Below are 107413 nucleotides of genomic sequence, written 5' to 3' on the forward strand. Positions count from 1 at the left end.
ACGCAAGACGAAGACTTGATACAATAAAGTGTCTATTTGACTCCCCGTGCACACCGGTCTCTCCGCCTAATCTCCGTCTAGTATCAAATTACCATGAGAACACTAGTTAAATAGTAACTTTGCTTTGATGCGCAGGTGATGTCTGCGTGAGCTGCCACGCATGGACAAGGATTGTGTGAAGTCGATCTCAGCGAAATTCATTACATACTCTGCAAATAGATTGCAGTCTATTGCACACTGAAATACATTTGTTATTTTCTGACATATTTTACACATTTAAGCTTTGAATTATAATTACAAATACATATACATATCTATATATCTATATATATATATATCTATACAGTTTTGAGCACATAGTTTTGAACACAGTTTTGAACACAAAGAACATTGGTTCTTATGAGGCGCAGTCAGCCTTATTATTTTATAATAAAATTACACTAGAATTTTAAGATTGACATACGTGAAACAGCTCGTGAGCTAAGCAAAAATCAAATCACGTGTACACTCATCAATATAGGCCAAGTGGTGGCCTATATTGTACGTGCCCTATCTCAAGTCACAACAGTAATCATTTGAAGTAATGCATGTTTCTAGCGACACACATGTCCAATTGAATCACCCGTTATCAATACGGTGGAAAACTTCAGTGGTCAACGTTTTTCACGTCTTTAGAAAATGAATACTTTAACCTTTAACTTTCCATAATATTCACATTAAATGAAGAAGGATAGGCTGTTGAGTAGGCTATATGTTTCTGTTCCTGAATTCACAGTTTGAATGTGCAAGTCAGCTTTTTGTTGGGTACAAAAAAATTATGCAATGAAATTTGTTTTGGACTTCACCCAGACCCCAGCTAGTTCTGATCTGTGGCATTGGCCTTTGCCAGGCTCTGCTACTGTTGCCTAATGTATTTAGAGAGAGTGAGGTGTGATCATTTACTACACATTATGTCCATATTATTTAAATGATAATAATGATAATTTAATGGATACGCTCACAGTGTTGACTCGCTTGTTTCATGAGAAAAGTTGGTAACTGTAACTGTCATGAACATAGCATTATTAGCTTAAAGATGACTGATTAATTCCACATCAATAAAGGACAGTATTTGCAATGCATCACAATCTAAATAATATAGGTTTTTTTTACAAAAAAGACAAAGACAAACAGTTAGAATAAAAAAAACAAGGTGGTCTTATGTGGTCTTAAATGCATGATGTGAATAAAAAGGGCAGATGTATAGTCATTTCTTATGCATTGCTTTATCTATGCACATTTTATTGAAAGAGAGCTTAACTAAAGACATTGCATTACAATTTGATCATATACAAATTAGACTTACAGTTCATTACAATCGATCATTTGGTTACATTCTCTACCCTTCAGACAAGTAAATTAACGCCTGTAATAAAATGTTTTAGAGTATCTTGTCCAATGTTAAATACATTTAAATGAACACTTTTTTCAGCATTTCATTATAAGCCCATGCTCATTTTGAACAATCTTTGAACGTCTGTGTTCCAAAAAAAGAAAAAAAAAGACTGATTCTGCAAGTTGGCTATCATATCCATGGGCAGATTTATGAAACTAGTTGCCTTTGTCCCTCCACACGAACATATGTGATGGACTTTGGAATAGGGGTAGTACTGTCTGCAACTCCCACCTCCCCTTTCTATAGAATACCTGGGGTATAAAAGCCCTGTGCTGTGGTTGAAGAATCAGTCTCAACTGAGTACTCGCCAAACCAAAGGAGAGAGCTTCAACGAACCCATCATGGGTGACTCAAAGCTTTGCCTTTTGCTGCTTCTAAGCACCATTGCCTTGACCTGTAAGTGCCTCTCTGACTGCTCCCTGAATCTTACCTGGTGGTATTTTGTCTTCAAAGTTTTAATGGTTTTAGTTTTCATGTATTTTGTTTTTTATTTTAGTTAAGAATGTTTTTTATTCAAAGTATTCTACGACCAAGCCATAGATGTATCTGTCGCTGTTAAAATCTAAAGAATTACATTCAATAATAAGTGTTTTATGTTTTACAATATCACAATTATATACAACATTTTCATTTACTTTTTTGGCAAGCAAATGTCTTCATGTACTTTTCCTTTTTGTTCCTGTTTCAGACAAATATGTAAAATGTGTTTTATTCCCTCACAGATGCCGAAGAAGAAGACCACCCATCATGCTTGCGTAAGTGCCAACAAATCATTTCATTGTCTTATCAATTCAACCATCACTAGCTGTGGTAACTAACAGATTACATTCTGTATATTTGTACATAGGTGAATTGCAACAGTTGAGAGTTTAGATTTTAGAACTTTCAACTTTTTGGCCTTTGCACATATTGGTTATGATGTAGTTATGACAGTATGGTGGGTTTTCTTTGATCAAATTGAAAATGTATTTCTGTTCTTCCTTAGTGGCAAAAAGGTACAAGAGCTTCCACAAGTATGAATACCAGTATGAAGCTGAGTCCTTGAATGCCTTGAATGGAGCATCTCAACTCAGGAATGGACCCAAGGGCTCTTGCAAGGTGGGTGTCATACCTCTGAGAATTTAGCCTTCACCAATCAATACTCCCCCTACACCACCATTGCTGGTAGGGAAAACAGTCCTCTAAGCTCTGTGCTTCTCCCTGCAGGTCGAGATCGAAGTCCCTCAGACTTGCAGCTACATCCTGCGCACCACAGGCTGTAGCCTGAGTGAGGTGGTCGATATGGACACAGAGGGAAACCCTGTGTTTGGACCTGCCCCTGGCTCTGATGCCTTTGCTGCTGCCATGGAGAAGTAAGTATCCCTGTCACAATGTCCCATTATCCCATACTGTATGTTTAAAACCTCCCTCTCCTTTCTGTGGGCCTCCTCAGTCATACCAGTACATAATTCTCTCTTCTACTGTACAGCTACATGCTAATATATTTTTAGAAATACATTAATGAAATGAGCTGGTAAAAAAACCTCTGGTCTCTCTCTCCTTGTTCAGATATCCTCTGAAGGTTGTGGTTGAGGGAGTGTACGATGTGAAACTGTACCCTGAGGAGGGTGAGACCATGACCATCTTGAACATCAAGAGGGGTATCGTCTCCGCCCTTGCCGTACCCCTGGTGGAGGAAGAGAAGAACAAGATATTGGTACACGGCTTTTCTTTTTTTGTAAAACACTCCTAAATATTGTTGACTAACAATCAAACATTGTTTCATAAAAGTGGTTTAATTATCATAATTATTAATTCTATCATATTATGTATGTGAATAGCTCTATAGGGAGCTTTCAGTCACATTCAGAATGGAATCTCAGATACTTTTGGTGAAATAACATGAATGAGCATTTGTATTGAAATATGAAGAAGACAATTGACTTATTAGTTAACCCACCCTCTCCAGCCCACCATCCACGGCATGTGCAATACCCACAACACTGTCAATGACCGGTTGGACATCGCCACTGACGTCACCCTCACCAGGGACCTGTCTAAATGTGACCACTTCGTCCCCCAGAGGGACCACGCCAGCCCCCTGGCCCTCATCTCTGGCATGGTAAGAGTTCCAGATGGTAGAGGGCATTATTCAGAAATGTACCGCAAGAGATTAAATAGTTATTTAAATGTGTTTATATCCTTTATTTTCCCTGTATTAACACAATAACTAACCACCTCCCCCCCCCCACACACACAGCACTACCCTCTTGCCCAGCTGATCAGGAGCTCCCAGACCTGCAACTACAGGTTTGACAATGAGCACCTGCACATGACCTCTGGTGCCTGCACTGAGACCCACATCCTGGTGCCTTTCTCTCACAAGTGAGTGAAATATTATAATGCTCTCTTCAAATCATCCTATGTTATGTCATCTGTTCTATGTTATGCCTGTAGAATCAGATATGTGATGTATATTTACTATCTATTGTTCTCTCCACAGAGGAGAATATGGAGTTACCAACATTGGCAAACAGTCTCTGACTCTGCTTGAGGTGTCCGCCTACAACGAGAGAGTCTTCGAACACAGTAAGCCTCTATTCACTTTTTTTATTCTATTTTTCATTATGTGGATGTCTCAAACAATCAGAGAGTTAAAATAATTATTATGATGTCTAAAATGTGCTCTTTGTCTGTCTCCAGATGAGGCCAACGTTGTGGGTCTGCCCATGGAGGCTGCTGAGGACAAGAGCGTTGTCCAGGACAAGGATGCTGCTCTGGCTGTCCTGAGGGAACTGGCCACTCTGTCTCAGTCCAACAATGGTGAGAAGAGGGCCCACCTCTTCCAGAAGCTTGTGACCATGGTCCGTGGAATGAAGGCTGAGACCCTGAGCCCTGCTGTCCCCGAGGCCCTGGAAGTGTCCGGACCCCTGACCTACCAGGTTCTGGCCCAGTGCGGCACCCCAGAGTGCAGCAGCGCCATCATGCAGATCCTCAGGACCTTCGACAACTCTGCCATTGAGGTTGATGCTACAGTGTTCGCCATGGGACTGCTGCCCAACCCCTCTGCTCTCCTGATCAAAGACATCCTGGCTATGGCTCAGTACAAGCAGAGCAAGCCCATACTGTATGCCCTGAGCAATGCTGTCAAGAGGTGAGTGAGCACTTATAGTGACCATTTGTTTAATGATTACATATTTTCTTTCTGGGCCTTTCAATTTTGAGATTATATGTTGATTATTGTCTCTTATGTTAAACTTCACGTTGTGTTTCTCATCAGGTTCTACAAGGCTGAGGGCAAAGTGACCCCTGAGATCCATGCTGTTGCTGAGTTCATGGCTGCCCAGCTGGGTGACTGCACCGGAGACAATGAACACACCTTCTTGACCCTGAGGGTGAGTGTACCATCAATTCCAACTACCAACTACTCTCTGAACTCTGAGTACTCAAAATAGTTGAATCAGAGGCAATAACATTTACTGCTTTCTGTTCTCCAGGTTATTGGTAACATGGCCGCAGCCATGGGAGCCGCCAGCCCTGCCCTGAAGTCCGCTGTGATCCAGTGTGTGAACCAGCCTGAAGCCTCCCTGGCTGTCCAGGAGGCTGCCATCCAGGCCTACAGACAGACCCCTGTCCCTGAGGAGGTTAGCCAAAATATAAACTATTAGCTTGAAAACAACAATGGATAACCACATCTTTTCATTTTGTTTACTATATTGCAAATACGTTTTCCTTGTCACAGGGCAGAGAGGTGCTCATGCAGGTCCTTTTGGACGGTGCTAGCCCCCTGCAGAAGCGTGTTGCTGCCTACCTGGTGCTGATGAAGGACCCCCAGCCAAGTGAACTGGCTCAGCTGGCTGCTGCCCTGCCTATCGAGGAAAACCAGCAGGCCAAGAGCTTTGTCATCTCCCACTTGACCAACATCCTGGCCTCCACTAAGCCTGAGACCCAGGAGTATGTGAAGATACAATTTATATACATCAACTTTTCACTGCACTTATCAAGTTAGCACTTCAACTAACAACATAACATGTACTTTCTTAGTGTCTGTTGCATTCTCCTCATCATGAGTTTGACCTTTGCATTAATCCTTCCTCCTCTTACAGGCTGAAACAGAAGATTCTTGATGCCCTGCAGGGCAATGAGGTTGGAACCGTCATGGACCCCACCAAGTTCTCCCGCAACTACAAGATTGGATCTGTAGAAGGAAACATGATCTTTGAGGGTGCCAGCTACCTGCCCAAAGAAGTCATGCTGGAGATGACCCTGAAGGCCTTCGGCTATGATGTTGACATGGTGGAGGTAAAAATGAACTCAAGGAGTTGCCTTTGAACTCATGCTTTCTCTTTGCAGACATTTTTTGCATGTATTAGACTTCACATTTACCCTTCAGCTTCTGCTTCACTAAATACAAAAAACCTTTTAGGTTGGTATGGAAGGCACAGGACTTGAGCCAACTGTTGAGGCCTTGTTTGGAGAGAACGGATTCTTCCCTGACACTGCACTGAAGACCATCTACTTCGTATCTGACAAGATGCCCCTGGAGATCACAGAGGTTCTGAAGAATATGTTGCCTGCCCTGAGGAATGACAGAAAGAAGAGACAGGTATTCAAAACAATACTGTCTTGTTCCCGTTAATGCTTCACTTTATTTTTTCACACAGCTATCATTGTAATTCTGTGATTTTACAGTGCTGTTTCTTAAATTGTTTTCCTAAATGGCATAATAATTAAGGCCCCCCGCCAGTCTATCAGAAAACAGACAAAAACGTATACGTAGGTACGAAGTCACTATCGGATTGTATCTGTGGAATTCCGGGGTGACGTTTGAAACAGCCTAGTAATTCAACAATGCTTGCACTTTTATAATTGGCTAAACGGAAAAACGGATTGTCAAAAGTTCAACTCCTCTGAACATGAGACATACAGACACTTGTCATCTCAGTTATCCTGTAACAGATGACTCCAAAAGACAATTACTGATTCGCTGAATCAGTAATTAATGGATACAATCTCTGATATTTTTAAACAATAGGCAACATTGATACCCAATGGTGCCTTTTATGAATTGAAGTGCTTGCCTTTTACCTTGTTCATAATTAATTTGAACATGTGCTCACTGCCTAATTTTTTCTAGGCTTCCCAGAACATCATGAGGGAAATTGGACGCAACCTCAACAAACTGGTGAGGGACCTGAAGGCCCAGGAGTCCCCTGAGGCCATGGTTTACCTGAGACTGCTGGGAAATGAGCTTGGATACCTTAAGACCAACGAGATGGAGGAGATGGCCTACTCTGCTGCTTTGATGATTGACAACTTGCTCAAGATGTTCCCCACTGATGTATGTACAAGGACACACACAAACTCAACACTACCACTTAATGGTTGTCAATTATATAATTGTGCTACTTAACATTGCAAAAATCTAATTAGACTAGAGATATTTGTAAAATCTTTTTACCATGCTAACGATGAAATCTTCATGTTCCACAGCTGTTGAAGGGATTGATGACCAAGGCTGACAATGAAATCTTCGCCCATTACATCTTCATGGACAACGAATTCTTCCTGCCAACTGCCACTGGTGTTCCTCTGAAGATTGCCCTGTCTGGTACCTTCACCCCTGGTATCAAGGGAGGACTTCACATTGCACCTGACATGGTAAACTATTCTATTCATTTAGAAAGATCTATTTACTTACCATACTCTTTTACATGAAAACAAATGTTATTCTATGTATAACTCATTGTGCCTAATCTCTTTCCTACAGAGCGAGGTCTCCTTCATGCCCTCTGCTGGAATTGAGTTTGTGACCCGTGTTGGCTCCCACATCCCTGAGTACGTCCTGTCTGGACTGGAGATGCACACCAGCCTGTACCACGAGAGCGGACTCAGTGCTAAGGTCGCCATGGTTGACAACCAGGTCAAGCTGACCATCCCTGCTCCCCAAGGCCCTACCAAGCTCATCAGCATCACGTAAGAATTTTAGAATATAAATGCAGATAATACTTAATAATAATCAACATTTACCTTTCACAGCTATTTATGTTAATGTTTACATTTCACAGCCATTAACGTTTCTTCCTTCTACCCAAAATACAGCAACTCCCTGGTGGCAGTGACCTCTGCTGAAGTGAAGACCATCCCCCCAATGGTAGAGGACCGAGTTGATGTGTCTGAGTGCACCCCTGTCTTTGCTGGCATGAAGTACTGCACCACCCTGCAGTACACTGATGCTAGCTCCCATAATGATGCCCCCTACTTCCCCTTCACCGGAGACAGCAAGTAAGCGGTAGAGCTACTGAGCACATATACTAATTCAAAGAGAAATCATCTTTATACTTAAACTAATGACAACAAAACATTTCTTTAGGCTTGCTGTGGAGCTCCATCCCACTGGTGAGGTCTCTGAATATACTGCCACCGTCGGCTATGAACTCTTAAGGGAGGGCGAAGAAGGCCGCCAGAAGGTTGACATGGTAAAACTGGTCCTGAAGGCTGAAGGTAAAGACTTAATTTGTAAATTCATGTTATAAAGTGCTACAATTATTTTACCATAATTTTTTCTCCTTTTTTCTTGGTGACTAAACTTTTTCTTTTTAACATGGACACAGGTGCTGAACCCACTGAGGCCACAGCATCCGTGAAGTACAACAGGAGGAAGCACACCGTCACCGCTGACATCCAGATCCCTGACTATGACCTGGAGGCCGGACTGAGACTGGGTGTTGTCGATGGCAACACTAAGGGCAAAGGAACCCACTCCATCTCCATTGACCTCATCAACAAGAACATCCCTCAGCTGTCCCTGGTTGGTCGTGCTAAGTAAGTTGAAATTGCAATTCCTCATATTTCTTTATTCTTTATAGTTTTTGTGTTTCCATTGCACACTTATCACCCTTCCTCATGGTTAAATAGGATTGCAGCCATGAGGGATGCTATGCTGCAGGTCCAGCTGCTCGTCCCTTCACTCAAGGCTGACGCCACAGTCACAGCCAACTTGAAGCGTGGTGAGGAACTGGAACTTGAACTTGAGAGTGACATCAAGCTCCCAGAGACCACCTCAGTGCAAAAGATCACCCTGAAATATGGTATGGATGTTTTTGATGTTCTCTCACTTTTTGTGCAAAGATAGATTCATTGTTTGGCTTATATTTAGCAACACTGTTTAACTATGCATTTCTCAAGATTTGTTTGTCAATTATCCATGGATGTCTTATACAAGTTCTCACCATATTTTTTTTAAATTCTATGATTTTCTAGATGACAGCAAAATTGAGGCTGAGATCAAGTCTGACATCAACTCTGAGATCCAAAACATCTTCCCTAATGCTGAGGCAATCGAAAAGATCATCAACGATGTTCTTGATCTGCAGTTGGGCCAGACTGACATCAAAGTCCGCCATATCCTCACCAAGTCTGTGGAGGTAATATGCAACTTTAATTTAATCAGTTTGCTATTATTGTATAACTTGAATCAAATAATTACTGGTTGGTTTCTTTTTTTACTGAATTTATGACAATAATTGGTTTTACTTCAGGTAACCAACAACTACCTCGAGCAATACGCTGCTGATATTCCATATGTGCAGAACCTGAGAATCTCAGAGATGCCCGACATTACTCTTCCTGAGAAGCTCTTCCTGAATGCGTAAGTAACCTTAATCAATAAAGAATTATCGTTACCCTCATTGCCAATTATTTGAGAAGCATTTCTAATTAATTAATCCGGAAATATAATTTTCCTGAACAGTGAGGCCACAGCTGCTTACTACTTCAACAATGAACGTCTCCTCATCGCCATCCCTCTTCCTCTTGGGGGAAAATCATCTGAGGACCTGAACTTCCCAGCTGCCCTGACCACCCCACACCTGGTTGTGCCCCTGCTTGGCCTGGAGATTGCCTCCATTCAGATCCCCATCCCTGAGCTTTTTGTTCCTGAGACCCTTGCTGTGCCTGTGCCCCTCTTCGGAAAAGCTGAGATTTCCACTAAGGTGAACAGCAACCTCTACAACTTGGAGGGCTCAGTGTCTGCTGGCAGAGATGCTGTTGAGACACCAAGCTACTCAGCCAAGTTTGAAGTGGTTGGCACCTCTCCTTTGGACCTCCTTTCCATCAAGATTGAAGGTACAATCTCACCTGCAAACATCTCATTCTTTTATTTTAATTAATATAAAATTCATAATCTGGTATTTATGCAGATATGTTAAAATGAATTATTTTTCTCTTCACTTGTAAATAGGCTCTGGATTGCTTGCCAGCACTCCTGCTGATTCCATCAAGGCCCATGTGAAGACCTCTGTGAGCCACAAGCTTATTGATGCCAGCATTAGCATCATGGAAGTTGGAACTATCACCGACAAGATCAACGTGAAATCTAGCAGCAAGATCGAAGCAACAAGCCCTCTGGGTCTGAATGTAGCTCTGGAGCACACTGGCCTGGTTGGCTTCAATTCTGAAGAGATCTCTGCTGAAAGCAACCTGGAAGGAACAGTCAAAGCTGGACCAATCTATGGCAACACCGTCGCCACCCAGTCTTTTGCCATCTTCCCATTCAGGTCTGAGGCAAAAATTGATTCTTCCCTGAAAATTGATTCCACCCTTCTTCAGGCCCAGAACACCATCGCTGCATCCTTCGCCAATGGTGAGCTGTCTGTTGTGTCCAACACCAATGCATACGAAGACCTCCTGACCCAGGCTGCAACACTTGCCTTCAAGGAAAACCAGCTGTCCCTGAAATGTGAAACCAATGCTCTTGCCCTTGGCATGAAGATCCAAAACCAGGCTGAAGCCTCAGCTGGTGCTGGTGCAGTCACTATCAAGATGGAGACCAATGCTGACCACTCTGAAAATCGCATTTACTCTCTGCTCACTGCCTCCTTGGATGTCAATGGCCTAGCTGTGAACAGTGACGCCACTGTGAAGCTGCTTGAGAATGAAGCTGTACACAAGGCTACCCTGACAATGAACAAGGATGGCCTGGCCACAAGCGCAACAACCACCCTGCAAGGCCCCCTGACCGTGGAGAACACCTTCAACGCTGGACTTGATGCCTCCAAAGCTACTGTGTCCATCGAGACCAAGAGTGCATTCCATGACATCAAGGTTGAGAATGCCAATGCTCTGACCATCACTCTCTCTACACTTGCCTTCAACTCAAAGGCTGAGGCTATTGTCAGCGAGAGCACCTCCTACACTCATGACATCACCATTGACCTGCAGCCCTACACTGCCTCTGTGAATGTGAACAATGACCTGAAACTGCTGGAAGCTCACCTTGTCAATGAAGCTCATCTGAAGGCAGAGCTCTACAAGGTCGACCTGACTGGGAGCCTTAAGGCTGCCTATGGTGAGGAAGAGATCAAGCACACCTATGAGATCAACTATGCCGATCTGACAGCTAATGCTAAGTGCAGCACCATTGGAAAACTCTTTGGAACTCACATGAGCCACAACACTGAGCTTGAGGTTGTTGGTCTTGCTGCCAGGATCCAAAATGATGCCCGCTTTAACTCCCAGCCTCTCCGCTTCGACCATAGCATCCGTGCCAGCGTCATTCCCTTTGACTTCAATCTTGATGCAATCTTCAATGCTGATGGTGACCTGACCCTGTATGGAAAGCAGAGTGCTCAGCTCTATGGAAAATTCCTCCTTAAAGCACAGCCCTTGGCTTTTGCCAGCTCACATGAATGCAGAGCCTCCGTCACCCAGCAGCTGAATAATGGCTTCTCACTGGAGACCACCGTTGACAACAAGATAGACACACTTGTGACTCCCCAGGAACAGAAGGCCACACTTAGGTTGAAGTCCAAGGTGAACAACCATGCCCTCAATCAGGAAGTGAATGCATACAACAATGCAGAGAGGCTTGGACTGGAGGTGTCTGGTACCCTCCTCACTGACCTCCTGAACACAGCTGACAGTGACAACCAGGAATTCATTGTTTCTGGATTCCTGAAGTATGATAAGAGCACTGAGAGTCACATCATTCAGCTCCCCTTGATTGAAAGCTTGCCTGCAGTCCTAGAAAGCGCCAAGATCATTATTGTGAGCATGGCAGAGGCAGTGCAGAATTACATCAACAGTGAAGAAATCAAGGCCAAGCTTGATGCTCTGCCCCAGGAAGTGAGTGACTTTATTGCTGGCCTGAACCTGGAAGGCAAGGCTGTCCAGCTGAAACAGGACCTCATTGCCCTCACCCAAGAGTATGCTATCACTGTGGAAGACCTGGAAGCCAGCCTGGTGAACCTTAAGGCTGCTGTTGAAAAAGTGCTGACTGACATTGCAACCCGTATCCAGGCCGTTGTTTCTGTAGCAAAGGACATGTTTGTGAGTGGCACTCTGTCTGAAACTGTCATTGCAAGGCTTAACCAGGAGTTGAATGCCTTTAATGAGGAATATGACATCAGTTCTATGCTCGTTGCAGTCATTGATGCTATCGAAGAGCTCATCAAGCAGCTTGACTTGCAGAAACTGAAGGACAGTAGCATTGCAATCCTGCACGACATTGATGCCCAGTATGAGATCAAGGCTAAAATTGAGCAGGCAGTTTCTGAATTGAAGCAGTTCATTGAGACCTTTGACAAAACCAAATTTGTTGAGGATCTGAGGAGCTACATTTCCTCCATCCACTTGGAAGCCTATGTTGAGCAGCTGATGGCTCAGATTCCTACTGACATTATCAGCAAGATTGTTGAGTCTGTCAAGGAGGTGATCCAGGAATTTGACATCATTGGAAGGTTGAATGCCCTCCACGGAAAGCTGAGAGAGCTGATTGTCAAGTATGAGGTAGACAAGAAAATTGAAGCAGTCCTGGAAAAGGTTGTGGAGCTCATTAAGCTCTTCAAAATTGATGAAACCATTCAGGTGGTAGCTAACAATCTGAAAGCCATCGATATCCCAGCCAAGATTATGCATTTGCTGGAAGAAGCCATCAATTACCTGAAAGCTACTGAGATCAAAAATGTGATTGATCATTTGAATGAATATCTTGATTCTGTTGTCCAGAAGGTTAAGTCATTTGATTATAATGCCTATGTGGATGAGGCCAACCAGATAATCAGTGAATACACTGTTTATGTGAACGAGCTGATCAAGGCACTGGAGATCCCGCAGAAGCTGGAGGCTTCAAGAGACTTTGTCAACTTTGTTGTGTCATCAGCAGTTAACTTTATTGAACATCTGAGGGAAGTCAAGGTTGCTGACATAATCAAAACACTTAAGGACGTCATTGACCATGCCATCTTCAATGACCTTAAGGTAATCTCTGAGAACCTGAAACAAAGAATCACTGATATGGACCTCAGAGGTGAAATCATCTCCTACCTACAGCAGGTGAGCGAATACTACACCAAGGCCATCACCATCATCACTGACTTGTTCAGCAATGTGGTTGATGTGATCCAAAATGTGGCTGCCAACCAACCAATTGTCACTGAAGTTAAGCAGATCGTTGAGGGAATTGTAACTGGACTGAAGACAGCTGAACTGGACTTACCTTCATTCACCATCCCTCTCACTGACCTGGTCATTCCCACCATGAAGATCAGCCTGGACAAGCTTAAGGAGATTGAAATCCCTACACAGCTGGATATCCCTGAGTTCACCCTCCTGGGTTTCCACAGTGTGCCAGCCACCACCATTTCTTTTGAAGATCTAAAGCAGAGAATTATAGAGATCATTGATTTCATTGCCAACTTTGAGATTAATATTGTTGATCTGGATGCGTTCTTTGGAGACCTTACCCTGAACTACCTACCTGCCCTGCCTGAGATTACCCTTCCCGAGATCACCCTTCCAGAGATCTCCTTCCCAGCCCTCCCTAAGGTTGCCGCTGAGAAGCTCCTGGAGATCCCAACTCTCCAGATTCCAGAGTTCAAGCTGCCCACCATCCCCAGTGAGATCGTGGTCCCAAACTTTGGCAAGCTCTATGCTGAGGTCAAAGTCAGCACCCCCATTTACAGCCTTAGGACCTCCGCTGAGCTCCAGAACTCTAAGGACAGTGAGATGACTCCTCAGATGACTGCTTTCTTGACCTCCCAGGCCACATCTCCCAGTTTTGAGATCCTCAACTACAACCTGGACTCCACTGCTCGTGTTGCTATCCCCCAGACAAACCGTGTGATTGTTGCAGAGACCTTGAAGTTCACCCACTCTGCACTTTCAGTTGAACACCAGGCATCAGTGACCCTCCACAGCCTCACAGCCCAGGCCTCAGCTAAGACCACAGTCAAGGCCACCACAGCACCCTACACTGCTGACATCGTCAACAATGTGTTCCTTGCTACTGAGGGTGGTTTGTCTGGCTCTATGGACACCACCTACAATCACCAGTTGAGCTTCCCAATCATCGGCTTGACCAGCGAGACCCATCTCACCCAGAAGGCTATTGCCCGCCAGTTGGGCACGACAATCACTCTGACCATTGGAAATGAGGGCACTACTAAGTTCAACTCTCTTGATGGCACCCACAAGAGCGACTTGTCTTTTACCATCGATCCCAGCACTGCCAAGTTGACATTCACCAGTGACACAGACACTGCACTTCTGAAGATGAAGCAAAGCATAGATGCTGATGGTGTCATCCTCAGCCACTTCAAATTTGATGCCCGCTCTGAGGCTGAGGGCCCAGCAATTAAGAACAGCCTTGTGGTGGCATCTGGAAATGCTAACCTGGGAGACATGAAGGTTGAGCTGAAGGCAACCCATGACACAGAGCTTGTTGGCGGAGTCAGTGGAGTCCTGTCCAACTCCATCAATGTGGTGATTCGTCCAATCGAGGTTGTGTTTGACTTCCAGAATAAGGGCAACACAAAACTTAGCCTCCATGAGGCTCTGACTGCCAAGATTGATCTCCAGAATGACTACTCAGCTACCTTCAAGCCTGATGCTCAACACATCAACACTCTGCTTCTTGCTCGCTTCAACCAGTACAAATATCAGTACAACTTTACCATTGACAACAACGATAAGGAAGCCGGCATCTATGCTGCTGTGGATGGTGAAGCTAATCTTGAATTCCTGACACACCCTGTAAGCATCCCTGAGATACATCTGCCCTTTGTTGATCTGCGCACCCCTGCCATCAGCGAGATAAACCTGTATGAGCACACTGGCTTGAAAAACCTCTTGACCACCACTGAGCAGTCTGTTGATGTGGATGCCAAGATTCTGTACCAGAAGAGTCTCTATGCCCCCATTCTCAATCTGGGTCTGGTCAGCATTCCCTCTCTGGGTAACCTGATCACAGAGCTCTCCTTCAAGTCTGCCATCTTCAATCTGAATGCCAATGCTGGACTCAATGGTGAGGATGACCTTGTATTCCGCCTGGGAGCTACCACAGCCTCTGTGTTTGAAAGTCTGAAGGCCAAGCTTGATGGCACCACCAGCCTGACAACCAAGCGAGGGCTTAAACTGGCCACTGCTCTGTCCCTGGAGAACCCCCACATTGAGGGAACCCTTGACAGCACCATCAGCCTGAACACTGACAACATGGAAGCTGCCGTTTCTGTGGCGACCGTTGCTAAGATTGCCCTGCCTATCCTCAACCTGGAAGTCAACCAGCAACTGATTGCAGACACCAAGACCAAGGCAAATGCTGTCTCCACCTTGAAGCTGAAGGGTGATTTCAACCTGCCCCTAATCAATGCTGTTGGCACGGCAGAGGCTGACCACAGCCTGAAGCTTGAGGGAACCCTTGAATACATCTCTGTGGAGTCAACCACCAAGGGAAACATTGACGGCACAGTCCTGGAAGTCAATGCTGTGTTGGGAGCCCTGGATAATGAGGCCAACATTTACCTGAATGCTGATGGCCTCCGCTCCACCTCCAAGATCATTGCCAATGCCAAACTCAACAATGGTGAGACCAAGGTCCTTGAGTTGGATGTGGATGAGAACCTGGCTGTAGAGGCATCCCTGAGCCGTGTGTATGCAGTGCTGAAATTCACCAGCAACAATGAGGCCAACTTGTTGACCTTCACCACCAATGGAAAGCACGTAGCCCAGGCCACCATTGACTTTGCACCAATGTCATCCCTGACTGCTGATGTTGAAATCGACATCTCTCAGCCAAGCAGCTTGGGTGACCTTACCATCTTTGAGAAGACTGTTGTCGAGCTGACAGCACCCAAGCAGAAGATCTCTGCCACTGCCAAGATTGTTACCCCTGTGTACACCACAAGCCTGGCAGCTGAGGTGGAGGGTGATGCCCCTGTCTTCAAAGTCGCATTCAAGTCCTCTGCTACCTCTGTCATTGTCTTCCTTGATTACGACCTGGATGGTGAGTCATCAGATTTTCTTTTAAACATCAATATTTGTATGGTAAAACTTTATAACAAGGTTGTCTTTACAAAGGGCTGTGTAACAGGGCTGGCTCTAACACACTTTAGGTACAGGGTATGCCATTGCCCACCCAAAAATGTCACTTTGCCCATATAACCAATACAATATACAGTATATTGCATCAATGCCATGATACATACATTTGCTAGAAAAAAACTGAAAATCTACATGTTTGCTTTAAAAGCTGCCATCACTGCAAGTATTGAAAATCTAGCCCTGAGTCTGACTGGCAAGGCTGTCCTGACCCACGCTGACTTGACCATGGACATTCAGCATATTCTTACCCAGGCTATGAGGTAACACTATTTTTGCAATGTATATTATACATTGATTGATTATAATGTTTATCAATTAGCATTCCAGCAGAGATGTTTTCTAACTCCATACCTCAGTTTATATTAATAGTTATTTTTTTCATTTTTGCATTTTAGGCAGAAGCGCCAAGAGGAGGGAAGGTACATATTACATTTCTATTCCATTACTTATCATTAATTATATATCTATTGCATGATCAAATAAAGTTTGACCTCATCATTAAATCAAGCTTTGCTTCACAAAGGTGATTATTCTTATCCTGTTTGTTCACTTTTTTAGTGAATCCCGCCACACCCTGAATGTGGACATCACCAGCCCAACCTTCACTGATGTGAACTTCCGCTATGCTGCCCGCAGAGATGGAGTCAGTGCTTCCATCTCTACTCCATCCACTGGGTTCTTGGGTCTCCAGCTCCAGGGCAGGATCCCATCTCAGCTGAGCGCCAGACTCTACAGCCGTTATGCTGTAAGTGTCCTTCACATTTGACATTACCTTTTTGTCACCATTCACAATTCAAGTAGTTTTGCCTTGTCTTAAACATCTATTGAAATTGTACTCATTGTGTTTCCTTCTCCCTGATCCAACAGTCTGCCCCTGAGGATGATGTTGACATCTTCATCATCAGAGCCTCTGCCAAGGATGCTGACAAGCTGAACCTAAAGGTTGCCTACAACATAGAGGCCCCCAATGACATGCTCGTTGGTCTGAAGGAGAGACTCCCTGCTGTCATCTCCACCCTGAACAGCTTTGCTGACAAGTACCAGCTTTTCGGGCATGTGGCAGGGCTGAGGAGCTCTATCATCAACCTCATTGACGAGGCCTACACCACTGCAAACAGCCATGCTGAGGATCTGAGCCAGCTGTCTATCCTCTTCAGGAACACCGTTGTCCAGTACCAGAAGACTGTCCAGGTCTTCCTGGATGCTGCCATTAAGTTCCTGAGGGAGACCCAGTTCAAGGTGCCTGGCTCTGAGGAGTTGACCACTCTGCCTGAGCTCCTCAAGCAGCTGACCAGCAGTATTGCAATTTTGCTTGAGCAAACCTTTGAGAAGATCTATGTAAATGTGGAGTACTCTTTCAATGCTGTGATTGATATGATCAGCACCGTCGAAATCAAGATGCCAATTGGTGATGTCATGACTGGAGGCCATATCATTGACAAGGTGAGGACCATCACAAAGTCTCTCTTTGCTGACGTTGCTGGTCTGTTGAAGCATCTTGAGAACCTTGACATGATCCTGGAGAAGCTTGGTGAGACCCTGAAGGCCATTGTTGAGAAGGCCCAGGAGTTTGTCGACACTCTGAAGTCTGACATCCTGGATGCTGTTGCTATCTACATCAATGCTCTCTATGGTAACCTTATCTCTGTGGTCAAGAATGTCCTGGACCAGTTCAATACACTGAACATAGAGAACGTGAACAGCACCATTGAATATGTCGTGGAGTTGCTTGTGTCTGTGATTAACCAGTTCAACAACACCATCTCTGGTCTTGTGCAGCAGGCTTCTGTGGCCCAAGATTATGTGAAAGTTAGTGAAGGAAAGCTTGAGATTGAGCTTCCCTTCCCCTTCCAACAGTGAAATGCACAGTCTATTTAACACTACCATCTGTTTAATATAATTCTTGCTCAGAGGAACAGAGCTCAAACAAGTATTTCAACATGTATTCAAAGCCTTTAGGTTAACATGTATCTAATGTTATATTATTTTTGTGTACATTACAACTGGTATACAGCACCAACATAAAAATGAAATACTCTCCTGAGTCTTACTTCCCTTTCTCTGTACTGTACAACATGCAATGAGTGAGTGTATAATAAAAAACATTAATAAAACACAGTGCTTGATTGAACTTTTTTAACTCAAATTTTATGAGTAATCTATTAGACCTTAGTATTTGAACTGCTCACATGTCAGGAGTAATGCAGACAGTAGTCAGTTGGATCATGGAAATGTCTTATCCTAAGAACATTATATTTGTTCAGTGCTTGGAGATATTCTGGTTATGGCAGACTGAGGCAGTGTTAATTAAGTGATGTTCACTAAATACAGTGACTTGCGTAAGTAATGGGACAGTGAAGCATTTTTTCTTCTTTATGCTCTACAAAAGTTTGGATTTGAAATCAAACAATTCTATGTGGTTAGAGTAGAGATTCACAGGTTTTATTTGATGGTATTTGTGTACATATTGTTTCAGGGTACCCAAAAGTGATGGGATAGATTTATGAAATCTCCAAATAAAATGTCCAGCAGAAAATAAAATCATGTTCAATTGGATTTAAATCTAAAGATTGACTTGGCCAGTCAAGAACCTTCCACTATTCAATTCTATTCTAGCCCCTCCTTTTTCCTCCAAACCTTCCACTTGCAATCACTCTGGTACATGATAATATTAATCTTATCTGTCCACAAGACCTCTTCCAGATCTCTGCAGGCTTTTTAGGGTTTTTCTTAAATATGGTGAGCTTTCTTCAATCATCCACTTTAGAAGTCTTCCTTGGCCTTCCAGCCCGTTTGCGATTGCTGTGGTCAACAGTGTTTTATTATGTTCCAAACTGTTGACTTTGGAACGCCTAAGGTTTTGGCAATTCTTTTTTGGGGGGAATTTTCAGACTAATAAAGGCTTCCTTGACTTTCATTGACACCGCTTTGGTACTAGACATTAACAGCTCTCTTATGCCTGCAAATGATGGGAAAGAACTCATCTGACTTGTGGGTGTGTGTGTGGGGGGGGGGACTATGCATAAAAAGTGTTGTAATTTCTCAATGGTTAAACCAATATGTACAACAAATATCATAAAATAAATGCTGAGAATCTCTACTTTAATCTTACAGTAATTGTTTGATTTCAAATCCAAACTTTTGGAGTGTAGAGCCAAAAGAACAAAAACATATTTACTGTCCCATTACTTATATTATTATTATTATTATTATTATTATTATTATTATTATTATTATTATTATTTCACTGTAACCTAAGTGGCAGCAATCCCTCTCATTTTGTTACCAAACATTTGATTGAGTCGAATAACAAATAATGCTGCCAGTAAACACATTTTTCAACAGGTTTTTAACTGATACCTATTTGATTGGATTTATAAAATGCTTTTCCAGACCCTCAAAGCAAGACAAGGGCTTTCCTCCCACAACGTTTATGCACTCTGATTTTGGCTTCCTTGTTTTCTCAAATATTTCCAGCCATGTTAGACCTCTCTAGATGGAGAATTTACCAGATTCTGTGAGCCACGTTTCAAATAGGAACCATATACCTATACTATATCCAACACATATCATACCACACTATTCCTGTCCCTCCCAGCAACGACTATATTGTGCAATGATCATGACAAAGCAGAATAATTATATAAGAATAATTAATCAGTCACAGATCTGTATATTGTAATGGCCTGACTGTGCAAAAAAGTCCAAATACTAGCATGTTCCCATGGAACAACCTGCATGTTTTGACATGTGCCATGAATGTAATAAAGTAATGCAGTTGGACCTCACCCAATGCAAAGTGATTGGGATCTTCCGCTCAGATACTGTATGGAGGAAGTAGATTTTGGCTATGGCCATTCATTGGTATGCAAGCTATTTAGCCATACATAGTTTAGAATACAACTATAGAATACAACTAGAGGACTTATGTTCAATTGTTCAGAATTACCTCGTCTAGTTCTCTGTCATATGTTGACGCTGAGCTTTGATTAGACCCTTTGGGCTGGTTTCCTAGATCTAGTATATGCCTAGTTCTAGACTAAAAAACATTTTAATGAAGAATTTCCATTGAAAATGTTATTTAGTCCAGGACTAGACTAATCTATGTGTGGGAAACCACCCATGTAGAGTCAGTTTAAAAATTACATATAGAAAGACATAGCATATATTGTTGTATAGTCCTCTTACCAATTAGTCACCTGTTTTAACAATAACCTGTGATGTTTGAAATATTGTATATACCACTTGATTTCTACATATCTATTCAATCCTCCCAAGTTTGAGTTGCCTTACTCCAGATCTGAATGTGCTTGATTTAGGCCCACTCTGTTTTAGTAATACATAGTTGGATATGGCATTATAGTTCTGGTGTCAGGCTAGTTTAGGACCTAACCCACTGTTTTGTGTTTTATTTTTTAAATCTTTTTACTTTTCTATAGTACATCTGAAATGCAATCTCAAAGTTCTGGCCCCTTACATTACCCCTTATCTTCGCTCACTTCACCAAATCAATGACTGGTATCTATGAACCCACATTTGTTCCAAGACTTTTCTATAGATAATAATGCTCTACAGTCCCGTGGGCGCTGTGTTCCTCTGCCTGATTAAGTTATCTTCCTACTGCTATGTATGTCATCTCGCTGACTGAGTGCACTTCTTTTATAATCCTGATCAAATAGGTTCTCATAGATCTCTGTTAAGGGGTGAAAGGTCGGCCCACAGTATCCTTATGACAACCCAATATCCTGCTTTTTTAATGAGTTCGCATACTGTGTATTGAGAATCAGGAACAGTCCTCAAAGTAGGTTATCTATTGCCTATGCCTCATGTGCACTGGATGGATGAGACTTGGGATACTGTAGTAGAACATGATACCTATGACAGGTGACTAATATTTTCTTATGGGCAATTACATTTATGTTGAGTAAGCATTGATAACCTATAATTCATGAGTAGTGTGTATGCCTTTAGTATATTAAAACGATAACATCTATAACATATTACATATTTAGTATTGCTTCTCAATAAAATAATAAAAAAACCTATATCCTGTATTAGAATAAAGTCAAATTGAGTTAAATCACAGTCCATTACATTTTGTGTATTTCGGATTTGGAAGCATTTGTCCATCTGCAGTTCATGGTTAGATATAATGCCAGTAACAAAGATATACTCACAGCAGGCAATGTACTAAAATACAATGGTCTGGTAACATGTTTAGACAACTAACCTAGACTGCATCATGTTAGTATGGACTGTAACAATGATTTTCTTGTGTGAAAATCAATACATTGTACCACAAATATCCATACAGTCAAGTCATGAAACAAGACAAAATATATGACTTGGGACATTTTCAAGACATGTTTCAAAAGACACAGCAAGTCTATTGTAAAACCCCAAATAAGTTGTCTCCAAAACATGAAAGAACCAATCAACCATGGGTTTAAAACAGTAAGTAATCTAATGCAATCAGAGAGTGTCATCAAGTCCAGTGCTGACTGACAAGTCTTGGGAGTGTTTGTGAAATGGGTTACCTTTGGCCTGCCACAAGGACTGACTGAACCTTGGACACTTTTGCAACCCTAATTGGTCACATACAGTGAGATGGGTATAAAGTATAAAAGCCAAGAGCCAAAGCTAGAGAATCAGTCGTCACTGAGAGTGGACTCCCCTATCCCAAAGGCTTCCGGAGCTTCATCCAACCCATCATGGGGGATACTAAGCTCTGCCTTTTGCTGCTGCTGCTGAGCGCCTATGCCTTGGCCCGTAAGTACTGCTGAACTTCCATACAGACAAATGTAGAGCTTTTTTTAAGTCCTTTTTTAAGCGTATGTTGCAAAGGAGTGACAAACTTTCCATGTCCACTTGAAAAAGCCTGCTGGCCTGATGTTCTGGGGATAAACATAGTGTCCTGGCCAATAGGTCGTTAATCACATTTTGTCTTTTTTGTGACTAATATGTAAGTAAGACATGTAGTTGTTTGTCTGTCATAGTTGTCAGGGATGTATGTCTGACATATTTCTTTAAAGCTGAGAAGTTAGCATTTTTATATGGCTCTAATTTTATGAGAATAGCTTTTACAAAATGGCAGCAAAAATATGTTTACGGACTCCAGCACATTTACAGTGGAAAACTTTCCATGTCCACTTAAAAAATCTTTTTGTTTTCAATTGTGCTATTGGCATCACAGAGGGGGAAACAAGCCCATCCTATGGATAGAAAGACTACATCCCATTCTTATATTTTTTTATATATATAATTTGTATCAATCTGTCATTGATACAAGTATAGTGAGTGTAAGCAGCTACTCTGCTAGATTGTATTGTAAAGATGTGTTTATTGTTATGAAATATCAACAGAAAGGGTCTGTAGTAGATATGCTTAGTATAGTAGGTATTTAGTATAGTCGTATGTTTGTTTTCTAATCTGATTTTAATCAAACCCTTTTCATTTTAATGGGTGATGATCGGATGAATGGTCTGTTTTTTAATCTGCTCATAATTTTTTTTTTTTTATTATTTCACAGAGCAAGATGTTGGGAGTGCAGAGGGACAATCATCAACATGTCCTCGTAAGTTACATATTTGGATTCTTAATTTTTATAATTATATTAAGTTTATAAATATGTAAAGTTTATATTTAACTTTGTGAGAGGGTAGGAAAATGTAGCTATCAATGAACATGGTCTAATAGGAGATGATTTGAAAACAGCCTGACTTTCAGCCAACAAGCTAAGAGAAATCTGTACAGGCAAAATGTTACAGGTTGAATCTACAAGGGTTAACATGACCATAATCACCCACTGAACTTCACGTCTCTCAGCTGAAATGTGTGACTTTGAACCCATACTGATGAGATCACCATTCAGTATCATGTTGTCAAGTTCTCTTAGTCAACACTATCAATTTATTATGCAAAAGGCAATTCCAGAGTCCAGGACTACTTATCTCACAAGAGATAAGATGTCTTTAGACAAGTCCAATCAATATTTATTGCTATCCTTTTTGGAAAATCATTTTAATTACAACATTACTTATTCATGACCCCCTCTTTTTAGTGGCCAAGAGGTACAAGAACTTCAGGAGGTTTGTTTACCAGTATGAAGCTGAGACCCACAATGGCGTGAATGGAGCTTCCAGTCTCAAAAATGGCCCCAAAGTTACCTGCAAGGTAGTACCCACAGCCCTCTGTTAACTCTTCAGGGCTCTTATTAAATTTCCCTTCTCTCTCTTAAAGGGATGGTTAAAGGGACAGTTCTCTCACCATTCCTTTTCTCCCTCGAACAGGTTGAGATTGATGTGCCCCAGACCTGCAGCTTCATCCTGCGCACCACAGAGTGCTCTCTGAGCGAGGTCATTGATGTTGGCGAAGAGGGAACCCCAGTGTTTGGGCCTGCTGCCAATGCTGAGGCTTTCCAGATTGCCATGGAGAAGTAAGTAATCATGTCACTTTATCACACAGGGATCCAAAGACCTCTACCATTGCTTTATCCACCTCTATGATAGAATAAGACCTTGCCATACCATAACATGTACAAAATAAGTTGTCACTAAAATATCTTCCCTTATTTACCAGAAACCCCCTGAAGGTCATGGTTGAGGGACAGAATGAGGTGAAACTTTTCCCTGAGGAGGATGAGCCCACCACCATCCTGAACATCAAGAGGGGTATCATCTCTGCTCTTCTTGTGCCTGTACTTGAGGAGGAGATGAACAAGGAAATGGTAAGAGTTGGGTTAGTTGGCTATTTCCACTCCTGACAGGTCACAGCCAGTCACTGGCACAACAGTCATCAATCAATATAAGTCAGTGTGTTGTCACGGCAGTTGGATTTTGTTTGTGATACTGATTTAATCAAAGATACACAAATTGCGTAATAAAAAAGATACAATGACCCAATCTAGGGTAGTAAATACTGAACATCAAGTTCCCAGAATGACTGTGTTTTCAGCTACAGGTCAAAGTCCTTGACAACCTTTATCTTTAGTGTGCTCCACCTGGCACTCGATCACATGGGGCTCATTATTCTAGATCAATACCAGGGTGCCATTGCAAATAAAGATTTGTTCTTAACTGACCTGACTGGATAAATAAAGGTTAAACAAAACAAATAAAAATATGTTGTTGAATAGCTTTAATGGTGTATGTGGAAAAAAAACACAAATACTAAAGTATATGTGTACATCTGTATTTCCCCTTCTGAAATTCTTCCACATAAATGTTCAATCATCTTTCACTCTTAACATGTCTTATAATTTTCAGGCCACCATACACGGAGTCTGTGATACCGACTTAACTGTCAATGTCAGGGAGGACATTGCCACTGAAATCACTGTCACCAGGGACCTGTCCACATGTGATAGCTTCCATGCCCAGAGGGACCACACCAGCCCCCTGGCCCTCATCTCTGGCATGGTAAGAGCCTGGACAATGACTTTCAATATTGTAGCCATCCATAATATCAAGATATATTCACTGGTGATGAAAGTATAAAATGTATCAGGTTATTTTTAGATGGAGCATTACATTTTGATAGAATTCAATAGAATATAGTAAAGAAGAATATAATGCAGATATGTATGTCATAAACCCAGTAGTATTCATTTGTCATCAATTATCATCATCATGATAATTGTTTACCTGACAAGACATTTTTATTGTATTTCCCTGTCAACAGCAACATCCTCTGTCCAAGCTCATCAGCAGCACCCAGACTTGCAACTACAAGTTTGACAACCAGAAAAAACACATGACTGCTGGAACCTGCACTGAGAAGCATATCTTCCTGCCTTTCTCACACCAGTAAGTCCTCAAAACACAAAACCTGCTGTTCTGGTGAATAATGTAGTGTCCTGGCCAATAAGTCATTAATCACATTTTGCTCTGTCTTTTTCCTGAATACAGGAATGAGTATGGTGTTTCAACACTGGTGAAACAGACTTTGACTCTGCAGGAGACCAGCAAGATTAATGACAGGGTTTTCGACCATAGTAAGTATTCCCAATGTTGTTCTCTGGACAAAGTTCCTCTTTTACCTAAACCATATACTAGTATATGTGTTAGGCATTTATTACCTAAATTCCTACAACCCTTAAAGAGGAAATTTGAGATTGGTACATCCATTTATTTTTCATATAGTCCTTGATTCTTGAAGAATATAACTTATGAGCTTAGTTCAACTGTCTTACCCTAAAATCCCCAAATCAGTTGTCTCCTAACCCCATTAATTTGTTCTATTTCCATCTCTTAAGATGAGGCCAACCTAAAGACCCTGACTATGGAGGCTGCTGAAGACAAGGCTCCCATCCAGACCAAGGATGCCGCTCTGGTCACCCTGAGGGAACTGAACTCCCTGTCCAAGACCACCCAAGGCCACCAGCGTGCTAGCACTTTCCAGCGACTAGTGTCTGACCTCCGTGGGCTGAAGAGTGACTCTCTTCTTCCTGCTGTCCGCGACATGTCTGACATCTCTCAACCTCTGACCTGGCAAGCCCTGGTTCAGTGCGGCACCCCAGAGTGCAGCAGTGCCATGTTGATGCTCCTCAGGGAATTTCAGCCTGAGTCTGCTGAGGTTGATGCTGCGGTCTATGCCCTGGGACTGCTGCCCAACCCCTCCCGCCTCCTGGTCAAGGACATGCTAGCAATGGCTCAGTACCAGCAGAGCAAGGCCATCATGTATGCTATGAGTAACACCGTCAGAAAGTAAGTCAAAATGTATATTTGGTTTTTAGCATCTTTAATGGAAATATGAAACGCTCATTGCTTTTGATGACTTTATAAACATGGTGGTGACTAGTGACTGTATTGTGGATAAGTATTGTACTCAATGTTTATTACCACCCTCTTCTGTGTTACTAGGCTCTACCAGTCTGAGGGCAAAGTCACCCCTGAGATCACTGCCGTGTATGAGTTCATGGCCAGCCTTCTGGGTGCTGATTGCTCTGGTGAAAAGGAGCTAACATTCCTGGCCTTAAGGGTAAACTGCTGCTTCCATGCACTCTCTAGAACCAAATAGCATGGAAACCACAGTTTCATTTATCCATGTTTATCTGACTCTCTCCTTATTCAAAATTGTGTCCAGGTTATTGGCAACATGGGAGAGGCCATGGCAGCTGCAGAGCCCAACATTAAGACAACCCTGCTGAAGTGCATGAGGCAGCCTGCCACAACACTGTCTGTCCAGCTGGCTGCCATCCAGGCCTTCAGAAGGATGCCTGTGACTGATGAGGTAAAACTCCAATAGCAACTTAAAAGATAACTTATTTTCTTTAAATGCACTGCTGTACTATAAGACATGCAAGAATACATGACTGATTAGCTGCCATTTGTTTTCCTTTCAAGGTGCGCTCGAACCTCCAGAGGGTCAGCCAGTATGCCAAGGGGGCCGTGCAGAAGCGCCTGGCAGCTTACCTGATTGTGATGAGACAGCCCGAGGCCAGTGACCTGGAACTGGTGAAGAAAATTCTGACCAAGGAGTCAAACATGCAGGTCAAGGCCTTTGTGTCTTCTCACATCTACAACATCATCAACTCCAAGGACCCAGAGACCAAAAAGTAAATATATACCCTATTCAGATTAATGTACTTTCATATACCAAAAGAAATGTAAGCACTCACTGTATTATACTTCGCTTTGGATAAATAGCATATATACAATATATATATATATATATGTATATATTTAGAAGATGAACATAATGTTGATCCACCAGTATTAGTTTGCTTGCTTAATCTTTAATCTTAATCTTTAATCTTTCTTTTCTCTTCAGGTTGGGCATGAAGATCACAGAAGTCCTGCAGGACACTGATGCAAACACTCACAGTGAATTCACTACAATGTCTCGCGACTACAAGATGGAGGCTTCCATGCCAGGAAACATGCAGACAAGCATGCAAGGAAACATCATCTTTGATCCCTCCAGCCAATTGCCCAAGGAGGTCATGCTTGAGACTACGTTAAAGGCATTCGGCTATAATATAGACATGTGGGAGGTATGTAAAAAACAAAAAATCTAAAGAAGCTACATTTTTAGTAACTTGTTATAACAGTCAATTTCTGATTTTGTCATATCCACTCTTTGCATTAACCAACCGTTGTATTGGTCGATAGGTTGGCATGGAGGGTAAAGGCTTTGAGCCAACCATTGAAGCTCTGTTTGGCAAGAACGGGTTCTTCCCAGACACAGTGTCAAAGGCCTTGTACTGGGCTGGAGATAAGATGCCAGACAAGGTCAATGACCTTCTGAAGAACTGGGCTGCCCCCTTCAAGAGCGAGAAAATTAAGGTGATTGCCATCATTTCTTTCTCTTCAAAATCTGCAAACATTAAGTTTGAATTACTTGCTGTTGTGGCCATCATTAACTATATCAAACTTTTTTTCAGGTCCCAGAGAACATCATGAGGGAAATTGTCCGCAACTTCAACAAGCTGGCAAAGGACCTGCAGGCTCAAGAGTCACCTGAGGCCATGGCCTACCTCAGTATCATGGGAACTGAGCTTGGCTACATTAAGGGTAGCGAGCTGAAGCTCATTGCCTATAAAACAGCAATGTATGCTGATATCTTCATGAAGATAATGCCAAGAGAGGTACTTCACACACAGACATCTTCCAATACTTCATAAATCCCTTTTATTGTAAGCTATATCCTGCATAGAGAATTGATTTTCATCATAACATATGTTTTTCTTTATCAGGCCATCCAGGCGGTGCTAAAAGGCACTGACAATGAGCTGTTTGCCCATTACATCTTCATGGACAACAAATTCTCCCTGTCAACTGCCTCTGGCTTCCCTCTGAGTTTTTCTCTGTCCGGTACCTTTGCCCCTGGAGCCAAAGGAGGCATCGAACTTTTACCAAACAGGGTATACATCCCACATTCTCTGTTCTACAAAGAAACTCAATCCAGGTTATTTAAAGACAATCTATTTCTGTCTTTTTTACATTCATTTTCTAATGTGCCTCTTACTATCAACTGTTTTTTGAACAGAATAAAATATCCTTCATGCCGTCTGTGGGAGTGGAGTTTGTGACAAAGATGGGAGTCCACATCCCAGATTTTGTTGTCTCTGCTGTTGAGATGCACACCAACATTTACCATGAGAGTGCTCTCAATGCCAAGATCAGCCTGGACCAAAACCAGATCAAGCTGACCATCCCTGCCCCTGAGGGCACAACCCAGCTCTTCAGAGTCAGGTAAAAATATAAAAACACCTGGATATGTACAGTACCAGTCAAAAGTTTGGACACACCTTGCCAAAAGTGTGCAAAGCTGTCATCAAAGCAAAAGGTGGCTACTTTGAAGAATCTAAAATATAAACCATATTCTGGTTTATTTAATACTTTTTTCTTTACTACATAATTCCATATGTGTTCCTTCATAGTTTTGATGTCTTCAATATTAATCTATTGAGTGAGAAATTGAATGAGAAGGTGTGTCCAAACTTTTGACTGGTACTGTACATTAAAATGTACCTCAAAAACCGTTGATACATTAGATTTGTTTTTATTCAGGAAATTGGCTGTACCAATTAACATATGTGTATAACATAATTTGGGTTCTTCTGTACTTCTCCAACAACAGCAACAGAATGCTGACAGTAACGTCTGGTCAGACCACCCTGATCCCCCCCATGGATGAGGGCAGGACCAATGCTGTGCGCTGCAGTCGTCTCTTCTCCGGAGTGGAGTACTGCACCACAGTCCGTTACTCTACTGCTGGCCCTAATGCTGCTGCTCCTTACTTCCCTCTGAACGGAGAGACCAAGTAAGTTAAAATGTTCAGGAGATTGAGTGTTTGTTAAGATATTGCCAGTGCACCGTATTTTAATAAGTTTACATGAGCACCATACCCTAACATGGCATCTCTTCAAGGTTTGCTGTGGACATTCAGCCCACTGGTGAAGTCACTGAGTACACTGCCACCGTTGCTTATGAGGTTCTCAACGAGGGCAAGGAAGGTCGCCAGAAGGTTGATTCGCTGAAGATGATCCTGAGAGCAGAGGGTATGAGCATTTTTGCAATAATACATTTCATTCTGGCATGTGCAGTTTGATATGAAACAACAAGCAAACTAATCTCTGGCTCTTCCCGGCTTTAGGTGCTGAACCCACTGAGGCCACAGCCACCATGAAGTACAACAGGAACAGGAACATCGTGTCCACCAATGTCCAGATCCCAGACTATGATGTGGAGGCCGGAATCAGAGTGGGCCTCACTGACAGCAGTGCCAAGGGAAAGTCCATCACCATTGAGATCTCCAACCAGAACATCCCTCAGCTATCTCTGATTGGTCGTGCCAAGTAAGTACACACATGCACCCCATACAGCCACATTTATTGTTCAGTTTCTTTATATTTTCTTATATTCTTATATCTTATATTTTCTTTTTACATATTAAATGTTATTGATTTTTAGCTCATGATCTTATCCATATAAATTCAGACAACGTAATATGATATACTGCATGATATGTTATAGAATATATAAATAGAATACATACTATACATAGTCAGTTTCTATATGGTTGTGTACATGTTGTCAACACATTGTATCACAAAGGGACTCTCATGGTTTTCTCTCCCACAGGCTTGATGCCATGACTGACGGTATACTGCAGGTCCAACTGCTGGTGCCCTCACTCAAGACAGACGCATCACTCACCGCCACCCTGAAGAATGCAGAGGGACTCACCCTGGAGATCCAGAGTGACATCAAGCTCCCAGAGACCTCCTCCGTACAGGGAGTTATCTTCAAATATGGTACATTGATAATAAAAAAAATGCACAAATTAGCACTATGTAAAGAAGAGGCTTGGTCTTTACTCTCAAACGTTTAACTTCAATGAAATAGACACATTTTGAGAGTTGAATGTACAGTGTAGTACTAATAAATCATGCCGTCTCTTTAGCTGAGGACCAGGTCGAAGTTCAGCTGATGTCCGACATGAGTTCTGAGATCCATAACCTCATCCCTCACGATGAAGCCTTCCAGAGCTGGCTGAAGCAGCTTGCTGAGGACATCCTGGATCAGAAGGTGGTCAAGACTGACATGAAACTGCGCCACATCTTCTCTAAGTCTCTTGAGGCAAGAATGAACACCTTATACTTTTCATAGCCTTTATATTATTATTTCCATACTTGTTTTCATCATTCTCTACAAGTCAAATACATGGTGGAGAAGAAACTCATTGGTGAATACAATGCATTACTAACAGGCAAGCAACATTTGGCTGGACAAGATCACCACTAATGTTCCTTATGTTGAGACCCTGAGGGACAACATGCCAGAAATTACACTGCCCTCTATGCCCGAGAAGCTGTTCCTGAAATCGTAAGTACATCTGAAAGCATCACCTCTTGAGTGTCTTTTCATAGAGTCTGGTAATCTTCAATGCAATGTCATTGTCCATAACAATGTATATAGACATCAAACTGAAAGTAATGCCCACTTTCATCCATTCACCTCTGCTTCATTAATTCCTTCAACAGTGAGAGCACATTTAAATACCAGTTCAACAAGGAGCGTGTGACCATCACCATCCCCTTGCCTCTCGGAGGAAAGTCATCTGAGGAACTGAGGATCCCTCCCATTTTTGCAACCCCATACATGGCTGTGCCCGAGATCGGCCTGGTGATTCCTTCCCAGGAGATCCAGGTTCCCACCTTTTCCATCCCCTCCGACTATGACCTCACTCTGCCACTCATTGGAATGGTGGAAGTGTCTGCCAAGGTCAACAGCAACTATTACAACTGGGAGGGTACCGTCTCTGGTGGCAACAACACTGTGGAGTTCCCCAGCTACATCGCCAAGTACAAAGTGGTGGCTGGCAGTCCCATTGAACTCCTCTCTTACACATCTGAAGGTAAACTTTCTCTTTACTTTTGTAATGACCTTGGTTATGTAATGGCACATGGTTCATTCCATTTTCAAGTTTCTCTAGTTGTTTGGTCACACTTTGTATTAATTTACCCCTATACCCTATGTAGTAGCTCTGTGAATACTCAAGTTACAACATTGTCTTAACAAGCTGTTGGGAAATGCTTTGTGATTACATAGTAATGGAATTCTGCAGTTTGTATTACATACGTTTTTCAATAATACAAACCTCTTAAATCCATATATCATGCACTTTAAAAAATTACAATGCAACAACATAATACAACATTGTTAATAGAGTAATTACAGCCGTACTATACAGGTATAGGGGCATGTTGGGCAACTAAATGCAAAAGGTTGCCAGTCAATTTCATAGGTAGTTGTCTTGTGTGTAGGTAAGGAAAATTGTTATTCTCATATTTTCACCTCAGCTTACATAAATACTGGAGAGGGTTAAGATGTTTGCTAGTATTGTATATTTTCTAGGACTCGTTTAATTGTATAACTCACCTTAAGTGGGTCAATATGACTGATCTACATTGTGTGTCTTTCTACAGGAACTGCACTCATTGCTGATGGCCCAGAGGAGACTTTGAAGGCCATCGTTAATGGTTCCCTGAGCCACAAGCTCATTGACACCAGCTTTAGCATCATGGAAACTGTCAGTGTTTTAGACAAGGTGAGAGCAACAGGACACCACAAGGTTCAGGCTTTCAGCCCTCTGGGTCTGCAAATGTCCCTGGATGTCACCTCCCAGTGCTCCCTGGCCTCTGACATTTTCATCGGAGATGCTAACATGGATGGAAGTGTGACCATTGGACCTTTGTCTGCCAGCACCACCTACTCCCAGTCCTTCTCTGCTGAGCCAATGAAGAAAGAAGCAAGAGCGGAGTCAACACTAAGGGTTAACTCCCCAATCGTTGAAATTGTTAACAGGATCAAGGCAGGGTATGCTGATGAGCAGCTTCTGATTGAGTCTAACACCAACATGAACAATGGCCCCATTAAGCACACTACCAAGTTTAACATTGGCTACAAGGAGGCCCAACTTACGGTCCAGTCCGACTCTGTGACCAAGGCTGATGAGAGAATGCTTCGTAGCCAGGTAGACTTCACTGCCACCAGAACCGAAGCCACCATCAGGGTGGAGAACCAGGCTGATGATACAGAGAACCGTGCCTACTCCCTGCTCTCTGGGTCCCTGAACCCCACAGGTATTGAGATCAATGCTGATGCTTCCATCAATGCCTTCACCAACCATGCCTCCCACAAAGCCACACTGACACTGAACAAGGAAGGCCTGGCCACCAGCTGCACCACAACTGCACAGAGAAGCCAAATGACCTTCGAGAATGTCTTCCACGGTGGAGTTGATACCACTGGGGCCAGCATGTCCATCAAGACCAAGGGAGCCATTCAGGAGAACACAGCTGAACTCAACGTGGAGGGGAAAGTTGGAAGCTCCGAGGTCTATTTGAACAGCATGTACAAGGGCAACCTCTTTGATGCCAACACCCGGAACAGGGTGAACCTGAGGGTAAATGAAGATGGCTTGGCCTTCTCCAACAACCTGGTTGCTTCCCTGATGGACATGAAAACTGAGAACACACATTCCCTGACTCTGACGTTTGGAACCCTGGCTGTCCACTCCAAGACTGATAACTTCATTAGTGACAGGAACACCTACAAGCATGACATCTCAGTTGACATGCAAGGCTCCACTGCCTCTGTGAATGTGAACAATGACATCAAGATCATGGATGTCAACTTTGTCAATGAAGTCCAGTTCAAGACCGAACACTACACAATGGAGCTGACTGGCAGCCTGAAGGGAGCCTATTCAGAGGAGGAGCTGAAGCACACCTATGAAATCAGCTTTGCAGATCTGACTGCCACCGCTAAGTGCAGCACCAACGGAAAACTCCTCGGAGCTCAGATGACCCACAACACTGACCTGGAGGTTGCTGGTCTGTCTGTGAAGTTCAACAGTGCAGCTAACTTCAACTCCCCATCTCTACGTCTGGATAGCACTGTCCACACTGTTGCTGAACCCTTCACTCTCAACATTGACGCCATCTTCAACTCAAATGGAGAGCTGAATCTGTATGGAAAGCAGAGCGGTGAACTGTACAGCAAGTTCCTTCTGAAGGCAGAGCCCCTAGCTTTCTCTCACTCCCACGAATGCAGGGCCTCAACCACCCACCAGCTGGAAAATGGAGCCTCCATTGAGACCAACATGGACAACAAGTTCAACAGTCTGATGACTCTTCAGGAGCAGACAATCTCATTGAAGATGACCTCCAAACTGAACAACCATGCCTTTGACCAGGAACTAACTGCCTTTAATAACCTTGAAAAAATAGGAATGGAAATGACAGGAGCTGTCTCCACCAACATCTTGACCAAAGCCAGTGTGAATCAAGAGTACGCCATGTCTGGTTTCCTGAAGTATGACAAGAACAGTGACAGCCACTTCATTCAGATCCCATTCATTGAGTATCTGCCTGCAGTCATCGAACAAGTCAAGAATACAATGGTTGGACTGATGGACAACAGCATTGAACTGTTGCAGGACATTGACACCAAGTATGAAATCAGAGCCAAGATTCAGGAGAAGACAAGAGACCTAAAGGATGTCATTGACACCTTTGACATCAAGTTGTTTGTTCAGGATCTCAAGAACTTCATCAACTCCATGGAAAGTAAAATTAACAGACTGATGGCCAAGTTTGACTATGAAGAAATCAGTAATGTGCTGAAATCAATCAAGGACACTATTATTAGATGGTTCAAGAAATGTGACGCTGCTGGCAAGATTAATGCAATTTACAACAACATTGAGGAGTTGCTGTCCAACTATGAGGTTGAGAAGATGGTTGAGAATGTCATGGATGAGGTTGTGGAAATTATGAAGCAATACCAGCTCAGAGAACACATTCAGTCAGCTACTCATGCTTTCAAGTCAATTGACATCCAGGCAGTACTTAGCAAAATCATGGCACCTGTGAATAAGTGTGTGAATGAACTGAAGTCCTTTGACTACAAGCAAATGGTTGATGACATGAGTGCCTATTTTGACAAACTGATCCAGAAAATCAAGTCTTTTGATTATGATACATTCACAGAGGAGCTGAAAGAGAAAGTCACTGAGATAAGCAAGATCCCATGTTTTGGAAAATTCTATGCAGAGTTCAGAATTACCTCTCCTGACTACAGCCTAAGGACCACTGCTGATCTGCAAAACTCTACCACTACCCCAGTGACACCTGAGTTCACAGCAAACATCAACTCTCAGGCCACATCTACCTCTGATCTCCTTGCCTACACCCTGGACGCCACCGCTCACATTGCTGTGCCCAAGATGAGCCGCCTCTCCCTCTCTGAGAACATCAAGGTTGTGCATACAGCTTTCTCTGTGGACCACCAGGGAACAGTGGCCCTCTATGGAACATCAGCACAGGCCTCCTCCAAGACCACTGCCAAGGCCACAACTGACCCCTACACTGCTGAGCTTGTTAGCAATGCATTCTTTGCCATGGAGAGTGGAGTGTCTGCCACGCTGGAGACTTCCTATAATCACAATGTGAACCTGCCACTTCTTAAAATCTTCAGCGAAACATCCATGAAACAGAAGGCTGTTGCCCTCCTTGAAACTGGCACAGTCACTCTGACCATTAACAATGAGGGGAAAGGAAAATGTGACATTAACAATATGTGGATAGATGAGGGAACCCACGAGAGCGACATGAAGGTTGTCATGAATATCGACACTGTCAAGCTGACCTTCACTGGAGCAACAGACAGCCATAACCTGCAGATGAAGCAAAATGTGAATGCTGAAGTCGTTATTTTCAACCACATCATCATTGAGGCCAATGCTGAGACAACAACTCCCTTCATCAAGAGCAGTGTTGCTGAGCTGAAAGCACAAGCTAAGGTGCAGGATCTGAAAATAGAGGCATCTGCTTCCCATAATGCAATACTGATTGGTAACATTGACGGAACTCTTTCCAACTCCATCAACATTCTAGTGACTCCCTGGGAACTTATGTTTGACACCAAGAACAAGGAAAACACCAAGGTTACTCTTCCATTCAAGCTGTCTGGAAAGGTTGATCTCCAGAATGACTTTGCTATTACCCTAAACTCTGGGGTGCAGCAAGCTAGCTGGGTGGGTCTGGCTCGATTCAACCAGTACAAATACTCCCATTACTTCACACTGGACAACGGTGAGAAGGAAATTCAAATCTTAGCACAGATGAATGGAGAAGCAAACCTTGATGTGTTGACGGAACCCATCACCATTCCTGAGATGACTGTGCCATTCCTTGGTGTTAAAACCCCATCTGTGGAGGATTTCTCTCTATGGGAAGATGCTGGTCTGAGCCTGCTCTTGGCCACAACTCAGCAGACATTCAACATGGATGCCAAGCTTAAGTACATGAAGAACCCAGAGATGTTCACCATTGATGTTGACATGGAGCCCATCTTCAATGTCATCAACAGGAACTTCAGGATTCTGAGCAAGAACCTGATGACTGGCAAGGATATGGCTATTGCCTTCCTCATCACCTCTATTGACGTCAAGGCAGACTATGAAAAATACAACATTGAGCTGCCCAAAACCCTCACAATTCCATCATACAAAGTTCCAGTGGTGAATATTGAGGTGTCTTCCTTCACCATTCCCCTGCCTGACCCCAGTCTCATCACATTGCCTTCCCTGCATGTACTATCTGCGCTTAACAAGCTTACACTGCCAAAAATCACTCTGCCAAAAATGCAGAAGAGCATTATGATTCCTGTCATGGGTGACCTGATATATGAGTTCTCCATGAAGACTGCTGTGATCACACTGAAGGCGAATGCTCGCTTCGTCAATCAGGATGATATCATTGTCCATTTTGATGCCTCCTCATCCTCTGAGTTGGATGTTCTGACCAGCAAGATTGAAGGCACTACCACCTTGAGCAGAAACGATGGAGTGAAACTGGCCTCTGCCCTGTCTTTGGAGCACAGCAATGTTGAGAGCAAACATGACAGCACCATCAGCCTCAATAATGAAGGTGTGGATGCCTCCATCACCAACTCAGCTAAGGTCACACTCCCTGTCCTGGCTCTGGAGCTCAACCAGGAGCTGTTTGTAAATGCCCAGGAGGGCCTCATCGTTTCTGTGTCCTCTCCATCGAATGGTCTTCTTGGATTCCAGCTGCAGACCAAGCGCCTAGCTCAAGTGAAAGGAAGACTCTACAGCCGCTATCCGGTAAGACTCATGTTTGTTTTATTCCCTTATCAATTACACTGTACATTAAGCCTTTATAAACCCCAAAAGAATACGACAATATGTCAACCATGTACCCAAGAGCATGCCACATTGCTACATTCTGCAATGCTGTTACACTAACCTACATCTGTTTCTGTTCTTTTTTCATTCTCTCGTGCAGTCTGAGCCCACAAATGATGTGGATATTCTGACAATCAAGATGTCTGTGATCAACTCAGAGAAGCTGAACCTTAAGACAACCTGGAATATGGAAGCCCCTTATGAAATAATGCTGGGAGTGAAAGAGAGGGTGCCCGTCATTATGTCAACAGTGACTGATATAATTCACAAAACATACAACAAGATCACCAGGTTGCCTAGCAGACTTGAGGTTCCTATTGAGCAGATCAAGGAACAGGGCAAAGAAATGTTCAAGAGGGCTCTTGAACACATTGCAGCTTTAGACATTACTGACAAAATCATGTTTGTCCTCCGGGAGAACCAGAAGAAAATTCAGCTTCTGCTCGATGCTGCTGTAAAGTTCTTAAGAGAGACCCAGTTCCAAATGCCTGGACTTCAGGGGAAGATGTCCGGACTTGAGGCCTACCAGAAAATTAGCACCTTCGTCACTGAATTGGCTACGGAGGCTATCATTAAGGTTCCACAATTCTTTACCTACTACAGTGAAGCTGCTCTCGATTATATCAGAAACATAGAATTCACTCTTCCTGGCTCCAGCCATGTTGTCAGCGGGGGAGAAATCCTGATTGACTTGACGGCCTTCTCTAAGAAAATCCAGGACCAAATGGTTGTCATTATGAAAAGCCTGGGGGTTATCAAGCTGGAGGACATTGTTGAGAGGTTGTCTGAATTTCTTCGCTTCAGTGTTGAGAAAACTGAAGAACTCCTAGTGTCCCTGACATCTCAGGATGTAGAGAAACTTTCCACTTGGATGAGTGACGTCTACACTGACGCCATCAACTCTCGTGCCCTGTCTGATATCACAATGCAGGTTGATGAGGCCAGAAGAATTGTTGAAGAATACATCAACATTGTCAAAGCTAAGCTCCAAGACCTTTTTGCTGACATGTCCTTTGAGCAGCTGAATGCTGACATCCAATCCTGGATTGACTCCATGGTCAAGCGCTTGAATGCCTTCCACAACAAGGTCATTGAGTTCCTGAAGGAGATTTCCAAAAATGCTGAGTCTTTTGTGAGTGTGAGTGACAGACAGATGGACATTGACATTCCTCTTCCATTCTTTGCTAAATCTTCCAGCTAAATGGCCGCATAGACTGAAGTGTCAGCTGCTTTGCTCCCTTTGTGTCTTGTTATATTTAAAAACTTTAAGGAAAAACATCAATAAAGACAATTTTTACTGCAGATGACAAGATTATTTTCTTTATTTCACTCAAGCACTTATTTATTAACTTTATAAATCTTCAGCTAATTTGAATAGACTACAGCAGAGAGAAATGTAGTCAGTAGGTAGGTCAGTGGTTACTTTTCATAATACTATTTTTCCCCTCAGGGGGGTGCTGTTTAGCAGTCCAACATTCTATTGTGTCTGGAGTCTGAGAGATACACACAATTGTATTGTTGCCTTTTTTGAGAAATAGATGCTTTCTTAACATGTGGATTACACAGCCTGAGTCAAGTCAAAATGCCTGCCTAACAGCCACAGCAACAAGGAAAATGTAGGCCTATAGTTTTTTCCCCAACATAATTTCTCACCAGAAAATGAATGTCCAACTATATACAAAGCAGCATCTGATTTGTAACCATCATTGCCTTTCAATGCTTTTATGCATATAATCAGTGACATCTTTCATACAAATGTACCCACATGCCCTATGTTTGAATGGTATCCTGTGGCCTAAATATAGAGCAGAAATAAATTACCTCATTGCCACTGTGTCCCTCCCTTACCCTTGATGAACAGACCGATGAGGCTGGGAAAAAGCTGAGTCACTGTAATATCCACAGGCCTTCGGTTTTGTTACTGGTATTCTCAGTGTTGAAAAGCTAGTGTTCAAATCATTAACCCCTTCTAATGCCATTAGAGATGTGACACATAGACACACGTGAATTACAAACAAATTACTGACATACAGTAGACACACATACGTTAAACAAACAAACTTAGCATGGAAGCCACATGAGAATTGTCATCCCTCAAAAAAGTAGATGTGTTCAAACCACTGCGAGTGGAATGAAAACATCTACTTTTTTGAGGGATGACACTCGCAGTGGTTTGAACATTTTGAAAAATCAGTTTGAAAAATGTGCATTCTAGAAATATTTCAAACTTGTACAACAACTTTGCTATTGCTGTTAACTGCACATTTTTCAAACATGTATACTGTAGAAAAACAGTGCTGGACACTGCAAGTGAAATAAATATGATTTAATATGAAAAGATGCTGTACTTATCAACTATAATATAGTACCTACTATATCTCAATATGTCTATAATTCACAGGTACACCCTGTCTATATGTTTCTCTTTGGTTTGAAACAAATTAGTGCTGCTGGATGAGTTGCAGAGATGGAGGCACATATTGATCTGTGTATTGATTGTACCGCTGCCGGCAATTGTTGCTTTTCCATCTAAAACTTTCCATTTGTTTCACTTTCAGTACCATTCACAGAATCATAGTGTAGTTTGTTGTGGTTTGGCCTGCAAAGGAGTGTGTCCTGAACTCTGATGCACAATTTTATGTAATTTTACTTTGTTTCTTTTTTCAAATTTACCTAGGACTGAGTGTTTTTCTTGATTAGTTTTTTAAACAATCATTACCAAACAAGTTTCCTTTACTATTTAATTTCTATGTGGGGAAAAACAACATTGTTAGGACCTTTAGTCCAATTGAGGTGAGTCCATATTGTCCACCACAATTAATTATAATTAGTCAGGAGATATGCATCTAGAGTAGAAATGTTATCATTATAACCATTATAACATTTATTTGTCACTTTTTTGTTCAGTGAATATTTTATTATACCTGATTGTGTATGAAAATGGGAGAGAGATACAGAAATAGAGAGAGAGAGAGAGAGAGAGAGAGAGAGAGAGGGAGAGAGAGAGAGTACATTGTGTTCCTATCTTGTACATAAATAAAGAGCCCAGCAACAGAACTCTAAAGGAGAGAATGTGACTTTTAAGTAATTGCAACCAAAAAAAGCGTCCCTGAAAAAGAGCTGGCTCCACCAAGCTCTTAACGTTACACAAAAGACCCCAACTGGCATTGGAGGGGGTTGGGGGGTGGGAGGACTTGTAATAATGTCTGCAATAGATGTTCAATCGAACAAGCACTCCCATCACATAAAGCACAGTTCCATAACACTGCCTTACACAGTATACATTCAATTTCAGGGCGTTTGTCTTCTAAAAACATGAAATACAACTAGAGAATATAGTAAACAAGTTGTAATCATAATGAATAAAACACATAATGCACATTCGCAATTTGCCCCTATTCTAACAGCTAATAGAATTATAATTTACTTAATTTTACTTGTATCCCACATGACAGTACAATACATCACTGAAATGCATGGATATTTACAGTACACTAACAAAATGAATAAACTACACATGGATAAAAACACAGAAACACAAATGTGGCAACTGAGCAGTCCAAACTTAGTGGTTATGACTATTGTATTAGTGTGCAGAGGAATAGCATGGGGGATTACCTGTACAGTAGAGTTATGTGTGTGAACGTGGGACTGTAAGATTGTGACTGTGTCTTGTGTGCTTTTTGGAGATTTTTCTGGATGGGGTAGCTAGTGCCTGAAATGAGATGCGAATAGTAAGTAGTGCAACATAATTTGAACTCATGACTTATTGTAACACACTGATAGGCCACACCCTGCCAAAATGTGTTGCCCCTGGTCTTACTTTTTGCTAGCTGGTTGCTGGTTGCCTGGAAAAATAAACACTGTTCCCTCTGAATCTGTATATCTGTGTGTTTTTTCTGTACTAATTCCTTAAGGGTCTTTCACCTCACTTTTACAAACACCAAGTGTTTCCTTCTTTGTTTCCCAACATGGTATATTAAAGCACCTCTTTACACTATTACACACCAGAGTATTTCAATAACAGACCGTATATGTACAAGGCTAGATATAATGAGATTGCAAAAACAATCTTGAGCAAAATAATAACTTTAATGAAATAGCCAATCTCTGTAAAATGTGAAAATGTTCATGCATATGTAGTAGGCAGGGCTGCACAACAATGTCTTAAAAGTGCCCAAATACTGACTGCTTGTATCTTACTTCCACAGCAGGGAGTCACAAGAGCTTTGAATGTGATCGAACAGACCGTACATTGAGATCATGTCTTTATTTAAAAGCATCAAACAATAGCAACAAACTAGACAACAACCTTGAGGACATAAAAAAATATTGCACTATGGAAGTCTTTCTGTTACTCCATCATATATACATACAGTATGCGAAATAATTGCATTCTTGCTGTACACAATGCTGCACAGAGGGTTATTCCTGACCTGATACGGTCATTCTACAAATGCAATGTTGACCATAAAAAAACACAGAAGGCAGGATGGACAGCCTATTTGATCACACTGTAAAAGCTGCTTGACAAAATTATGTCTAAGGCAAAAGTATGCAGAATGCAACACTACAAAACACTAATGTCCAATGCCTTTCCTTTGTGGAATTGAAATCTTGGCTTGAAAGCTGGGTTACACATAAATAAAACGTGACCATATCAGAGGATACAGCATTCGCAACAACTAGAGGTTGCGTGTTTTCCCTCTGAACCCACTGTTATGTGGCCTTCACAAATCTTTCATAAGTTGCCATCATACTGGTTGCATATCTTTTTTCTTCTTTTTTTTTCCATCTGTCAAGCCCTGATACCAATACTCAAGTGGATCATGATCAAGAAAGGCTATAGAATCACAGGCAACTTCACGCTTTACACAAACTTCCTCAGCTTGCATGGCGGCCTATCTGACATTGTGTAAGACGCAGTCAAACAGTTTAAATTGATGCGAAGAATAGACCCAGAGTGTCTATTAAATTCATCGGGTGACACATTAATTGGGTGACACGTGAACTTTATGGTCATGCGTATTTTAAAGCATAATGACAAAGATCTTGATAATGGGGTTGACAGCGTACACTTTTCATAAAAAAAGATCGCCCTTATAGCTGTTCTTTCATAACAACAGGCAGCAATTGGCACAACCGCTGGATGGTCCAGATCTCTTCTGTAAAGCTGCTCGTGTTGCTGTCTCGAACACCTCCCGCACGCCATCCTTCGTTTTTGCCGAACACTCCAAATAGTCATATGCGCCAATGCGCACGGCCATGGCTCGCCCGTCCTCTGTTTTCACTGGTTCTTGTTTCATTCTGGACAGCTCGGTCCTAACACTTTCGTCGTTGCGCAAGTCTCTCTTATTGGCAACTAAAATAATGGGAACATTGGGACAAAAGTGTTTCACCTCTGGCACCCATTTTTCGGGAATGTTTTCAAGGGAATCCGGGCTATCCACCGAGAAGCACATGAGGATGACATCAGTGTCCGGGTAGGACAGCGGGCGAAGGCGGTCGTAGTCTTCCTGTCCGGCCGTGTCCCACAGTGCTAGTTGGACTTGCTTGGTGTCCACTTCGATGTCCGCTACATAGTTCTCAAATACAGTTGGCACGTACACCTCTGGAAACTCGTCTTTACTAAATACGATCAGCAAGCAGGTTTTCCCACACGCGCCGTCGCCGACAACGACTAGTTTTTTACGTATATCTGCCATTTGTTGCTCTTAGAACAAAGACGTCGCCTTTCTTCCTAACTGTTGCTCAAATGTAACATTCGAAAACTATTCTATCCACTGCACTTGTACAATCTGCCTATCTATGTAGGATATTTGGCAGCGGCAAATCCGGCTCCAGTAAAATACGTTATGGCGCATTGAGTTCTGCTTCCCAAGTAGACTAGTTTCTTTAATAGTGCCAAGTGAAGCGCTTCCTTTATAAAGGGCATGGACGCTTTCCTAATATAGCAATCCAATCGGAAGTAGGGGGGTGAGATCATTATTTCTAAGGGAGAAGGTGATTGGATCTCGGCATCCTGCCTTGTTGGTAGGGGAGGGTCGTGTACCACGAGGAAAAGTGGATAATGGTGAGTAGTGTACGCATGGTGCGCCTACACAAGGACCGTGGTTACGTCTCAATAATCTTTCCTCTATTCCTCGCGTCCTCTCTCCTCGTTTCCTTCTCAAAAATAATATCTATGGGGAGTGAACTTTGATCAACTCCAATGCTTTTAGAGGACATGGCACCCCCCTATGTGCCTATGAGATGGACCCAATGACGTACACAGCACCCCTTTGTGCCTATGAGATGGAAAAGAGTTTGGTGTAGCACATTTCCTACTTCACATAACTCATTAAAAAAATAACAAATTGGTTATGATGCCATATTGATTAGACTGCATCAAGACATAGCCTTAGCCTAGGCTTACTACTAAGGCATAGCCATATGAAAAAAAGCCAATTTTTAAGATAGCTAACTATTGTGACTCCAGCCTGCCTTAGAAGACTTCCCAGACCAAAATACTAGGTCTCTTGGCCCAGGCCCATGACAGTTATAGAGTAATGTAAAATGGTTAATTATTAGACTATTTTATTTAAAGCCGAACAGCGTCATCTCTGCATATTCTGTACTTTATAGTACTATATTTCTATGACAGTGGAGGTCAATGGATGTACATTCCCAGGACAACAGCAACTCATATGTATACATTATAATGACAATAAAGACATTAAAGGCGAAGACAAATACGTGTTTTGTGGAGGAAATTGTAAGACCGTTGATATATGTAATATCTTTCGAAACCAAGGGGTATATTTCATGTGGCTTTGATGTGTCACCTAACCCAGATTGCATCACTTGTCCAGCTGTGATGCACAGTAGACATTCTATCTGTGTTTACCTACAATTTAGTTTTTTTGGATGTATCATGATGAGAATTATTTGGTGTTATATACATTTTATAGATAACGGCTAAATCGATGGATAGATGGATTGATCCTCATCGATTGATTTATAGGCCTACTTTACAGGCCTAATTATAAAACATGAAACCTGATCAGCATATAGTAGTCTAGTTTAGACTCACTACGGAATAATCATGACTATTAATCAAATAAATCATACAATTCATATTTGAATTACTGAAGAATTCTAAGTTCATAATTTGGGCGTAATTTGTAATATTTTGTTATTGCAAATAATGTTGCTTTGCCATTTCAGTGCGCAGGTCTAACGTACAATATGCATAGACTGCAGGGAGGGCACTGGCGTGATAGTCAAACTCCTAGCTACACTGCACGTTCAATCCTAAATCATTAAAACACCGATCTCCACGGAAACAAAACAATATAACCTGCTACGGTTTTAGCCCTGACGTTTTATAAACATCGATCTTCCCCCGAAACGACAGCGCGTAAGTACCTCCTAAAATTCTATATTGCACTATAGTGCGCATTCGGACTATTTGAAGCGTGGATTATTGCCGTGGTCGTTCAGTATTTCCCCCTTTTGTTTAGCGGGTAAGGCCCCTCTGTTTGGAACTTGGAGGGGGGCCATGTTGTTAGTGAGTGTGTAGTTACCCAGCAGCAGTGGTGTTTTGTTAATGCAGCTCACCAGACGACATTTGTATGTTTTTACTCGTTTTACGGTTTGCTTTACAGCTGTCTAACGCCGTGTGAACGACAACAAGCTATGTTTTCATTGTATGTTTATATATAATAACGTAGTGATTTTATTTCGCTGATTTAAATATCAAACTGAAAAGGTAAGAGGCCTTCCTTACTCTGCTAGCTAATCAACAAATCTGGCTAACGTTAGCAAACGGCTACATAGCTATCTTGCTAGTAAGGATTAGCTTCAAACACATTTTTTGTGATCAAGACCCAGGTTCATGTTAGCGTAGCTAGCTGGCTACATTGGCTAGCATTAGCTATGTCAGCCGGGCAGTTTTTCAAGTTAATAGCCTGCATTGTCCATGCCATTTGCCATTTCATTCCGTTGTCGTGAACGTTAGATAGCCAGCTAGAGAAATCGTGAACATAGCTAGCTGTGGTCGGGAAAGTCTAACTGCTGGAATGGAACGTTCCGGTTAATGAAACATTAGCTACTAAACACTCGTAAAACAAAAAGTTTTCAGTTCATAAATTAGCTAGCTATTGTTTTTCTACTGCGAGCTTATGATCAGTTAGGGAATTTGTGAAAGTTGCATTCATACACTTGACTCGACTTAAACTAGCTCCCATAACATGGGACGTTTTCGTTCCAGGGAATCGGGATCAGTCAACCCGCTAGGATAGCTAGCTAGCTTACATAATAGCAAGCAGTAGCTAGCAATTAGTTAGCTAGATAGCTTTCATCATGTAAATGTTTTTTCGACCTAGGTCCTCCAAAGAGCTGAACTATGTAACTCACCTAACTAACTACATGGTCCTCTTTAGTTCGCTGGCTAGCTAACGTTAGCTAAAAGTTCGCTGTTATATTTACTAGCGTGCCAATGTTCACGATACTATCGTCGATAGCCTGGCGAAGAAGAAGGCCAAACACACCAGTTATAGCTAGCTGTACTCCCTGAATGTGCCTGTTAGCTTAGCAGTAAGACAAGCTAGCGAATAATTAACGTTATAAGTTGGTTTCAGCCTCAGTTGCTACACACGCATCTGTGTTTAATCACTGCACATTATCGCGTATGTAAGCTAGTAACTTATACCTAGTTAAAGTAAAAATGTTCAAATGATCCGCGATAAACATCTTGACAGGGTTGCATTAAACAACAATACTTAATGCGATACAGTTCAATGCAATTGCAAAGCCGTGATGCATTTTGCGACTTTGATGGGATAACTAGCTTTTCTAAACCAATTGTAGACAACTGGACAATATAATTTGTCATCAATCTTCCTAAACTGTCTTTTGAGGAACAAGGCAAAAAGTGACCGAACACAGTCCCTATTGTCAAAATTATGCAAACACATTAGAAGGGGGGGGAAAAAATCAGTGATATCTATGGGGAAAATATATTCAGTAATATTAAGCATTGCATGTTAGGTTGGTTCAGCAGGCATATGTTCTGTACCAGTAAGTACACTAAGCTCTAACTGTAAATCAAGTTAAGTCAATCTGAAGATACTGTAGCTATGTGTCTTCATGAGATTTAACAAGTGTCTAAATGTCTTGCTCCACAGGTTTCCCCGTGGAATGAGCGTTCCATGCAGCATCCTAGGTATGAATGACGTGGCCTGGCAGGAGACGCGAGGTGGGATGCTGCATACAAACGGTGCCCCCGAAACTGGGGGTGTCCGAGTTCATGGAGGGGGATCCCTAGCCACGGTAGGGGGAGCAGGACCTGGAGGACCGCACCCTCTGCAGGGCATGGACCGGGGTGCCAACCCTACCCCAGGCACCCCACAGCCTCCACTGAGTGGGCGCTCTCAGGATGACGCCACAGTGGGGTACTTCTTTCAGAGGCAGCCTGGGGAGCAGCTGGGGGGTTGCACTCCCAGCAAGCATCGCTGGCCCACTGGAGATGGCAACCATGTTGATCAGGTACAATTATTTTCCCAAGCTCTACCAGCCTAATTTTGGTGTGAAATGTTAAGAGCAAACTTTAGAAGCCCTGGAATGTGTTAAACATGGGTATCATTTATGGTATGCTAGAAACGTCTATGCTCTACCACCCCAGTGGCACATCAAGTATCCAAGTGTGACATGAATTGCTCCAGCCAAACAGTCCAATCATTGGGAATCTGGAATTGATTATTTTCACAGATTAAAGCTAGTTTTAGATGGAGAAATGTACAGTTTCTCTATTGAAGGTGCCATCCTTAGGTACAGATATACATAATTTAACAGGTAATTCTCATCATAGAAAGAGTTCAAATATAAAAATTCTCCTTTTTTAGAGGTGAACATGAGTTTATATGCAAAATGTTTTCAGAATCCCAGAGCCTGTCAAAGGGAAAGATGGGTGTGTGTGTCTGGGGAGACATCTGTTATCAGTCGCACGAAGGGAACAGGCCTGGCTGATGTCTAATATCAATGGCTGACAATGAGCAGAACAGTCAGTGAGGATGATGGCAATTCCCTTTTCACACCTGAGGATAACAACCCTTGAAGGAATTCACTATTTGATCCAGTTTATACAGTAATGTTGTAAAGGCATTTTGCCTTTACATTTAAGTGAACCAGGCATTTTATGTAATATTATTAACCATTCTTTGAGATAACAACATGTTTCGAAATTCTATGTTTGCACAACCTTTCGCATTACTGAGGACTTTTTTTTCAGTGAGTGTCAAAGGCGGAGAGGCTTATTTAACAATTTTGCTATATAATGTTGAGTGTTCTATGTAAGGCGGTATGCATTTTGGACAACAGTATATGAATGTTTTAATATCTGAATGGAGTCAGGGGTCTACATCCAGTGCCTGTGAACTTTTAATTAGCATTCCTGCAACTTCCCTGTGATTTCCCAAACCATTATAAATTAGCGTCATATTCAGACTGAAAAATTGTTTAGGCCATAACCCCAACTTCGTTATGTTTTGTCCCAGGTTCGCACTGTGGATGAGATGAACTACAACTTTCAAGCTCTTGCTTTGGAGTCTAGGGGCATGGGGGAGGTAAGTTGTCAGACGTTTCGCAAGAAATGTTTTCTCACTTTTGGACAGTTAAAAGAGTTTGTTACCAAATTTAAAATCGTTTTGGAGTGTATATGATGACATTTAAACTGTTCTGTCTTTTCAATTGTGCCATTGCTTGAATGTAGAAATTCAGTGTCAATTTACTAGTCTCAGAATGAAATTCAAGCAGTTTGCTTTGTTAAGGCATAGTGTCTTGGAGTATCCACATGTAAGTTGACTTTTTGGTTTTCTTCACAGCTGCTGCCTGCAAAAAAACTCTGGGATTCTGATGAATTGGCCAAGGATGGAAGGAAAGGGATGCTCCTTGGAGAGGAGTGGAGGGATAATGCATGGGGAACTTCTCGTGAGTGGTTTTGTACTCAACTAGGCCTTTACTATATGGGAATTAGGGTTACATTTGCCTTATGAATTGCAGAAAACAGTCCAATTGCAACCAGTAACTCCTTGATTTGTAACCATGTCCCGTCTATTTAAAATGTTACGGTTACTTTGTGCTCTGTGTGAGAGAACTAAGAAGAAGAATATGGGGCCTTTTAGTGTTCTTTTGGAGCAACAGCTTTACATTTCAGCCTGTTAGATACAGCATTACCAAAATGCTACCACAGAGATGGGAGGAGCCAGAGGGTTCACTCTGCATCCGTTTCCGTCTGCAGTCTGTGAAAAATAAGCAGTCCTGACTGGAATTTATTGTTGGAAAACAATAGGGGGTGTGAACATTAGTTGTACACTATTTGTACATTACTTTTGTAATTTCTAGGGTCTTACAATAAATTCGCCCCACAGATCAGAACATGTTCACGCCAATCAGTTAAAAAAAAGTTTGAAAGTGACTGCGATATCCTCTGCCCTTTTTGAATAATTATCGATACGCATAAATAAAAACATTTGACACAATTTAAAATATCTTCCCCCTTACTTGCATTTCGTTGTCGAGCTACTTCCACAAATGTATTGCGAAATATGACGCATATCACAGAAAAACGTTCCTCCAGTTGCTACATTTCCGGGGTGGACAGCAGCTTCCATTTGATTTACCCACTTCTTTCAACTATCTTTTTAATTTTATAATCTTGAAAATGTAACTACTTCAACTGCAACTATAAAAGGCTTTTGTTTGCATTCTCAAAGTTTTTGCTGAAAGCAAAGATTCCCGAAAATTGTTTACTTTTTAACTATTTTTATTCTTACCCCTCCACCCCATTCCTTTGTTGAAGATCATTCAGTGTCCCAGCCAATCATGGTGCAACGACGACCTGGACAGGGTTTCCATGGGAACGGCGATGCAAGTTCCGTGCTATCACCTCGCTCAGAAGGTGGTGGCCTTGGCGTCAGCATGGTTGAGTATGTCCTGAGCTCCTCCCCGGGTGACAAGATGGATGGCCGGTACAGGAATGGTGGCTATGTAAGTTGAGGGTCCCTCTCGTTTTCTGCCGCTCTTTTTTCAATAGTGACTGTTCTTTTACTCCACTTATTCCAGAAGTTCAATTTAAAATGAAACTCTAAACTGTCAAAATACCGTAACTTCTAATGTGCTCTGATTGAGCTTTAGGTTAAGTAGGGTGTTTGAGGTTCAGGTTAGGTAGGATACTTATGTTTCTGAGTTTTGTAGGGTGGAGGGGATGCTGACCCAGACGGGAGGGAAAAGGGCGACACCCAAGACAAAGTGTCCCCATTCGAGGAGGACAAGAGCCCAGAGATGAAGGTTGGAGAGGAGAGTGACGCGTCCAAAGCCAGCGGGAGAGGCCTGCTCAATGGAATGGACAGAGACTGCAAAGACTTCAAGTATGGGTACTTTTTTTTGTCATCCTTGGTTCTGCAATGTACAATTGTTTACACAGTTCATTTTTTTTGTTAGACAATTTGCTGGCAGACTATTGTGAATGTGGCCATATTCTACTCAGTGGTAATATTGTCTCCTTTTTTTGTTGCTCCAGCCCAACCCCAGGAAGTCGCCAGGCGTCCCCTACTGAGGCAGTTGAGAGGATGGGCCAGAGCCAGGCAGGGCTAGAGATGATGGGTCAGCACCAGCATCAGCACCAGCACCAGCACCACCCCCATGCCCTCCAGCCCCAGAACCTGGCCCAGAACAAGGCCCCTGCAGAGGACTTCCAGAACCAGGAGGTGCAGAACATGGGTGGCATGGAGCAGCAGGCAGGGGTGGAATCCCTCCAGTTTGACTATGCCGGAAACCAGATCCAGGTGGACTCCTCCGGCACACCAGTTGGACTGTTTGACTACAATTCCCAGCAACAGGTACGTTGAACAATGAACGACATTTCCCAAAGTGTAGCAATAGACCTGAGCACTGTGTAAACTCACCATAACACTCAACCATATTTGTTTTGTGTCCAGTTGTTCCAGAGGTCCAACCATCTGACTGTTCAGCAGCTCACTGCCGCTCAGCAGCAACAGTATGCCCTGGCTGCAGCCCAGCAGCAACATCTTGGTAAGTTGTTTGTGTGTATACGCACACATCTACAGAATACAAATGATCGTAATAATGAAGCGTATAAAGTTGTCTCCACATGTGGCGCTCAGTGCGTTAAGTTGGGTAGGAGTTTGAATGTTTCATTCGCTTTGAACATTTTGTAAGTCAAATTGTTCAGCATGCAGTACCGTACAAGTTTGGTTCGCTGTGTTTTTCGATGTCGGTATTCAATATGAATATGGATGTTTGACATGGTTGGGTTTTTTTTTTTTGCAGCAGGCCTTGCTCCGGCATTTGTGCCAAACCCATACATCATCAACGCTGGACCCCCTGGAGCAGACCCCTACACTGCTGCAGGACTGGCAGCAGCCGCCACACTGGCAGGTCAGCACCTCAGACACACGCTTGTACCCCATCCACAGCACTGGATCGTTCCCACTGTCCTTGTACTGGCTTTTGGTTACTTATCCACAATTTTGGTTTCTACCGCTGCAAGCAAGCAGTCTTTTATGTTTCAATGCATGCAACAATTGTAATTCATTCAGGTTCCATTGCAAGTCATGCAAAAAGTTTTACCGTAGCTGTATAAATGAACATGAAATTCTGATACGACTTCCTTCCTTAAGGGCCTGCAGTAGTTCCTCCCCAGTACTATGGTGTTCCATGGGGCGTGTACCCAGCCAACCTCTTCCAGCAACAGGCTGCGGCAGCTGCCAATCACAATGCTAACCAGCAGGCATCTAATCAGGGACCAGGGCCGGGACAGCAACAGGTAGGCGTTTTACTATGCAAATCAGCTACATTTGATAACAACGTCGAGCATTTGATCGGCAAGTTATTGATGAGTGAGCATTCATCGTCTCCTTGTTCTGTACGTTTGCCCTCTTGTCTTTGACAATCAGAGGTCATCTGGTGGACAAGTAGGTTATGATGTAAACCGTGGCTCTTTCTTCTAGGTGATGCGTGCAGGGACCAACCAGCGCCCCCTCACACCTGGACAGAACCAGCAGAGCCAGCAGGAGTCCATGGCAGCAGCTGCGGCTGCTAACCCAGCCCTGGCCTACGCAGGCATGTCAGGTCAGTGATGTATACGCAGCTGCATGAGTATGTAACTCGTACATGCACTCAAAACAGGCTAAGAGCTTTCTGCAGTAGCGTGAGATGAAAAAGTAGCATTTGAATATCCACATACTGTGCCCTAAGCCTCAGCTCTGAAGGCGTGTTGCGGGTTGATCTGTAGCCCACCCAAACAGGCTGAACAGGCTTGCAAGGTGTTAAAGGGGGTCATATGTAAACCTACCTGTCTACCTTCATGCACACGCTCATACAGGCTGTCAGTTTCTCCCTTCTGATCATCATGCCAATAAGATCTCACTCTTCTCTTTATTAGCAAACTTATGGACCCTGAACATACAGCTAGATTTTCTAGAACTGATCATCTAGGTTTGTGTATGTCATTGTTTCACCATGTACTATGTCTTTCCAGGTTACCAAGTGCTGGCCCCTGCAGCTTACTATGACCAGAATGGAGCCCTGGTGATGGGCCCTGGGGCCCGTGCTGGTCTTGGTGGGCCTGTCCGTCTGGTCCAAACCCCGCTCCTCATCAACCCAGCTGCGGCTCAGGCTGGTGAGCACTGGCTTACCTTTCAATTCCATAATATTGTGTTGTGTGAAGAGTAGACATCGTAGCTATTCACAGGCACTGTGCTGCCGTTTTCTTAATGTGTGTTTTTCTGTTTAGTAAGACGCAAAGGTGTTACATCTGAGTGGTATTTTGTATACATTGATAGATGCAAAGCGCCTACCAATTAGCTGTCCTCCAAATTTGGTAGTTTCACAGTGGTCACACTACTATGAACTCAACCTCCATCCTCTCCCTATCTGTACCACACTGAGCCAATTTGACCTGGTTTTGCTCTGCCTCTCTTTCTCTCCCGATGCGCTCTCTCCCCCATTAGCGGCTGCGGCGTCACAGTCTGGCTCCGGGAACAACATGTCTGGTGGTCCGGCCAACGGTATGTACCGCTCCATGCCCCAGCAGCAGCAGCAGCAGCAACAACAGCAGCAGCCTCCCCCCCAAAACAGCGGCATGCCCTCCAGCTCTTTCTACGGTTCCGGCTCCATGCCCGCCAGCTCCCAGAGCAGCTCTCTGTTCTCCCACACCTCCGCTGCCCCACCGCAAAGCTCATCCCTGGGCTTCAGCAACACTGGAGGCTCCCTGGGCGTGGGCCTGGGCTCTGCTCTCGGAGGCTTCGGCTCCTCAGGTAAGTGACAGACCAAAGGAGGGGGGAGGTACTAGACCTGGAACTTTGGACATTGCTCTTGACAATTGATTAGCATTCGACCAAGTCAGTGCAATCCTGAATCGCATGTTTGTCACCCCCCTTCTTTTTGATTCTTTGCTGTCCTCCCTCCTCTTGCTCCTGTTCCTCCTCCCTCTCTACCTCTCACCCTCTTTCTCTCTACACCTAAACATTTCTGTCCCTTCTCTGTCATGTAGTGTCAAGCTCCACCAGTAGCAGCGTCTCTCGCAGAGACTCCTTGTTGGCCAGTTCTGACTTGTACAAGCGTGGCGGCAGCAGTCTGACCCCCATTGGCCAGCCGTTCTACAACAGCCTCGGCTACTCTTCCTCACCCAGTCCCATTGGCTTAACACCAGGCCACTCCCCCCTCACACCCCCGCCCTCTCTGCCTTCCTCTCATGGATCTTCCTCCAGCCTTCACCTGGGTAAGACATTATGTATGTTTGTGAGTAGAGATTGTGTTGTGTCTGTGTCAGTAATTCAGTTTTGCAGGAAGTCTCAAGTTTTTATGTACACGTGCAGGTTTATGACAAGGGAACCTTCTGATGAGAATCACCACCTATTTGCTGCTACACTCAAGCACTACTACCGTTTGTTGCTATTCAGTGCGACAATGCCACTCAAGATTTCCCCATTGTAACACAGGTGGCCTGACGAACGGGAGCGGGCGCTACATCTCTGCTGCGCCAGGGGCAGAGGCCAAGTACCGGAGCGCCGGCGGCACCTCCAGCCTGTTCAGCTCCAGCAGTCAGCTCTTCCCCCCGTCTCGTCCTCGCTACAGTCGCTCCGATGTCATGCCTTCCGGACGCAGCCGTCTGCTGGAAGACTTCCGCAACAACCGCTTCCCCAACCTGCAGCTCCGCGACCTTCCCGGACACATGGTGGAGTTCTCTCAGGACCAACACGGGTCCAGGTACGTCATGCTCGCTCTCTCACACGCTCTCTCTCTCTACAGACACACACCCAAAACCAAAACTCTGTCACACTGTCCTCAGCACATATCCCCCTCCAGTTAAGTATGATTTGAGTTTATTGTTCACTCTTTCTCTTAACAATGTCATTTTCCCTGTCCCCCTCCAGGTTTATCCAGCAGAAGCTGGAGAGGGCCACTCCTGCTGAGAGGCAGATGGTGTTTGGTGAGATCCTGCAGGCGGCATACCAGCTGATGACTGATGTCTTTGGGAACTATGTCATCCAGAAGTTCTTTGAGGTTGGGACAATTTTAATTATTAACATTTAAACTGTAGCACCTGGGCATAAAACCTGTCTCGCCTGTATTGCCTTGGGATCGTATTACGAGCATCAATTCAGTATTTCCTCGTCATTTACAAAGACAGTAAACCCATAGGTGTGTGGTTTTAGTAAGCCGTAAAGTGAACGTTTGTTGTGCGTCTCTGCTGTCTTGTCTTGTGCAGTTTGGTAGTGCAGATCAGAAGCTCGCTCTGGCGACACGTATCCGTGGGCACGTCCTGCCCCTGGCACTGCAGATGTACGGCTGCCGGGTCATCCAGAAAGCCCTGGAGTCCATCTCCTCTGAGCAGCAGGTAATTGTAAGTGGGATTTTAAATTATCTTCTTTATACATATTCAGTTTATCCGTCACATGGATAACTGCCTGTATTATTGGGGCGTCCTCCTTCTCTGGAGCTCGAGGAATGAGCATTCAAGATGAACGGAGTGACCAGATTGACACCTTGGCCTAACTCCTCTCATACACATTACCCATATCAGAGTGACATTGTTCGTGAGCTGGACGGACACGTGCTGAAGTGTGTGAAGGATCAGAATGGGAACCACGTGGTGCAGAAGTGTATCGAATGTGTCCAGCCCCAGGCCCTACAGTTCATCATCGACGCCTTCCAGGGCCAGGTGAGTCTCTTTCATCATAACACACATAAACGCAGCTGTCAGTAGTGATGGGGAAAGGTGCTATCTGAATCTACAAACAAAGCTGTCATATTTGTAGACTTTTTTTTTTTTTTTCTCCTTACACTTTCTACACCCCTGGACTTCATTGCAGGGAGGGACATGTCCAGTTTATAGGCTTTTTAAGTCTTCTGTGGCCAATGACTTAATCAAATGTTGCTTCTCAGATTGGATTGAATCCCCAGCCTGTGATCTCTTACGGTTTATGTGCTGACTTCCAGTGGTGAACCAGACTTCTGGAGGTTTTGTCTCATATCCGTTGTCTCCTTGTTTCTCCCCCTCCCTCCAGGTGTTTGTGCTGTCCACCCACCCCTACGGCTGCAGGGTCATCCAGAGGATCTTGGAGCACTGCACCCAGGAGCAGACCCTGCCCATACTGGAGGAGCTGCACCAGCACTCTGAGCAGCTCGGCCAGGTAAGCAAGTTGGACTCCCCACCCCCTGTTCTCTTCCGACACACACACTAGCTTTTGATTGTTTGATGTCATGAATGACTTGTAAGTTGGTTTTGTCATGTGTGTGCGTGCGTGCGTGCGCGCGTGTGCATGTTTGGTATTTTTGTTGTTAAGTTTTCATTGTTAGCCTGGTAAATTTGGCTGTTTTAGGCTGAGCTCTGTTAATGTTAATCCATTGGTTAATGGATGTGCATAAGTGTATTCATGCTGCCAGTTATTTCTGACTCTGACCTATGACATGATGATGATTAAAACACCCCCTGCCCCCACTTATTCCATCTAGAAATATCAAGGCGTTTCATTGGAGATGACACCCAAAACATATTATACAGTGTCCAGCGATGCACTGTTCAAGGTCAGAGCAATTCGCCTCCCTCACACGCGGATGTCCTTGTGTTGTTCTCTCTCTCTCTCTCTCTCTCTCTCTCTCTCTCTCTCTCTCTCTCTCTCTCTCGAGCCTGCTTTAACACATAGAGAGGCCTTTCCTCCAACTATTCCCTCTTTGCAGGCATTTCTCTAACACACAGAGCACGCCTCTTCCTCCCGCCGCCTCCTCCTCCCTTTCCTTTGCTTTTAAAGTCTTTCTACCACATAGAGGATTCACAACACTGGCTTGACTGCTCTGTTTGATACTTCCCATCTTAGGTCAGGGATGCCTCCTGATCCACCTGTTTTCTCCTTCACTATTTCCTTCCTCCTCTGATTTCACTCTGAATGCTTGGTAGAAATACCTCCCCCCCCCCAAGAGCATTTTGCCACAATTTGGACCTACGACATTGGCATAGTAGATTGTTCAGTCTGCTTCTAAGTTGATCTAAACTTAGATGCTACAGGATTTTTGTTACGAATTGAAAGACTAAGCAAGTGTTGACTGCATGGTTCATGATTTCTTATCTCATTAGACCACAGTCCTCAGTTTAAGGCCAAATTATTTTGCCCACGGGAGTGGGGAGGCGTGCCCATCTCTGTCCAATCTGGGGAGGGACATGTGGCTGAAAATATACAAAATATCCTGTAGCATCTTTAAGGTCAAGGAAGATCGAGCCATAAAGTAGATTGCAATTAAGCAAAATGATGAGGAATGTTTGTAAAGCAAATTATGTGATTGTCGTCTATCAAATGAAAAGCCTGCTCTAATATGAGGCATGTTATTCATTTGAAATGGGCAAATGTTTGTTACCTGGTCAGGTGAGTTTAAGTGTTTCCTGCCATACAGCCGTAGGTGTAAGTTCCTTCCCTACAACCACACCCATGAATGTCTATCACCCATCCCTGAAGGGGCAAAGATGTTGCTGGTTGCTCATTGTCCTGTCTTAAAACTGGCAGCATCTCCTTTGTCTAATCTTCTGCGGTGATGGTAGAAGACACATGGTAGCCTATTTGTTGAAGTTGATCAGTTGATGCGGGGGTGGGGGGAGGGGGGGGGGAGGGGTCATACATTTATTTCACAACAATCTATCAGACGCACAATCAGAGAATCAACGCATGAGTAATGTTGATTTCAGTAACAGGATGTACCCTTCCTCTGTGGTGAATGGAAATGTGATCACACTGCTGCTTCCATTGCCCCCTGCAGGATCAGTATGGCAACTATGTCATCCAGCATGTTCTAGAGCATGGGAGACCAGAAGACAAGAGCAAGATCGTGTCTGAGGTCCGTGGGAAGGTCCTTGTTCTGAGTCAGCACAAATTTGCAAGGTAAGCCAACCCTCTCTTGTCTCCCATCTTATCTTTCTCTAGGCCTGTACCTTTCATGGCTGCCGCAATTGATTCTATTCCCATATGTAATTGCAGTATCTACAAGTATCTCAACTGGAGATATTTATAAGACAATATTCAATAAGTCCCTTTTTTTTTTTTTTTTTCTATTTGGACCCCAGGGCATTGTTATTTTTTGCGGTAGTCAGTCATTGTTTATCTGGTAGTGGTGTGTTCACCAGAGCGCCTCTCTCCCTCCTCCTCCTCCCAGTAACGTGGTGGAGAAGTGTGTGATCCACTCCTCCCGTGCAGAGAGGGCCCTGCTGATAGATGAGGTGTGCTGCCAGAAGGACGGCCCCCACAGCGCCCTGTACACCATGATGAAGGATCAGTACGCCAACTACGTCGTGCAGAGGATGATCGACATGGCTGAGCCCGCCCAGCGCAAGATCATCATGCACAAGGTGAGCAAAAAAAAAAAAACGATGCAGCCGTCCTAAACTTTTAGTTTTATTTACTGTCGTCAGATCTCATTTGCTTCCCATCTAACACTGTACAATTTGTAACCTGGATATTTTGGGCGGTCCCTACAGATTGTATAGCGAGTGAACTCATATTTTACTCTTTTTTTTTTTCTTTTTTTTTTTATAGATACGGCCCCACATTGCCACCTTGCGCAAGTACACCTATGGGAAGCACATCCTGGCCAAGCTAGAGAAGTACTACATGAAGAGTGGGTCCGACCTTGGTCCTATCGGTGGCCCCACCAACGGCCTCATGTAGGGGGGGATCCCGTGTCCCCTGAAAAAGACCAGAGTAGGAGCCCTCCCTCGCCCCCTTCTTTTATCTAGTTATGTAGAAGGCGCTCCTGAACCATCAGGGTTTACCTTTGACACCCTCTGTTGTCCCATTTTGGGGAATTACCAAAAAAAAAGAAATTCAACTTCACCTAAGAATGCTGTGACATCTGACCCTGCCACTATGCCCCCCCTTGGTGCAGGTCCCCTATGTGGCCACCTGGGGGCACACTGTCTGCAGGCAATCTCCCGGGTAAAGCACAAACCCCTTGTTTATGATGTAATTGATGTAACTGACTGGTTTTCGTATATAATCTTGTACATTTAGTTTTTTACCTTGTAAATTCTCTGTAGAAAAAATTACACATTTGCTGAAATTTACAATTCTTACAATTACACCAGCAAGTGACTTTATAAGGCCAAACTGAGTGATCCTTTTAAAAATGTCCATTTGTTTTTGTACCCAGACTTACTATGATCAGCTGTTTTAATTAAAAAGCCAGGCAATTGAATATATATATATTCTATATATATATTTCTACACAATCCCATGCACAAGCAATGGTACCCATGCCAAAGCAGCTGATTGATTCATTTTTACTAGCACTACATAGTATGGATAGATATGAAACCCTTCTGTCCAGTGATGATTACTATGTCTCCTGTGCCAATGAGTTAGTCATCCATCGGTCCTCTGGACCAATTAAAGTGCTTTGCTTTGGAGAGCTCTGTGCTGAAATTTGGGTTGTCATCCAGTGGTGTGGCTCATTCTGGCCTCTACTTTGTTGCCTCCTTATCTCATCAGTGGGTGTACTCTTTTTCTCCCCCCTCCACCCCCCCGTTGACACAGCTTGCAGTTTGCTTGATTTGACTGTCCGCTCCATGCGATGAAACGTGTCGGTACTTAACAGTGCAGACTGTCAGACTCATAGGCTGTTGGTCAAATCCAGAGGCGGTGACGTTTCCACTGAGCCCTACCTTTACCGTCTTACTCTTATGATTTTTGCCGCTCACTCAATGGCTGCTTGGGGCTTGTTCCAGACACGGCTACCATAGACGTAATTCTCTTTCAGAAGCAGAGCATGAGGTCAGGTTGCATAGTGGGAGTTTAACCTGGCGTAATCTTTACATGAAATGACCGTAGTGGGGCTCTTCGGGGGTATGGGTGGGAGTGGGTAAGCATTGGCATGCTGTGACAGGTTTTTAATACTTGGAATGATTTTTCTTTATCATGTTTTGTGGAACATCTTATCTGTCTTGTAGTTTGAGATGAACACTGCCCTAGAAACGGTATCTTTATGTACTGAATATCATCTCTTGCATAGAAGTAGTTTAGCAATGTATAGCATCTTTATGTATGAGTAAATATTAAATTGTTGCTTTTGGGTAGGGGACTTAGGGTAATGATGGTACCCCCACCGCCTGCAGTTCAGAGTAGTAGGAAAAGGTTTTTGAGAAGGGCTCATCCCATGTTTGTAAAGCTTAAAGTATATCTGGGATTGGGGGGTGAGCTGTGGACAAAAGGATTCTTGACATGGGATTGCAAGACCGTCATGAGGTTGACTTTTTGTTCAGTTTTCTTTTAATTTTGGTCTGAATGTGCAAGTGAGTTGCAGGTGAATGGAGGCTGGTGGGGCCATCAAAAGCTATACAACTCATCTGTAATGCTAGTAGTGATGGCTTTTGTTTTTTGCTTCATATGAATAATTGTAGAATACATGTAGTATATGTGCAGGTAATAAGTGTAAGTTTATTAGTTTAATTGAAATGTCTAGTTGTGATGTTTGACAGGCCTTGCTAAATTGGTAGTGATGCTTTTATTTCGTCTGTACAGTTGTACATTTGTAAACGTTGATGCTGTAAATGGGATGTCTTTTACACTTTGGGGGAAAAAAGCAAAAATGTGCATTTTGATGTGTGTATATTCATCACTCCTTTCCCCTCGAATATAATGTATACAGTTTTATTTGATCAAGCGTTATTTTAAAAGAAAACTTTTTATGGCTTCACAATCTGACATGTTTTTTTTTTGTTTTTAATCTGTTATGGGAAAGGTCAGCCTCGATTTGTACTCGGAGCTGTAAGATCTTCTGTTGATAGTCTTTCTGACGTGTGACAGTAAAAAAACAAAACACCAATGCTCTGTACTTAAAATGAGGCTGCTTCTAGTCCTCTCTGCTACCATGGAAACTTCACAGGATATGACAGAATTATTTTTGTACAGAAGAGTGCTGTATTTTGGAACAGCCACTACCTTGTAAGCGAAAGAAATGTAAGATATTGTCAATTATATAAATATGAACATATGAGTTTTGTCACACTGTCAAAGTCATGTACATTTTCAGGTGGCCTTATGTACATTTCCAGATGTTAGATGAAGAAAAAAAGAACTCATTTTTTGGAAGCAGAATTGTGACTATGTATGATTAAACCGTTCTTCTAACATTTGATTTGAGTTCTGAGCCTTCTTTCACACATTTCCAGATATTGTTGAATATAGCGCTTATTTCTGAGCAGAACATTACCTGGCTGTTTTGAGTCCGAGGGCCTCTATGGTTGATAGATTTGTATGTAAGGAATTTCTGACCAAAAGTTGTCCTCAAAACCGTTACGTGTTACAATTGCGTATGTGCATTGTGTGATGTTTATTTAAAAGTATTAAATCAAGACTTTTCTCTCCGTGTCGATCTGAACAGAGGGCGGGGCGATGGGACACTCGCCACAGGTAAGTTACAGATCTGCCAAAGCGTGACTCGCTACCAAACACCTGTGTGAGACGGAAGAGAAGCGGGTATCGATACAATTACACCATTGTTCAGACGAGGCAAAATGAGGACTCTACCGATAACCACTTTACTATATACTGTAGGCTTATGGGTACTTCCCATTATCACATCGGTAAGTCATTACATTTTCTCGGCATTAGAAATATTTTTCTGCCTTGGCGCTGACGCAATACATGTGCTTTGTACAAAGAGAATATTCTATCTTCTAGCAGCATGGGAGCTGGAGAAAATATGATTGTTGACATTTTGCGCTTACGTAGGCCTAGATGCCATAAAGTGTAGCCTTTGGTCAGCATTTGGCCTACAACTGATAATGCACATTACCTTATACGGACAGGATTTTAATCATTCAATTAATCAACCATGATTAGGTCAGTTTCTTTCAACGCCGTTAAAATCTGAAAGCTGTTCATTGACACCTTGTGCTGTAGTCCACCTTGTGCCTGTCTGTGTGATGTTGGGTTCAGATAAGTGTTTACAGTTGTCGACTGCACTCAAAGGTCACTTTATCCTTGCTTATTACTGGCAGGGAGAGAGACAGAGTGTGCACTTAAACACGTAATTCACGTATGCGTCCGTGCGTAAAGGAGGTGGACAGGAACTTATGATGAGAACAAATCTAGTAATGTGTGTGTATTGTCTTGAGTACATTTTTGGCCCATAAGACTTTAATTTGCTTGTGCATTATGTCAGAGATAATGTAATCTTTATTTTATCTGCTTAACAACCCACACTTTCTAAGTGAAAACTGATAACATTGAATTCTGTTTAGAAAAGTATCAACTCATGGAAGTAATTTGTATTCACAATATGTAGAATTATTTTGCTTTTTAGTTTCTATTTGATGTGTGATGTTGTCTTTGACACACCCAACAGAATAGTCAACATAACATAGATGATAGAGATTTATGGTGGGCGGATCAGGGAGTAGAATTTATGTTGGATTCAGTATCACCATATATATCTTTATTATTGCACCTCCATTAGACAGGTGCTCATTGTGAATATTATCTGCCTAGCAGAGGATGACATGGAAAATATTGTGGGTATGAAGCTGTCTATAGATCACATCGCCAACAGTCATTTCCTTATCACAGACAAAAGATCCTGTGTACTGTTATCACTACTCCCTTACTGGGTTAATCTGTAAGTGTTGTGACATTGGTGTTGCAGAATCCAGACACTCCAGACACTGCTTTTGTCTCTCAGGACTAAGCCTAACCCTTTCTAGAGGAAAGACATCCTGTTGCCAGTGCCTCATCCTGAGTCATTATTTGTTTGCCATGTTGTGTTGCGGGTGGGGGGGGGGGGGGAAATGCCCTCTGTTGGTGGGGTGACAAGTTGCTGGCGTAGCACTGGACTTTGGACCTATGACTCATTGGTTGACTCACAGTTCTTTATTTGGAGAATGTTGCTATAAGCTTTGCTTTTGTTGTCCCTCGTCTGACTTACTTGTCTCAAAAAGTGTTCCCGGAGAATTCAGAAACTACGCTTGTGAAAAAATGGCATAGTAGTAATAGATATAGTAATAATAATATTATCTTTGACTCTGTGACACTCCACGTACTGTAGAGAGGTACAAAGCCATAGTTATTGGCTTTTAGCAACATACTATCCAGTTACCCTCATTTTGCTTTTTTCCCATGTAAGCAGCACACTATAACTCCAGAGGAGCGGGACGGACCTGAATATGATCTAGAAGATTCTGGGTCTGGTTCAGGTTCAGGTTCAGGTTCAGGGGAGTGGTCAGAAGGTAATCTAGTTCAGCATATGTATGAGTGTTGGGTTTGTGTCATATTTCATTACAATCTGATGTCAAGAATGTTTAAAAAATTCCAACCCTTCAGAATCTAAAAGAAGCAGAAGTTTTTTGGATACTTACAATGGCCACGGCACAGTGAAGCTGACCACGATCTCAACATTTACAATGACAAGGAGTAAGGACGACTATATGCTCAATAGCATTGATGAAGCAGTTAAAACCATCCCAATTATAGACACCAGCGACATCAGGAATAAAGTCGGGGTAGGACTTTCTCCCTTGAGTCTTTCAGAGTTACTGAAACCTCTTCACCACGAGCAAAATATGTGTAAGAAGGCAAGCAGAAATTCTGTTTTATGTGTATCCCCACTGTTGTCTTTAGGATGATTCTGACCTGACCTTTGACATCAGACATGAGTCAGTAGATGACACAGGATCAGCCATAGGAAACGTGGCAAAGAGTAAGAGTCTTCTGGAGAACAAAGAAGCTCTTGCAGGTAAGCTCTCACCTTTAAAGTCATGCCAATCAGGCTATATATATTGTATGTTATTCATCCTATGTTTGAGGAAGAGATGCATAATTGCAGTTGTTCCGAAGTCCAATGTCCAATGGCTTCTTCTATCTCTATGCAGCTATTATTGCAGGAGGGGTGGTGGGACTGGCATTGGCTGCCTCACTGGCATCATTCCTGATCTACAGTATGAAGAAGAAAGACGTTGCAGGCTATACTCTGGGCCAGCAGAAGGCTTCCAATGAAGCATATTAGAAACCTACGAGAAAGGAGGTGTTTATTCTGTAACTTCTTCCTTCGAAGATGAACACATTATTTATAAACCCAAATCTTCCTATGCACAGAAGGAGTGGAGTTCATTCTTTGAAGTGCAAAAAGTTGCACATGTTTGGATCTATCCGTTTTATACAGAAAATCCCCATAAACACTTTAAGCCTTCGACATTGCTACGTAATGTCCTTCCTGGTCAGCGGTCTTTGTTTCCGCTACAATGTCTCAATTAGTGATGGTTTTTTTGTGCAAAGGTTTTTGTTCTCTATTGTGTTTTTTTGTCATGTGTAGGTCAGAACATGAATTATTGTATTTGTTAGAAATAATTATTGACTTCTGATCTTTTTCAAACAGAATACACCCCTCTCATGAGGATATTATGCTCCTCAAAATAATTGAACTGTGTCCAATATAGTTAATCGTCCAGTGTTACCTCTATTAAAGTCAAGTAATTAGAATAAAGTGTACCTTGTGGTCATTTGATTTCTCTATTTATTCATGAAATATGAGCAGAAATGAGTAGTGACCTCCCTTACACAACATTGTGTTGCAACTGTGTGGACAACGCACCTTATCACAGTCAGTCATAAGAGGTCTGGTCATATTCAATTATCACAGTGTTGAATCAGTGAGGTCATAAAAAGAACTGTAGGATTACCAAACTACTATCACCAAAAATCTGCCAAACAGACCTGATTATATATTTTTTTTGTCTTGCCTTGTTAATTATACATGAAATCATTTAGTTCAAGTTGAATTTTGCATACACAACACTGTCCTCAATTATGCTTGCAACCTATCAACTGTTGAGCTCACCTTCTAGCATTTCTGCTCTGATTTGTAATGTTCTGGTTTGGAAGTGTCTCATAATGAGTAGCCTATACTGTAGGCTACAATTGTCCAAAATAAAGCACACTGTCAATTGCCACTGCTCTAGTCACCTTATTTACTGGTGCTCTCCTGCCATCTAGAGGACAACAGCGGAATGCTTTTACAGAATGGATTTATTATCACACCATGATTCAATGGTTCAGTTTTACAGATCGAGTCAAGACATGAAGTAGTGGGGACACTGTACAGGATTCACCATTCAAGTATGATCAAAAACATGCACAAAAAGACTTCACCCAGGAATCCTTTACATTTAAATTATCTTTACTTTACCCTGTCATTCAGCAAAGGCTCTACTTTTGTTACATCGATTCTGCTATAAGAAATCAACTCTATTGAGCCCCCATTAGAGATTATGTGAGGGGGAAAAAAGCATTTTCATGCTCCAGTGGTTAGTGATTGTTTAGCGAAGTACAACTCCGATAAATTGAATGATCTGTGGGGAAGACATGAATCGCCATTTCTCTCCTTTGGATTGGATTAGTTTCGTGTTTAAAGAGAGGAAACTGGTTTATAGGAATTTCCTTATGAAATAAATTACCGTCGTCTGAGGACTTGCCACAGGGGACATTTCGTCAGTGTGAGCTGTGTGGGAGCTGATTGGTTGGACTCTCATCATACTTGCTCGAGTAATGGCTAACACGTCTGTCTGTCGAAACAGTTCATACGTTTGTGTTTTCTTTCAACACGCCAGTCAGGGTAGTGGGCGTTTCCATAATAGTGGTTGTTGTCGATGGTGGAGGCTTTCTTCATCGCACCGCTTTCCCGATGTTTCTCCCTACTTTAGAGGACGATATGCATCATTTTAAACCTAGTCGAGACAGACTGTACACCACAAGATGTTGCGGGTGTTGCCATGTCAGGACGGGAACCATCATTCTCGGCACTTGGTACATGGTACGTAAAAATGGTCGCCTTTTCTACTGTGGACTAGCTTCAGCTTCTTTAGCCTTTCGTTGCGGTCATGTTGCAGTACTCCCTCATTGCCACTGCACTGCACTGCACTTTGATACAGCCAGCTCGCTACTACTGTCGAGGTTAGGCCACCATGCCTAGGCACTTTGAGTCTTAAGTGATTTGTGTCATTTTGCACATTGTCAGCAAATGTATTAGTTTACTCGTCCCCTCCCCCTTGGCCTGTATGATCTAGCTACTTACTGCATCAAGACATACAAACTTACTGCATCAAGACCACATCTCAACATCACCCATCTACCTAACTAGCTAGTTATATCAATGTTCTTTACTTTAAGGTTAGCTAGCTAAATGAGCTAGATAACATCAGTCAGTCCGTATTCGTTAGATCAACTTGTTATTGGATACAATGTGTGTGTGCAATCCCCCTGTTTTCTCCTCCTCCAAGGACTAGTATTCCACGACACGGCCTTGCTGCACGCAAACCGTTGCAGTAGGACTGCAATTAGTGTAATCCCTTCAGGGTATCCCATGTTATGCAACAGCTGCTGTTGATGTCGGCCTTTCGTTTTAATATTCTACTGTGAAGTTAATCCTAATTTGGTATGTGTGTGTGTGTGTCTCTGTCTGCCTGCCTGCCTGCCTGTCTATCTGTGTCTAAGTGATCAAAGTGTCTGACTGACTTTGTATGAGTGTCTGTGTGGTGAGTCTGCATCTCTATATAATAGGTTTGTACAGTATCTCAAATTCAACATGCAATAGTCAGATATGCTCCTGAATGCTTGAGGCAGCACTGCTTCCCATAAAGCGTAGACTAATCTTTGTTTTTTTTTGCAAAAGAAATGTTACATTGCATTTCTTTGCAATGCAAATGCTACAGTACAGCACTGGGTTTGACTGTACCATACAGCTGGTACAGACTAGGCTGCCTTCTTTGCCATGCAGGTGTTTTTTCCGGAAACTGTGGTGCCCCCCTCCACCGGATTTAGACACACCACAGCTTTGTTGTGCTTCTCTATTTGACAAAAAATGCTGCTCAAAGTTCTCGACTGGCATTGTTTCATGCAAAGCCTTTTTCCGCTCCACTTGGGGCCCAGTCTCCTGACTGCACTGGGTCGTAAATATTAATTTCAAAATGGTTGTCTGAGGGGAATTTGATGGGATATTGCCGGCAGACTGAGCTGCATTCGTAATGGGGGTTTCATTATGTTGCCTACAATATTGGGACAAGGATGTCCCAAATCTCAATGGTACCATCTTAAGAATCAGTTGTTGAAGAAAGGTTTCTCGAAAATGATTGCTATTCAACCCAAGGTCCAAGAGAGTTGCACTGTCTGCTGGTTTCCAACTGGTAACTGATTTACTTCTTGTGGACATCAAGAGTTCGGTAATAGGCCTAAACCATAGCCTACAATCTTTGACAGACCTAATAAAATGTGTACAATGTGGTGTCAGGAAGCTATAGGCCTAGTCAGTACTTGGCAAGCAGCGTTCTCCCTCAAACAGGACACTAACACCTTTTGATTTAAGCCAGGAAATGCTTTTTCAACAGTTTTTGGATTTAGTCCAACTGGTTAAATCATAAACATCAGTCAACTTTCAAGTAAATCGGTTTGCATGTGTGTTGTGGCAGTGGATGCAAAGTTCACCCTAACAAGCCTTTTGAGGACACAGAGCAAGCAGACAGAATATTTCATGTTATATATATAATAATAATATATAATAATAATATTTCACCCTGCTGATGTCTAAGTATGCCTCACTACATTTTCTCTTTCTTTATTCTTTTATTCTTTATTCTTCTTCTTATTTCTTCGTGTGTGTGTGTGTGTGTGTGTGTGTCTCTCTCTCTCTCTCTGTACATTCACACCAACGAAGCAGCAGAAGATGAGTCATTTTCAATGTATTGTGTGACACCCGGAATAGGATCCAGCTCTATTTTATGCAAATGTTAGCAGAGGGAGAGAATGTCACGCTAGCTATCTGCTGGACTGGCTAACATCGAGAATTGTGTCTTCTGGAAGGAACACCTCAAAGTGGAGGCATGAGCGATGTCTCCAATTATAATTTGTGACCGTGACCGAATGTACAGTCCGTCTGCCGTGTTTACTGACCCTCACGGCCTCTCCTCATCCCTCCATCCCTCTCTCTACTTCTCCAGGTGGTGAACCTGTTGATGGGTATCCTGCTGACTGTGGCCGTGACCCACCCAGAGAACGTGCCCTGTGTCGACCTGCAGTACGAGGTCATCGAGCATTACTTTGCCTCGGACAGGATGTCTGGTGAATAATACTCCGACAAACTGTACTGGTTCCTTATCGCTGCCACTTGCTGGGCACATACACATACACACACATACACATATACACACACATACACATATATACACATATACATACACATACACACACATACATACACATACAAATACACACACAAACACACACATACATATACACACACACACATACACATACACATATACACACACATACACACACGCATTAGGTAGATATGCACATACTCTCACTCTCACAGTTACTCATACTCTCTCAAGGTTCCGCATTCAGAAGGCCTAACTCCCCCTCACCCAGCACTGATAAACGGAACCAAATGCCTGCCTCTAACCAACACTGAATGATTTAGCTAGCTAGAGCTCTTTGTGCAGGCCAAAACTCCTAAAAGCAGGGGTTGCGTAACCCAGAGATTTTAGTTTTCCTGGGCTCTTGCTTGCTGTTGTGTTTGGTTGGCTCATTTGCAGAAGGCCTCTACATTTCCCAGAAACTGTGACTCAGAAAGAGCTCGGCGCATTTGGCTGTTGTGGCAGAAACTGAACTCTCTCCACAGCGCGGCCTTGCCAAAAGACAGGGTTGTGTGCGCTATGCACAGGCCCTGTGGTACAATATCAGCATTCAGGGACTGATTGGGTACTAACGTGGCTTCATCAGTGACATTTCAGTCTTGTCTCCTTCCACTCAATGATCAGGGCCTGTTGAAGAAGGCTGTTGTTTACAGACGAAACAAGAGGGATTGAACCTCCCGGGCCCACAGTCTGATATCTCAGCAGTATCAAAGCACAGGGTGTGGAAGGAAATAACAAATAGCAAAAAGAAGATGTTGCTCCACCCTTATACTCTGCAACAGTCCAAATATTTCCCTCAACAAATGGCAAAGTTTCAATATGACACCTTTTTCAGTATGATGGATGTAGTGAAGGAATGCCCTGATGTTTTTCACTGTAATGTAGGATATTTCACACGTGCACAGAAATGTACACAGTTATATCCAGTTGGCAAATGCTACTGCTCAGAGTGTCCAGCCACATAAGTTGATGAACGTACAAAGCCTATAAAGACGACAGAAGGCCGAATCCTGCCCTGTTGTGGAAGAATTGGTCGCAGATTGTAGCGGCCACAAGTTACCATCTGACTCACGTGGAACGGCCTCCTGCACGCACATCAAGAGAGTGAATAATATATTGAAGCCTTTGAGGACCACATGCCTCTCTTCACTCAGTCAGTCGACCCGAGCACAGCAGGGTGCTTGTCAGAAGCACTCCGCTGACACGCGGGGGAAGATGCAGACGGCAGGCCTTTTAATTAGCCCTGCCTGGGTTTCTGTGCGTGGTTGCTGATGCCTGAGTGACTGAGTGTGAGACGCTGAGGGCTCCCCAGAGCAGGCCATTATAAGAGAGTTGAGAGAGCGCCCTGGAGACGCTCCAGTTACACACAAATCAATCCCGCCTTTCCGAGGCTCAACACCCCTCTGACAGCTAAATGCTCTCTTTGTGGCCACTGCAGGATGCAGCCAGCTATGTGCCGCTGAATTCGATTTGTTCAGGTTATTCAGTTACTGTAAATAATAGCTGAAAACATTTCTGGCTATAGTGTGTTGACCTCACCTGTATGTTTATATTAACGATCTCTCTTCTTTGTATGCTCATAGAGAACGCCTGCGTGGGGTTTGCCATCTCTCTGCTGATGCTCACTATCAGTGCCATGATGGTGTATGGAGCCATTACTGTAAGTTGTGTGTGTGTGTCTTGTGTGTGTGCCTTGTGTGTGTGCTCATCCACATTCTGTCCACAATGGAATTTGTGACCGTTAGATATTCTTAGAAGTCACTCCTCAACATATTTGCTCAGAGTGAAGAAAGAAAACCCATGATCCTTCATCCTGGCTGCTGTTGTTTGTGATGCAAATGTGTGCGCAAAAATACACACGCATGAAAAGCCTTGCCTCCATACTGTCTAATATTAGCCCATTTCTTGCTGCTATTCTGAACCATGCATGCAAAATAAAGTTATTTGTGACAGGGAAGCTGATGACAATTACCACAGGAGGAGTGGAATTTAAAGACTGTGTTGTCATCTCACTACAGCCAGGTAGATGACAGTCCCGACACCTCCTGCGTTCGTGTCTGAAATGACGTGTCGTGTCGTGTCTTGTTGCATTTTTTTAGCACTGAACAGATTCATTGCATGCAACCTCCCAACGTGTGCGTTCTGCTGGCCCGAACAGGGTGTGAGGGAGGTGAGGGGATGGTACTTAGTGTTTGTGGTCTGATGTTATCATCTTTACCTCACAGGCCTGCCTGATGGCATCAGCAGTGACAGGTTTGATTGCTATGTGACGTGGACCCGAATATAGCTGCTAGTTCCAATGGCAAAGCACAGCTAACGCATGACATCTCGCTGCAAGGCCTGACACACAGAGTACGTGTCAGCAGTCCTATGTACAAAGTGTTATGCCTCAGCTGTGAGTACGTGCTCTTAGGTAACCCTTGTAGATGCCCTGTATTCAGTACACCATGACAGCTGTTGCTGTAGCTCCTGCTAAAACACCTCCATAATGCTGATCCATAGCTAAAATGTAGATGCTCATTGACTTGATCCCTGTAAGCTATGTGGCATCCCCAACATTGCTTCGTGCCCAAGATTATATTTAGCTTTTGCCAGATCACATAATGCAACTTCCTGTACATGAGAACATTGTGTTTCCCATATATATCTGTGTATTTGACAAGAAACCCTGACAAAAACTCTGAAATCACACAATACCGTTGATAAAAGTGATTCACATAAAACAAAAGATCCACATGGTAGATGATCAACAGGGATTTACTATTGTTAGTGATTTTAGTTGTTTTCCCTCCACTAGCATCGAGACGGTTGGCTCATCCCGTTTTTCTGCTACCAGCTCTTTGACTTTGCCCTGAGCTGCCTGGTGGCCATCAGCTCCCTCACCTACCTGCCCAGGATCAAGGACTACCTGGACCAGCTGGTGGGTCCGCTCCCCTCACAATGATGGCAGAGTGTTGCACATCTGTTTTAGAACTGGGACCACTTCGTTACATCACATTTGAATTTGTAAAATGAAACTGAGAAATGCAAAGGGATTGGATAATTGGATGTGAAATGGAACTTAGCCTGATGTGTATTTTAGTTCTGTTGTTGCTGTTGTTTTTGTCTCTTTCTATTTTGTTGTACATGCTGACGGTTTCCTTTTCCTCTCCCTTCAGCCAGACTTCCCTTACAAGGACAACCTGCTGTCTCTGGACTCCAGCTGCCTCCTGCTCTTTGTTCTTGTCTTCTTTGCCTTCCTCATCATTTTGAAGGTGAAGCACTGATCCTTATGTCATGTCGAATCAGGTGTGTCTGTGCTAGGGTGGGATACACACCTGCAAACTCTGTGGCCCTTTAGGACTCAGGAGTGAGCAACTTTGGTTTATGTGAAACTATCGACTAAATATTGCTCCTCTATTTTTCAGTCTTACCTGATCAACTGTGTGTGGAATTGCTACAAGTACATCAACAACAGGAACCTGCCAGAGATTGCCATCTACCCCGCCTTTGAGGCCCCTCCTCAGGTATGCACCTTTATCTCTAAGCTGAGAGAACAGGGCAGGGTAGAATCCAGCAGATAATGGGGTCACTGGTACATTTCCAGTGAACTCATTGGTACAGAGTTCCTGTACATTCAGTACCGATGTACAGCCAGAAGGTGGCATACCTCTCATATGGGTATGCAGGTATGCAGCCCGCTCTCTCTTCTCTGTAGATTGTTTCTGTCAAAGATATATTGCAATATAGGTCACAATTAGATATTTTGGATGGAGTCCCTCTCTTAAGTGCCCTAACTCTTGAGATTATTATTTTTTTTTTAATATAATTTGTTGAATTCTCCTTCTCTCTCTCTCCTTTAGTACATCCTGCCAACCTACGAAATGGCGATGAAAATGCCAGAGAAGGAGCCCCCTCCCCCCTACATGCCAGCTTGAGCCCGCCTTCCTAACACGGTTCCCTACCTTCTTTCTCCCCCCACTGTGTGTGTGTGTGGCCACCCACAACTTGTCGTTTTGACCCTGCCATACATTACTACAGAGATGATACTCTTTTAAAGTCCCTGTAACATTCTAACCCACCCCCATATCTTGTAGGTAAGAGAAAGAAGGGAGGACGGGCAGATGCAGTTCTGTCTTTGGACGAGTGTAATGTATAAAGCAATGAAAGTTTTCTGACTTTTTTTTTTCTTTTTTTCCCCCTGCCTTTTTGATGTCTTAGTAAAAGGGATATTGTGAAATTACCATCGCTTGAATGCGTGTCATCAGTCCATTGTTAGAAACACCATCCTCTCCTTATATTTATGAGTGAAATTTTATAGGAAACCTTAAGACAATCCACTTATGATAACTCTTCTCTTATTGTTGAAATTTGTGTTTTTGTGTGTGAAATCTAGATTTTATTCCATCTAAGAGTTTGATGGGGACGTTTGTAGCACTTGATCTCTCCCTTTTATTTATTTAGCCTTGACGTCCATCCACCTGTATGTATGTGTTCATCTCCGCTGCCTCCTTTGTGATCTTGCGTTGCTTTAGCTAAGCTAGTGAATTGTGTGTCAGCTAAGAGAGACCTGGAGCGGCAGCGCTCATGGAGAGAGTGATGAGGCACCTCTCTGCTGAAGTGGCTCACCTGGAACCTGGAGGGAACAGCTAGCGTTGTGAACACCAGTGGATGCATGCTACTATTTCTTTCTTCCTTTCTTTACTTTTCATATGTGTTTTGATTCTTGTGGGAAACAAATGGCTTCAATAAACGTTTTAAAAACATTCGTTTCCATCACCTGATTGAGCGGTGGTCATAAACTGGGCCATCTGTCTGTCATTTAAAGAGATGGTTTCAGTATTTGTTCTTTTATGAATTTATTTGACCTTTATTTATTTATACAGGGGAAAACACACTGAGACCAAGGTGTCTTTTGCAGGTGCACCCTGTCATCCCCGATGAGGAAAAACCTGGGGATTGACACTCTCGGCCACCTGCCTGGTTTTCTTCTTGTTACCTGCGACCACCAGTTTGGGGACTGGTCCAGCAAGCTCCCCTACAGCAAGGAGCTGTAGGAGGTATGCTGTCTCAGCTGGTCCTGTAGGAGGTATGCTGTCTCAGCTGGTCCTGTAGGAGGTATGCTGTCTCAGCTGGTCCTGTAGGAGGTATGCTGTCTCAGCTGGTCCTGTAGGAGGTATGCTGTCTCAGCTGGTCCTGTAGGAGGTATGCTGCCTCAAGTATACCATCGTCTCTCACTTTCACCTCCTCCATGAGGTGGAGGATGTCTGCCTGTAATTCGACGGGCCAGTTACGTCCTTCACACACCAAAGGTTCCTCTGACTTTAAACTGGAGTCTCCCTTCATAGATATTAAAAACATTTTACATACGCCACATTTTAAAGTAACTATGTCTTCCGACTTCCAATTTGTGAGAGAGAGGAACGGCTCCCCTACTGAAGACTCCTCAATGTCCACTGAAGGGGAATTACAGTGCCTTGGGAAAGTATTCAGACCCCTTCACTTTTTCCACATTGTCTTGTGTTATAAACTCAATTTAAAATGGATTAAATTAAAATAATTTGCCATCAATCCACACACAATACCCCAGAATGACAGGAATGACCTGCAGGGCAGGTTCTTGACTGAATCGAATGAGATCACAGAATCTTTAGCCTATGAAGGGAAATCCAGATGTAGGAAAATAAACTCTCTTTAAATCTATCCATCCTAACCATTGTCAATTAACATGACCGGTGTCAATATGTCTTCACTTATCAGATAGAGTTTCCTCTTTTGAAATTGTGGTTTTGAGATGTATCAAACGCAAAACATAATTGATGATGCCTTACTTATGTCTTCACATTCCAAGTATTTTCAAAAATCATTTACTCATGATATTAGTAACCGTAAGAGTCATAATGAAACTGCATTGGGCGACTAAGTGTCATAAGTGTAAGCCACTGTCATTGTTATTTTCCAATAATTTTCATTTGATTTCTCTTAAAAACATTATTTCTGTTAGATCGGGAACACTACTGTATCTGACAGGAAAACACATTGACAGGATACCTGATCTCAGATTATAGTTGACAGATGGCATCAGGATTAAAGAAGAGCTCTCTCATATAAAAGCAAAACGTAATGTATCCCAGGAATAAAGAGTGTTTCGTAGAACATTGTTTCAGGGGATCTGGTATGTAGCTTTTCCTTTTAATGGCTTGGAAGCTGTCTTAATCCCACATTTCCCAATTTGTGAAAAATGTCCATAATCCTATAATCAGGTGGTAAAGGCCCGGCCATACAGGAAGGCCTTGAAAAACCTCTGAATTATGTGCGTCATTAGCGATAAAATGATTAGAAATTATTATAATAATACTAGCCTACAGCTTTATAGTGTATTACGTAGGCCTACTTTACGTCAATACGAATCATTTGCATATGTGGTAACCCTTTGAATATTGCGCCATCTCGTGTCAAGGGAAGATACGGGATTCATTTCTGATCACTTGGAGAGATTTGGGTACCATCGACGCGCATGCAGCTGCTGAGAATTTAAAAATGTTCAAAGACATTTTTGTGTTCAAAATATTTAGGCCTACTTATTCTTGAATTAATTCAACACATTTATTAATTAAGGCTAAAGGCCGACAAAACCTTGAATTTGACAACATTTCAGATGAGACGCTCGCACACACGAATAATTAATTGACACATTTGCAGGTTTTAAACGTGTGTTTGTTTCTTCTAGATCTTCAACCTCTCCATGTTCCGAAAGATTGTGTGTGTGTGTGTATGTGTGTGTGTGTGTGTGTGTGTGTGTGTGTGTGTGTGTGTGTGTGTGTGTGTGTGTGTGTGTGCGTGTGTGCGTCTCATCTGGATTGGACAAGAATTTTACACGTGCTTTGGTCAGTGGTGCTCAAATTTGCCCTCAAGGTCCCTTTCGGGAATGAGTTTCACTCTTGTGGAGACGGACGTGAGAAGAACTTTAGCTTTAACTTTAACTTTAGCACAATGAAGTTCTTATTCCGGAGTCTCGTCTATTGCTTCTTCCTCTTGGTGTCCAATGTATGCGCAACCTACAGGAATGGATTCGATCCACAGCAGATTTCGGCTCAAAGTTACGCGCAAAGCAGAAATGTTGCCCGGCCACCACAGAGAACGTTGGCTCCTTCACGTAAGTTTACATAAAAAGGTGTCGATCCCCGTTCAGCTTTCTATTCGTATTTTGCCTCATAACAACCACAACTGAATTGTCTAGCACTTGTTTAGCCACATTTCGTGCATGTATGAAAGTAACTTCAGAAATTAAATTATGGGTCTATAGATTATCATTATCTGATAATAGCACTATAATAGCACATAGTCCTAATTATTTCGGAGTAAATAAAGACTGAACTATTCCAGTAACAGATGCACAGTGTACATTTGGTTTTACTATAGGACATTCCTTAGTCTATTTGATATTTGGAAATGCTCAGTAATTGTTTACAAATGTTGGATCATCTTTATTGATGTGCAGCCCCCAAGTCCTAAATAAGGCATAGAATAACATATCAATTTTAGATAAATCTTTTTTTAATGTAAACACAACATTTTAGAACTGTCAGTCAAATTGTATTTGATTATGCTATTTCTATTGTTGGCCAAACAATTAAACTAATGTTGACTATAACCTTATTGTGTAACACAACTTATTCCATGAAACTTCCATGGTACAACAATACAACATGCATGGAAGTCATTCACAACTTACAGTAATAGCGTTTCACAAGTGCCATATTCTTACAACTTGTTCGAAACGAGCCAAGCGGCTACCAGCTGAAATGTCTCCCATGCTTCAACTAATAAGTATTCTCTGCTGGTAAAGAAGGCAGTTCATTCTCACATAAACACCACACATAAAACCATAATATAACTATATCATACAGGTTACTGACTCACATCTTTCCCATTCGCTGACTTCAACTTACTAATTTGCTCTATCGCTTCTCCTCCTTTCTGGTGGCCCAAAGTACACGGCAATGATTACAGGTATAGAGGCTATCACTACCACCACCAGCCACCGCGGATCCCACCACCGGTGGTTTACCATCGACCCGTCCCTCTATATCCACCCGTGGCTTACCACAGACCCTCTGCCCCCTCGCCACCTGTGGCTTATCATCACCGATTCAAAGGGCCAGTGCCACCGCTGGTGTACAACCACCTACACAAAGACCCTTCTCCACCAATAGTCCACCACCAGTTTAAAGGTCCATTCCCACCGGTGAGCTATCACAAATTCAAAGGCCCATGCACTCCAATGGTTCACCCCAAACCTACAGTGCCAACTACACCTGTGGTATACCTACCCACTGTACTTCCAACTCTACCAGTGACCACCTTGCCACCAGTGATGACCACCTTGCCACCAGTGACGACCACCTTGCCGCTGGTTGTGACCACCTTGCCACCGGTGGTGACCACCACTCCCCTACCGCCGACGCTACCGGTCAGTACCCAAAGCGGCATCACCACCACCGTCAGTGCTGTGGAGAAAGGTAGAATATTCTGCAGCCAGGTTTTTCTTCCAATCCAACCATTCAAACCCTTCAAACCATTTTCCAGGTCAGCTCTCTCTTTATTTTACAAGTGATATACATACAGGCCTACTAAGAGTCGGTCACATAGCCTGGACACAAAATAAGTCACTACAAATCTTTTAAAAGTCACATGTTATGTTATTTAAAATGTAATGATGACAAAATTGGGCTCTATTTAATCAAAACTCACAAATAATGTTCACAGTTTGACAAAACAATGAACCAAACTGCATATTGATTTATACATGCTCTCTCGCTGTACTAGAATATAATATTATTTATATTACTTATCCCCTAAAACTGGTTTCCAGTTTAATAGGGCTCCAATTCAAATCTTTTCAAGAAGGGCACCAGGAACGGTATGAAATGCCAAGTGTCTCTGCTGAACTATTCATATTGGAAGTTCATTGGTCAGTGAAAGAATACAGTACTATATGTCTCAATTTCAGGCATATTATACTGTAGTAACTAACCTCTAAACACTCTGTCTTACCTTCATAACCACTGAAATTCTACACAATTCATGGCCTTCTGAGCCCCACTTTCTCATCCTTTGACTCTCTAGGAACCCAGAGTTGTACATTCCCCCACATAATGTTCAATGGTTTCCTTTTTGTTTAACTTTATTGTTTAACTCTGCCTCATGGAACTAATATACATGAATGTGTGTTTTCTGTCAACAAACTATGTGTGCATCAATGGTATGTATGAAAAACTGGGTATATCAGCTTGTTAATGGCTGCAATGCTTCTGGTTGGCCACCAGGAACAACAGACTCTCAGTGCATTAGCCGTCCCATGGACCTGGTGTTCATCATTGACAGCTCCCGCAGCGTGCGCCCCGGCGAGTTTGAGAAGGTCAAGATCTTCTTAGCTGACATGGTGGACACCCTGGATGTGGGACCGGATGCCACCCATGTGGCTGTGGTCAACTACGCCAGCACTGTGAAGATCGAGTTCCTGCTCCAATCCCACCTCAACAAGCAAGACATGAAGCAGGCTATCACTCGCATTGAGCCCCTGGCAGCAGGCACCATGACCGGCCTGGCCATCAAGACAGCCATGAATGAGGCCTTCACTGAGCAGTCGGGTGCACGGCCACCCTCCAAGAACATTGCCAAGGTAGCCATCATTGTGACAGACGGGAGGCCTCAGGACCAGGTGGAGGAGGTCTCTGCGGCTGCCCGTGGGTCAGGCATCGAGATCTATGCTGTTGGGGTGGACCGGGCCGACATGCGCTCCTTGCAGCAGATGGCCAGCAACCCTCTGGATGATCACGTCTTCTACGTTGAGACCTATGGCGTCATTGAGAAGCTCACCTCCAAGTTTCGGGAGACCCTGTGCGGTAGGACTGAACTGGGTGGAGGAGAACAGGCTTCTTAGCTTTAGTCCTAGAGTGTGTAGGACACACTTACAGCCTACTAGTCTGATGGAACCAACCTGATCGCTACATTCACCATTCTGGTTCACTTCGCATATCAGTCTGACATTCTTCCTCATTGAAACCGGTTGAGTCTAGAGGCGTGGCTTAAAACATTTCCAGCGATTGCATCAATCTTCAAACAAGTCTACAGTAAACATGTTGTCCCCAACAAATGATGTAGTGAATTGGTACTATAGCATCCCCCTCAGGCCAATCAGTGTAATTTTGTAAATACCAGATCTCTATGGCAAGGCGCATCATTCATCCAAGTTTGGTCAAAATTGTCCCAGTGGTGTCTGAGATATATTGAAAATAACACACTAACGGACGGAGACGGATCCAGTTTCCTCCCTGATTTCATCGTGGGGGACAACAATCAGAAAACCGAACCAAAACACCAAACCACCTCCATAGTTCTCCAAGGGCTTGTGTTTTTCCAGACGGATGTGTGAAGTGAAACAGAATGTGACCTACCTGTATATGATCAGGCTGGTTCTACCAGACTAACAGTCTCCAGGGGTTAATTTCAACATCTTTGCTACCCCTTAACACTATTGTGTTCATTTAAAATCTTTCATTGGCAAATTACATGATCCATCTGGTTATTTAAGAGTGAAGTACACAGTGACCAAAGCTAAAAATTATATTGCAACCCCACATGGACTGCAGGTGTATAAGATACACTGGGACCAGAGGCACCTGAGGGATTACATGGTAAAAGGGCTTGCCATAGATTTCAACCCAAAATAAGTATTTTGGCCGATTGGTTTAAGCCATGCTTCACAAATGATGTCAACATAAATCAGGCCATTCATCGTATTGAGTTATAGACAGATCGGTCCTTTAACAAGTGCAATGTGATTGAGGGGTAACTATGGCCGACTGATAAAAAATCAGAGCATCGTCATAAAGAGATTGATTTGAATCTGTCAATCCCACTGCTTTGCTTGACATTATCAGATATTTTAAAGCTTTTTTTCAATTCTATATCTTCATGAAATCTTCATGAAGTGTTAGTCCGTTTTTCTTCTAATATTCAATTGTTTTTAATATTTGTAAATTGTAATATTGTTTAGTTACTGCCACAGCTTCATGCTCTGTGTCAAGTTGTCAATTATTATTGGGGAAATAGTTTATCTGTGTTTTCAAAGACGCAGTGAACGTACCCTCTATGTTTGCAAAGGACCTTGTCTGAATTATGTTGAAGGTGTATGATCGAGCAGCTTCCCAGTCACATTATTATGATGTGAAAAGGCAGTGTCTTGCTGGCACCATGTCAATAGTTATTATTGATATACTTGCAAACATCTTTTTGAAGCTTGCAAATACTGCTGTTTAAACTCAGACAATACAAGTGTCGTTTGTATCTACAATTTCATCAAACATGACTATGGCAATATATTACAGAAATATGTTATTGTACAGGAGTTCATTTTGTTATGTTATCTACACTTTGAAATTAGGTTCAATCAAATTGCCATCTACGGTTACAACAGTATATGATTGCAAATTTCCAACAACACTATTAACAGATAGTTGGGTAAGTATGTTTTATAAATGTATGTCTGTTATGTTATTCTTAGTGCAAACTAAGGTGCCGTTTGATAGGCAGAATGCTTACACACACCTAACAGGCCCAGATGCCAGCCGATGAAATTGTACTAATGCTGCTAGCTTGACAGCTCCACCTTAACCCCACCTTAACCCCACCTTAACCCCGGCTTATTCCAGGTCTGGACCCCTGTGCCATGGGACACGACTGCGAGCACATATGTGTCAACAGCATCTCCTCCTTTTACTGCAAGTGCCGGAAGGGCTATATCATGAACGCCGACAAGAAAACATGTTCCCTGAAACGTAAGATCTGTAGGCTACTGTGGTTATGATGATGTTGAGTTATCTGTCCAATGTATTAGAAATATTCCCCCTTGATATTAGTGGGATGGTGACCTGCGTGCATTGTGAATATAGTGAAGATTCCTAAAACGTTTGCTTCTAGGCAGGACATTAACGGCAAGGCAAGGCTTCTTTCAGCTCTAAATCCAACTGGTGCTCAATCAATTTCTTCTTGATTCACCATTGGTGTTCCATTTGCCGGACAATTTGGAACACTCGCAGAGTTGCTTCAACGTTACTACAACTGCTGGCCATGCAAATGGAACAAACCTCACTCTGTGTTCCATTTGTCAGAGAATCCAAGTGAAAAGGGAAGGTTTGTGGGGATTCTACTCACCCAAGAGCAAGACTAGAATAGGTAAGGGATGTGTTTCTGGGTGGTCTCCTAATGTCAAAGAGGATTAGCTGAGCCAAGCAACTCTATATCCTGGTCTGCAAAGGTAAAGTGCAGAAAGTTGCAAGCCCAGAAAGGGTTTGGGATTTTGTATGTTTTACTATGCTTTTTACAGTCATATGAACAGAAGAGTATACCAAGATGAGCTGAGAGTTATTGGGTGGTGGGGGCTTCTGTGTGTTTATGCCTATGTGTATAATCTGTAATACTAATGTGAAATCTTGCTCCTTTCTGACATGAAGAGGTAAAGGCGGAGGTGGTGGTTCAGGACCCCTGTACGTGTGAGGCCAGGCTGGCCTTCCAGAGGCAGACACTGGCTGCCTTCCAAGATCTCACTGCCAGACATATCCTTTCAGTTGATTTACACAGTTGGAAACAATAATACCATCACAACCCTCCCTCACGGTACAGCATGTGAAGACTTGGCCACTGGTACGCCTATATAAACTAAGTAATGTATCATTCTGAGCGCCTTTTGATGGAATGGGTTGAAATACACCTGAACCTTGAAATTATTTTTGAATTCGTATATATGCTGTTTTCTGGTATGTCAACTGGATAAATTGTCGAAATAGCAAAATAACATAACTGGTTTTTGCCCATTTCAATAACCTTGTTACTAATAATTGTTAAGCTTATTCCGAATGATCTACCATGGAGAAGAAAAACCTTGACTGTTCTCACTAGCCGACATCACAGGGAGAGTTGAACAGATTGAGAACATGATGGGTCATGTCTAAGGGAGGATTCAGCGGTGAGTATTGACAGTTTCCTAAATGGATGATTGGACTCTCCCACCCCTGAGATTGACCTCTGTTTATCTAACCCCTGCAGGGTCAACCAACCATTGATGCATTTCAGCGAGCACACAGACCACTGCAACACAAGCATGAAATCTTCTCCTCCGTCACCCAACCAACAGATTTTGACAAGCGACCATGCGGAGCATCTGATGGGCACAACTTCACCAGCTAGAGTGAAACAACTGTATTCTATGACACATCATCAAGCAGACACAGGGCTGGATCTCATGGTCACATGTCTTTTGACTATGAGGACACCATTCAGGCTCGGAGCATCAGCATCTGGTATATGGGCATCACGTTTCCACAAAGAAGCTGTCAGGGGTCAGTGGCCACCACTTGGCCAATAACTTTAGTCTGAAGGTAATATATTGTTTTTTTGTTGTTTTAAAAGGTGGTCTCAATTAGATTTGATTGAAATCAATTGTTTTTTTTTATATATTCTCTTTTTCTGGTTGGCTAGCTGGTATGTAAGCTTTTTGTATTATTATACTATGTATTAGGCAGTGTCAAAATGTCAAATGCTATTATGTGGGGAATTACACGCCCTTGTGTGTTGTATGCATCATGATATGAAAATTATAATGTTTGTATGGAAAGTGTATAAATGTATGTGATAATAAAACGGCAAGCAGGAGAGGAGTCTGTTCTGCACAGTGCCTTTATTAACCAACATGGATATGAATGAATTAATGTTTCTGGGAAAAAACTATAATATCCCAAATAATTAGAGACAAATATCTCTGAATGAGCCTATATTTAAAATAGAATAACCGATCCAACACTAAAACTGTTCCATACTGTACAGTACTCAGTATGGTGATGACATTTTCTATACATATTACAAATTCTGTACATGTACAGTACATTCTGTAAATGTAGATACTGTACAAAAGCAGCACTATTAGACTCTAGCTCTGAGATTCTGTGTCAATATAGAAAGGCAAATATGTAGGTCTAGCCTTGAAATTTCTGTTAACACCATGTTAAAACGTAATCTAGACTATACAGAAACAGTGAAACCTTTCAGAAACCAATTGCATGTGAAGGAGAAGAAGGATCCCTCTATGTCAAATACTGTTGTTCATAAACCCACCTATACAGGTTTTATCCATAAGAATTTACAATTTAATAGTTCCTGTTATATCCCATACTGCATCCACAATTGGCAAGCATCCAAAAAACTCCAATGGACTAATTAAGCCATATTGTACTCACCAAAATAACTTACTTCAATCACCTCTGTATAACTGGGTTACACAACATTATTTTTCCACCTTCATCATTGCCCTAACCTTAACCCTTCAGAATTAGTGTTTGTTCATTTGTCTGAAACACCCGAGAGGACTGTTATTCTGGCTGCTATGTCTGTGTGAGGTACTCTGTCAACATTTAAACATTTACCTCAAGTCTGCTCTGGCTCCTTTTACCGGCCAGCTGTTTTCTGTTTATTTGCTATTTCAGTGGCTACATGGGATATAACACGTGTCTCTGTCAACTTCCCAACCTCAAATTGTTTGATAGTTGGTGATTCCAATGGAACATTTTGCGTGAAATCGAATGTTCTGATGTAGTCAGTCCTGGATGGTCCTGCAGTGGCCTTGAGTCTCTTAAAAATATTGGGGAATCAACAATATGACACCCCTAAAATATACTATATAGGACCCATACACACCAAAAATTCTGCAAAATCCTGACTCACCTAAACACAGCAAAAAGTGCAATTAAGTTATCACAAATATCAAACATGGCAAGTATTATATTTTATTTTCCTATTTCACTTTGTATTCAACACTAAGTGTTGCTGATTTGGCCTGTTGTCATTCTACAAGTGTAAAAGCCGCTGGAAAAACCTCTGCTGCTGGTTGTCAGTAGGTGGATTTGTAGTGCGGTTTCTAGGGGTTATGGACTGATTGATGTCTGCCCTGTTTCTGCCAGACCAAAGTGGACTTTGACACTCAGTGTTAATTCTCACAGCAAACAACAATATTTGGGGCCCTGGAAAAAACCCCAGCTAGTTCCTGGGTCTTCCACCCCAAACACACCCCGTTTCCTTGAGTGTAAAGGCCAACCTACCAGGAGCAAAATAAACGTTTTCAGTCTTAAAAAAGCGAGGCATTGACAGGCGAGGCATTGACATATACATATTTGAAATCAAACATATGTCAGTCAGATATAACTGTTTGTTTCCTGTGTTATTTACATTGTGCTCTGTGTGTCAGATGTGTCTATCAGAAAAATGTATGTCTGCAGTCTACTCAACAAGCAGGCCCCCAATACAAAGATGAAGGTATAACAATTGGTAGCTGTTTTTCAGAGGCCTCATGCCAGTCTGTTTTCGAGGCTAGTTGAGCCTTGTGATGTAACCAACTGCAACAAGAACCCATTTCAGGCCATCACAGTGTGTCATTGTGCACCATTGTATGTTATTCCTGCATCTGCCTACAACTGTGCTAACAGACACCGCCGTCAGCCAGTGCCCCAGTGCCTCTTCCTCTGTGTGAAAGTTCTGTCTTTGATCTGCCTGAACCCGACCACACACTAGGTTGGAGGTAAATGGGGCATAAAGGAAGTGTCTACTGAATAGCCCATAGTTTTACAAGCAGGACGCATGACCTGTTCACCTTAGAGATCATTCAGCGAATTTCTCACATAGGAGTCAAAGGTTATATCTTGAACATTTTGCTTGGTGTATTTTTTGTGTGAGTGCCCTGTCCTATGTCTCTTGAGTTGCCAGTTGAATCAATAGGCCCTCTTACAAATGGTAAACATTGTACATTTGTAGTTGACTTACATCTGAATACCAACTGTTTAAATGTTCTCAAGATGTAATTAATACCCTCTAGTGAATTATGATTTGATTGCTCCATTTAAATAGGTCTATTGTCTACTGTCTACTGTCATATTTATCATATTAAATGGCAATCAAAGATTACAAATGACATCATTGATGAACAAATTGAAGAAATAAAATGTGGAGAAATAAGTAAGGTCTACTCTGCCCATGCAGTCTTTACTAAAAATGTTTGGATTCAAATGTCGTCAGTTAACAGCCATCTCTCAGTGCATGTCTGAAGGTCCATACTGCCTACATACTAAAAGTACTATCCATACTACATACTATTTTGAGCCTACTGTTTAGTCAAATGTATTCAGTAAGCGACACATTTCAACATATTGATCCACACCTCATTCATACGGAGAAACCTCCATCTGTAGCTCAACCATGTTGTTTAGGGTAATTGTTCAATTTCGCTGCTGGCCGCCTCCCAATTGTGGGATTAAAATCGGAAATTACTTTCTGTATAGTGTGCAGTGAAATCATGCTAAATGGAAAGGCAAATCTAGTATCACATACTGCCATTTTATAAATACTCAATTTCGGTAAATTCCGCATAGGCTACTGCAAAACTTTCTAATCTTGCATACTGAAAACGCCTACCCTAGGTCGCAGCTGAAGTTACGTAACTAACGTAAACACGCACAAAGTGTTGATTGGATGTTCACGAATGTCGTCACTTCCTAAAACACTGTCTGCTGCTGAGGAAACGTTCACATAAGCTTTGCTTTTGTAAGTGCTGAGCCATATCTTATGGAAGAAGACAATTCTCAAACTCTTGAACATGCACATGTTGAGTTCAAAAAACGTTATTTCAAACAGGCAGAAGAACTATACACAAAGTTCATCACAACCTGCTTGCAAACAAGGTAACTAGCTAGCTAGCTAGCTAGCCGTCAGCGTCTAAGTGGCATGACAGCTAATGTAGACTAAGGTGAACTACTTTCCCCCATTAAAATACAGAATTCAGTAACTATAACACGTACTTTATTCTCTGCATTGTATTTCAGAAAATGTGACGCAAGGGATCTTGCTGAAGCGCTCAACAACCGTGGGCAGATAAAGTACTTCAGAGTGGATTTTCATGAAGCAATGGAAGACTACAGTTCTGCAATTGAGGCTAATTGTCAATTTGAAGTCCCATTCTACAACAGAGGACTCATTCATTATAGATTAGGTAATTAAATGTTGGTGGTTTTTTGGCAACAAAAATACTAGATACACTACTTTGACAAAGGTGTTTAAGTTCCTATTTTAGTCACTAGGTGGAGTAGCTGACCCACCCATAAGAGCAAAATGCTGGCGTTAATGCTTATATCTGCAGTCTTATATTTTTACTTATGTGAAAATCGATTAGGCTAATGTATTTGTATACAATCATGTGTTTATGGTGTCTTGCAGGTTTTTTCCAGGATGCAGAGAGGGACTTCAAGAGAGCTCTAGATCTCAACAGTAATTTTGAAGATGCCAAAATGAGCCTACAGCAAACACTATTGGATCAACAGCACAAGATTAATAGGGGATATTGAGAGTATAAGTCTACTCTCTTCTATACCCACCAATCAGGAAAAGACAATAAACATCTGTGTGTGTGTGTGTGTGTGTGTGTGTGTGTGTGTGTGTGAGAGAGAGAGAGAGAGAGAGAGATATTGGTATAAGCACAACAACTTGAAGAGAGATGTACAGAATTGAGATTTTCTGTGGAATATGGCAAATATGATATTTATATGAGGCACATACTGATCAATGATAATGATGTATAAATGGGTACTCTCCTGCTGATCAGGATGACACTGCTGTTTTGTATGCTGATGCATGCACTTTGTTTTAAGTAAACAATAAATTATTCTGTGAGAGAATTTTATCCAATCTTCAATAATGTTCTGTGATGTTATTTGCAAGCCTTGTGTGCAATGTAGAACACCAAAGTCTTGGGATTACAATCAACACACAGTACCATAGACTGACAGTGTGGGTGCCATGCACACAAGTTGCCTGCTTTCCATAATCTTGCACGCTAATTCAGTAGCCATAAGCAAGTTATTTAGGTATGTTTGGAATCAGATACTACTTCCTAAATATTGTAGTACTGTACTTCACATTCTGTACCCAGATTGCATTTTCTTCATTGAGTCCAGTATGGCATCCTGGTCTTTCAAGCATACTAGGCAGCCACGCATACTTGCTATTGCGATGTTAACTATATGGTATGGAAGTATGCGGTTTCAAAGCCTTTGACCAGGGTTGAACTTCAATTGAACTGGAAATAAGATAATAATGCAGAGAGCTGCTATTCAACATGTTAGAGAGGCATATATGTTCTATTCAATACATCTCTATTGCAGTCAACAAGATTGTGAATGTGATCTGTTGATTACTAATGACTATCACCTGTGCCGTGTGTGATTGGCTACTAGATAAAACTGCTGGTTAGGGCCACATGAGACATCAAGAACGGTGGTTCAGTTCTGTTGATGCTTTTTGGGGCTCCCTGGGTCTTCTGTGGTGGTTCTGACAGTGCTTGGTCTCCAGCCTCTAACAGGCAAACTTGGCTTGGCAAGATGGATACCCTTCCATATCTGTAAGTAGAGCTGTTGTGCTTTCTACAATTGAAATGTGTTTGGTTATGCCTCATGTTTGTTTTTATGTTTTTAGTGTGACATGGATTTTGATGCTGGCCGTTGTGGTCTTTGCCCAAAAGAGACCAAGTTCAAATCCAAGTAAGGGCTCACTAATTGTGGATAATTATTACCTTCACTGTATTTACATCTGACTAATGCTGTTCACTGACCTTTTTCTCCAAACAGATGGTGGTTTGAGATCGGAGTGCCTTGGAAATGTTTTGAGGCTTAGTTTGGATAAAGCTTTGGCTGTGGGGGATCAGCTAGAAATTGATGCCATCAGTGAGTTCTGAAATAACTTAGGGGGGGTGGTAGTAGAAGGAATTGATGCACTAACTTTTTTTTTCTTTCTTCCAGGTGGCTCCAAGATCATTCCATTGACACCCAGGTTGGCTGCTCAATGTGGGTACAGCATGGAATCTGACCCTTTGGGCAACACCAAAGTCTTTGCGTCTTTAATGGGCTGCTATGTTGACAACGAGGTATGTGAAACTGTCCTCAAGCCACGTGTGTTTTTCCCCTAATAAAAGCTGAACTAAATTACAACTTTTTTTTTCCAGGAGGATGTGACATTTAACCTTGGAATGCGACTCAGAATGTTGGGAGGCCTTCAGGGACAGCAGGATTCTTATGATGTGACCAAAATGTGCAGCTACACCAAGTGGGCCTCCCATGAGATTCTGTGTGACAGGAACTACATGGAGGTTAGGCATTTTAGCTAATCCTAGATCACCTGCCTATGGTGGTTATTTTGCATGTCACACTCAAAGACTCAAAACAAGACTTCACTGCTTTAAGTTTACTAGATGGGTGTAGTTCTTATCTTGAAGCTTGACCGTTGCTCTGTTCTCTAGGTGTCAACCCATGTGGCCAGGCCTTTGGTTGAAGCCAAGACTGTGGAAGGCCAAGAGCAGGTGTAGAAACTCAGATGAATCCTGGCCTAATGCAATTACTGATATGCTCACTTGTGTGTTCCATTCATAGAATCTTTTGTTTACAGTAGGTTGGTTTATTTTTGCCCCACAGGCCATTGATGCTCCTTCCTCCAATATCTGGAAGATGACTTTCTACACTCCAGAGGAAAAGATCATGCTGTTAAGGGAAGCTCAGCAGGCTGGTTATGGAGCCATGTCTACCCCGTCTCGACTTGTAATGCGAAGCCCCTACAACACAGCTGAGACTTACTCTGAGGATGTGAGCCCCTCTAACCAACATCTTACCACTGTTTTATCATCTTTGATGTGGCTACTAAATGTCTGTCTTACTAGGTGGCTGGAGTCCCCATGGAGGTTTTCAGTGTTTCAAGTTACTACAGAGCGGATTGGGGCAAGACTCTTGTGGATTCAACTGCTGCTTGTCCTACTGGTAAGTATTGTCAAATTAAAAGCATTTGGGAATTGATGTCAGCCATTTATCTTTAAACTGTTTGGGTCGTTTTATAGGTGGAGTGGACTTCACTGAAGATGTCATTACCTGGCATGTGCCTCGCCACATATCCCCACTGATCACAAGTAACATCAAAATCCTAGAGCTTCACATGGGCATCGATGGCCAGAAGCTAGACAAAACCAAGATGGCTGCCAGAGGCTATTCACTGTCTGCCACTGAGTCTCATGTTGTCATTACAATCCCAGTGGGGTCACCTGATGGCTACTACAAGGTCAGTTGTGTATGCCAATTGAGTCACTTTGATCATGTCTTAATGACTTGCTGCAATAACATGTAATTTGCATTGCAGAGTCATGCCCCAGATTATCAGTACCACATTACCTTCACTGTTGAACCCATGCTTGAGATGCTGTGGAGGGCAGAAGACCAAGCTGAAACCAGATACAAAGTCCTCTTCCCCATCACCACTCCTCTGATGCCTAGGCCTCCCCAAGTTGCAGATAGTGAGTCTGGTTAATTGGTGGCCTTTCTCCCCAAAAGACTTCCTAATTGTACACCTTCAAGCATAATTGGAGGGCAGATGGTTTCCTGCCTTAAGTTGTCTATGGGCCAGGAGAAGCTAATCCATGGTTCAGTTGTGTAAATGTACGTTACGAACTTTAGCCATGCAGCATTGTGAACTGTCCCTTTAACAGTAGAGGGTTATGTGTTTGGTCATTTGATATTTTGCTTTTAGTAAGTTGTCAATTACATTCTGCTTACATAATCACATTACCAACTGTCTTCAAATTTCAAGGGTTTGTCATGACTATGGTCATTTTATAGGAAAGATCATATTGCAAACTCTATCTAGCATTTCAATATCTGGTTCAGTTGGTAGAGCATGGTGCTAGGAACGCTTAGGTTGTGGGTTTGATTCCCGCTGGGACTATATACTGAAATGTATGCACTCACTGCAATGTAAGTCACTTTAGATAAAAGCATCAGCTAAATGGCATATCTTGTCTTGCAGATACAGTTCCTGAGCAGAGGGTGTTTAATGTCATTTTGGGAACTTTCCTCTATGATGTGGAGCTGGTTAATGTCACATTTTCAACTGGGGTGCTGTCTGTTGCTGAGTGCAATGCCGGAGGCTTCAATGTTCAGGAGCACAGATTCTCCAATGGCTCAAAGACCTTCTCGCTCAAAGTGCCTTTCTCTGATGACGTTGTTCTGAAACATGTATGTCCCTGTTTTTGCAGTATTGGTACATCAACTGAACTTCCATCCATTTGTAGATGTGTATCATTTGAAATATTTGTTCCTGCCTTCTGTATTGAATGTATGTACACCAGATGTAATTCTTTCACCCCATGTTTGCAGAATCCTGAACCTGTGGTGACTGTCTACGTTCTGTCATTGATCTATGGTCTGCTCATCCTGCCTGAACAAACTCCATTCTCACACCCTGCAGAACTGGAGGGTTCTCTCCAAGATGTTGGTAAGGCCATCTGGGGGGGGGGGGGTGCCCCCCGTCATGTCCTAGAGCTTCCTTTTAGGTTCCATGATTTGTGGTATTGACATACTTGTGACTCTATTGTGTTCAGTGGTAAACTATGCAAGCGCATGGGTATTTGGACACCTGAATTGCTTACTCTTCAATTGTTGACTCTTTGCTTGTAGTTCTTCCAACGATCACTGGCAGCTGTGATCAGGAGAACTTCTACGTCAGTGTGAAGTACGGGAACCAAGGGCATAATTTCCAGACCATTGTGGGCGTTAGTGACCTAACCCCCGAGCTGGCTGAGGCATATGGGCTCACTGAGAACAGCACACACTTCAGCCTTGTGATGCATTTTGCTGCTCCTGACACTGTGTTTGAGGTATGAGCTTCCTGATTAGCTATAATATCCTACTGCGTCCTGATATCCTACTACGTCACAACTGGCCTAAATGTCCCATTGCATTACAGCTGGTTCACCCCTCTTCAGTGAGGGGCAGAATCGACTTGCTTCTGTGGGATCCCGAAAACAAATGGAAACTCAACGACTTCTCCCTGGCCTGCGACTTCCACTTGCCCACCACTGGTTGGTTGAATTTAATGTTGCTACAGGTTTGTGCTGCTTACAGGTTTCAATGCTATGTTTAACTCTACTCTCCTTTCAGAGTGTTACTCAAATGGAACAATGACTGCACTGGCAGTGAAGGTGGAGTCTACCAGAAACCTTGTCCCCAGTCAGCTGACCCTGAGGGACGGGTCCTGCAAACCTGTCTTCAGCAACGACCGCTTTGCTTACTTCTCCTTCCATGTTGACACCTGTGGGACCACAAGAACTGTACGCTGGCTTTGGAGTATTTCCAGTGATCTCTTCTAGAGCTAATTTGACAGCACTAATGATTTTCTTCTGTCTTTCCAGTTCTTTGACAATGTCATGCTGTATGAGAATGACATCGCCTTGTATCATGACAGCCCAGGCAAAGGATCCAGAAGAGTATCGCCAGTTGATCCAGGGTTTAGGTTGGCATCCACTCACCCTCCCTTTTGCTCTCCCTTGGTCATTTTGATGCATCCCTCACTGAGTCTTTTCTTTAGGCACACAGTCTCCTGCTATTATCTGCTGAATGACACTGAGACCATGGTGTTCCACACCAAACCACGGGACATGCAGCCCATCGCTGAGGTTGGGGAGGGACAGCTGGTGGTCCAGATGAGACTAGCTCAGGGTAAGCATGCTGTACATGAGTTTGATGTTAAGCAGTTCCACAGGCCTCTTGCTAATTTAGTTTTTCTTTCAGATGTTTCTTATGATCTATTCTACCAAGTGGAGGATTACCCAGTGGTGAAGTACTTGAGACAGCCTCTGTATTTTGAGGTGGAGCTGATTCAGTCCACTGACCCTCAGATAGAGATGGTCTTGGAGAACTGCTGGGCAACTCTACATGAAGACAGGACCTCTCTGCCTAGTTGGGACATTATTGTGGACAGGTAACATGTCATACAAACTGTCTAAGACATTTTACAAAGTTTAACACTCCCTGGATTCTGAATGTATGCTTGTGGACTAATAATCCTTTCACTGTATTTTCAGCTGTGAGAACCTTGATGACCGCTACCTGACTGTCTTTCATCCCGTTGTGCCTGATGCCAGAGTTGCAATCCCTATTCATGTCAAGCGCTTTTCTGTCAAGATGTTCACCTTCACACGGGATGAGGCGGTTCTGAAAGACCAGGTAACGTAGCCCTTGCAGTAGGTAAAGAGGACTGAGGCAGACTTGAGTAACATGAAAATGTTTGAAACACTGTCTCCTTCACAGATCTTTGTCCATTGTGATGCGGTCATTTGCGACACCAACAATCCAACAGATGGAGTCTGCAGTGGCCAGTGTGTCAACCCCACCAACATGAGCAGTGCAAAGCGCCAAAGAACGACTGGCCTGAAGCGAGGTAAAGACTTCAATCACACCATCTGCAGTTGGTATGTAGTATTGAGGGACTTTAATCTTTGCCTGTTCTTCCAGGTCGTAGAGGTGTGGACTCCATTCAGCATCAGAAGTTCCAGAGCTCATCTGGACCCATTATTCTGACTGACCCTCAATGATCTTGTTCTAACAAATAAAAGGTTTCTTAAAATGTCTGTCTTTGCGCTTCATTAGCTTGCTTATGCAAAAGGCTTGTCAGTAGGTATTGGTTATACTTTCCTACTCACCCTGAAAGAGCCTGGTATCTCAATCAAGAAAGTTGAGGGCTAACTTGCTTTTAAAAAAAAGTCAGTATAGCAAGAATGACTGGTGCTGTCTTGTACATGTTTCTAGTAAATGGTATGACTTGAGTTATTCTGATACAAAATAGTATTGATTTAATGGGCTGCCTAGTCCAGGGATATTGCCAAATCTCTTAAATGGAAGGGATGCTACACAATCACATTTAGTCATTGCTTTTAATCTGAAATGCTTTACTGCAACTGACTCAATTTATAGAATCCTCATTTACTGTTGAATGTCCTTGTATTTGGCAACTGGATCCTGTTTAAGATTGATAATTAAAGATCCCTTTAGTTAATTGATAATTTTCCTGTACCTGATTAGACTAATTGGCTGTTCACTCACCTGTTGCCTACTCCCTCCCTAGTTCTTCTGTTTGTCAAGGGACCCATTTCTGTATATTGCTACTGACTGGTATTTGCAATTTTCAAATAAAAAGCTATAAATTCTAAAATTAATCTGGTCTTGCATAAGCATTGATAAACATTTTTGAAGTACAATAATCTCTAATAGCATGCATTTCTACAATCTTGACTTTTCTTGTTCACTTGAGACTTTACTCAATCTTGTTTCTGTCACTTAAACCATTTGTATGAAACTGGAGTTCACATGCCCACCATAACATACATGAGCGCAAAAACAAAACATTGCTTTCAAACAATGTAGATGTTAAGCACTGTATTGCGAAACAGGTAACTCTACATAAGACATTAATTGTTGACTAACAAAACAATTATTTCTGTTGCATATACAGTGCCTTCGTAAAGTATTCAGACCCATCACTTTTTCCACTTCGTGTTAGACTCAATTTAAAATGGATTAAATTAAAAGAATTTGCCATCAATCCACACACAATACCCAAGAATGACAAAGTGAAAACAGGTTTTTAGTAAATGTATTCAAATTGAAATACAGAAATACCTCATGTACAAAAGTATTCAGACCCTTTGCTATGACATTCTTAAAATTAGCTAAAATGCAAAAATGTCATCAACAAATCACTCAAGTTGAATTGAGTCCATCTTAATGCAAGGATAATAGTTCATGTAATTTCAAAATTAATACCTTTGTTTTTTATATGGTCTCTGATTTGCATAGGAATCAATTACACACTGTGTGGATCAGGTTGTCATTACAAACTGAGCAAATGGAGAGGTACAAAACTACTCAGGAATGTGACCCTGAGGCCTGGGGAGACTTACAAAAATCTACAAAGTTGAATAGTGGAGAGGAAAAAGCACAGTTGATGGGACAACATCATCTCAGTCACTCTACAAAATTGGTCTATAACCAAGTGGCCAAAAGGAATCCTTGATAAATTTCAATTATCAAGCCTTCGAAATCTTTTTGTAGCCTTCACCTAACTTGTGCCTTCCTACAACTTTATTCCGGCGGCCTTTTGAAAGTACTTTTCCAACCATGGTGAATTCTTTGCAGAACCATGCACTTCTAGTAGTGGAATCCTCAAGAAACAGCTGGTTTCATTCTGAAGTAATCAAAACCACTCTAATTGATGTCAGGTGGGGGGCAATTAGCCTAATTAACTAATTAATTTTTAATAATTGTCCAGAATTAAAAAAATTATTTTCATTTTGATGAGGGTTGTGTACATACAGCTCAAAAAAGTTAGATTTGATTTATTTTAATTTCCAGGGTGTAATGTGACAAAAGGTAAAGATTTCACAGGGTATGATGACCTTCTATAGGCACTGTATATATGTTTTCAATTGTAAGCTGGCTAACTTGCACAACACTTGTTGACCGTTATATTTAGTGTCATTACATAATTGGTGGAATAAAGTGTCATTCAGTAACAAATTAAACAGTTTCAATGCACTGATTTGCTTTTGTGACATGTATTCTAAATGTTGAGTTGTAGTGCATTTTGCAAAAGAAAGTGTTTTGAAAAGTTGATTATGGTTTCAAGAAATATGCTCAAGCAATCGAGAGTCGCCTAATGTTAAGTATTGACCTCAGTTAGCATTAGGTGGTGTTATGACCCATGAATTATTACAGGTTCAGTGGAACTAACATCATAGTAGCATACTACTTAGGACTGATACTTGCAACCTGCACTATTTCAAAGACTTGCTAATGAACAGGTAGTTGGTGAGTTAAGATGAACTGAAATCTGAAGAACTTATTAGGAGGGAGGTTTAATAAACATGTTAAGAGACTGCTTTATGTATGCATAGTGTACTTGTATGGCTTTTAGTTACCTTAACACTATACACAAACATCATGACAATGTCTGATGAACTGCAACTGGTTTGTTTTACAACTATATTCCAGGGTGTAGACTGCACCAACTGCAACATGAAGTAATGCCTAATTACAGCAATGAATAAAGAAGGTGCAAGTGAATCCTCATCATGGAACATTTTTATTTAGATTAACATCAGACTGGAGCACATCCACAATATAATAGATGGGTCCTACTGAAACCTGTTTGGAGTGGAACGTATCAGAAACTGCACGTCTTTGACCTAAAGAGACATGGAGAGAAAGAAACAGTCAATTCAGTCCGTCAGTGTATAATGACCTCTGCAAATGATTTGTTCCATACCTTTTGTTTTCCCCTGGTTCACACACTGCCCACTACAAGGACTACCCATAGGACTATTGGCATCACAGATGATCACATCACAATGGACAAAGACCTAGAAATCAAGTACAAGGTCAGACTTAAAGGGATGATCAGTGGGGCACAATTTCCAAAATAAATGATCTGTGATTCCATGTAGCTTGTGTAAACAAAGTTCACCATTGTTTTGATCTTGATGGCATGCAGGTGTTAGTTTTGCTCTTTATTTAAAAGACCCTCCATGACTAGAGGAAATTAAGGTGAATGTGAATTTCATTACCTGGCCACTCAGATTGTCCTGATCCGTGGCAAAGGAAAACATCTGGACCTCAAAGCGCTTAAAGAGAGAAGGGTGGTGGACTCTGGCATCAGCCTCAACAGGATGAAAGACAATCTGCTGAGGGTCCTCTGGGTTCCCACAGCTAGGAGAGGAGGGATTGTGTTATGATTGATTTAACCCCCTGCTTGTCAAGAGTCTTATGGTGGTTTGCTTGTTTTATTGAGGGGAAGACATGAAGGTTACCATGTTTGTATGGTAAATAAAGACTTCCAAAATCTATTTGAAACATGTTTGGGGAAAAAACAAGCGTTACCCATTGATAATGAGATTCCATCTGGGTTGGGATGACCTGTCCTCATGGAGTGTTGCCCAGCAGTGCTCCAACACCAGCTCCACCTTGGGGTCACTGGACCTCATCAACTCCACCTCAAAATACAGAGGCTCTCTCAAGTACTTCACTACTGGGTAATCCTCCTGGACTAAGCTATACGAGTTATCTGGAACACAGACATTCACATTTGCTGTAAATGTTGTACATCACCCAAGCTGGAGGTCATGTTAAGAAATTCTGCCCTCTTACCCTGAAAGAGTCTCATTATGACCACCAGTTGACCCTTTGCGGGCTCAGCAAAAGGCTCTTTGTTGCGTGGCCCAGTGAGGAAGGCCACCGTTTGAGTGGTGTTGACCACATAGAAGCAAGAAACCTTCAACCTACAGAGGAGTTATGGTTAAATAGGGAACGCTTGACAAACTGAGAATGAAAGCAGTGATGAGCATTGTGGAACAAACTTACTGATATTCTGTCTCCTCTTGTTCCTGTGTCTTTGAGTCAGTTTTTACCTCTTGTTCATCTGGCAACGAGACTTCATTCTCATACAGCATGACATGGTCCAGAAACTAGGTAATAGGAGGGATTTACTTTAGTGCCTGCAAAGCAAAGTCTAGATCGACTACACAATTTCAGGGCCACTCTACCTTTCTGGTGGTTCCACAGGAGCTGACAGTGAAGTGAAAGAAGGCAAAGCGATCATCACTGTAGACAGGTACACAGGCAGGATCTCTAAGTGTCAGCTGACTGGGGTTCAGACCTGGAACTGATTCTACCTTCACAGCCAGTACGGTCATCGTCCCATTGGTGAAACATTCTGGAGGAAGGGTAGTTATTAGACTGGTGGCCATATCATACATTGAACATGAAATTCCACTGCATGAATTTGAGAACAAACCAGTAAGTGTTGACTGGAAGCTGCAAGACATGGAAAGGTCATTGAGGTTCACATTGTTGACGGTATCCCTCAGAGCCACATCAAGTCTGCTCCTGATGGACGAGGATTCAACCATCTGAGAACCAACGGAAGAGTTTAGTTTGTCTAGAGCTTGTTGTGTATAGAGGGTATTAGTCTAAATCAACATAGCGCTGGTAGATTATACAGTACCAATCAATTTAGCATCATACCTCAAACGCTGCATCCAGTGCAGAGAACGGTACAGTAATAGTGAAGTGTGTGGCATTCTCAATTAGGCCATAATCTTGACCCAGCTCATGGGTTAGCCATCTTTTGCCCACTTTGGTTTGGAAGGCTTGTGTACCATATTTAATGGTGATGTAGAAGTTGTCATGATCACAGCTGCCAATGACTGAGGGTGGAACTACAAGGAGATACAGGGACTTAGCAACATAACATTTATTCCAAGCCCCATTTTGTGACATTGCCCAAATATAGCATCCTTCACTGACCAAAAGAGACTGGATAGGTAAAACCCAATAGATTTGAAACCTGCTGATCAAGAAGGAAGCTATTTTAAATACATCAAGGAAAATAAGGGCAACATACCAATGTCCTGCAGTACAGCTTCCAAAACTGCAGGGTGAGCAAAAGGCAAGTACTCTGGCATGACCAGCAAACCAAAGATCAGGTGAAGCGTGTAGACCAGTACTCCCCGACCCTTCTGTAATGGAGGTGGAAACATTATCATTTGTGACAGTCAACATTTATCAAGTGAAGGCAGATTAAAGCCACAAACTGTAACACAATCACAAAACAACATCAGCCCTGGCAATTAAGCTAATTTGGAGAAAAGTTACCACTCAAATTCATAGACAGAACACTATGCCAGGACTGAGTGAAACAACCATGGGTGTTTTAAACATTCTGAGGCCTTATATTTTGAGCCCTGACAATTGAAGAATATTACTTGCCTCAGGAGCTTAATTCAAGAATCAATGGGTACGTCATAAAAACAACATCAGGAATTACAGATTGTGGGTTTAAATAGTGGGACAGGTGGGGCACATTTGTTTATTTTAAGAGAGAAACATACTCTTTGCAGGACAACAGGGTCAGAGAACGGCACTTGAAGTGTGATGGTCTTTGTGCCGTTTTGAGATCCATGCTCCTGAACTTTGAAGCGTCTGGCATTGCACTCAGCGACAGACAGCACTTCATTTGAGAAGGTAATGTTCACCAGATCCACATCAGAGCAGATCCTCAACTGCACCCTAAAAATCTTCTCCTTATGAACTGTGTCTGTGGGAGAGAATAAGCAGTAAAATAAAGTATAACAAGCATTACAACTTCCTCATAAGGGCAAAAGTGCCACTATTGGAAACAAACCAAACTCACGGTCAGTTACTTGTGGAGGCCTGGACATCGGAGGGGTGGTGATGGGGAGTAGGACTTTATATCTGGTGTCTTCATGAGCATCATCCTCAAGCCACAGCAACTCAAGCATGGGCTCAATACAGTAGGTGACATAGTGCTGGTCCTCATGGACAAGGCTCTGCATGAGCAACAGATAAGAGAGTTAGGCAAATATATAATATGACAAACACTATTTGAATTATACCCAACTAACCTTGAAGTAGCCTCCAACTGCCCCAACTGGGATCTTAATGACAATATGAAGGTCAGTGACAGTCATGGAGTATTGTCTGGCAGCCATCTCTGCTGGGTCCATCCTCTTGCCATCAATCCCCATGTGCATCTCCAAGATTCTGAAGTCGTCTGAGGAGACTAGCGGGTCGATGTGCTTGGGCATAAACCAGCTGATCATATCCGGAGTATAGTTAACGTCACCTACAGTGAAACAAAAAGCCAGATACTGTACCAACACATCAAACATATCAGAACTGAGGTAAAGCTCCAATTAATCCATTGTGGAATTTGAGGGGAATGCCTACCAATTATTTCAATTCAGAAAAGCAAATTTCTAATCTAGTCCTAATCTACCTGATGGTGTTGGACAAACGGCATCGGCATCTACCCTGGTCGACAACCACTTCTGCACATAGAAGGTAGAGGTTTTGAGTACCTTCATTGAAATCCCTGCAACCTGTTAAATGGGAGACCAGAGTTAGTTACATTGTAGGAAACCAAGGAAGTTTAGAGCCTATATGGAGAAAGTAGAGAAAATCAGCTTACCTGCATGGAATAAGTCTCAGGTGTGTGATGAGGGCACCGCAGTACCAGCCGTGTGAGAGTGTTGGTCATTCCATAACCCCTTCTTCGGACCTCATCCACCTTCATGCTCCTCACTCCTCCAGGAGTGTGGAAAGACACAGATTCCATTTTGTATCCTGAATTCGTAGCCTGTCTCAGGAACATGACATCCGAATCACATGACGCAACAGGCAGACTCTGGAAGCGCTAACATCTCATGCTAGTGGCACAGGAGCCATTAAAACATGAATCGGAGACACACCTGTGGGTCAGTTGCTCTCCGTCCATGGCCAGGCTTTGCATTGGGCCCAACGGTGGATGGTTCACGGAGAATCCTTCTGACAGACACCTACAGAAGGGGCCAATACACCCTACAGTTAGTGGCAATCCATCCTAAACCCAAGGAATCCTTTGAATAGGCAGTAAGGACAGTGAATCCTCCTGCATTCACTTACCTCCATGTAATTGCGCTCACAAATAATCTCTCTGGAAGCCCAGGAAGTGTAGGTGCAGGTTTTGGCCACTCCAAACACTGTGTCCTCAGTCATGTGATTTCCCTGCAGTCGAAGCTGTGTGGCTAAGCTGAAGGTCTTATCGTCCTAATATGAAACAGGGGATGCATTACAATACTATTTAGGGTTGAAGCTATACTTATGTTGAAGCTATACTAATTTTGTTACCATGTTTTGGGCAAAGCAGTTTTGGAGAGAGGCAAAGATCATGGCATTTCCCATGGGGTCAACTTTAAGGCTGTATCCACACTGAGAAGCCATGCTCGGAGTTAGGGGTATGACCTCAGTGCCATCTGAAAGTGAAGGACAGTGTAAAGTTGAAAAATGCAATGAACAAACACATTATCACACGTTACATTCGGGATATTTTCCGGTTTAAACTTACTCATGACTGCCTCGACTTCAAGATGATTTCCCCATGGCAGACTCATACTCAAACGCAATATATTACCGAGGCATTCCGAGTGCATGTCTCCTGGAATGGTAGAGAAGGGTCAGTAATGATTAAATATTCCTGTCAGTTATTTCATTGACTGCGTAGCCCAGGGACGCCATTATAAAGCACTTACTTATAGAGGGCTTGTCTTGTGCGTATATGCTCACAGACATCATCATTAGGAAAAACGACCTGAAAATGCATTTAAAACATAAGAAGCGTGGATACACACCCTAAATGTCTACAATAGATTAATGTTACATTAAGCCTACTAACCGTGATCCGAGAAAACGGTCCATAGTAGAGCAGAAATGTAATAGACAATTATATATTGTTGTCTATATAGCCTACTTATAAAATGCACAGTTTGCGAAATATTTGACCGACGTGCTGGTCTTCGCTAGCTGCGCGTCATAGCTCACCATCCGGCATAGGCGTCGTTATAAGCAGCATAAAAGCGCATTCGAACAGGTGGATCTCATTATTGCTTAATTGTAAATCTGCCAATTCAAATTCCCTAACCCTAACCCTAACCCTAATCATGCAGAATCATTCGAATTTGATCCCATTGAGATTTAGAACATTTAGACTACAACAGGTCAACAATTGACCAAAAAATCGGGCATGTCCATATGGACATTAACAATATGCAAACCGGTAAATCAATTTATTCATAACTCAGACTCCCCCCACTTTCAAGCTCCTCCTCACTCAGAAATCAAAGGCAACCCTAAAGTATCTTGCCACATCGTGTATGGACCACAATTCCTGCGCCCTTGGTGGATGCATGTCCGAATAGCGCGCAGTCAGCCGCCAGCGGTCTCTTTCCGTCCGACGTCACCGTTGGAGCGCTTGGACCACAACGACGCGTGGGGATCATAATGAACCATGGGACTCCTGTTAATTTTGTTAATGCAGTAATTTGAGAATCACTCTCCGGAAAGTTATTTTAATGGATAGAAAGACCGCAGGAATAGATACATATGTTTCAGACAACTTCCTTTGGTTATAACATCGATGGATACTTATTGATCTGAGACACTGTGAAAGGCAAGTAGCCTATAATTGAATTATAAAACATTTAGTTTCCATTTGACAAAACAAAGTTACAGTAAGGGCAATCAACACGAAAGAAACCACTTTTTATGCTGATGCATATAATTTAAGGGAAAATAAATAGCTGTCATCCGAAGTGGATGGTATGTAGCCTATGCATGCTGTATGAACTAGATAGTATTTTTTTTCCGAATAATTACCCTTAATCTAATACTATATAAGTAATATGCAGGTCTTGTTCCATCCTTTTGTCAAATTCTCATTTCCTCTTGTCCCCTGTGGCCTCGTAATTCGATTCTCTCGGTGATAATCCTACTTTAGCACTTGAGTAAGTGACAGCTTACTGACTTAAAACTGAGCCGTCCATATAGTAGGCTACAGTGACATTCTTACCATTCCTGCTTTAGCCATTGCCTGCTGGCATCAGTGATTGCCTCTGGCAGCAGACTTAAATGGTGTATACTGTATATTCCTACAGACCCCCCCCCCCCCCCCCAATCCAAACTAGATATGGGCAATTCGATGTAAAAGGACCCATGAGGACCAAAATGTGAAATTCATAGGAGCATATAAAATTTGGTGTCAAATGAGGAAATTAAGTTAGAAATATTTTTTTCAGACGTTTTCCAACATAAAATTAAGGATAATCAATGGCTTCAACTTCTGGTTAAACATATGGAAAAGGTCTAAGAAAACATCTACAAGACAAAATAAGGGATCAGAAAAACATCAAACCACATTAATGTTCAAATATAGACTCCTGTTAACTAATATCAACACCAAAAACCCACATATTTGTAAGATATTTTCCCATTTCACTGCCTCATAAGGAGGGAGGATAATGAAAGTTCGCACAAGTAACACTCAAATTCATAGACAGAGCTATGGTTGCAAGGACTGACCATCCATGAGATCAACAATATAGTTTGAACCACATTTTGAAGAATGACATTGTTTACAAACAATGGAGTAAAGCAAGCTTATGTTTTGGATTCTGATGAGGTAACACAGTTGAACTTACCAATGAGGGATTTAGGAGTTATATTCTTGAAGAATCAATGGTTATATATCATTTATTTAAGTCCCAAAATTAATGTACCAAGTTGTACCCAGACTGCCCTATTGTTAAAGCAGCAGGGTGGAAATCTATTCTAAATCTGCCACCTCTGGCCACCACGGCGAAATGCAGCACAATTCAACATCCTCCCTAAAATAATATAACCCCCCCGAAATGGTCTTTCAGTGTCGGACATCAGCTGTTGTTTTCTGCATGCACGCATGATTCAAAGAAGCAGCCACCAGAGACAGAAAGGCAAACATCGGTAAGTCCACTCCTCTAGAACACCCCTGGCCAGTAAAAAACATGTTTGTATACAAACTGAATGTCGAGGAGGACACACGTTAGACCAAAACATTGTTCTTATTAATTAAATATTTCTTTCAAGGGATCTCATTCCCTGATCTCTACCGGTTAAACATAGTCATTGAAACCATTAGAAAGCTTTTGGAAAGCTTAAATGTCACATATTGCACATTTAAGAGTAGTCCTTGTACATAGAGTTGTATAGTTAGTTAAACTTTTCTATCAGGGGTTTTTGTTTGTCTTATATTTAAAGATGAATCTTAGTATCATCCGTTACTGTGGAATTGCCCATATATTCCTATGAGTTCTGTTCAAGGGGACAAATGACAAATGTATATCTGTAGATCCATTGCCATTGCTATTGCTTGAATAGATTGTGTAATAGAATAAAAGTAGGAATTTCTTTCCCCCATTATAGATGGACCCTTGAGCCTTAACGTCCCCACGAGCAACCTGAGGCTGATAAACACCTTCAGTTCCCACCAGCACCTCCATGCCCATGTGCTCTATGGATCATCACCACAATGGGATATGGGCAAGTCCTCCACCGATGTGGGAATGAGGAGGACCAGGTCCACCTCAACGTGGGAGGTGTCAGGCATGAAGTGGACCAGGACATACTGCTCCGCTTCCCCTACACGCGCCTGGGCCGCTTGCTGCACTGCCACAGCGAGGAGGCCATCCTGGAGCTCTGTGATGACTACAGCCCCACCAACAAGGAGTTCTACTTCGACAGGAACCCCCGCGTCTTCCTCTGTGTGCTCAACTTCTACCGCACGGGCCGCATCCACATGATGGAGGAGCTTTGTGTCTTCTCCTTCAGCCAGGAGATTGAGTACTGGGGCATCCAGGAGCTCCACTTAAGCTCCTGCTGCAGCAACTGGTTCCAGGATAGGAAGGAGTATATCGAGGACCGTGAGTGGGATGTGAGGAGTGACGACCAGCAGCCGCCCAGTTTCGACTCTTCCTTTGAGGAGCTCTCAGCCCTGGATAAGGACCTGGCGAAGTTCAAGGGTGCCTGGTGCGCAGAGGTCAGGAGCTACGTGTGGCTGAGGTTGGAGGACCCGGGTTACTCATGTGCTTCAAAGGTCATCGCCGTGGCATCGCTTGTCGTGGTGCTGACCTCTATTGTGGCCATGTGCGTCCACAGCATGCCTGAGTTTCAGCAAGTGGATGAGAATGAGAGGCCCATTGAGGACCCTGTGCTGGCCATCCTGGAGGTCGTCTGCATCATCTGCTTCTCCGCTGAGTTCATCATCCGGCTCCTCGTAGCCCCCTCCCCCAGGAAGTTCCTTGGCAACCCCCTGAACATCATTGACGTTGCCTCCATCTTGCCATTTTACGCCACGTTGGCGTTTGAGACTGTGGACGAGGAAAATAGGGAGGAAAACGAGAACCTGGAGAACGTGGGAAAGGTGGTGCAGGTTCTCCGGTTAATGAGGGTGTTCCGGATCCTCAAGCTGGCCCGCCACTCTATTGGGCTGCGTGCACTGGGCGCCACAGTCCGCCACAGCTACCATGAAGTGGGCCTGCTCCTCCTCTTCCTCTCTGTGGGCATCTCCATCTTCTCTGTGCTTATCTACTCTGCTGAGAAGGAGGAGGCGGACACCGAGCTTGGAACCATCCCTGTAGGATGGTGGTGGGCCACTATCACCATGACGACTGTTGGCTATGGCGACACCTGCCCAGTGACGTTGCTAGGGAAGCTCGTGGCGACCCTATGCATTATCTGCGGATTGCTGGTGGTGGCTCTGCCCATCACCATAATCTTCAACAAGTTCTCCAAGTATTACGCGAGAAACAAAGCTGTTGATGAGGGCCTGTGTTTGAGTCAGGCTGAGAGACAGGACCCAGACCTCCCTTACTACAATATTAGAGAACTGTACGCCCACAGCTTGTACCCCTTCATGGGAGGTATCTCCTTCAGGAACAGTGAGAGTAGTGGAGGGGACGACACGGACGCCTCCAGTCTCCAGGACATGGAGGACGTGTGTGACACTGACGCTCTTGAAAATGGGCCAGTGAAATGATTCTCTCATCCTCCTGACTGTTTGTCATGGTCGCTACTCCCTTATGAGCTCAGTACACCATAAAGCACTTTGTGGTTCTCAGGGTGAGGCTCTCCATCATTAACTCTTTATCTGTCTTCCTTTCATGGCTAACACCGTAGACTCTGACATCACTGTGGCCATGGGATTTTTGTATTTGGAAACATTCTATGAAAAATATAGCATAAATAATAGGGCACAAAAGGGAGTGACTTGAACCCCATTCAGTGGTATTTGAATGAATGGAATTTGTCTACTTTGCAAACTGCAACGATGCATGTGTATGTCAATGTTTTGCAAGATATTGTACTGATTTGTCTGCTTGAAAGTTAAGTCAAGGTTTACATGTGCAAAGACAAAGGAAAAGAAAAAACAAGATTTAGTCTAAAAACAAAGAACATTTACTTATTCTTCACATTTCAGAGAAGACTGATGTTTCTCCCTCTGCATGAACAAAAACACCTTTAGAGAGTAATCGATGATTACTTTGGAACTGCAACTGCATAAAGAGACAGAATTTACTTCTCTGTCCACCGCTCTTGCTATAAGCACTGATATATGGGCCTATGATTAGAAAGTCATTGAGACACTGACTTAGACATTTATGTTGGCATGTTAGCTGCCAGGGTAAAGCCATATGGACATACTAATCAAATAAAGTCTGACCTGCTAAAGCGGATGAATTATGTCTCTTTATTGTGACATCAATCGAGCCCTCTGCGTCATTTATTTAGATCAAGTTAAGTCTGTCAGTGGGACCGGATTACACCGTATGGTTAGATTCTACAGGAATATGCAGGAAGAGAGGCCGTCACTTTTGATTAATAATTGCATTTAGGATTTATTTTTTATGGAGCTTTTTAAGAAACTACTAAAATGTTTTATTATAAAAATAAATGTTACATTCAATTAAACACTCTTGTACAAATCAGCATTAGGGTTGAATGAAAGTCTTCCAACTGAAAAAATAATAATTATCTAACTTGAAGGAAGTCATATGGCATCTTAGTGCTTGTAGGCCCTGTCCAGAAACAACACGCTTGGCTGTAGACACTTACGTAGATCTGAAATAATTAGATTGGTATAAGCAATATGGTAGTCTCTCCGTCTTGCCCTCTGACAGGTGCGGATTTACGCCATCTGGCTTGTACCTGTCCAACCCTCTCAGATCTACACAGGTGTCTAGGGAGTAAGGGTTGGGCGTTGTTTCTGGACAGGGCTGTAGTTTTCTTGGTCATCCGGAGTACCATTGATTTACTGTCATCTGTCATCATCCCTGGATGAAGGAGCTGTTATCCCAGCTGGCAGAAATGTGGGAAATTTGCCCAAAAACTCAGTAGGGACTCAGAAGTGGTCATGTAAAAGTGGTGTTCTCTCTCGGCTATGAATCCTATCGCAGTGCAATGAGCAAGTTGACTGTTGTCACAGAAGCAAAGGATGTTTTAAAGAAAGTCTGAAGAAGCTCCCAATATGAGGCGCAGATTTGCTCAGAACAAATCATGATTAATTTTAAGCTATGTCTTAATGATTATTGGTTAAAAATGTCAAGACACATCGAGTTGCATCTTTTTTGCTGATGTCAGCTCTATGTACATTAGGTAAACACAAACAGTTGCTGCAACACAAATCGATTTTTACTCTGCTTGAATGACTTTGAACTTCAGGGTGGCAAATCCTCAATCTTGATTCTGCATTTTAGTGAACAGCAGTGAGATCAGTTTTGTTCTGAAATAACCCTTCCCTGGAGTGTCAGATGGCAATGGGACACCCTTCGCAACACTTCATATCACACAGCAATAGATAGTGCTGATATTTATGCGTTCCACATCATTACTTTCAATGCTGTGGCTTTGAGCGAGGGATACTTTGATGGCGTGTGCAGCCAGTAACCTCCTGGAAGTGTTCAATATGTCTTTATTGCAAGCACAGGGTAATATATTCAGTAATTGGATTTATGTCAACGTGTGTGTCTTTAATACATCCCAAATTTCCACCAGGTGCCATGACTTTCAAAAGTTGCTTAGGCTGTTGTTTAAGTTTCTGTGAAGGGTTGATTTTCTTTTAGAAGTGCTTTATAGGGTGTTTTCTATGTTATGTATGTTATATTTTATGTCCATGTGATTCTGAGCAGTGTAGTTTAGAAATATCCTCTTAATATCCCCTCCTTCGAGTTGGCTTAGATGAGATGAAGGGAATATATTTGTGAAAGAGTAAAAATATGTTTTATGAATACCACCAATGTGGCAATCAGCAGAGCAAACTTTCTATATGTGAAAGTCGTCACCCAATGTGAAAGTCCTCACCCAATGTGAAAGTCCTCACCCAATTGGTGAGGGAGGAGTAGGCTGTCCGCCATGGAGCCACGGTGGAGCAGTGGAGCCCAGTCTGTGTTTACTCTGTCAGCCTGTCCAGCCACACAGAACCTCCTATGGGATATGGGTCAGCAGAGGCCCTGGTCTCTTATGGATTTCTGAGAGGGTTCAGCACCAAGGACAGATCGACATTGTGTCATGGTGAATCAGAGACAGTTCTTCGGTTTAGTGGCTGGGGCAGAACGAGGCAGTTCTGTAGTGGTGAATGGAGCTTACATGTAGAATGAGCGTGTTGGATGAAAGGCAAATATGTATATGTTGATTACAATGAGAGTATTGTACCTTCTTAAAAAGTAAGAAAGCTGCTTTCTCTTAGGCGTAATAATGTCTTTAACTATTCATGTCTTGAAATGGGTTGTACTGTGTGCTCTAGCCATTTCCCTTGCTTGTGTGCTAATGGCTGTAAATATCTTCCACGCATCTTATTTTACTCCCCAGATGAAGGGATGTGATGGTACATTAATTTGATAGAGGATGAAGTTCCATTACGTATAAAAAGGAAAAAAAAAGGAATAAAAGTTCAGTCAAGGACTTTGCGGTCAGCTCAGATGGTCATAAAAAGCAAAGGTTCTAGAGGTGGTTCGGGGGGGGAGGGGGGAGGGGGGGGGGATAAAAGGTGGAGAGAATTCATTGCAGCTATTTCCCTTTTGATTTATATTTCCAATCAAAGCCCAACGGTGCGTCTCTCCAATTCCCGCCAAGTGGTCTAATGATTCTGTGCATGTAAGGGAGAGAGTGCTGTCGTTTCTCAGCTGTCAGCATGTTCAGGGGAGTGGGGTTTTCTTAACAGGGGACCCTGTAGAGTAATTGGCTTTGGCCTTTACTGGCTTTGTTGATACACAGGAAATGAAGTGACTGAGAGAATCAACACATTTGATGGTACTGTAGTTCCCAAAGGCATATGTAGTGCAGTGGGCTTAGTGTGTGATGCTAACATTGTCAATCAACCTTATTCCTGCCTCAGATGCATAGTATAAACACTCAGGATATGTGTTCTTTCACAATTATATCATAAATCAGGATGTGTTCAGTTTACCGTCTTGTTTATTTCATTGCTTGAAGAGGAGTAAATTGAGAGTTCATGCTATCCATCATGAATCAAGGACATTAATGATTTCAAGTGGAAATCTGTCGTTCCTTTTATGGAGGTGCCATTCCATTCATGGGGGTAAGAACATTAATTCATTCTTACAAAATGTGCCCTAGGGTCTGAAAAAGCTGTTGTTGCCTTAGCTTTTTAAGATTGCAATAGGAAAAGGTCACTGATTCCTGAGGAGAGAGGAATGCACTTGAGGAGAGAGAAGGAGTGTGCGTGTGTCTTGAGAATGTGTGTAATTTACTCCAAAACACATGAGAAATGTCAAGCTTTTATAACCAGATGACATGAAGCAAACGCCTGAGATTATTCAATTATACCAGCACAAAAAGTCTTGACAAAACATTGGATTTAGGTTCATTCAAGGGCAGCTATATTGGTGTTAAACTGAAGGGGTAATGATAAAGATTGCATGACTGTATTTCATGGCTTATTTGCAAACGCTTTTTAAGACATACAGGGTCTGCATGATTTAGCCCACAGAAAGATAATGGCCCAATCCCACGGAAGAGCACTCAGCCTTATGTCTTTTTGAAACCGTAATGAGCTACAAAATGATGCTGTGGCGCTTGTGTGCAATCAGATGCAAAGTGGAGAGAAAGAGAACCGTTTTTCTGCTTTTGAGGTAAAAACAAGGATACAGAGTAAAGGAGGATGCAGGCAAACATTTGTTTTAGATTAAAAAAATTGTTTTCAATAAAAGATTTATTTTCTGTTTAGTCCAATATCATTTTGTAAATGTATGAGTTTTTTCCTCCGGACTACAGCTAAATCAATGTATTAATTGTATCGAATATTGATGATTCAACATCAGCGGATTTTCTGTTTGAGGCATGGAGTACACTGAACTATTTCAATTATGTTTTTGTCTTGACCTTTCCTCGTTCAGTTTTAGTACAGTGGGATTGGATGCTCACTTTTACTGTGCCACTGAATCATAATTTATTGCAGTGACCATTGCTTGTATTTTGTTGTTAGTGCAACACTTCATAAATTCCAATTCTCATAGGCCTGCAGAATCACTGATTCAAGGGTATCCTTTATGTTCAAAGGCATTTGTTTTTTTTTGTACTGAACTTCAGGTCCCCTCCAACCTCTCTCACCTTGTGCCCTTGAACTGGAGTGTGACTTATCTTATTATAGACAGGAAGATAGTGATGCATTTTCAATTAGGATCTTTGGCCATGCCTATTGTCCTCCATTAGAGGCATGCCCGGGAACCCTCACCAATTAAGATGGTGGAGATAAGCGTGCAATCCCCTGTCCCAGGTGGACTCGACTGTTCCTCACATGGGGAGGTCCACAGGCCCTATTCAGCAAGACTGCAGTTCGCAGTTATTTACTCTGTCCTCCCCAACCCCCCTCCTTTGGGACCTCTGGTACTTACCGCAGGCTGATTCAACACAACTTGTTGATGCATAAAGGTTGCAAGGTTGTTATTTTCCCAAAGTGCTGGCGATGTTCACTGAAGTAAAATAGAGAGGCCGACCAAAATTAAAGCTGTGTGAAAAGTAAACAACAGACTAAAGCCAAAGAAGAAAACTTTATTTGGTTCACCATATCTGCTTTGAAGGAAAACTTCAGGAGGTATACAGTATCAGACACCAATATTACATTCTCTCCCAATTCCTTCTGCTGTATATCAGGTGCAAGTGAGGGGCAGATTGGGTCTCTGACATATCACTTACACTGCATGCATCGGCTGCCAGACACGTTATAAATTTACACATCGTTAATCTGTCCCAAACAATCCTGAAGAGTCGATCTGAACGACAGAAAGATGAGCTGAGCCAAGCTGAGCCAGGCCAGGCTGAAGTGAATCAGATGAGAAATGTCTGTGAGGGCGACGGCCATTAGCTCAGATGATGAAGTGAAACTCCCTCTCCTCGGTGGCCTGAAATGGAGACCAAGGCTTTTATGGAAGTAGTAAAAGACTGAGGAAGAACTCTCTAAGCCTTGCTAATGACCAAGTTGGAGGAAGGAAGGGAGAGAGGGAAGAAGGAATGAAGGGGCAATGAGCGAGAGAGAGAGAAGAGGTGGATCACAGAGATAGATGAGATGACGTACTGTGTATGACTATATCCTCTTTAATTGGAGTGGTCATAGTATAGGAATGGCAGTGAAGGAAGACACCTGACTGAAGTGATAAATTCTCTCATCAGAATCCATATCAAGAGTAGAATGTTCTGCCTATACAGTGCCCTCCATAAGTATTGGAAAGAGGAAGCATTTTGTCTTCTTTTAGCTCTGTACTCCAACAGTTGTTTGGGTTTTTTTCTTAATTATGGTGAGCGTTCTTCGTCATCCACTGTAGAAGTCTTCCTTGGCCTACCAGCTCTCTAGTGCTTTATTTATTTATTTATTTAATCATGTTACAAACTGTTGATTTTGGTAAGTCTAAGGTTTCGACTATGTTTCTGATAGATTTTTCTGATATTTAAGCCTCATAATGGCTTCATTGACTTTCAGTGAAGTCTCTGTGGTCCTCATGTTGACACCAATAGCAGACTCCAAAGGCAAATGCAAAGCCTAAAATCAATGCTAGACATTGACAGCTCTCTTATGTCTACACAAATGATGTGACGGAACACATCTGACTAACCAGAAACACCTGCCACATAAATGGTGAAACCAATCTAAAAAAAGAACAACATTGAATTAAAGCTGAGAATCTCTACTTTAACCTCATAGTAACTGTTTGATTTCAATTGTTTGATTTCTGTGGTATAGAGCTAAAAGAAGACACAATGCTTCCTCTTTCCAATACTTATACTTGAGGGCACTGTATAAACATAGCCTGACTTACAACATATATCTATTGAATGATAGCATGGTTG

The 107413-nt window shown here is 42.6% G+C and overlaps 10 protein-coding genes across 17 annotated transcripts; 9 read left to right on the top strand and 1 right to left on the bottom strand.

The window, feature by feature from the left end:
- Positions 1-1727: 1727 nt before the first annotated feature.
- On the top strand, positions 1728-17653 carry apobb.1 (apolipoprotein Bb, tandem duplicate 1; the record flags this gene model as incomplete). Its single annotated transcript, XM_083688285.1, has 29 exons — positions 1728-1831; positions 2158-2190; positions 2421-2533; positions 2642-2787; positions 2984-3131; positions 3384-3536; positions 3675-3799; positions 3918-4003; positions 4118-4568; positions 4695-4809; positions 4912-5058; positions 5157-5368; positions 5521-5716; positions 5841-6020; positions 6552-6755; positions 6908-7075; positions 7185-7390; positions 7517-7699; positions 7788-7918; positions 8029-8239; positions 8333-8505; positions 8678-8841; positions 8956-9065; positions 9168-9541; positions 9657-15695; positions 15942-16053; positions 16189-16212; positions 16352-16538; positions 16661-17653. The coding sequence occupies exons 1-29, from the start codon at positions 1777-1779 to the stop codon at positions 17651-17653; spliced, it is 11439 nt and encodes a 3812-aa protein (XP_083544411.1). The 5' UTR covers positions 1728-1776.
- A 3851-nt stretch (positions 17654-21504) lies between these two features.
- LOC310818049 (apolipoprotein B-100-like) lies at positions 21505-37214 on the top strand (the record flags this gene model as incomplete). The annotated part of the gene is made up of 26 exons (XM_083688807.1): positions 21505-21562; positions 22323-22367; positions 22854-22966; positions 23083-23228; positions 23372-23519; positions 24058-24210; positions 24473-24597; positions 24700-24785; positions 25047-25497; positions 25654-25771; positions 25877-26023; positions 26137-26348; positions 26564-26786; positions 26905-27078; positions 27177-27380; positions 27489-27656; positions 27782-27987; positions 28376-28558; positions 28666-28796; positions 28892-29093; positions 29380-29552; positions 29702-29877; positions 30008-30123; positions 30282-30655; positions 31227-35932; positions 36114-37214. 26 exons carry the CDS (start codon positions 21505-21507, stop codon positions 37212-37214), a joined length of 9939 nt encoding a protein of 3312 aa, XP_083544933.1.
- Positions 37215-40264: 3050 nt separating this feature from the next.
- Positions 40265-41894, bottom strand: LOC310818143 (rho-related GTP-binding protein RhoB). The gene has a single exon (XM_083688932.1). The coding sequence runs from the start codon at positions 41716-41718 to the stop codon at positions 41128-41130; it is 591 nt and encodes a 196-aa protein (XP_083545058.1). The 5' UTR covers positions 41719-41894; the 3' UTR covers positions 40265-41127.
- A 1437-nt stretch (positions 41895-43331) lies between these two features.
- Positions 43332-58691, top strand: pum2 (pumilio RNA-binding family member 2). Of its 7 annotated transcripts, none has more exons than XM_083689048.1 (23): positions 43332-43412; positions 45181-45541; positions 46549-46617; positions 46876-46981; positions 47853-48040; positions 48248-48420; positions 48573-48891; positions 48991-49084; positions 49343-49450; positions 49693-49838; positions 50023-50143; positions 50553-50693; positions 51025-51330; positions 51567-51794; positions 52015-52282; positions 52450-52579; positions 52785-52919; positions 53100-53237; positions 53584-53709; positions 54032-54103; positions 55325-55446; positions 55718-55910; positions 56098-58691. In XM_083689048.1, exons 2-23 carry the CDS (start codon positions 45194-45196, stop codon positions 56227-56229), a joined length of 3663 nt encoding a protein of 1220 aa, XP_083545174.1. In that variant the 5' UTR covers positions 43332-43412; positions 45181-45193; the 3' UTR covers positions 56230-58691. The 7 variants fall into 7 exon arrangements, with proteins under 7 accessions (XP_083545174.1, XP_083545177.1, XP_083545179.1 ...); XM_083689051.1 differs by having other exon boundaries at positions 52785-52913; XM_083689053.1 differs by having other exon boundaries at positions 49702-49838.
- Positions 58692-59020: 329 nt separating this feature from the next.
- LOC310818285 (uncharacterized protein) lies at positions 59021-62417 on the top strand. 2 transcript variants are annotated; one of them, XM_083689156.1, is made up of 5 exons: positions 59021-59141; positions 60683-60782; positions 60877-61055; positions 61174-61288; positions 61425-62417. In XM_083689156.1, exons 1-5 carry the CDS (start codon positions 59073-59075, stop codon positions 61556-61558), a joined length of 597 nt encoding a protein of 198 aa, XP_083545282.1. In that variant the 5' UTR covers positions 59021-59072; the 3' UTR covers positions 61559-62417. The 2 variants fall into 2 exon arrangements, with proteins under 2 accessions (XP_083545282.1, XP_083545281.1); XM_083689155.1 differs by having other exon boundaries at positions 59026-59141; positions 60680-60782.
- A 757-nt stretch (positions 62418-63174) lies between these two features.
- Positions 63175-70486, top strand: laptm4a (lysosomal protein transmembrane 4 alpha). Its single transcript, XM_083688286.1, has 7 exons — positions 63175-63361; positions 65541-65661; positions 67325-67401; positions 68539-68661; positions 68900-68995; positions 69149-69247; positions 69584-70486. The coding sequence occupies exons 1-7, from the start codon at positions 63233-63235 to the stop codon at positions 69656-69658; spliced, it is 720 nt and encodes a 239-aa protein (XP_083544412.1). The 5' UTR covers positions 63175-63232; the 3' UTR covers positions 69659-70486.
- A 174-nt stretch (positions 70487-70660) lies between these two features.
- On the top strand, positions 70661-78971 carry LOC310818050 (uncharacterized protein; the record flags this gene model as incomplete). Its single annotated transcript, XM_083688808.1, has 7 exons — positions 70661-70773; positions 72785-72876; positions 73715-74242; positions 75050-75628; positions 77438-77563; positions 78239-78351; positions 78831-78971. The coding sequence occupies 7 exons, from the start codon at positions 70661-70663 to the stop codon at positions 78969-78971; spliced, it is 1692 nt and encodes a 563-aa protein (XP_083544934.1).
- A 3377-nt stretch (positions 78972-82348) lies between these two features.
- On the top strand, positions 82349-83507 carry ttc32 (tetratricopeptide repeat domain 32). The gene is made up of 3 exons (XM_083689153.1): positions 82349-82507; positions 82649-82815; positions 83040-83507. Exons 1-3 carry the CDS (start codon positions 82392-82394, stop codon positions 83165-83167), a joined length of 411 nt encoding a protein of 136 aa, XP_083545279.1. The 5' UTR covers positions 82349-82391; the 3' UTR covers positions 83168-83507.
- Positions 83508-84831: 1324 nt separating this feature from the next.
- On the top strand, positions 84832-89238 carry LOC310817745 (uncharacterized protein). Its single transcript, XM_083688444.1, has 17 exons — positions 84832-84963; positions 85114-85173; positions 85286-85453; positions 85528-85624; positions 85702-85919; positions 85998-86151; positions 86661-86869; positions 87011-87128; positions 87311-87510; positions 87600-87714; positions 87794-87963; positions 88045-88145; positions 88221-88351; positions 88424-88613; positions 88717-88858; positions 88943-89072; positions 89147-89238. The coding sequence occupies exons 1-17, from the start codon at positions 84844-84846 to the stop codon at positions 89224-89226; spliced, it is 2403 nt and encodes an 800-aa protein (XP_083544570.1). The 5' UTR covers positions 84832-84843; the 3' UTR covers positions 89227-89238.
- Positions 89239-99584: 10346 nt separating this feature from the next.
- kcns3b (potassium voltage-gated channel, delayed-rectifier, subfamily S, member 3b) lies at positions 99585-101090 on the top strand (the record flags this gene model as incomplete). The annotated part of the gene is made up of 1 exon (XM_083689419.1): positions 99585-101090. The coding sequence occupies one exon, from the start codon at positions 99585-99587 to the stop codon at positions 101088-101090; it is 1506 nt and encodes a 501-aa protein (XP_083545545.1).
- Positions 101091-107413: the final 6323 nt, after the last annotated feature.

Source organism: Argentina silus, assembly GCF_951799395.1.
Source record: "Argentina silus genome assembly, chromosome: 17".
NCBI classification, from domain to species: Eukaryota; Metazoa; Chordata; class Actinopteri; order Argentiniformes; family Argentinidae; genus Argentina; species Argentina silus.

Bases quoted from the DNA above. Each gene is read 5' to 3' on its own strand.
- pum2 (XM_083689048.1), top strand. From the start codon at position 45,194: ATGAGCGTTCCATGCAGCATCCTAGGTATGAATGACGTGGCCTGGCAG. The intron at 49,839-50,022 runs GTAGGCGTTTTA...TCTTTCTTCTAG, and splicing joins CAGGGCCGGGACAGCAACAG to GTGATGCGTGCAGGGACCAA. The intron at 50,694-51,024 runs GTGAGCACTGGC...CTCCCCCATTAG, and splicing joins CCCAGCTGCGGCTCAGGCTG to CGGCTGCGGCGTCACAGTCT.
- laptm4a (XM_083688286.1), top strand. From the start codon at position 63,233: ATGTTTCTCCCTACTTTAGAGGACGATATGCATCATTTTAAACCTAGT. The intron at 65,662-67,324 runs GTGAATAATACT...GTATGCTCATAG, and splicing joins TGCCTCGGACAGGATGTCTG to AGAACGCCTGCGTGGGGTTT. The intron at 68,996-69,148 runs GTGAAGCACTGA...TCTATTTTTCAG, and splicing joins CCTTCCTCATCATTTTGAAG to TCTTACCTGATCAACTGTGT.
- ttc32 (XM_083689153.1), top strand. From the start codon at position 82,392: ATGGAAGAAGACAATTCTCAAACTCTTGAACATGCACATGTTGAGTTC. The intron at 82,508-82,648 runs GTAACTAGCTAG...ATTGTATTTCAG, and splicing joins ACAACCTGCTTGCAAACAAG to AAAATGTGACGCAAGGGATC. The intron at 82,816-83,039 runs GTAATTAAATGT...GGTGTCTTGCAG, and splicing joins ACTCATTCATTATAGATTAG to GTTTTTTCCAGGATGCAGAG.
- LOC310818285 (XM_083689155.1), top strand. From the start codon at position 59,073: ATGAGGACTCTACCGATAACCACTTTACTATATACTGTAGGCTTATGG. The intron at 60,783-60,876 runs GTAATCTAGTTC...CCAACCCTTCAG, and splicing joins TTCAGGGGAGTGGTCAGAAG to AATCTAAAAGAAGCAGAAGT. The intron at 61,289-61,424 runs GTAAGCTCTCAC...ATCTCTATGCAG, and splicing joins GAACAAAGAAGCTCTTGCAG to CTATTATTGCAGGAGGGGTG.
- LOC310818143 (XM_083688932.1), bottom strand. From the start codon at position 41,718: ATGGCAGATATACGTAAAAAACTAGTCGTTGTCGGCGACGGCGCGTGT.
- LOC310817745 (XM_083688444.1), top strand. From the start codon at position 84,844: ATGCGACTCAGAATGTTGGGAGGCCTTCAGGGACAGCAGGATTCTTAT. The intron at 85,174-85,285 runs GTGTAGAAACTC...TTTGCCCCACAG, and splicing joins CTGTGGAAGGCCAAGAGCAG to GCCATTGATGCTCCTTCCTC. The intron at 87,511-87,599 runs GTATGAGCTTCC...ATTGCATTACAG, and splicing joins CTCCTGACACTGTGTTTGAG to CTGGTTCACCCCTCTTCAGT.